The sequence below is a fragment of the Neopsephotus bourkii genome, unplaced genomic scaffold (genome assembly GCF_033783945.1).
Source record: "Neopsephotus bourkii isolate Nb327-2 ecotype Australia unplaced genomic scaffold, CSIRO-AGI_Nbou_v1 NB_962, whole genome shotgun sequence".
Taxonomy (NCBI): Eukaryota; Metazoa; Chordata; class Aves; order Psittaciformes; family Psittacidae; genus Neopsephotus; species Neopsephotus bourkii.
In genome coordinates, this window is record NW_026901456.1 from 3,457,812 (window position 1) to 3,560,000 (window position 102,189).

Below are 102,189 nucleotides of genomic sequence, written 5' to 3' on the forward strand. Positions count from 1 at the left end.
ATGACAACATGGATGCTGTGGAAGCAAAGCAAGTGTGTCCTGCTTTTATCGATGCTTAAAGATCACTAGCAGGGACAGCAATTTAAAGGTTGTTTTACAAGACACACCCAAGGCTAAAATTATGATACGTACTTGTAGTGAAAAACAAATGATGAGTAAGTTTGTTCACATTTTTTTTCAGCAGATAAAATACATTAAGGTGACATATGTGACTGTTTTATTATGAAATATATTTTGCCTTCAGGTAATTAATTTTTTTCCTGGTACCTAATCATTGTTATGCAGTTGAAAATGGACTACTCCATTATTTGTTAGTGACTTTCAAAATGTCAGAGAAGTGCATCAATTGAAAATAGTAATGGAATCACAGAATTGTTTGGGTTGGAAGGGACCTGAAAGCCTATCTAGTTCCAATCCCCTGCCATGGGGGTTGGACCAGGTTGCTCAAAGCCACAACCAACCTGACCTTGAACACTGCCAGGGATGGGGCAGCAACAGCTTCTCTGGGCAACCTGTGCCAATGTCTTACCACCACTCACAATAAAGAATTTCTTCCTAATGTCTAGTCTCAATCTACCCTCTTTCAGTTTAAAGCCATTCCCCCTTTCCTGTCCCTACCTGCCCTTGCAAAAAGCTTCCATGTAGGCCCCCTTAAGGTACTGAAAGATTGCTATAAGATCTCCTTAGAGCCTTCTCCAGGCTGAACAAGTCCAACTCTCTCAGCCTTTCTTCACAGGAGAGGTGATCCAGCCTTCCCAAATAAGAGGCCCTCCTCTGGACTGTGCCTTCTCTGTGGGGACCCCAGAGCTGAACACTGTACTCCAGGTGAGGTGTCATGGAGTGAATCAGACAGGGAGAATCACCTCCCTTCACCTGGCCATGGTTCTTGTTACACAGCCCCAGATACAACAGGCTATCTGGGCTGCAAGCACACATTGCAGGCTCATGTCCAAGTCTTCATTCACCAGTATCAGTTTACACCAGCAGAGAATGTAAAAAATGTATTGTTATCAAATAGTGGGAGCTTTGAGAAAGCTATTATTAACTTCAGAAAATGCTGCTGTTTAGAAGGTAATGGAAAATGAGAATATTTGATTCTAATAAATGGCCAGTGTAATACACTGCATAACAGCATATTACAAAAAAGCTTATTTTTTTCTTCAATTTTGTGTACTAAAAATGACTGTCAACTGAATTTCAGAATCTCACCAATCTTAAATATATGGAAATGTTGAGACATACTTCTGTAGCTGGAGCTCAGGGAGCAGGGAAGATGTAGAGAAGTTGGGAATGAAGGAGTGAAGTTTAGCCTGGGATAAAGGGGTGGGAAGGAAAGGTGTGTTAATTTTTTCTCGACACCCAGATCTATTTTTATTTCCAATAAGTTAATTCCCTAAATCAAGTCTGTTTCCCATGATGTTAATTGTTAAGCGATCTCCCCATCTTTATTTTCATCCATGGGCTTTTTCATCCTCTTTTCTCACACTGTGCTGTTGAGGGGGGCAGTGAGAGAGCACCTGGGTGGGCATCTGGCTGCAGCCTACTTCACTGGGCTTCTGAGCAGAGCCTGTTTAAAACATCCTGCTGAATGTTTTCTGTTAGCTAGGTATCACAAAAGTCTTAAGACGGTAAACAGACAGTACTCAGGATCTTCCATGAAATCTAGGGTACAAAATTTGCACTTAAGCATGTAAGAAAAATACTACACCAAATCTTGGAGACTTGTGCTGTGCTCTTGGAGATCTGTGCTTTGCTCCAGGTCTCTGCTCTGTGGAAAGATTTAACTATGCACATAAAGCATGAAAGTAATATAAGTGGAGTCAGTGGGGCAGTTCATGTATTTAAACAAAACCACATACTTAAGTCATCATTTGGAGTAGAGCTTTAAATTGCAGACCCTTATTTATAAGGTTGAACTGCATGCAGTTATTTTATCCCTATTCATTTATTTCTGCATAGTTAGGGCAAGAATTTTACTTATGTACAGAAATCATGTACTCTTGGACAAACTGTCCTAAATTATTTCACAGTGCAGACCTACTAATTCAACTAACAGTTGTAAGGCCACCAACGTTTTATGTTTGGAGTACCACACACAGGACGAAACCACTCAACTCTGACCCATCAGAGCTGGTTGTGTGCAAGCTCCTAAAAAAACCACATCCATGTTCCTTCCTTGCAGCAACCATTTTTGAAGCCTCCTCAGAGTTCTGTTTTCCATACATGCCACTGCTAACTCCTGCAGGAATGCTTTGCTTCTGCCTTCACAACTAAAGCTGACTGGATGGGTCACAGATGGTGGTGTTTCCTTGTGGAGCACTAATCATGGGACATTTAATTTTCACTAGGCAACTAATAAAACTAAGGTGACAGGGGTACTGCTTTGAAGAACCACCATGCTTAAGAGGACAGGTCAGCCTGCTAAAACCTCACCAAGTTAGTACCAATGCTATATACACTACAGCAAAACTGCAGGTGCGTATTTCTTCCCTCAGTGGATATACATTTAGGGTTCTTAAAAAAAAAAAAAAAGCCTTTTTGAAGAGTAAATTGGAGAGAACTGAAAGCAGAACCACTGATTAGCAAACTTGCTGAAAACGAGATGTATGCAAAAGGAGGAGAAAGAGGAATCATGCATCTCCCTGAATCTGCACGATTTTCCCTCCAACTTCTCCATTTCACATTTCAGATTTCGTTTTCCTTTATAGTAAAGGTTTTCCCATTGCTTCTAGCAACCTTTAGGAAAAAGGTAATTCTGTAATAACTGTAGTAACACATAACTCTATAATAAAATAATTGTAATAATTAACTGTAATAATTCTGTAATAATTATCCTATACATAAAAATGTCAATGGCTGGCAGTTTTATATGCAACTCTGTTGTACATCTTCCCTTTTCTGAAGCAATGCTAACTACTAAAGGGGTTGTTAGACTTTCTCAAGAGTCCCTGAAGAGTTCCGAGCAGAAATAAGATTGCCATGTCACCTACTGTGTTAGTACCCTTTCACATGGGGTTTCATCATCATCTAGGGCATTTATCTCTTAACATGTTACAATCATTTGTTAATTTTGATAGTGAACAGTGAGCTACACATAGCAAACTGGGAGAATAATGTTAAAGCAGTTGTCCTCAGATTATGCCTCAATCAAGCAGCTGCCTCACATTGTTTAAAGAACATTACCCAAGTCATGACCGATTTGCTACTAGCATTTAATTTTCATCTATAAGTGAGATACAGGTGAAGTGACAGAAGTGAAAGTGGTTACTTTGTTTATAAATAAAACCGGGTAACATTATTTACATAATGCCTTTATGTGTCTGCACAATTTTAACTCTTTATACGTGGGAAAGGCACTGCATGGCCCAAAATGAGGAGTTAGATTAATTATCACCCACAAGTATACTTTGCTGCAACTTTCTTCATGTTGCTATTCTCCAAATGTGACATTATGTAGGCATAGGAAGGTGCCCATGCCTCAAGCATGAGGAGCTTAGACACCAGAGGCTCAGTGTAATATGAATAACCGGTCTTCTGCAGCAGTTGATGAGGAAAATGACTACACGCTATCTTGAAAAGGTTCTCTGTAGCTATAATTTGTAAGGAGGTTACAAGGAAAATTCAATCTTCATTCCCCCCCTGCAGTCCTAGTCACAATCCAAACTGGAGCAAAATACCTGTATTTTTAATAATAAATACATAGAGCTTTGCCGCTCTGCTAGTCTGGACCCCCATTAGTAGTGTGCACATCCACTGAAATGGCAAATGCAGTTGAAAACCTGCACCTATGTCTTATAGTTATCTGAATCAAAACGAGAGTGACCAGCAGGTTGAGGGAGGTGGATCCTGCCCCTCTGCTCTGCTCTCGTGAGACCTCACCTGGAGTATTGTGTGCAGTTCTGGTGTCCTCAACATAAAAAGGACATGGAACTGCTGGAACAAGTGCAGAGGAGGGCCATGAGGATGATCAGGGGACTGGAGCACCTCCTGTATGAAGATAGGCTGAGAAAGTTGGGGCTGTTCAGCCTGGAGAAGGCTGCGTGGGGACCTCATAGCAGCCTTCCAGTACCTGAAGGGGGCCTATAATCATGCTGGGGAGGGACTCTTCATTAGGGACTGTAGTGATAGGACAAGGGGTAATGGGTTAAAACTTAAACAGGGGAAGTTTAGATTGGATATAAGGAGGAAGTTCTGTACTGTGAGGGGGATGAGGCACTGGAATGGGTTGCCCAGGGAGGTTGTGAATGCTCCACCCCTGCTGGTGTTCAAGGCCAGGTTGGACAGAGCCTTGGGTGACATGGTTTAGTGTGAGGTGTCCCTGCCCATGGTAGGGGGGTTGGAACTAGATGATTGTAAGGTCCTTTCCAACCCTAACTATTCTATGAGTCTACGATTCTACGATTCTATTAGAAGATTCTATTTTCCACTATTAGAAGAAAATCAAAGTTGGAGATGATGGCCGATGGTTCAAACCTGGACAACAGTCAGAGAAAGAGCGCAAGAAATACTCATTACAAGCCTTCTTCCCAGAGAGGCAGTACAGAGTGAAAACATGATTTCCAGTGCAAAGCCAGTTACAGACTGGTTAGGGTTGCTTTTGTTCACTCCAAAACCCCACCAAGAACAATTTTTCTCTCTGATATACTGAAATGGAGTCAGCCAGTGCACATATAATTTCCTTTCTCACCTTCCCAAAGGAATAAAGCGTTCCAAGTTGCACTGCAACAGCCCCTTCACAGATGAGTTTATTGAAACAATTTTTTAAAAGCAGGTTATTTCTGAATGTACTCCATCAGTCCCAACAGTTCAGAAAAACAATTGTTCAGTGTCAAAATGAAGTCTTCATGTTACAGATTGTACATTAATATACTCATTTATACCACATGACATGAGTTTAAAATACGATGATTTCTTATGTTATTCAGTATGCCAATTTATTGCTACAGTTCCCTGAAAGAGTAGGGCACACCTGGAAATAGCTCTTAATCCAAGGCTATTACAGCTATTCCCATGCCTTGGACCCCAACAGTGTTCGATATAAATCACCACATTTTAAAAGTGTTTTCTTTTTAATTTACATTTGAATTAAATGCCCCCTTTTTTTTTTTAAAGACTATTCATAGATGGTATTTGGTGGGAAGTGTACCATTAGATTATTTACTATAAATATTTCAAATCATGGGTTATAAAATTTTCATCACCTTCATTTTGCTTGGTATCTTTAGCCACACTGATCAGAAAAAAAATCAGGTTCCATGTATGAAGTTACAAAAACCAACCAAACCCCCCAAAACAAACACCCTCCATCCCATAAAACCCAACCCCCAAAACCCAAAAGAAAAAAAATGTGAATTTAACCAACTTGCAGAAGAAACAAGTGTCCAGAGTTCATGGGTAAACTATTACTCCTAAAAAATGAAAAACGAGGCTTAGAAAGTGCTGTCATATATACTTGTGCAATAATCACAAGTATAATATAACAATCTCTTTGTATGCCTCTAGTAAAAAATAATTAAGCTATGATTGGGATTTCTTTCCTGTTTTGGTTCCAAGAACACTCTTATGTGTTCCATAGTCTGAATGCGAATGATTTTTCGGCTATTCCAATTTGAGTGCTGCACAGCTGCTTTTTAAAGGTCAGGTTCCATCTGAAAGTGTCTCTACTATTTAGTTCAAATGATTTTCACATATTGGAATGTTTTGCCAGCCCTTTTGACCAATAACATGATCACTTTATTGTCAAAATAAGTAATTTTGAGCAAATGAAAAGCTTATTCCAACAGTACAAGATCTCTATATCCAGTGTGAAAGCAATGTGGTGGTATTAATATATGCATACATTGTATTACACATAATATATTATACACATTCCAGTTAACCATGGAACAATTACCAAGAGCAGATGACTACTAATCATGGGTACAAAGTATTTTTGTAAGCAAGATTTTGAGACACTTTAAGGAAAAATCTGATTTCTGGAAAGATGACAATCTTGGGATTCCATTTTTGTTTTCAAAGAAGTAAATTTTTTTTATTTTTTTTTAAGGATGCCGTATATAAGAATGCACTTTGTATTAAAACAAAGATCAATACTTTACAGTTTAAGAAACTTTACATATGTACATAAATTACACATCAGGAATGGTTTTAAAGCTCAAAATGAGTTGTCAGAAAAGTCTATTTTCCTTCTATTAAAATCTTTAACTCTTTTATGTTGTGATCATTTGCAACTGTCACAGCATGATCCAGTGCTCGGATACTTGCTAGAAGCTTTATGATCTGCTTTATGTGCTCCCTAAAAAAGGGGAAGGAGACATCAATACAGGAATGGAACGATCATGTACAAGTAGTAGTATTTCAGCAGAAGACTACATTATGAATCCATATAGCAAATCAGTTTCAGATAATTTCCCATCATCCTCTGCCCCGCTTGCTTAGTCTGATAAAATCAGTTGGGTATCAGCTTTGTACTGAGATTGGAAAATGTATTTTGGGAGCAGGAATTAATCATACAATATGGTTTGATATGAGGTGCAGTACCATCTCAAGAGAAAGCCTTCGATTACTTGTGGTACTGTGCAGTGAGTCACAGCTCCCTTGATAAATGTTTCAGCCAAAAAAGAAAATAAAATCAAGGCAGCAAGTATGCTTTAATGCATGTCTTAAAAAGGCTGCACTACAATTCAGGTCAATCTAGGAAGCTTAAGAGTGAACTAACTGTCAGGAGGACCGTACTTCTTCAGCTGTCGAGAACAATTTTGGTGCCTTGCTTTGAGGGTGGACATGAAATTTAGACTGGTCTCAGTAAAAACAACAGAAGTAAATTAATCATTAAAATGAACTTAGCTGATCTGTGAGAAAGCATCCATGTTTGGAAAACATAGGTAACGATACATTTCCCTATTGGCAGAAATGAATGCCTTTGTAGTTCAAACAACTGTACTAGGCTTTATAAAAAAAGATAAGGCATTCTTCACTTATAAAAAGTAGTATTTCTGCTGCAGACTTATTTCATCTGCTTAATGGAGCAATGGCAATAGATTTGTTAAATGCCAGGAAAAAAGTAGGAGGACATAAGACAGAAATGATATTAGAATTCACTAGGAAAAAAAATGTTAATTGGATGTTTCTCTTTCAATGCAGAAGTTTTACCAAGTTATCATTCCAGCTGGTAAAGCAAGCTCTTTCAAATTTAGGAACAGTCTAATAAAAAAAGAGGAAGTTTTAATCTCTACCGGATTCTCTCTCAACTCCTTCATTTCAGTTCCAGTATCATACTAGGCAGGGCATTTTGATTTTAGAAATGAAGAAGTATTGAGTCCTTTTGGAATCTGAATAGTGGGGAAAATTAAATTGCTATGTGACACTACTGTAGTACTTTGGACACAAAAGTTCTGAGGCATAACCTGAGAGCAGATAAAAAGCAACTCAGTGTGGCACAAAGCTCAGTGTTCTCTGAAAACGAGATGATTCATATGCCACAGCCAAAAGTGGCTCTGAAAAGTGTCTAATAACCAACATGGCAACTGGAAAAAAACCCTGACACCAGAAAAAAGAACAACCCAACCCTCTTAACCAAGATTTCTCTGCTATGGTTTAAGGGGAATTTCTCTGATTCAGTGCTATGCATAAGATCAAAAAGTGAAAAGGATCTAATCCCCTGGAGAGGCTCAATAATTGAAGAGTAATTCAACAATGGCTCAAGCAAGTTCAACTATCAAGAATGATTAATGCAGGTAGCAAGGGGGTTTGTCTTTCCAAGTTTCAGGTTTGCTGGAACAATAGAACTACTGGCCTTGAAACCTCTGCTTCCCATGCCACAGCACAGGAATAAACAATCTTCCAGTCTTGTCATAGTCCTGCATACCAGTGTAATAACTTGTTTTTTAAGTCTGAGTGTAGAACGCTACACTCATAGCATTTCATGTTACTTGGCCAGCAGGAACATTTATGGATCTAATCTGAACTTTTAATTATACTGGTTTTCAGATGCCAGTAAAACGACCCTTCGATGTAAGGGAAAACAGGTTCATCCAGCTGGTAAATAAAGTCAGGATTTTGTACTGTATACAAAAGCAGAGTTTGTAATTTAGAAGCCGTTATGCAGGAATTGGCAACAGGCTCACAAGGTGGAGCAACCCAAAACCAGTAGCTACAAAATTTGCCAGAATCAGTGACACTAAACAGCAGTGCAAAACATGCTATGGATGTTTCAAGATTCCAGCAGCTGCAGTTTTACACCTTAAAAATCTCCCCATCTACCACACCATAATGTTTCTTAGATTTGAATTCAAAGCAGTTTCAAAAGACATGCAGCACTATCAAGATCTTTACCCAAGTTTGAGTGCATCAGCAAAATAACACAAAGCACAAGAATTTCAACTGCATTAACTCAAAGGAAGTTACCTCGCATTTCTTTTTTCCACATCAGAACAACCAATACTGTTTCTATAAATTGTATCAGCCAGATGAACAAGGTATCTACAGAAGTTTTCTAGCTGAGAAATAGTTTTGTCTCCTTTTAGATTAGTGAACCACTGTTTAGGAAAGCAGGCAATTACCTAGACATAACAGGAAAAAGAACATTAAACACAATATAACAGAACCTTAAAAGCAATCTAACATGATTTCTGAAGCCTGCCAGGTAACACTGCAGTGACAAGGCCCAACTGAGTGAAACACTGAGAAGCCCACCAAAAAGATCCAAAATTCAAGCAATAAACCACTGAAAAGGATGCTATACCTGAACTATCTACAAGTATGAAGCAGAGAAAGTTCCTTCTTTTGTGTATTAAAAAAAGAAAATTAAAAAAAAATTCTATTTTTCACTGACATTTCAACTTTGGAATGTGAAAGCCAAGACTTCATAGGGAACCTAAAGTTTTAACTACATTTTTCCTTCAGTTGAAATGTGAATTACAAGTCATTTTAAACACTGTTTGATTTTACTTACACTTTGAGCTTTCTTAATGCTGTCCTCTCCATACTCAGAGTTTTGAAAAGCCATTAGTATATATCGGTTTAGCAGACCATCTATTGACAGCTCCTGAAGAGTTTTGTTTGAAAGGATTCCATACCACTGGAGAAAGTTTCCTAATAGCTGAAAATACAACACAGGGAAAATAAGTATTTACAAATGTACTGAAACGTTGATCACAACAGTCTAGAGCTTTTTCAAATGCAACAGCATGGCTAAGGTAAGCAGTGGAAATATGCCTTCGCTTAGCTTCAAAACTATTCAGAATCCATAAAGTACCAGCCTAGAGTGTTGTGAATTCTCATACAATCACCACCACAATCTCAACTTTGTTCATGTTTTGCACAATAAATCATAAAATAAAGATTACAGTTTTAAGCCATCTTTTTCTCAAAACCTGGCGTCGATGGCAAGTCAAGTGATGCCAGGAGTATAGAGCTGAGGCACATCATCAGGAAATGGTAAATAAGCGCTTGCTTCCCAGCTTCTATGTCTGCTCATCTTTGATACTGTAACTGATTTGCTAGTGCAAGACAGCTGTATTTTTAATGCTTCCCTAAAGTAGAAGTATCTGTGCTGTTATCACCATTTTAACTTGCCCCGGCTCTAATAGATATTGCCAGAGGCAGACAATTTCATCCTTAAAAGACACACAAGCCCTAAACAAGCAATCTGTTTTAACAACAGCATTTTAATAAATGAACCTTGTATATTTTTTGTTCTAAGCAGCATTTATGAAGTTGACTTATATTTCTAAGTGTAAGAATTCAGTGCCAAATATTTTAAGTAAATGAAGTGACTGGAAGCTTATTAGGAGTACAGTCTCCCTCACTGCTGCAATTTGAATAGAAAATTCCAGATAAGACTTCTGTTTGCATGATCATGGAGATCAGCAGCTCAATCACCATGAGTCTCTGCCCCTGGCATGGGGGTTGGAAATAGACGATCTTTAAGGGTCCCTTCCAACCCAAACTATTCTGTGATTCTATGACTCGTACTTTCCTGTGTAGTTGGGAGTTAATTTTCTTCACAGGCTTTTACTGGAAATAAGCTACAGCAGTCACAGATTCTTACAGACCTTTGCAAACTCTCTATTGCATGTTCCACACACAGAAACTTCTTCTTTCTCACTCTTTATTGTTTCAATTAAACTCAAGATTACAAATGCTCTTAAACTTTACAAATAGCAGTGAGCTTTTGAAAACAAGCCAAGTTATTTTCATGGAGATTCTCAGACTATATGTTAAAAAAACCCAAACCAAACCAAGCTCTCTCGTTCCAACATAAGTGAAACAAAAGCAGCATATTTTATTCTGACACCGACATTAATCCCAATGACATTAAAAAAAATACAGGTTGAGTATGCTAAATAAACCCACAACATACAAGTTAAAATGATGGCACTTTCACTGGCAACCTTCTGAAGAGGGCACAGTGCATTATCAAAGACTAAGAACCCTAATTTAGAGTTCTTTCAAATGTAGTTAAAGCAATTTGCATCTATCATTTTCCACAGATTTGAAGAGGATTTCATTGCTACACTGTCTAGATCAAAGATTTACCAGATGTATTTACTGACTTACCTTAACAGACGACCAAAACTGACGTTGGAAAAACAAATATGGACCAGAGTTCTTGTTTTCTAAGATGCTGGAAAGTAAGAGATTTCTTTAATGAATGACCAAGATCACCTCTGTCTGGAGTTTGCCTGGCTTCCTCCTACCCACACACAGTTCATCTCTGTAAATATTCCCTTCCATCCTGTTTGTCTTTGCTAAATCCTCACGGTATGATAATGAAATATCTCCTGTATCCAGCCAGTGAACCATACTGGGAAAAAAACCCCTGTTAACTATGGACAGAAGACACCAGCTTGCAAATAAAGGTCTAACACCATAGTTGAAAGCAAACTTACTTTTTTGGATATAAAGGCATGAATACATCATCATCTAGTGTTCTCCTCATTCTTAGCAACAATGCCTTTAAAAGCACCTGAAACAGATAATTTCATTTTTTAAAGTGTCCAATGCACTGCTTAGTAGTTAACCACTTAAACTGATTTTCAAAGCAACAAAGAACATTTATGACCCTAACAGTAGAAGGTATTCATACTTAGGCACATTATATATAGGAAATCTTAGAGAAACCTGTAGTAATTAACAGAGGCAATTTGACAGAGGCAATTTTGAAATTTGGTGCTTTCAATAAAAACTGAAGGCAATGGAGCTTCTTTAGAGTTAAGCCTGATCACACAGCTTCTGCAAAGTCAGCAATTCATACACTGCATCAGCTATGGCACCTGAAGTCATGACATCAATTCCTGCATTTACAGAAGGTAGGTAAAGCAATCAAATTTCCAAGCAATACATTTGAAAAGGTTACAAAGATTTAAAAAGAGAGAAAAGCCTGACCATTTGTAGCTGGCCCTAAAACCAAAACTACAGATCAACAACTCTTAGTACATTTGATACCTCTTTATATCTAGCATCTATTTTGGGGAGACTTCACCAAGTTCCTCCTCCTAATTTATCACCACTTGACTCTCCATGACAAGGCTGCAGATCATTAAATAATTACAAAAGTCTTTCTTGCTCCTCACAAAGCATGCTGTGTTCTCCAATATAGTGTAGAAAGAATATATCCAAATTTCTTAACTTATGCAAGATACTTAAATAAAAAACAACTTACTTGTGTATTTTTGTTTTCTGCATTCACCACTGAAGGATATCCATCTACTAGCTTCTGTACAATTGCTACCATTCTGGACGTTTGTGTTGTAGAAAAAGGATCCCATATATTTTCAGAAATCACTGTAAGAGATTAAAGAATTACTCCTCTTTGCAAATGCTCAAATACAACTACTAACAACAGCCAGGCAATCATTTACAGAACAGTAAGACCCAAAAGCACAAACATCAGCTTCCACACACCCCCCATTTCTCCCCCTTTTCTTTCCAAGACTTTACCTGTTAATTTAGGAAGAACAACTCTCTCTACAATGGTAGGCAAGAGTGAAATATCAGCATCATCTTTCACTTGTTCCTGTTCTTCACAGCCATAAAACAGCAATGATTCAAACCACAACATAGTCTCAAAATCTCGACACTTGCCCTAGTGAATAAAGAACTGAGGTTGGATTTCTAAATAGAGATCTGCAGTCAACACATTAAAGAGAATAAAAGTAAAAGTAGTATATCTTCAAGTATGATACACTCACAAAACAGAACAAAGAACACTTCAGGAGGTATGCTAAGCAGGCAGGGCAAGCAGCAAGTGAGCACAACTCAAACCTAGTCCTTTTTGTTTACATGTCAGATACTCATCTGCAGTGGAAATTAAACAAAAATAGTGCTTCAAGTCCAAACAGCCTCTTAACCTGGCTCAAGGGCAGGCAAATTACTTCACATGCTTTGGCTCCTCTACTTCTGAAGCAATGACACTGCTTCCTTAAGAAACACAGGTCAACCTGATTCCTGAGAAGTGAAGAAAATATACTGCCTAGAACACGCATTTAGGAGAAGCACACATCAAAGGTGTGATTTACTTTGCTCTGCAGAAGTGTGAAAGAACCACTGTATAGATAGAAGATGCTTGCAGAGGACCTTACCTCCAAAGGAGTCCAGATAAGCAGCTGAAGTCTGATTAAAGGGTTAAACAGCTTTGGTAAACAGAGGCCAATGTAAGCATCTTTGTAAGAAGCAAAGTACTTTGAGCGCCAAGCTTCAAACTGTGACTTAATGCAATCAATGGAGTAAAAGCTTTCCAAAACATCTTCGAAAACTTTGCTGGATTCTTTCAATATACGATCTGGTGGGGGTGAAACACAGTAAGAAGTTAATCACCTATTCCCTGTATTACCTCTTTCATGAGGGACCTTGATGCTCACTGGCATAAGCAAACTCCTATAAACAAACAAAAACCCCATCATGTTTAAAAGTTCTGTTACTTCTGCCTCAGGTATACAAAGTAACAAAAACATGAGCACATGATTAGTCTCTGATGTACTATTTTATCACAGGTCTTGCTTTTAAGCATTTCATACAATCAGTGTGTACTGGGCTGTATTCAAGTCTTGATCTAACTTCAAAGCTGGTCTTGTTCTGCATGGGAGTTTGGAACAGCTGACTTCCAGGTCCCTTCCAACCCAAATTATGCTATGACTTTGTGCATCTAAGTGCAAGTACAGGAGGGCAACTCAGATAAGCTAACTGAATCAGCACATCAGACTGAGAGGGCACTGGCAGACACCAAACTAAACTGCTGAACATAATATGGCTGTTAGCACTGAGCAACTATAACAATCTCTTAGCATCTTCCTTCTGTTGTTTTGTATTTACAGTACCAGTATTCTATGCAGTCCAAAACATTTTCTCCATATATTACTTTCCCTTCACCTTTTCCACTTCCTAGGGTTAGCTTCATTTTCATCAGTCATTTTTGCTGCAGCCAGTTTTAAATGTTCAGTTATAGTAGTAACGTGTACACGACTAATGTAACTAGTACACTTAGAAAGTAGAGACAGGCCTGAGGGACCCACAAGATTATGTCATATAAACACATTTTTCACACTGGAATCAAGAAGAGATGCTACAAATGAAGTTAGCAGGCACAAAGAGCATCCCTCTGTTCCATATAGTTTACTGCTCATTCTCAACTAACATGAGAACTACAAATGATTAAAAATAAACAATCTTTAGAAATACTATGCTTACTTAGAAACCAATGAAACTCCTACAAAAGGCTTTAGTACACATAAAAGTGCCAAGCTACAAAGAGCAATTCAGCCATGCCGAATTTTTAATCTAGATCATTTAACTTGACAAACTTAATTATAGCACCTAACAACCCTGAACAGTTGCTCAGTTTATCAAAGAGCTCTCCCTGCACCCACAGTTTTGATAACTCAGCCAGGAACTAAAGGTGTGGAAACTGTTTGCGCTTCTGAAGTGCAAAGTTTGCATTTCTGAAGGATCCCACTGTTAGACAGTTCATTTAATTGCTTTTTTAATCTGTTCACACTTCGGATCTCCACAGCCTCCTACAGCAATGACTCTGGCATTTTTATTACACTCTGTGGGAAGTGACTTGTTTACTTTAAACCAATCCTACCAATTCATTTCATGCCCCCTAGCTCTCATACTGTGAAAAGTCAACATTGTTCTCCTAGCTGAAGACTGTAAAACTGTTTAATCCTCCCTCATACACAACATAAGCAATTCTTTATGTGTGATCCTTGCTGTTCCCCTTCTCCACATTTCTTCTAAACTGATTAAATTGTCTTTAATCAGAGAGAATTATAATTGTACTAAGGTTCAAAATAAGAAGAGAATGGGATTACTATAGTGATGCTCCACTTTCTTCACTACTGGTTTCACAGCAGCCACTGGAATAGTATTTTAACTGCTGCTGTAAAAGATAAAAAAAGGTTTCTAAAGGTTTCTAAAGCACTGAGGTTTTCAGAATTTCACATGTGAAACAAGCAGAGGTTTGAAGAATGACAAACCATGTTACAAATTAGAAGTATCCACCTGAAGGTACAAAATCTTACTGCTTGCTAGAAAAAGAACGTTTCAATTAAAGAGAATCTCAGTAAGGATAGGGTACTTTGTTAGCTGCAAGCTGCACAACAGCCTGGTGAAAAAAAGACTGGTTTTGTCACATTGATGATCCAGCAAGGAACAGTTCCTAAAATTTCTCCAAAATATGGTGAAATATATGGGCAGGGATGCATTTGGATCAATTCTTCTTTTTTCTGCCTTTTTTTCTGAATTTTGTTACATAAAGCTTCAGTAGCTTTTCTAACCTCGCTCCATGTTGAAGTTTGTAATATCTGTCGAAGTTTCCTCATCATCACTGGAAAGGCCTTCAAGGTGATCTGCCATCTTCCCAGGTTGCTCTCTTGCTTGTCTACGACGAGCTCTGAAAAAGATCAGCAACATAAACCAGTTATTACTGGCTTTCTTTTTACCCCCATGCAATGTACAGATCCACCTAAGCTTGTCATAGCTTTCAATGCAAGGAAATCCAGGCTAAACCCCCCTCCACTTTCACTACATTACCACATCTATGTTGCTGCCTCAAACAATGGAAGAAAAACAGCAGAGACCAGATAGATACGGAATGGGTCTATTATGTGCTCTTTTAGTGATTTTATATCAGTATCATGTGACAGAGCCTTGTTTTGTATACTTGCATGGTAAGCAGGAATATGTAAGAAAACCCCTGCCCAGCTTAAGTGTTTTTTTCCCTTTGCAGGAAAGGAGCAAACATTGCTGCTTACATTAGTAAGTGACATAGGACAACTGTATTCTGCAAGCAAGCAAAGACTCCTAACGGATAAGAAATCTCAGTACTCTACCTTCTAGCCTCTCTTTCTGCAGTTCGACGCTTTACTTGTTCTTGATAGATCACTCTGTCTCGTCCAAATGATTCAAGATTTGGTGCCATCAGTGCTTTATCTGTAAAATTAGATGGATGAATATTAAAATGCTTATCTAAGATTATATAAATGTGTTGCAGGCAGTTTCATAAGAGCCTTTTACCTACTTTAAACTAAGAGTAATTTGAAGCAGAAAGGTTGAAGTTTAAAAAAAAAAAGATGCACCCAGAAGCCTGAATTCACAAGTATAGAGGTTAAAAGAGGAAGTAGTGGGGTTTGGAAAAATCTCCATTTAAACATCAAATAGTTTTCACCATACCTCATTCTTGTCCCTCTCACAACAGTGCCCAACGATAGAAAAGTCAACATTTAAAAGAAATTGCTTAAATTGAAAGTTCCACAACAAAAGGCGCACAAACATGCTCACCATGTATCTTTTGAAAAGAAAATGAACAAAAACACAGCCAGAAAGGAGTCACCAGAGCAGGAATATATGATATTTGGGAGTTCTATTCATTGTGGTTTTGCTTTAGACTGCCTAAAGCTTTAAACACACCAAAAGCTACACGAAAATAAACAATCTTCCCTCTTCTAAGATGCATTATAGACGTTCCTGATCATAGAAAACACCACCACTAACCAATGAAGCTGATCATCAACCAGCAGCCAGACACAAAAGTATTTCCAGTTCATCCTTTTCAGGTAAATTTTAGAAGTGGGTTGAGTGCTAGCCAGTGCTCAAGCCCACCCCCTACAATATAAACATCAAGATTTAAACAAATGCCTATCCAAACTTCAGAGCAGCAAATTTAATGTTTTAACTAAAACTATTTACAAATCCATCATTAAAAATATTAACAATAATCTAAGTAATTATTCCAAATCCATACTGGAACTACTGAGAGCCTAACATACTGATGAAGCCATCAGTTGTTCAATTCTTAAAATGTTATTCCAAGCTCAGCTGCTTGTCTTTACAGAGAAATAAAGCAAAAGTTGACAGACAAACTTAAATCCACTTCTAGCCCTTTAGTGTTCTGACACTGCATGAAGAAAAGCAGATTGCCTATGTCTGTACATGCACCATATCAATTTCTGGCATCAATTCCTAGTTTCTGTGGTAATTTCAGAGACAGAACTGAACTATTTCTAGACACAGTGAAATTTATTCTCAAGACTCAAAGATAGTAAATGAAATCTCTCTTTAAAACCCAGCCTTGACAATGACAACTATTTCTACCTCATACTTAAATTCCAGTCCAAAATAATCCATTCCAGGCTTCTTTTAGGAAACGTGTTTCTAGTACATTAGGTTTCTAATTTTTAAAACAGCATTTTCATAGTAAAACTGCAAGGCCTACATGTGATGCCTGCGACTGCAAATAAAGTCCTAAAGGGAACATGTATGCTAACCACTCTGTAAAGGGATGAGCAGCGCTGATGCCTTAGAAGTTTATCACCCTTAGTAAGTTCTAGCTAATGGTATTATCAAAATTTCATCTGTGGACACAGTGTGAAAGAATAGAAAGTGGCTTTTATTATAGGATTTTACGTCAGCAATAGGACATACAAGAAAACCATTTTTAAAAACAGAAAGCTCTCCAAAGCAGAAAGATGACTACCATTAATATGATATTTACCCATCATGTAACATGCTGAATAAAACCTCCTCCAAGGAATGTGTATTTCCATCCAAGTTAACATTTATACTTTCGTAGTTTCACATACTGAAGAGCAATCACCATCAGAAAACTCCTCATTGAGTATCCCCCATCCACACAGTCACAGTAAGAAGGTATTTTAACTGACTAATCTTGAATTGTAGGGCCATTTTGTACTAATCTGATTTTTAACAATGGAACCAGTCTCTTCCAGTTCGTTAGTTTTACCAATTAAGTGTCTGAAATGAAATACTTCTGCTGCCTACAAATAGAGCATTAGACAGAAATCAGCTCTAGCCCAGTGCTTCATTTGTACAGAGTTAACTGTAAGTGTTACAGGAAATTTATAGATGAGGTTATGAGAAAAAAGAAGTCCTGACAAAACAGGAAAATCAGGAGTCACATGCTACCACTACTACCACTGCCACCATGCATACATTTACAGTGCTAGGAAAGAGAAAATCCAGTTAGGAGCAAAAGAAAGGAGAGGTGAAGTCAGAGTTACAAGTGGCTTTGAGTTTAAAACAAAACAGATTAGAGAACTTTTATCTAAACTTGCTTCTACCCATGTCAAGAGTAAGGATAAACATTAAGGCAGTCATACTTTAAACATTTACATTTAAATTAAGCCATACTAAGTAAACAAGGTTGTTTAATGAATAATAAAAACCTTCAAGATGGACTGACTTGAATGGCTTGAAAACTCCGAAGATTCATCTTTAATATCATCTTGTCGTCTTTGGACAAGGCGGGAAGCTCGCTGTTTGTACAGCTGGTGCATTGCGGACTCAAGTTCGTTAATCAGAGGCACCTGTAAAAATACAACACACTACGTAATATCAAGTTCTTCAGGTGCTTAATTTCTGGGGTACCATACTATTCCGAAGCATAATGCTGTCCCTGTACTTCTAGCAGCGCAAACTGTTTCCATTTACCCACTGGTATCATTTGGACCAGTAAATATTTCAATGTGACGAAAAAGCATGCATTTAATGTCGACAGCTTTCAACCGTAGAAATAGCATTCTCAAAGGAACTCCTGTTGACTGAGTGAGCCTACACAGCAAGACAACCATTTTAAAGAGTTGAAATGTTACTTGAAGTACCCTAGTCTTCTCTATCAAGCATATTACATACTATGTGATGGTGCTTACAACTCTCAGACCTCTGTTTCTTCTCTACCTTTAAGCAAGAATGTTGCCCAGTATTCTGTGCTTTAATGAGAAAATAACCTGACTGTGTAGAGTAAAAAAACCCCACAAACCAACATGAATCTATTCTCCTGAAGCCAGCAGCTTTTGTTTTGCTATAACTCCTATTAGCTTATGCTGAAATACTATCACTGAAATGCAATAAACTGCTGCGTAAGCATGTTATCCCAACAGGTAAATTGAAATCAGTAGAATCATTTAAATCGTACAATTCGTGTGAGTTATGCATTAAGTATAACCTTTGAGTGATACAGACTGAGTCAGACCAGACCTGCTGCTTTGCCTTTGTCCCCCCTGCCAAGTGGACTAAACTTCAGTAGCAACTATAACAAAAATAGATGATGTTGTAACATCTGGAAATCTCCCGACATTAAATATGTCAGATTCACTGCATACTTTTGCAAAAATTAATTTCCTGGGCCAAGGGAAAATTAGATTATTATAAATATTCAGATGCAAAAGAGAACTTTTCACAATCTCTTTATTTGGAGAGGCTTCTCCTTTCGGTATGAACACTGAAGTCCTTACCTCCGAGACATATGCTTTAGTCCACAGTCTTAGAGCCTTTTAGCTCAAATATTTCATTGCTGCCTACCAGCCAGAATTAAGGTGGGTTTTTTTTCAAAACAAAAGATAAAAATCAGAAATTGTTTTCTGATGTAATTTAGAATGTGACTCAGCAGCTACTGAAGAAACTCCTCCAGTAAAATGTAAGATTGTGAGATCAGAGCTACAGGGCCAGTTCAGCCATCTGCGAATGACACACGCATCAGAAGAGATATCAAAAGGATGAAGTATTAGTGCTCTGTGGTAAAAACTGGCTTACGGGGATTAAAATAAAAGCAACTGCTCACCAACCCAAACTACACACATCTTTTGGAGAAAATAGAGAGAAATTGGAAGTCACAATATCCCAGCATAGGAATTTGGCATTTGGTATTTAAGACAATTTTGAAAACAGAAATATTAAAAACCCCAAAACAACTAGTTTCACTGCAGTTTACCACAAAACCTACAGATTCTTCTCTTACAAGTGTACAAGGAATTTTAACATTGACAAATTCAGTGAAATTTTCAAAGCATCCCTAGAAGTTTTTCTATAATTGCCTCAGGATTAAAAAAAAAAGCTATGTATTCAGATATATAAATCAACTCGAAACACTTCCTATTTAAAACACAAGACACTTAGAAGCTGTTACTCTCTATAATCAATACTGTGGTTGATGAATAACTGATAATTTTACTGACTCCTATAAAGCTACAGCTGTCATTTATTGTTTTATTTAGTCAATACCTTAAATTCAGGGGTTTGGGTTCTTTTTTCTTTACTTTCACTGTAAACAGTGTTAAGAGGAAAAGTTGAAACCTCTCTGAATGTTTAGACATCAAGCATAATTTCAACCTACAGTCCCCCCTCTCTTGACACACAGTGTGTTTTGTTAATCTGCTTCTGCAGGTAAAATAACTGTTCATCTAACTGTGCTGTCAAAGACATGCTCAGAACAATCTATCTTTCTGTATCCCTTGCATATTCCTACATTCAAAAGGTAGAGACACTGTTTTACCACTTTCTAGCCTTCTCAGAAAGTGTAATTTTGACAGTAATTACTTCTGAAGGAACTCGTGCAAGCAGCTCCCACTCCACTGGCCTTTATCATTTATTAGAGAGGAAAAAATCATAGAGGATTTGACATTTCTATTGCTAGTTTCTAAAATCTGCATAATAGATGCCTCATTATACTCTCTGCTGCACCTTACCAGTGAACAAAGTGTTTCTAGCATTCAGATTCTCTTCAAAACAGAAAACATGGGTTTGCTTGGCTGGGGGTCATGAAGGGTTGAGAATGCTGAACAGGTGCAGAAATAAGATGGGTAGGGGGAACAAAGTCTGATTTATAATGATGGTTTTGGTTCTCCAGAACAAAGCCATTAGACATACAAGAAAACTCTAGGGGAACAGACTCTTTTGGAGTGGACAAATATATTGTGAACCCATTAGTACTTCTTCAGCAAACCACTCTGTCATTCATATCAGCACCAATGTGAATTTCTCTAATAATTTGTCTAAAATTAAGAGAAAGCATCAAAGCATCACATTTGAAAGGATAGGGAAGGACCTAGTTCTATGCATATTTAGGGTATGTGTTCATATATGTGCATATGTACACACACATATACACACAGTGTTATTACACACATGGATAAACATTTTATATACTTATGTATATTACAACTACGTACATTATAAATTATAAACATACATACTTTAAGTATTTAGTCAGGGCCACAGGTTATACAAAAAAGCTGAAGGTAATTTATTTCTACAATGGAAGAATTTACTGTCCTACTGCACTTCATTATTTCATTTAAATAAAACCTGATACTGATTTTACTACTCTACCCCCTCCCTCTGCCTCCTTTTTACAAAACCCTGCCGTATCCTGGGAGCTACTAGTATTGAATTTGATAGTACTTCTGTCCTGCTGAAAGCATCAAATTCTAAAACAGATTATCTGGCCAAAGAACTGAGGGATATATAGGACATCACAATAAATGAAATGCTCCTGTTAAACTAACATCGCCTCCTAATTTTGGGACTCATTGTACATACAGGTAGTGCAGCAGCCTCCAACTGAAGACAGCAAAACACTGTGACTGCCCCTAAGAATCATAGAATAGTTAGGGTTGGAAAGGACCTTAAGATCATCTAGCTCCAACCCCCTCGCCATGGGCAGACACATCCCACACTAAACCATGCCACCCAAGGCATTCACAACCTCCCTGGGCAACCCATTCCAGTGCCTCACCACCCTAACAGTAAAGAATTTCTTCCTTATATCCAATCTAAACTCCTCCTGTTAAATTTGAACCCATTACCCCTTGTCCTGTCACAACAGTCCCTAATGAACAGTCCATCCCCAACACCCCTATAGCCCCCTTCAGATACTGGAAGGCTGCTATGAGCTCTCCATGCAGCCTTCTCTTATCAGATGATAAAAAACACGCCTTAAAAGTTCAATGGACTAGCATGGCAAACGAGGTATGGAAAGGGTCGGAAGGGTGAGGAAGGTGTATGGGTGTAGAATCCTTAAAAGATCAACTACCTGGAAAGGCATATTGCAAGAAAACAACTACAACAAGCCTGTTTATTAAATTATCAGCAGTTAATTTGCTATAAAATGGCAGGAATTTATTTATTTACTATACCTAGTATAGCTAGGTAAGTCAGTAACATTTATACAAACTGAACTGAAATTGTTAACACTATTATTTAACAGTAAGTCATCCCACTTTATACAAAATCTGAGATACTAAAAGGCTTGGTTTATACTCAGAATGGTGTCCTCAGGAAAAGACTTGAGCAAGACTACCAAAGAAAACCTCCAGACGTGGCTTATAGTTACTCCAAAAGAGATTTAACAAGGTCTTCAGAAAGCAAATGCTGAATAGAGATGCAGGTTTTTGTCTTCTGAAATACAAATTTATCTCAGAAGACAACAGAAAAAAGTATCTTTAAGAAGGAATTTAGGCATCTGGGCAACCAACACTGAAAAGGCAAGTACCTTTACTACCCTTCAATAGATAATGCCAACACAGATGCAGGACTACTTCTTCAGTGAACAATTATCTATTTTAACCAATAAAGAAGCTGGCTGAATTAACTGGTCCACACTTACTGACACAGCTATTCTTCAGTTTACAGGACTGAAGATGGGACTCTCCCAGTACCAGTAATGCTGGACAATTCCTCTCTAGCCAATCAGCAATCAGAATGCTTTTATATTCTTCTTCCACACCTAATAAGCTAGAGAAGCAACAGCTTTCACTACTCAAGTAATCATGAGAGCTAATATATTAAGAAGACACAATACTTTTGTATTCAAGTCAGAAGAGAATGAATAGCCTAGGTAGTGCTACCTGAACTTTACAGCTCCTGTGTGGAATATATACGTATACATCTATAAAAAAAGTATATATAAGTATATATATACACATATATATATTTTCAGGAGCTCCTGTTACACTTACAAAAAATAATTAAAACATAATAACATAAGAAAGGAAAACCAACCTTTTTAGTTAGACATACACAAAAGTATCACACTACATGAAAGGAGTGTATTTTTAAGCTTGGGTGTCTTCAGACAGCTATACTAGTTTTAAAACTTCTCTCCTTCAGACACGAGAGCAATACCAAATATGTGAAACTGCCTGGCAGGAGGAAGTTTTATAATAACATACAAAATACAAGTCTTTGCTAGTTTCTGGAATGCTTTTATGAACACAATAACAACGCTGCAGTTCGGCCCTTACTTTTGTTAACCTGATATCCAACACAAGTCAAAAATAGCATCTTGAGTAAAGCTGAAATACTGCAATATCCACCAAAATTCTAATGACATATAATCTAAAGCTTGTTTTAGGCAACCTAAAGTTGGCAACCTCTTACACTGTGGAAGATTGGTTCCTGATAACCAGTTTGGCATGATGAAAACTTATCTTTTCAACCCTCAAAGAACCAAACCTTTAGAAGAACATGTTCTCAGGGAACATTTTTCGCAAACAGAAGGAGATGGTGTTGGGCATGTACTAAGAATCCCCTTTTTTTTTTTTTTTTTTGAAAAAAGATGAATGTTTTTTCATCCTTACCTTTTCACTGAAACACTCAAGCAAGTCTTGGACATACCCTCGCATTTCTTGCAAAAACTTATACTGTTCACCAATACCCCCAGAAGACCCTTCTAATCTTTCAATTGTCTTGGTAGAGTCCTCTCGGCTTTGCTGGTGTTTCTCATATTGCTGTCGATTAGCTTTGTGCAATTCTTTCATAGAGTCCAACCTGAAGGGCAACGGATAAATAGCAAATTTACATCCAAAAGTCTGTATTATTTCAGACCATTGAGATATTAAACAGACAGTGCAAGTGCCAAGCCTATATATGGGAAATACTGCAAAGACATATTCCCTAACTTCCATCTGTTGCTTTCTCCCCTGTCTGAATAAACAGTAAGGCTAATGGTTTAAATTAATTTGCCAGACTATGCTGAGTGCCTTGCACTGCCCACTACCACAGCTTTTTACAGGATGGGTAGAATAGTACAAGGCTGGCCCAAAAGTACAAGTGGGAAAGAAGGTTTGGGGTGGTGGTGGTGGGAGAACTACGGCTTACACAAAACAGATTTATTCCCCTACTAACTTGATGCACTGTCAAAGGCTGTAACACTACAAGAGGCATACAAACCAATTTTGAAGACACGTAAAGTGCAAGTTGTTGATTATAAATGATTTCTCACTGCAACTGGGTTGTTCACTCAGTAGGATCTTTTCCGTACCTGACAAGCAGATTAGAGTGTTTAAACTAAAAAGAAAAACCCTGTATACACTATAACTGTCTCCTGAAGGGGAAAAATCTGATTCACAGTTTAAAGGAATACAACTTGACAAGCTAAACACCTCACTGGCCTTTCCATTCTTGACTATAAGCCTGTCCAGTGTCCAGAAGATGCAACTCAGACCTGTCTTCAACAAGATCAATGGCCTCATATTTAAAGCTTCACTTCCATAGAAGCAATCCAAGGAGATTTTCGAACAAAATATCAATGTCATCTTCACTTTGAGCTTTTTTTGTTTGCCTTTTTTTTTTTTTTAATGGATGTGCCAGTCAGTACTTTTCCAGCGATGAAACTCTGTGTTTGCTCACCGAGACTAAAAGACACCCGAGGAACAGAAAGCTAGGGGACAAGTCTTTTAAGTCTAAAAAGATGGTCTGTCCTACCTGTCTTTAAGCTGTTTCTTTACCAAATCAATAGTAACAGGAGTCATCTCATTACTGGGAGTTTTGAAAGGAACTGTATTATCTGTTTTTTGAGACTTGGTTTCCGATGATCCATATGCAGTGTAAGTGTATGGAACGCCATAGGATGAACCATAAGACAGTGTCTGGTAAGTGTTCTGGTAGTACAGATTATTCACTTCAGCAGGCTGACTTGGTTGAACCTAATGAAAGAGAAAATACAATTGTACTCTATTAGATTTTAAAGAAAAGAGAAACTTCTATCTCATGTAAGTTATAAAGCAAGAAATGCAGACAGGTATATTTACAAAATTTAATTATCAAGTGGATTTAAGTGTAGAACTTCCAAAAGAAACAAATTCACTCAGATGCATTTTCTTAAATGGACACATTTAAGTATCTTAATATCATTATCATATGAAATAACAATTTTAACCAGCCTATAAATCCAAGAATAACCAAGTGTTTGGGACTATACTCAACTTTGCTGTGGCTATTTAACAGAATGACACAAGTTCTTAGAATCAGTGTTTTCATTGTGATTTTGCTGAAATGTGGGGTGGTGGGTTTTGCTGTTGTTTTAAAAGACAACTATCCTCTTAAACTGCGTGGCAACTTCACTATGAGTGTGCAGGCAACATATGGTGCAACCTGCTACTAATTCCAACTCTATGCTGCAATGCAGGATACAGAAACAAAGAAACACACGCTGTTTACACAGACGCTATGAACCCAATGATAAATGAGAAGAGAGGTGTCTTCAAAGTGGCATTATTCTAGCTCTGTCTAGCTGCAAATAAATGCCTGTTAACAGCACCACAAACAATCAGTATCTACCCAGAACAGAGAGACTAATGAAACTGGTACCACTGGATACTTAAATCTGACCTCTTGTTTACCTTTAAAGAATATCAGAAGTTATGTATGAATTTCTCAGATGAAACAGCCTTCTGTAAATTGCTGAAGCTTGTAATGGATTTAGCCAACATATGCAGAAACAAACCAAAGAGTTCACAACTGAATACGTGCCTGAGGTATGTTGATGCCTTTCCGTATCTGTTCTTGCTCCCATCTACTGAGTTCTTCATCTTGCTCCCCTGCCACCAACGCTTCGTCATCACTTCCTTCAATACCTTAATACGAGTAAAACAGACAGGTAACAAAAACCAGAAGATAATAGTAAGGGCCATGAGTTCAAAACCTTGAGAGGCCATGCTTTGGTGGAACATCCCAGAGCATCCTTCTTTCCTCTTCATGAGGAATTAAGGACACTAGCCTGTGAATTATTATCACAGACATTCCACTTAAAAAAATCCACTGGGTAAATTTGCAACTAACTGCTGGTAAAATCCTATGATGTTAAAATCCTATGTATCTTACTAATTCTCCTTTTCCAGAGTTATTTTACTTGCTTGTCAGCAAAAAGAATGCTACACCAAACAACTAATGTTTTTCTTTTTCAACTATAAATTTCCTAAAAAACAAAGTACAGGAACAATACTAACTGATTCTTAGTCTAAGTTTCTACCAGCTTCAGAAGAGTCGTGTGCTTGTAAACACAGGAACTTAAGATTCCATTATGCAGTACTTTTCCTTAGAAACAGAATGCAACTCCAGATACATGCCCATTTGAAAAAAATGCTGTTCAAAAATGCTGAATGGGAGCACTTGCAGTGAAACAATGTGAAAGTTTATCAGCTGTCCTTCTTAAAAGGTTTTACCTATTTCCTCAGCAATCTTTTGCCTTTGGGATTTTTCCTTCACTGTAAAAACTATCCTCCTCTTCTCGTCATCATCTTCATCATCACTGGCATCATTTTCATCTTCTCGAACAAGGCGGCCTTTACCTGGTTCACTGTCAACGGGGGTAAAGTCTCCAAGTTCACGAGCCATTTGACGCTTTTTCCTAGCGGCATGAATAAAAGCAGCATCTGGAATTTCTCCTAGAGATAGATGTTTGCACCATTAAACAACCACTGCAACAAAAACATCTTATTCATCTCTGCCATCCTAACAAATCAACTTTGCAAATGGCAAAAAATGTGACACGAACAAAAATCCAGACTCACAGAAACATTTGCAAGCAACTTATAAGCTGCATATGCAAACTTTCTGAACAGAAACCTTCAAAGCTGCGATATACCCAAGAAGTCCAGCTCTGCTTCCAGCAGCTCACATGCCGTAACAGCACGAGCTTAATGTTCCTACGGGAAATAGTCCCAAAGAAAAGGTTTTCAGCTTTACAGGAGCTGACTATTGCAAAGGGAGGAAGAAAATTATGTTCTTTACTGGGTCACTTCCTGCCCTGATATCGCTCCTGACTGTTTTTATTTTGCATGAACAAAAACTATCAGCCATTTCAGCAGGTGATAACAGCTCAGAGATTAAGAGGACACCAAACTGGACAAAGCTAATATGAGAGATTGTACAGTTGAGGAAAAACAAGAAAAGCAGACATAATAAAAAAATATTTGAAATCTCTAGCACAAAATTAATCCAACTTACATACATCATATAAAGAAGTCCCCCAAAATAAATTTTTTCAAACATTTTTTACCACTACTTTGATTAAGCATGCAAAACCAGTTAAATTTCAGGTTCTCTTTATACTTGCACATGAGATACTCTATCCAAGCAAGCATTATCTTTAGAGATGCAACAACGTACATATGCCACTACTTTGTAATTACCCCAAAAGGAAAAATTATTTGGTAGTCAACTAGAAAATCCTTTTTCTCTTGAAACATGGCCAAGGCTGTGGAGAGCAGGCTACCCCAAGTGAGCTAACAGTTTGTAAACCAGTTTCAAAAATACTTTCTCAGACTGATTTCTTTGGCCTCAATGCCTGACCTAGACCCTCATGAGACACCTTGCAGACCTGTAACCGATACATTTGAATTAAAGACAGAATTTTATTAGACAGCAGTTAAAATTCATGGTAAGTCACCTCTTCCAATCTAGATTTTCTTACAGTTTGTCATCACTGAGACAAATTCCTGCATTTGACATTACAATGAAACATTCTGTAGTAAAACATTTTCTCTTAATAAGGCTTGTAAAGTTGAACAGGTTTGGAAAACAGCAGTTTCCTGAATTCCCAGATGCTTGATATACTGCTGGAAAGTATTTCCTAATCTCACAAATTAGTCTGCTGTAAAAGCTGGCTAAAGATTTTGTTAACATATTAGATATACTACAAAACCAACCTGGGCGGAGAACATTCAGTGATGACAGAGCACTGGAGAAAGCCCCACCAGCTTTGGGTTTTTCTTCTTCCTTCTCACTTTCAACTTCCATTTCTTCTTCACCATGCTCACTGTTTGCAGTCCCATCTTCTTGACCTATATCCTTAATCTGTCCTGTCTTTTCTAGTGGTGGTTCTAGTGGTAAGACAACAAAGCCCATGTTTTACTCTTTTTATAAAGATCACTCAAAAGTTAGTGTTTTGACTTTTTTTTAAGGTATAAAAGCCAAAAGTAAAAAAACCAAACAACAAACAAAAACCAAACAAATTAAAAAAAACCCCACAAACCAACAAATGAAAATGTTAAATGATAATTTCATTGTTCTAGATCTAGTAAAATATGCCTTCTTACCTGTGACTAAGTCACTGACATCCTCTCAAAATAAAACTTGACAAAGCACACGCCTCATCAACCACTAAACATTCTCAATATTGCCAAGTATTGAAAAAAGTGAGAGAACCCAGTAAATAAGATTATATGTGCAACCTTCACACAGTCTCTTACGTATGTAATTAGAAACCATTGACTGTGTTACGCCAAATCTTTCCACAAGAACAGACTCATTCCAAAAGAACCCTTTCATTTTCCTCTTGGGCTGGTGCAACATTACCCAGCATTAGGTGGCTAACATGCAGACACAGGCAGCAGGTATAAATATTAAGTAAAAAAATGCATGAGAAATCCAGGTGCACACAGCTGAGTTTTCAGACATTAGCATCTGCTTAGAGAATTCAGACTACTGACTCAGTAGCAGCCATGAGGTTTTTGCACTATAACCAAACCAACTACTGAGACTGCAAGAGAGACAAACAGAAAACAAGCACGCACTAGCTGCGTGCAAAATGAAGGATCTTTGTGTCAGAAGCCAGAATTAAGATACAAGTTTTCACAGATCACCTGAACACTAGCCACAGAAATCACTTCTGGTTTGGCTCATGCCCCACATAGACAACTTAAAGATCCCAATAAAAAAGAACCAGTGGGTTTCTTAAATGCAAACAAAACCTTTTAAAAATATTTAAGATTTTATTAAAAACTAATTTCATTAACTTAAAAAGGGCAATTTTCTGCATAGGACCATGCCCAAATCTCACATGCTTCAGCTATACGATTGCTATCATTAGACCATATGCCCCTCAGCTTGTTCTCATAGCGTTGTAGGTTATTACTCTACACAAAAAGAACCAACCAAAACTGTGAAAAGTATCACTACACTTTACTAATGAGCTTCCCAAAAAACAGTAACAGAAGTACAATGAAATTTAAATCCCAGGCTCTATTCCAAGCTCTGGAGGACTGTACATTGTCTGTTATTTACTCAATAACAAAGAACACCACCCTTGCTCACCCCAAAATCTTCCTTTTTGAGATGTGTTACAAGGACACATCCCAGCAGATAAGCAACAGACACACTTCTACACTAATTCCTTCCTAATTCCATAGGGAGAAATTTATCTGACATAAACAGAACAGCTATACAGAAAGTAATGCAGTCTACTGGCAACTGTGTAAGTAGCTGACAAGTTTCATCCTTCTACATGCATTTCCATATGAACTCTACCAGCTTCAGAATAGCATTTGTAAGGTTTAAATGAACACGCTTAATGCTTTCCTCTAGAAAACTAACAATTCATCCTGAAAACAAGTAATTTGTGTCTACGGGACTTAATCTTTTCCATTACAAAAGGTTCTGTTAGCTTTGCAGTTACCATCTGTTGGAGAATTGACCTCTGTTCTAACTTTTGATTTTTCAAGATCTTCTTTGTATTCTTTCTTCAACTGTTTCACAATCTTTTTGCTGTAACTTGACTTCTTCACTTTAAAAACTTCTTCAGTTTCTTTAAAAGAAAAGTTGGAAAACATTACATTAGACCTGCCAAGAAGTATACTTACCTATTAAATCTGTTAATTTTGCACCTAGAACTTAGTAAATACCACTAACAACATAATTTAAGGTGACTTTATATTTGTACTGTTGCAACAAAACCAGTCCCATATCCTTTCATGTGGACTCATGTCTACCCCATTTTTTTGTGGTCATTTTCATGTGTGTTCATTCCACTCACAGCACAGACACAGAAAATAAGGCAGAAGTTACACAACAGGGTACATGCATGGCCTGCTTTTATCTAACTGTAGTAGCCTTCTTTATAAAACCAAAACATGGCTGATCCTTCACTGTCACCACGCGTTTGGAAGAAAACAACATGAAGCCACAACATTTTGGGTCTTTTCACAGCCACACATATACACAAATAGTGAGTGAAGGGTTGGCTGGTGTTGGTTGTACTACCAGTTCAAACGTCTGCAGCACTACAACCTACCAAAAGGTATGCAGTAAGTTTAAGTAAATAGCACCGGGGGGGGGAAATAATAATTAAAGAAAAAAAATCAAAGTTTAATGTAGGAAACTCACAAGTGTTTGGGTGTTTTTAAGTCTACAGTGTAATTCCATGTTTCCAGTATTTCTGTCAAGATTTCAAACCACCAGTCTTAAAATCGATGTCCCAATGATTACAGTACTATTCCTTCCAAGAAACTTCAAAATGCATACTAACTCTCCTGCTAACAAAAGGTGTAAGAAAAATATGTTCCTCATTTTACTCACCCCGAACTTCTGGGATGCCACAAACTCTGGAGTTTGAGGACTGTTTTTTGATAATTTTCAATATGTAACAGCTATTATCCATAATCAGACTGAGTGTGATCAGACCAATTCATGAGTATAGTACTTGCTGGAACCCAGTAGAATTTCTAGCTAAAGCACTGTACAAACACAATTATGTTACTTTTACAAAAGCTCTGGTTCAGAAACTGCTCAGCCACTTTTTCCACTATTTGTGAAGGTTAACCTAACAAAACCTCGTTGGCAGCTCCACGAACTAACTGCAACAAACCACCGGTGGCTTCACATGAAGTTTGCTAGGACAACTGGCAGTCCAACCTATGAACACCAGCACATTAGACGAAAACAAACTGGACACGAAGCTGCTAGAAAGACAGCATTGCAGGTTCTGCGGCGGACGAGGAGGGCTGCACAAGCGCTGGGCCTTGTACGGGGTGCTGCACAAACCCAGGTCAAGCCACACGGGGTGCAACAGGCAAGAACCGGCAACACCGAAGCAGAGACAATCTGCCCCACTAAACCGGAATTAAACCCTCGGAACACCACCCCGGTGCTGGGAGCACGATGGCCCCGCAGAAGCAGGGTAGGCTCGGGGCCGAAGACGACTGCCGATGGGGCGCTCCCTGCCCCGCCGCACCGCGTCCTCCAGGGCTCTACCCCTCTCGTGCATCCCCCATCGCCCCCATCCCACACGGGGCAGCCCCACTGCCTTACAAATACATAAACCAAAAGGCCCGATCTCCCGGGGGGGGGGGGGCAGGCACCGAGCGGACGCCTGTGCAGGCTGCCCGGGCCCCTTCCGCCCCCAAAAGGCGGGCAGCCTCACCCTCCTCCTCATCCTGGAAGCTGAGCAGGCTGGCCCGAGGGACCTCTTTGTTCTCCCGCGTCCGCTTCTTCTCCTTGGGACGCCCGGGCCCCGGCAGCCCGTTGCCCTGCTGTTGCTGCGGCGGTGGCGGCGGCGGCGGGGGGGGCAGGAAGGCGGACGCCGGCAGGGCCCCCAGGCTTGTCCTGTCGCCTCCCGCCAGGCTCAGCCCCAAGCCCAGAGCCGCGCCGTAGCTCGCGGCGCAGGCGAAGGCCGCGGGGCTGCCGGGCAAGGCGAGGGGCACGCAGCCGGCGGGTAGCGGCAGGAGCCCGGGGCCCGCCGCCAGCGCCATGGAGGCCTCGCCGGCCCCTTCCTCTACCACCCCGGCCGCCGGCGCCGGCTCCTGAGACGGCTCCTCGTCGCGCTCCTCATCCTCGTCCTCCGACTCGTTCCGTTTCCGCACGTTCACTCTCCGCGCCTTGCGGAACATCCCGCCAGACACCGACCCCCCCTGCACCACACCGCTCTGACACCGCTCGCTCCCGCCAACCCGCGCCGAGGCCCAGGCCCGGCTCTCCGAGCATGATAGCAGCCGCAAGGGCGGCCACAGCGCCCTCTACCGACCACTGCCCGCCGCCGCCAGCCTGCCAACGGCAAGCGGCCTCCCGACCATAGAGAGGCACCGAGGTCGGCGGATAGAATGTGCACGGCTGAGAGCGTAGAGAGTCTGGCTAGAGTAACCCGCCTCGCTGCCCGCCGCTCCTTCCCCTTGCTTTCCTAGCGGCCGCTGCTGCCGCCATCTTGTGGCACCAGCCAGAGGCGTTCCGTAAGGGTTGCGCCATGGCGGAGGTGGGGGGGATCGTGGCTGATGTTTCCTGGTTAAGGCAGAGGGTGTTCCCTGGGCAAGGGGACGCCGAGCTTCGGCCTCCGCGTCCCCGCTTGTGTGGGCACGTTGTCGGCAACCAGCCTGTGGATGGCGGCGGCCATCCAGAGAAGCCGTGCAGCGCCTATTCCTCGCCATATCCTCGGCGGGCGGGGTGCTCGCCTCAGCCGGGTCTCGGCCCTCGGCTCTTGCACGGGTTGTGCGGGACGGCCCCTGCTCTTCCTGAGGAGATCGTGGCTTCTGACCGGGACGGGCGAAACAATGTGGGCTCGTCGCTACTGCTGAATAGTAGCGTCTTTCATGTGTGGGGCTGTTTTGAGTTCGATTCTCCTGTGCTGGGGACAGCATCAGAAGTCGGTCGAACCGGTCTCAGTGGCCACTGTGTTGGCTAGAAGAAAAGATACGAGCTTGGTGGAAGATGCCAGAAAATGGTGGAATTTTAAAGGCAGCCTCCCCACGTACAACTGCTGGGAGCTGGAGGGACTCTTTCTCAGCCTTCCCACCATACCATGAGGCACAGACTATCCTGCAGCGCCCCCCTCCCCCCCAATCCCGGCAGCCGGCTGGAGGTCTGCCTAGGAGAAGATGCCGGGGGTTGGCTGGTGTGCTGCAGCCTCTCACTGTGGCTGCGCAGCGAAATCTCCCATAGGAATGAAATTACAGAACCGTTTGAGTTGGAAGGGACCTTAAAGCTCATCCAGTTCCAACCCCGTGCCACGGGCAGGGACACGTTCCACGATACCAGCTTGCTCCAAGCCCCATCCAACCTGGCCTTGAACACTGCCAGGGATGGGGCAGCCGCAGCTTCTTTGGGCAACCTGTGCCAGTGCCTCACCACCCTCACAGGGGGGAATTTCTTCCTAATATCTAATCACGTTACTTGTGCTGTTCTCAATCTGTTCTGACTCCCCAAAGTCACACCAGAATTACTGGTAAGAAGGAAAACTGTAAATTTACAACTGCTATCTCAATTTTTATTTTTTTCTGATACAACCCCCCTCCCCCTCAGTTTCCATTGACTTCCATATCCAGTAATTGTTAATGGCTGGGAAATACATACAGGTTGAACTTCCATACATGGAGAATGAAACCTTTGTGTATATAAATATTAACTGCTATAAATACATAATCAAATGCTGTACAGTGTTAAGTGTTAGTATCTTACCCTGGGATTTAAAACATCCACGAAATCACATAATTGTTTCTGCAGAGTGATGCTTAATGTACTGCTGTACGTAGTTCACAGGCAGGTAAAAGAAACCTGTGCCAACAGAGCTAGTAACATTCACAACAATTGTGGAACAGGTAGCCCAGAGAAGATGTGGCTGCCTGGCCGTGTTCAAGGCCAGGTTAGACGGGGCTTGAGGCAACCTGGTCTAGTGGAAGGTGTCCCTGACCATGGCAGGGGAGTTGGAACTGGGTGAGTTTTAAGGGTCCTTCCACCCCAAGCCATTCTACAATTCTGTGAGTCTAAGATACGTTTTATATGCATCACTTGAAGAAATTCATCAAGCTTCCAATGCAGCATTGTTATATGGCAAAGCCATATAAAATTCGAATTGGGAGGATCAGGTTCTTGGTATCTGCTGGAGAAGAACAGGGGAGTTGAAAAGATCACTGCAGCATTGGTGCTGTGGTTTTTTGCTGCACATGTAATTGAGAGGAGGATTTTTTCCTGATTCCAGCAAAATCTCTGCAGTGCGTAATTGGACACAGGAGTAAAAGGTCTTCTGCGTCAGTTTTACTCACAACACTACAATGGCAAAACTAACTGTAACTGTAGTTTGAAGTGTTTAAAAGCCTATGGAATTATTAACCATAAGGTTTCTTCCCAACAAGGTTTCTTCCCAACATTCTCAGTTACTAGTGCGGGTGTGAATTTTGAACAGTATCAGCAGCCAGACTCTGCTGTCAGGGCAATGTGGAAGTACTGTGCTATTCAGCACATTGTTTACTAGAGGGCAGCAGAGCCTCAGTGAATTCGCTGAAGATCATTTAGGTTTGATGAGAGCATTGACAATATTCAGAAATCAATAAACGTGTGTACCAGCTCTGTATTTAAAACGGCATTCTGTGCATGATTAGTGACTAGCCAGTTTGTGAAGGCAAGGTTAGTGTTCTTGGAGGCACTTGGATCATGGGATGCCTGGGGAGACAATATGAATGATTTGCGTGTGTCTGTATTACATTCCAGGCATGTAACGTGCCCAGAACACCACCACCCCACTGTCACCAACCTCTGTCAGCCCAGCTCCTGCTCATGTCTGTTCTGTGACCCATGACACAGTTGTGAGAGGTATCACCAGAAATATTTATGATGTGGGAAGAAGGCTTGTGTTTGTTGCTCAGGTGCTGACAAAGGAAACAAGGCCTTTACAACAGCTGATTTAATAGTTGTCTGGTTGAGTTAAACTGAGTTCAGTCCCCAGCCTTCAAACACTCATGTGCTTAAATCTGTTAACTTGCAGTTGCAAATAAACTCCATTAATTCAGTAGTTACCACATGGTTGAGTTGAGTGAGAGAACTCACAGTAATGGAAGGTGTGCATGTATTTAAGTATTCTGGAAGATTAAGTTTTGCTTCCTGGCAAAACTGCTGTGACATTGATTGCAGTTAGAAAAGAAGTCCCTCTTTAAAGGTGTTGAAGGAACTTCATTGGTTCCTCGAAATCTTGATAGCCATTCCCCTCAGTACATATTTTATCCCAATTTCATGTAATTCTTTGCTGGCAATGGCAGACTGTTAGGACTTGGTATTCCAAGGCCTGTATTATACTATACGGATGGTTCCTGTATTTGTACCTCATGGAATGCAAATGCTGCAGAAATGGGCAAGGAGCAGACTGTGTGGTACATCAATAGTCCCAGCATATGTTTCCTGCAATGCATCTAAAAATTGTTTGCTACATGTCTGCCAGAAGCCTCGCCTCCCTTATCAGACAAGTCATTGGATGGGATCTTTCTGCTTTCTTGTAGAGGAGAACATTGGCAGAGCTTGCCATTATCACAGAAGATGAAGTCAAGCTCCTGGCATTTGGGGAAATTGCAGGTGTCAGCACACCCCATTTCCCTGGGAAAAACACCTTTGTGAGCATGGCGTCTCACCTGTCGGGTGGCCTCCTGCCCAGTGCTTTCCCATGCTTTCTTTGCCATGGCTTGGCAAAGAACACAGCTTCCTGGTCATCCTCTAAACATGCCTTTACTGGGTGCTGAGGTTGGAGGGTGTCTGCATAGCCCGTCCCTGCTTTCACAAGAGGCTGTGTCATGCAGCCCCAGTAGAGGCTTCCCAGCTCTGACCAAGTACCAGAGGGCAAGGACACCTCTGCACTCCTAGTTTGAGTAACCTGTAGCCACCTCACACACATTGAACCTGCCAGCAGTGGGCTGTATCAACAGGGGCATGGCCAGTAGGCAGAAGGAAGGGATTATTTCCCTTGTCCCAGCACTCATTAGAGTGTACACCATACAGAGTACTGCAGGCAGTTCTGCCCCTCCCAGTGCAAGAACGATATGGATCAGCAGAAGCAGTCCAATGGAGAGGCATCAAGATGGTCAGTCTGGGACTGGTGCATATGACAGTGAGAACAGTCTGGGCTTGATCAGCCTGAAGAAGAGGAAGCTGGGGTCCATCCATGGAAAAAGGTTTCCCCAAGAGGATGGGCAGGCAGTGGAGCAGGTTGCCTAATGAGATTGTGCAGGCTCCATCCTTGGGTTTTGGGACTTGACTGCAGAACCCCCTGAGAAGCCTGATCCCAGAGGTGACCCTCCTTGGGGCAGGGGGTTGTACTAGAGACCTCCTGAGCTGCCATCTAACCCCAGTGACTCTCTGGGAGGCTCAGATTCCTTTACAACTGGAGATACATGGTTATGTCTTTTTCTTTCTGAGGCGCAACCTTAAAACAAAACTTGTCTGTAGATACCAATTCTTAGCTTACAATATATAGAAAGAATTTGTACCAATGCTTCCTAAAACAGTCATTTCACATTTTCTTTGTTCTTTAAGAAGGCTTTTACTGAATCAGTCTGAGTCTGTCTGTCTTAAAACACCTCCTTGTAGAGTGCTGTCACATTCAGAACTGTTCATCGCCTAACAGCTCCTCCTGGCCAAACCAGACAGAAGTCTTGTCAGTCTCTTAGCAGTCTAACATGCCTCTGACTACTGAATATGTCAAATAACTCAGTAAATGAATGTTACAACATAGCTCTTGTTATCTGAGGTTGAGGAAACATCAGAGTACAGCAGGCTGGGAAAGTGCTCCATGATACTAGAGACGTTTTCCACACTGTACGACTTTAGCAAAGAATAGCCATTGAAAAGAGAGGTATCCAGAAAAGAAATATGTGCAAGCATTTGCCTGTCTTTGTTGTGCATTGCGAGTGAGTTTTCTTTTTCATTGTTGCTGCTGCTGTAGATGGTTACACTCTGCTCTGGAAACAGCCCCTTGACCTTTTTTACCCGCAGCTTTTGAAGTCCCCAAATGGCCAAGTATTCTGTTGGGAGAGGAGTGGTGCCACAGAAGGACAGCTTCAAATCCCACACCCTTGTGAAGTTGAGGAGCATCTCCAGCACAGAGGTGTCTGTGAACCAAATGGTGAGGTGGCTCTTGTAGGTAGTTTTTTCCATGGTAGAAGGCAGCACTGTTTTGCAATTGCACATCAAGTTTGCCAGGCAGTAGTCGCAGTCACGGATATCCACTGAGCAGCTGCAGTTGCGAATTGTGTTTTCCTTGGTGAAAATTAGCGTATGGTTCTTCTGACTTCTCACAAAACTGCCAGTGATGTGCATGCCAAGGAAGCCAGCCAAAAGGAGAGCCAGCCAAAGGGAGAGAGCAGAGAAGGCTATTGGCTTCATTAGTACTGGTGCCAAGTTGCCAAGTGTCTCCTTTTACTCAGTGATTTATACCACTTGGCTTTACCTACTGAAGAAAAACAATTTCTTTATTACACTGAAGATCACTCAACGGTTAATATTACTTTGCTTTTCGCACCCACTCACTGTATGGTCTGTTCAGAACCATATTGCAGTTTTGCAGGTTGCCCTGCATTAGAGGGGAAACATAGCTACACTGGTTCAGAAAAAATAATTGTGTCTTATGTTTGGGATTCTTCACTCTTCTTTTGCTCTAAATAGTTTCATCTGCATATAGGGCAGCTTGGACACCCTCTTCTCTATCCAGGCACCTCCTAAGCCTGCTCAGTGTGAATGTAAGAGCAGGACTCCTCTTCCTCATTTCTCCTTTCTGCTTTCCCTTTGTCTGCTTCCCAACAGCAGATAGAGGTGGCAAATGATCCTGTTCTCCACTTCACCAAATGAGGCAGTCTGAGGGAGACTAAAGAGAAGTGTTTTGTTTTACACCTGAATTGCTAAGTAAGGGCTGTGCTAACCTTCCCTTTAAACTGAGTGTGGGATATGATGGGCAAAGGGAAAGAAAGAAAGGGTGGTTAAATTATATAAATTGTAACATGTTGGAAAGTTTGTCTGATTTAACTGTAACTGTTTTGAAACACCAAGAGACATTTAGCATCAAATTTCTACCAAAGTTGGCAAGTACTAGTGAAGGCAGCAGTAAGGGCATGCAGTAGGCAGAATTTGGTCCTTAGCATGCGAAAAAATTGGTCTGTGTCCGGAATGCATATCTCCTCACCTCAGAAAACGTGGCAATACACCTGCAGTTTTGGAGAAACATACCAGCTAAACAGGACAATAATAGTATTTAGAATAAAAACAGAAATCGGTTTTGTCTGTTATTCAATCTCCTATCATTACACAATGGAATCTTCTGCTATAAACTTCATGGTCATTTAAGAGACAATTAAAGGAGAGTCTCTTTAGGAGCACACTAAAGTTCTCTTAGTCATTAGCACTCTTGTATGCATGGTAGTTTACCAGGTATGTGATTTAGATCTTAATGTGTTAAGCTCAGTTCCTGATGAAAATTCAAGTGAGAGTGTCCTTTGACTAATACTAATTTAAAAAAAAACCCACAAAACTGCATCATGATGGAATAGTTTGTGTCCTGCTTTCCACATTTCTTATTTAGAGAGGGTATAGTCCTCTACCCTGTTTTTTTTCTTTGAAGTTCCCTGTGAGTGTATCTGTATAAACTGTGATGGTTTGTAAATGTTCAGAGCCTTGCCATCCTTGGAATAAGGAAGAAAAGGGAAAGGTACATGCACATGCGAGAAAAATCTGCACATAAGCAATGGTAGACTCTGGGCCAGACATTGCCACCGGATCCTTTCCATGAATGAGATCTTTAGCTTGTGATAGGCAGTTACAGCAAAACATCATCTCATTGCTTAACAGCTTCAAAAAGTAATCAAGTTGTCAAGAGGTAATAGGAAAATGATGGGAGAAAAAAAAGATGGTGCTGTTGAACTACTGCATAAATCGCTTGTTCGCTGACACTTGCCTGTTGTTTGCAGTTCAGATCCCACCATTTCAGGAAAGATACCACAGGACTGGAGTTCAGAGAAGAGCAACAAGAGTGATGAGACATTGAAGAGCATGCCTGTAAGTAAGGTGGGACTACATAAGTTAGAGTTTTAAGTGGGACAAGAGGTGGTTGAGGCAGGATGTAGTGGTGATCTACTAAAGCACAAATAACGTGGAGATTATGGGGAAAGATCAGTTTTTCACTGCTTGTCCCAAGAACAAGAGCAAGACATCTCAGATAAAACCACTAGGGTCACACCTGACTTGCAGATCCTTAGCAAAAGATGTTGGGGGTGCAGAAAGTTTTCACCAGCTCGAGGCAGGACTGGTTAAGCTCAGTGAGACGTCCACTGCGATTATCATGTACACAGGCACCACACCTACATACAGAAGACCATGTGCTCAAAATAGTTGGAGGGAAAGAAAGCTAGAGCAGTACGTATCACTTGTTCTTGTCCTATTGAAAATCTCTCCTACATGCTTGCAGCTGCACATGGAGGTGGCTGCTCAACAGATGGATATTTGGTCTGGCAGATTATGATTGTTCTTGTGCAAGACCCATGTAATGTAAATGTAAACAAACTGACTCAAACATGATTTAATTCTGTATGTACTCCCTGAATTTGGTATGTTGTTTTCTTAAGTGAAGGATACAGACATTTTAATGCTTAAATATTTAATCCATGTTGTGGAACATACCAGAAATGCCAGTCCAGCTCTTAGCTAATGTTTAACTTCAAAGATCAGACAAATCCAAGCTGTAGCTGTTCTCGTATCATTAATTCTAGATTAATTTGGCTTCCAGTATCTAAGCATCTAATCATGCATCACCATGAAAATCCTACTACTAAACCTCCACACTGTGCTTATTTTCTCAGCCCTTAACTGTGGCTAACAGTTTTGATAAATCAGAAATCTGTAATATAACCACTCTTACACAACTCAGTGATATTATTTGGGTTTATCTGGTGTGGAGGTAATATTTGCAAGAAGAATTCCTAGATAATGCTAACAATATGAGTCTGAACTAAAGGAAAGAAATTTTCATTGAAGACCCAACACTTCCGCATTTCAAACTCGCACCTGCATCAAAAGGGGTGATACTGCTTTTTCCACATAGCATGTGAAGAATAGTCATAAAAACATTAGAATACAATACTTTGATGCTTCCTCATTAGTTTTAACTCCTGATTCCTTTTCTTTCTTTCAGTGCTGAAGAGTAGAGAACCTTTAGTTCTCCATTATCTTGCAGCCAGCCAAGGAAAATTCCTTAGCTGATAGCATTAGGGTTCCATCTGTAAAATCCAAACAAAATTCTGAATACTGGCATTCCAGGAAATGTTATCTCCAGAAATACTTGCTATCCTCTTCTGCTCCCTGCAATGCAGAAACATTCCTATAAACTCAGGTTTTAGTATTTAGTTTATGGGTGGCTTCGGTGAGTGATATGCAAGCAATGAAATATATGTTGCAGGTTGTTTCTCTGTGAAGTGTCAAAGTCACCTGCAATGCACCTTTACTTAAGTTGTTAATTATCTACAGAAAAATGTGCATTATGTGTCTCTTAAACAAATTACTTTGCTGTCTGCACTGGTTAAGTCTTGGAAAAAGGTTGGCTTTAATTTTGGAGGTGGAAGGAGCTGCCTGCAAGGAAGAAATGAGTTAAAGCATAGATAAAACTTAACTGCACTAGCTTGATGGTACCAAGTTGTATCTTTTTGAATGATACCAGAAATTGTTGAGCTTGTTCATTAACCAGTTGCAGTGAACTGACTTGTAAGTACATTTTGATTAAAACCAGAATGTCTCTGTAGCCTAAATTTGGTATGAACTATAGGAGTCTTGTGCTATTGCTGAAAGTTTGGTTTAAATTTTCGAGTAAAAGAATCTGCCAGGCTGCAAGATGACTGCCAGCAGAAGTAATACCAGCTTGGGTTAATTAAAATTAGAAGTGGGAAAAAAACAAGAGGCAAGTAAAACTAGTATTGCCCCAGAGGTCTTTTCTTATGCCTGCTTTTCCTTATGCCTGGGTAAACAGTCACTCAGCTTCACTGAGCAGTGGTAAAGTACCACCACTACATGGGAAGTACTGATAGTTGATGCACTTTTCCTCCAAACAACTGACACTGTTTCCTCAGTGACTAGATGCCAGTTAGAGCATTAAAACACCTCAGAACAGTTTTCCTTGTATATTCCTTTAGAAAAGTCTTTGTTGACATTGAGGGGAAGCTCTTGCGTCACCCCAAATTGGAGGACTTTTTGTTATAACCATCTCTGTTTAGCTGAATACTTGGAGAACAGGGAATAAAGGTCAGCTCTAAGCACGAAAGCTTACCAGCTCTCTAACACCTAAATAAGTCTGTAGTAAAGCATTTCTAGGAGTACCTGGACCTAAACCCCAGAGCACAGACTCAGTGGATGCAGGTGGGTGAGAAAGAAACAGCAGCAGCAGCCTTGATGGGGGAATAGGGAGGTAGCTGTGGGCAAAGGAGGCAGCTATAGAGATGAGGGGGAAAGATGGTGATAAGGGGCTGGGTAGAGGAGAGACAAGTGCAGGCCAGAGATGGGAGGGAGGAATGGAGAAGGAGGAAGGAGTAGGAAGCCTTTCTTAACAAGTCAGGAAGCTCTTTAATAGGGCAGAACATACAGAAAAAGTGAACTGAGGCTCTGTGGCAGTTTTTTTGATGACTTTACAAGCATGACAAAGTAAAAGAGAGGAACAGCGTTTCTCTAGGAGAGCCACCCACTCTGCTCCTGCTTTGGCTTCTGATTTGTGTGTTTTATATCCAGTTCAGTATTTGTTGTTCAGTAATGAGTTGTTCCTTCCCTGCAAAAACTGGAGAGAAGCTGGATCGCAGCAGCTGCCTTGGGAGTCCTTCCAGCCTGCAATGTTGGCCTGGGGAGGGGTAAGGCAGCCACTGCTTTGCAGCTGAGATCTCTGTGATAGGGAGGGGAGAAGAGAAGCTGCATTCCCTGCCTAGCAGCAAACAGAAATCCCAATGATTTTGTGTAAATTTTGCTTGCTTCCAGTAGGAATAGCCTGCTTCTGAAAGAACAGTTTTGAGTGATCTAAATCTGGCAAACCATTTGTTCATTTCTTTCCTGAGTGGGGGACTTTTCATGTGGAAATCACACTAGACATAGGAACCAGCAGAAAATAGTTCCAGTTTGATTGCTTCAGCCATGCATGTTTTTAGATGTGTATCCTCTTTCCAACACTGAAACCCCTGTTTTATTATATTTTATCCCCAGAGTTTTCTAGCACATGATTCCAGCCATGCTCCTTTTTTCTTCACAGGTTTCAATAGCTAAAGGAGATTTTCAAAGCTTATTCAGTAATAGTGCCATTTCAGGTTTCTGAAGTTGCTTTGATCATTCCACTAATTTTTATTTTTTTTCCTAATTACAGATCTGTGTATTAAGAAAATTGCAAAAAAGCAATAAAAAGCCTTCGGCTGTTGTGTGAGAATGCTACTGTCTCAAGGAAAGTTAATCCTATTCAATGGAAGTCCAAAGCCTATATAATTAATTTCTTCACAGGGTGCTTTCTTCCATTCTTTATTCAGAAAAAAAACCTAATTAAAACCCGTCATTGATCACTTGTGTTAACATGTGCCTATGTGAAAGTGCTGTATTAAGCAAAGAGGAGCTTAAATCCATATAATCTTGTGCAGCTTGAGTAATGTACACAGAATGAATACCAGAACCACCCAGTTCAGATCAAAATAGCATGAAAGGCTGGACAACTCCAAAAGCATTTAGAACTATGAAGACTGCCTCTTTCTTTTCCTTTCTATGCAGGTATGGGAGGGATGTGTAAAAAAAGTAGGTTGCATTTCAGAGTGAAGGTGTCAGCAAGGACATAGGTACAGTTACTCGCCTGCCACTCTGGAACCTCAAAAAGAAGGCAGGGGGAGGAGTGCAGACAAGCTCCTGTTACTCTAAGGAGCAAAGCATGCACCAGGCTTACCTTCATCTGCGTACTCTTTCAGTGATGTTTAATGTTGGTCTAACCTGTGAAATGTCTGTTGAAGAAGGGGCTTTTGAAGACTGCACAGGGCTACCAGTGAGTATCTGTGCTGTGTTGTAATTGTAACTAACTGGAGGTTTTAAAGGGTACTTTCTTCAGCATTTGAAAGAGTAAACTGAAATAGCGTCTCTGGTATGCAAACAGGTATGCACATGAGAAAGTGTGAGGATAGCTTTTAACATCTACTGAACTAAACAGGTATTAAAATACAAGATTACAGGAAAATGTAAAGAGTTATGTAAAATGCAGTCAGTTCCTTCACAGCCTGAGTCTTACCTGCAGAAGTCCTGACCAGAAAGCCCCGGGGAGGCTCAGGCCTTGAGGGAAACAAAATGCTGGATTTGACCTTTTTCCTCTGTGGGAGTTTTAGGAGTTTCTTAAGTGTGCTGATGGCAGAGAGAGAAGTATTTTGTTTTCAATCTCTGTTTAAACAATTACCATATTTATTTAGTTACTCCACAGATAAATACAGGAAAATAACTTGGTGATAAAAACTGATGTTCTACAGACTTCCAGACTGCAGCGTGATGATCCCTTCTTGTTGTCAATAACTTGAAAATTGTATTTGCATTTTCTTGTGCAGCAAAAACCTGGGCTGCTGTCATTAGGCTGAGCAGCCAGTGCTGTAGTCATGATGCTGTCAAGAGCAGCAGAACAAATTCCTTCCCAGAAGTGATAAAAATGCAAGACAAAATAGGCAGTTCTGTTGTGTTGAGCTTTAACAACACGCAGAACCTCGAAAATGTTCCTGTGTGGATATTTTGGTATTTGAGGTAAGCACAGCCTCAGGGACAGAGTTCATCTAAAAACATCTCTGCAGAATGGTCAAGCCTGTCTATCCCATGCAAAGCTTCTGTCCATACCAGAGGCAAATGTTATAGTGGGGAAGGTTGTGACATGCAGCTGCAGGAAGGCAGATTAATAGGAGAAAATGCAAGGAAAAGGGCAAAGTCCTTTTCTCCCAAAGAACTGGGAGTGGTTATACCTCCCCTCTAATGCTGGATGAAGCACAGCCTTGGCAGGTCACAGCCTGATTATTCCAAATCTAGAGAGAAGAAAGGATGCATGTGTAAGGCTTTCATTTTTATGCCCTGCTTCACGTGTGCAATCTGCACTTTTCCTAATAAAGAGCAGGAGACCAAGATGAGTGTCAGGATTTGCTTTGCTGGAACAGGCCTGGAGCTATTCCAGCATGGAGGTGTGCACAGTACATGCTGTCCGGGAAGGCTGACCCCCACTGCTCTGGGTATTCACCTTCGAATTGCATCAGGACGAGCATTTACGTAAGTGACAAGTGAAAAGAAAGTAGTATAAAGCTTTACCAATTTGAGAGGAGAGCACTCTTCTGCTCAGCTTTACAAAGCAGCAGCAGATCAAACATGCCTTATCCACTCAAGCACATGGACAGCATTTGTCATTACATCTGCGTACCTGGGTTGAAACCAGTGGTATAAATCTGATCTAATGAAATGAAATATCAGAATTTTATTTGTAGCAGTGCCTCCATCCTGCCTGCTAGCACAATCTATGACTACAAGACCCAGTTTTCTATTCAGTGGTTATGAAGTGCTTTAAGAGTCTCAGAGGGAAGGCACTATAGAAAAAACAGTTTCTTCCTGCTGCTGTTTAACCAGGCAGCTATTCCAGTCTGTTGACTGATATTTCTCTGCGGTGCCTTCTGCAGCTTTCAAGTAATGGGGCCACTGGTGGCTTGAACTCTTGTCCTGATGCTTTATGAGACAGTCCTATATCAAAAGGTGTCAGGAATACAAAATCATGCCCTGGCTTTGTGTTAAAGAGAAACCCCAGGATACACAGTTACATGTACATAGTAAAAAGATTTTAATTCTACTCTATATAATAGATTAGTACTTTTCAACAAATTCCATGTTTGCTTATTGAATGATCTAGCCTTTTGCCTTCCATTAGGCTCATTTTATTTATTTTTGTAAAACAGAAGCCTTAGCAAATACAATTTACTTCAGTACCAATGCTGACTGAATGCACTGAATGTATGTAAGCTACAGTTTCATGGGGATTGTGCTTCCTGTGATTTAGAGTCTGAGTACTAAAGAAAGAAAAAGTGCATACACATGTATAAAGTGCGAATCTGTATGCTCATGAATGCACTAGCACATCACATTATAAGTAAGGCTTGCAATTTTAGGGTATGCACAATCAAATCCGTCTTTGTTCATCTGTCCTTAGAAAGGGACACCTTCTGGGAAATCAGGTGTCCCAAGGATGGGTGGTCAGCACTGCCTGAAAACTGGAGTTACCCTTGGCGGCACAAACTGAGCACTTGAACACACCAGGAACTAAGATTAATTTTAAATCCACTTTTTAAAATTCTGATATTTTCATGTCAAACCTGCTACTCCCTGGAGCAAGGGTATTGACACTGAGTGAACTTTAGGAAAGAAAGCTGGACTGCAACTTTTTGTTACTGTTTCTCTTTCTAACCTGACCTGGACAAAAGTTCAAGTTAAGCATTAGACTAAATTAAAGATTTGCAAGCCCAAACCGTAATGCTTATTTCATGAATGAGTATGGTATAAAATGCATATTTTAACACTTTATTTTCTATTGTTCAAATCCTAAATTAAGAAAAAAATGTGTGGGGGTTAAGCTACATGATAGAAAGCTGTCATGAAATGTTAATGGTGACTAAGCAGCTGGAGACTGAGACGCTGGAGTAGGACTTCGTGGTACTGGGTATCTCAGCTCATGTTCACTCACTCGCGTAGTGGATGTTGTCATTGCCATTGCAACTCCAGAGCTATATAAAGATGGTATATTTCCTTTGTTTTGTCCTGACTGTATCACTGGCTTTCTTTATAAACTAAATAATACAGAATAAAACACAAGTCTAAACAACAGGTAAATTAAATGCCATAATTAAGCACAGGTCCTAGCTTCTCTTTCCCCAGTCCTCCTGTTCCAGTGCTCTTCTGCAGTTTTAACTGAATAAAATGACTCAAATCCTGTCAGCTGGAATAATTCCCACCAACACTCCTGTCACCTTTAAAGATGTGCCTGAAGAAGTACTAGCAAAATTGAACAAAACAATTCCCCTGTTCTTCATGGTTATTATTCATAGAGCTATTAATTATTACCTAAGGCACACAGATACAGCGCATAAACAGTTGCAACATATGAAAGACAAACTTTGCAGGATCTGTTATTTCACCGTGATTACAAAACAACAAATCTGAAAAAAACCCACAAAACCTGCTGGGACAGAATTACTGGCAAGAAAATGATTGTGCTAGAAGAGAAATGGCCTTATTCCTAATAATACAAGTTATTAAACGTTCCTCTGTCATTTACCCCCTCTTTTTAGAGCTGAAACAAAGACAGTGACTTACTCTTTCTCCAGATGCCAGTGGATGGGTTTGTCACCACCCGGCTTCCCGCTTGGCCGCGCTTGCTGAGACAAGGATGCTCGGCTGTGGCTGGGAGCAGGGTCAGCCTGCGGGGCAGGCGGCAGTGCCGGCTCTCCCACTCGCTGCTGCCCTTTTATATTTTCGTTGGCTGGCAAACCATGCCGTTCCCCTGACTACCGGCAGAGCAGTCCAAGGTCTACCCCTATCGTTAATGCCATCGCAGCAGGATCCCTACCTGTCTATAACCTCTGCTCCCTTGCCGTCGGGTGTGCTGTCCTACACAAAAGGCTCGCCTGGGAATGTTTAGAGGTGACTGACAGCCTCCCTGCTTGCTCTAGAAGGGGAGCGGGGATGTACCCAGGCAGAGGGAGCTGGTGCTCACGGGGAGGTGGCCAGCCTCGGCACAGGGTGGGAGTTGGGGCCTCAAGCGTGCTGTGCTCTCCTCCTAGCACCGCGCTGGCCCTCCCCTTGGGGCGCCCCGTGACCGTCCCCTTGGGACATATTCTGCCCTGCCCGCTTTCCAGGGACTTTGTGTGTAGGCTTAGAACAGCAAAACCCCAGGTCCAGTTGGAGAGCCTGCTCGCCCAGCTGGGAGAGTAACTTGAAATTTTCAGTCACAACTTAGCAGAGGCACAGTGTGGCTCTCAACCACAACTTATGCTTCTCTATGACCCAGTGTGGGAAACAACATCTTTGTAACATGTTTTACAATGCTGTTACCATAGGAGAGTACCTACTGAAAGCTCTGATATCTATGGCTAACCTGGTACCAAGAAGCCTGAGTAACCAGGGGGATTGTTTGTAAGGACGGGCCAGTCATAAGCAGCTTCACAAGGAAATGCAGTAGGAGCATCTTAAAAAGTAAGAATTGCTGCAATTCAAATGAAAAGATATTTGCTGCTTTATCAAAAACAGTGCCTGGACTTTACATGCCCAAGATCTCTTTGGGAACTAATGATGCTGTTACCTCAGAAAGGGCATTTGGCCAAATCCAGGGGTTAGTGTCATTTAGGTTCAGTTCAGATTTGGGTATTTTATCATCACTGAAACCAATGGAAGTTAGACACTAAAATGTTGCTGTGATTGAAGCCCTGCCTACTCATTTATGAGACTTACTGCTTATGCAAATATAAAGGAAAACATCCAACTGATTGTACTACCAGTATTTCAGGCAAGATGTCTGGGTTATGAACTTGGGATATCTGACTGCACTTTTTCCTTTAAGAGCTCTGTGTGAGAGAATTCAGCCCACTCTTGCCCCTGTTCAGAACTGAAGGAGTAGTATTTCTCTCTCTGCCCACCAGAAGTTCATTCAGAAGCCTGAATTCCCAAGATGCCCATTCAGCTCCTGAAAGAGAGGTGCTCTGTGGAACTCTGTGCATCAGGCAAACATGAAAAGCACACAGGATCTGTTTGCTAGAGTACTTCTCTGTTGTTAATGTTACACAATAAGAGATACTTTGCCTTACTTGTATCATGCATAAGTTAGTGATGAATTTATCTCTATATACACTAAGCAGAAAGTCTGTTTATTTCAGGATAAACTGTAAGCCTTCTTGGATGCATCTATTAGGGGAACAGCATCATCCCCTCTTTGCTCCAAACCATCCTTAGCTTTGTTTTCCTAACATGTCTTTATTTCTGGTAATTTCAGTTTTTCTTTTTGTCTGTTGGGTGTTGTCAAGTAATTTAAGAGAGGGTCTGCCTGGCAGCCAGCTCAGTAGCCCAGCTGTGGAAACTGAGTGAACCTGGGTTTGACACCTGTATGCAGCTCCACTCCAAGGAGCTGTTCCCACCAGGTTCGGAGCAACTCTGACTGAACATCCTCAAAAACAAGTATTGTCATTCAACAGTCCAAAACATAAGAAAAGGGTAAACCAATAGTACATCTTCCTTAAACAGACTGTAATCTTTTCTTGCAAAATATTATCAGATACAAGCAATACAGAAGAAAATGTTAGGTTTTAAGGCTGGCTCATCTTTCCTTTGTGCAAGGCTGAGGTCCCTCTGAGTGGCAGCCCTGCCCTTGAGCATACCAACTCATCCCCCCAGTTTGGTTTGTTTTATATTGAAGTATTCAGCCCAGTCTTTGAGTTCAGCACAGTGTTTGCCTCAGGTTGCTGTATAGCTTCAGCTCTAGAGATGTTAATTGTCAAACTCAAGCATTTGAACAACACTGATAGCTTCAGCTCTATGCTAAACACGCTGACAGTTCCTATGAAGTGAGATTTCAGTACCTGGCTGTAGCTACACAGGGGATGCAGCTTTCAAAGTCTGTGGTTTTCCTCAAAAGACTCTTCCCAGCTGCTTACCTAGCAGGGGGAGAGGGAGGTGGAGAGATGGGGTCTGCAGTTCTGCTTGGTGCAAGGCTGCCATCCTGTGGCACTCAGCCTGCCTGTGGGCACAAGCCAGGTCTCCAACATCTACTAGTACTAGTTCTTAATATATGAACTGGAGTAATACCTGGGCGCAGCTAACATCATACTGCTATATATACAAGCTGCAGCACAAGCCGAGAGGAGCCCCTGACTTGAAGGGTCCAGAAAGAAACAGGAAGCCAGAAACCAGAGCTTCTGAAGTCACACATAGGGTGGGGAGGGAACCAGTGGGCTCTGTCATTTGAGTGACAGCACCTTTTCCTTCCTGTCTGCCTGGAGTATAAGCCGTGCTGACAACCCTTTCCTGGCCGCACGAGAGAAAAGTCTCACTATTCCAACCGAGTCTCTGAACTGTGTGAAAACTACAGAACCCCAACTGGTGGAGTTCACTGTTTCAGTTGTAGCTTCCAGCTCACAGAGGCTGCTCACGGTGCTGTGCTCCAGCTGTGGGTGAGTTAGCTAGCTCTCCTGGACACATTAATCACTGAAACCCAGGAAGGCAGAGCTTGAAGAGGTCTGAAACCTTGTACAGTCCATTCCCTAAGCTGGAAGATGCTCCCTAAGCAACTTCAGACTATCTTTTAAAATCTTCACTGAAAAAAGATCCCAATGCCTTCCTGTTTAACTCATTTCAGTAGTTATTAAAACTTAGCATTAGGAAACATTCCTGAGGATATAACCTGCAAATAAAATAAATTGGTTTTCCTCTCACTCTTAGTAGACCACATATTTTAAAAATATATTTTTAAATGGTCAAGTCTTCTTTTTTCTAGAACAAACAGCTCTGTCACCTGTGCTCCTAAGCCAAGTTTCTGGTTTGACTTTGCCAAGATGATAGCTGAAATCCAGCCCACTCTTTAAGCCTTCCTTAAGCCTTTTCCTTCTGACTCACTGCATCTAGTGGGGTCACAGCAGCAGGAGTGTGCCCTCTTTTCTACCTGTGGTAGCTGTTTGCTCAGCCGAATTGCTACCACAAGCAACCAGCAATCCCCGCAGTACCATAGTCCATTAGCTGGAAATTTCTTTTTCTCTTAATTGGTAAATTACTTCCCTGAAGACCAGGCTCTGCAATATGCTAGGCAGCCCCATCGCTGTCATTTCAGCTCTCACAGCACTGCAGGATCTCTGACAGGTTCAGAGCCAGGCTGAGGGATGGATATGAGCCTTGCCTGGGTTCAGCTCTGTTTCATGGACTCATAAGTGAGCCAAGTGGCTTTTGTCCAGCACTGCTCCTGCTTATGTCCACATGTTTCAGTATGTCATCGTGGGGAATGGTAACATGTTCCCATCTGTGTGTAAAGTGGACAGCCACAAAAGCAGTTGCATAAGACGATTGATGCCTTTTGACATTTGTCTTTAAAGGAAAATAAATACACCTGCTAGATCTTCTGTGTATGTGCATATGCACACATATATATATAGCTTCTTGAATCGTGAAATTATTCTGAGTTTCAGTACTCCTTCAGGAAGAATGTGAAGGTTAGAGATTGGGATGTTTTTTTCCCTTGTTCTGGGCATTGTTTTCCTGTAAATGTGAAGAGAAACCCTATAATGCATCAGAAATTCTACAGCCTCAGGTGAATAAAAATAAGCTAAGGAGTGGAGAGGTTTTATGGAACAGAGTATACATGCCACAGTGTGGCATAATATAACACCCCATATGATGACATGAAGTAAGAATAAGCATGTTACATACACACATGTTACAGAAGTATTAAAATCATGTGAATTGATTGATGATTGAATGTGATAAATTGATGCTTACTTCTGAGTTGCTATGGGTTAACTGTTAGGGTTGGTAGTCACCGTTCACAATCATCCATAAAGTGAACTGGATGTTTTGTCTTGCTGCCAAGGGATAGCATTTCTAAGCAAACACCAAAGAACCTCGCTTCCACGCTTGGCAGCAACCAGTGCTCATCTGAACCTACAGGCCAGGAACTGTGTACACATAAGTAAGATTATCTCTCCATCTAAAGCTTGAGAAACCTGATGGAAAACAAGGAAAGAAGCTAGCTGTACTGATAGCCAGATTATTTCAGAGGATGTAACTTTGCTTACGTTCCTTCTCAGAAGGAAGCCAAATTAATGTGCCTAGCCCAAAATGTGGAGCCTACCTGACACAGTATTTTTTCTCGAGCATAGCCATGTCTGCTCCTACTGCTCTATGTACAGTACAAGCAATTTTATGGCACAATAAGATCTCAACAAAAATAAATCTACTCCTGTTAAAAGCACTTGCTTTGAAGACCTTATACTGACTTCATCCAGTCCAACGGGTGATTTTGAGGAGTATCATCCTGTACTTAATTGTATTTTCTCATTGCATGCCATAGAAAAAAATACATTATTTTAATGTTGTTTGAAAAAGCTGAGCAGCATGGGCCTCACCCATAATGAGCAGGCATTATTCTGCCGCACTAATATGGGGCATATGCTGCACTAATATAGCACTGATATGTAGGCCTGGGCTTACATTACTTAGAGTGACTGCAGTATCATTTGGTTTAAGAGCTATACATCATGACTTTCTTGTTGTCCTGGAGTTAGTCATGTCCAACAATATCTAGAGGAACTGTGCTGTCAGTTATGGATGTAAATTTTGCTGTGGAGACAGTCATCTGCTAACAGCTAAAACATCCATTTGATTTCATGTGTGGCACCATTCGGGTGCTTGGTTGTTATGCCTAGATTTCAGCTGGCATGTGGCTCTACTGACCATGGCTTTGTGTCTGGGTGGAGATTCTCAGTAAAGCTCAGCTCTCCCGTCTCCCTCTGAATGCAGCATGGATGCATTTCCCCTTGAATGCATCTTAGAGATCATTAAGATAAGGTTGGTGGTGTTCAGTGATGTGCCAGGCCAACTGTGCCATTTCTCCACGTCCTTTGACCACAAGAATCTGTCACTGGAGCCACTGATTTCTGATAGGAAAAGAGGGACTGGACCCTGCTGTTCCTCAGAGAGATGCAACCTATGGCAGGTCCATGAAACCACCAGTGTATGCTTGAGTTACAGGCTGAATTTCCCATCCCACCGACTTCTCCCTTTCATTCCTCTTCCTCTGGTGCACCAGCTACACCCTCAGGCAGCCTCTGAGTCAATTTTACAGCAATAAAAATAGCAAGTAACAAACCACATCTTGTAATCCACAGCCTGTTTGTTCTCTAGGAAGCACACTGCCAGCTTACCTTCACTGTCTAAAAGCACCGACAGGGCAGGAGAAGCTCCCATGGTGAAGGCCCATCTCTGCCACCCTCCTCAGGCTGCAGAGAGGTTGCACAGGCTCTGTTGGGGGACATGAGGTGGGAGGAGGGCGGCATAGGGCAGAAAGCGTGCTGCCAAATTCCAGCTTGGGGCTGGCTTTTGTTTCACTGTCTCAAAATGAGGGCAGTGGGAGCTCATGCCTCTCTGTAAAATACTGCCTAGTCATAGAATCTCATCATCACAGAATGGTTTGGGCTGGCTGTAAGGGATCGTGAAGCTCATCCATTTCCAACCCCCTGCCATGGGCAGGGACACCTTCCACTAGCCCAGGTTGCTCAAAGCCTCATCCAACCTGGCTGTGAACACTGCAGGGATGGGGCAGGCACAGCTTCTCGGGCAACCTATGCCAGGGTCTCACCACCCACAGTAAAGAATTTCTTTCTTATATTTAATCTAAAATCACACGTGGGGTTTGAAAAACCTGCCAGTGGCAGACATTGTGAAGATTTGAGCAGCAAATGAAGGCATTAATGTCAGCAGAGGGATTTCCAGTGCTGCAGGAGGGATTTATGTTTTATGTAAACAAAACACAGATGTGAGAGCAAAGCTGAGCGGGTGGGGGGGAGCAATCAGAAAATTCGGTTTGCCAAAAGCAGCCAGGCTGCTGTTTCCAGAGGGACAGACTGCGTGTCTGTCTGCCTGTCTGTCTGTGCCTGTGTGTGCCCGTGTCTGTGTGTGCCCGTGTCTGTGTCTATATGCTGACTGCGCCGTAAGGTAGCGGCCGGCAGCCACCTGGGGGCGCTGTTGCCCTTCCAGCCGTCAGTAGCTTCCGGACGCGGTGGGCCCTCAGCCCTCTCCTGCCCGTGCCGATAGGGGGCGCCGGAAGCCCCGTTCCCGCCCGCTCGCTGCCCGCCCCTCGGAGAGCTAACGCCGCCTGGCGGCTTGGAGGGCCTGGGGCACAGCGGGAGCGGGGTCCTTCGTGCCCCTGCCCGGGAGCTGCGGCCGGAGTGCGACCAAGCTGTCGTGATAAGGAGCTGTCCCCCACCTCTAACCTCCTCCAGGGAGAGGAGCTCTCCCTTCCCAGTATTGATCTGGCTGTGTTACAGCTTTCATCTCTCCAGTTTAATGAGCCATTTGAGGCAGCGAACCTTGGGCAGCAGCGCTGCTGGATCATTCACAGTGCAGAAACCCCGCAGGCTGTGGAGAATGTGAATTCATGGCATGCCTGCCCCAAGCCATGCGTCACAGCAGCTCCCACGCTGGAGGGAGGGAGACCCTCAGCAGCAGCAGCAGTCTCCTCCAGCTCAGCCCCTGGACCAGGGGCACACATAGATGGCTGGTAGAAGCCAGAGACAACTGGAGTCTTCTTCCGTCTGGTTGTGCCTGTGTCGTGGTTTAACCCCAGCCAGACAGCTTGTTCACTCCCCCCCCCTTCTTGCCCTCCCCCTATTCTTGGAGGAACGGAGAGGAGAATCAAAAAGAATGCAACTCCCACGGGTTGAGATAAGAACAGTTTAGTAACTAAGGTATAACACAAATCACTACTGCTACCACCAATAATAGTAATGATAAAGGAAATAACAAGGGAAGAGAATACAACACCCCATCACCAGCCGACTGATAACTCACCCCCCCAGCGCGACCAAGCACCAACTGATACCTCCTCCAACCCTGCAGTCCACCTAGCCCTTCCGGGTAACTCCCAGTTACCTCCTGGGCATGACGTGCTGTGGTATGGAATACCTCTTTGGTCAGTTTGGGTCAGGTGTTCTGTCTCTGCTTCCTCCCAGCTTCCCCTCCTCCCTGGCAGAGCATGAGGCTCACAAAGTCCTTGGCCAAACCAAAACATCATTGTTACCAACTCTATTTCCAGCTGAAAGTCAAAACACAGCACTGCACCAGCTACCAAGAAAGAGAAAAATGACTGCTACTGCTGAACCCAGGACAGCCTGGAGTTTCCCTTCAGCCCCTGCTGCTGTCCCCAGGCAGCTCCAGTTCCTGCTGCAGGCAGCTGTGGGACCCAGCTCTCTGTCATCACAAACTGGGAGGCACTGGAGACACCTGCGTCGATGAGAACGGCAGCTCGAGGAGCCCAGGGCGACTGCTGGCCTCCCGCGGGTCTGATCCCTGCCAGAGCCTCTCTGGGAAGGGAAGGAAGAGTGATGGGCACAGAAGTAACCACTGTTGATGCACTCCGGGGATTTTTGGGCACAGGCTACTGAGCTGCTGGTGTCTCTATCTGTCCCAGCTCTGGCAGGGGTGCCTTGCCTGCGATTGGATGTGCCTATTTTGAGCTAAATGCCGCCAGGGGCTCCTGAACAACACCTGTCTCCATGTGCCCAGCTGCCATTCCCACAGCTGAGGGCAGAGTGGCTGGTGGAACCTTGGTACCCTGTTTCAAACCACTCAGGCATGCATCATGTTGACCACTGGGGTTCACTGCTGATCATGTATCTTTTCCTTCCTTGTTTTTCCCAAGGAACAGGGAGCAGCTTACATATTAGGTCTGGGGAAAGGTGTTTGTTATGGGAGGGTAGGAAGGAGGGAATCCTGTTACCTGTCTCTTTGCTGGAGCCTTTGGAATTGCTCTCCTAAGACTCTGGTTCAGGGAAGATGCTTGCTTGGTTTGTATGCTTGAAAGTAACATGAAATGTAAATAAAAGCTGGATTTATATTGAAGATGCGATGGAAGGGTGTTATGTCTTGGTGAGGAAAACAAAGAAGAAAGTGCTTAAGACTCAGTGGTTTCAGTGGGAGTTAGTTACGAAGTTGGCTTAAGCAAAAGCAAGATATTCTTAACTGCATTTTGACCGTACGTTCGTGGGAAAATTCATGGCCCCTCAGAGACAGGGATGGTAGGAGAAAGCAAATAGTTTTCCTTCCCATTAAAATCCCTTACAAAAAAGTCTGATCAAAACCAGGCTTAAAGACTAAAACTGTGTCACTCGTACATACATTTGCCTGACATTTTTTTGAGACCATCTCTGCTCATCCTTTCTCAATTTTCCTAAAGTGCCCTGAATTCACCTCTAGAGTAATAAATCTCATTACTGCTGATCTGAGTTTCCTTTTAGGACATTTCTGTGTTTGAAGTGGAACACTGGAAACAATTGTATCTTTACTGCTGATCAGTGTCTAATCATTTTTAAATGTTGATGAAGTACACTTGCTCTGAGTATCATGCAGGATTTCTGCAATGTGTTCTTCCCGTTGTGTCACATCTTTATCTCATTACCCAAGGTAGGAATGGCACTTTTATTTCTTGCTAGAAGTTCCTCTTGTTTCCTATGTAAAATGTCCCTATTTAGGATCCTCCATATTAATTGCTTTTCCCCTTTTCCCATACTCACCATCACAAAACAAGGCACCATTCTGTGAGAAGGATAGCTCCTTACACAAAATAAAGGAAAGAAGCCTTACAGTAGAGCCTGTAATACCCCAGCCCTAGAGAAAAATTTGTTCAGACCTCATTCAGGGCTGTGTATCAGATGAGGTGAGTGAGGATGAATGAACTCAGTACCAGCAATCTTCCACTTAATCCTTATCCTTTTACAGAAGGCAAAAGGGCTTTAGTTAACTTTGTGTAATCAGGCTTTGAAGGAGCAAACACGGGAAAGAGGTGCGAAGCATTCAGTGAAGCAGAGCCTCTGGCAATCTTCGTCTCTTCTGATCTCTGTCTGCTCCTACAACATATCCATACCTATGTCCATTCTGCTCCACATCCAGCAGCGAACACTGGATGCAAAGGCTTGAAGCTTTCTTAGTTTAAGTGTCATTTTTACTGGATGTGCCCATTTTTATACAGTTAAGAGTAACAGAGTCGGGTCTATTACTGTTTATTGGATCCCAGTTGTGCTTCCAGCATTAATACCCAGCTAAATAACAATTCTGATCAGCAGGCTAGTTTTCCCCTCAGCACTCCTAATAACCCTCCTGCCTACGAGGCTTCTGGTATAAATCCACCCAGGACAAAAAATAAGGTGCTCAGATACAGACTGAGGATGTGAAAACTAATGTGTTCCATAGAGCAGGTGAATCTTCACAGAGCAGGAAGCTCTCTATCTAAAGAGACATCACCTCTGTGCTTTACTCAGGGAAGTCAGAGGGCAACAGCTGATCAGTTCTGGAGAACCATTCATTTTACAGAATTAAGAAACCACAGTAAAAGAATACAAACATTAAAACAAATGGGATTTTATTCATGTAGTCTGTTGAGAGCAAAATCACTAAAAAGTCCTGAAAAACATCTCAAGACTAAGCATGACATTTTATTACAATTACAGTTATCAAGTGTGGAGACTCCTAATGCTGTTGCTACTCTAATGTCATATCAATACTTTGAACTTCATATAGCCTTCATCAGATCAGTTATTAATATGAAAATGACTTTTCCATTTCATTCCTTCATATAAATTTAATGTTTTATTGAAGGTTTTTTTCTTTCTAGGATGAAATCTCTTCTTTTCCCTATTTACTTGGCATGGATGGATCCAAATGCAGTAGTAAGAATTGTCTCAAAACCAGTAAATTCTGGGGTTTGGGGAAGAAGTGTAGGATGGTGTTCACATTTGGTATTTCTTTCTAATTATTTCCTAGGAAGTATATACATAGCTATATTCATATTAATCTCTTTAAGTTGGTTTATATTGTCTTAGATTATCATCTTTTGAGAGTCAACAGCCCTTCACATTTTTATTTGGCAAGCTCTGTTTAAAGATGATTCCTTTAGCTAAAGTTTACTGTCCTGATAGTTATTTTGCTATGAGATGGTATACTGCCCCTAAGCATGTCTGAAGTTATTTCTCTGAAATCATGGAAATCTGTTTAACTTCATACTGTGAAGTCTGCAGAGTTTTGGGATTCTTATGGTTTGAGAACATCATGGACCACATATTTCATTGTCTTACCCTTTTCTGGTTGAATCTTCCTGAGTGTCTGCCATGGCTAAAATCCCCTGGGGGGTCTGCACTTTGATTTCTCCTCACCAGCGCTTCTGGTGTCTCCAGCAAAATGATGCCTGGACAATGGGGCACCAAAGGGGAGATTTCACAGGGATGTCTGGGGCGTTACAGAGCGTGAGAGAAGAGCCTAGGGAATGGGGTCCATCATCACAAGGAAAACAACTACGTTTCTCTCAGGGTGAAGTATATCTTATGGTCTAAAGGCCAGTGAGCCATCCTGGGCATTGCAGGAGCTCAGGGACAGCAAAGAGAAAAAGAGAAAGGGGAGACAAATAAGTATCTGAGAGACCTGCAGGCCTCTGCAGACAGCAGGTACAAATGACCATCAAGTGAGCCCTTTCTTTTGAGAGAAAGGTGCTGTCTGCCTGACAGCAGCTGTGTCCTTCGTGAGGTAGGTCAGGATGGAGTTGAAGGAGTCAGTGTGGTTGAGTTGCCTTATGTTGACAACACAGGAGGAAGGAGAACAGCAATACTGTGGTCCAGGGTTTATCAGATACAATTAAATTGGCCAACATGCAAGTGTCAGGACAGCCTGTTTTGGCATGGTGCAAATGCAAATAGGATTGCTCAAGTCAAGTGCGTAAAGCTTGTCTTTCAGACATACCTTATCAGCACATGTTACTGGCAGACTTGGGCAGGCTGGCTGTGGTGAATCGCATCCCATCCCCAAACCCAAAACTCCTTCAGCATGTAGGAATCTTGGGTGCCTAGCTGAGCAATGTGAATTTTATGTCAGGACCCAGGCATCTAAGAGTTTGGTGTTGAGTTGATGGATGTCATAGCCCTGAAGGATTTGGCCTCTAGCATCTAGATGGGTAACGTTTCTTCATTCCATGTGCTGGAAATAGTTACTGCTTAGCTTGAGAGCTGAGATCACAAGCCATACTTGTGGCTGGAAGCTGAACCGTACAATATTTTTATATGGCTTTGGAATAAAACTTAATAACTCTTCAAGATGTATATCAGTAGATGCAGCTTCTAATAATACCACTTTCAAGAGAACTTGTTTTACCAGTTGATATTCTTACAAGTGTTAAAGTCACAGGTTTAAATCCTGCTTTGCTTGAGTTGGTGAGGACTTAACCCACAAAGAGATTTAAAGCCAGTTCAATAATAGACCATAAGGTGTATCAGGACACAGAAAAGTGTGCTAGTGCTTCCAGTGAGTCATATAATTGATAGTTACCATGAAGCTCAACAATTATCTAAAATGCTACCCTGAAAAATGAACATTTGGAAAGGTGCCAGATTGCCAACTCTAATGTTTATGATGAGACAACGCAGGCGATGCTTTCTTTTAGAAAGTGGGTACAATGAGAAACAAATGACAAAAGCATTTGATTTTATGTGTGTGGTCTTCATCAAATTAGCAAAAAGTCCTCGGAGGGCAGGATGAGAGTTTGCAGGCATCATTAAAGAAATTTACTTTTAAAGGGACCTTGAAAGAAGGCAGGATGAATAGCTGGGAGAAAAAGCCTGATGGGGTGGTACACCGGCAAATTAGAGGAGTTATTACTAATTTTTGTTTCATCTTTGGTAACCAGTCCTAAGACATTGTGATTTCCTGGAAAGACTTGCTACTGCAAAAACAAGATCTGTTTAAGAGCGTCCTAAGTGCACCATCCAAAAGTGGAGTCCCCACACATCTCTGTTTATATGTGGAAATCCGGGCCAGCGCTAAGACATTGCTTCTGTGGTTGTTTTGGTTTTGCTTTTAATCTTTTTTATCTTATTAGGATTAGTATATGCTATTATCTAAACTTTTCTTCTTTTCCTGAGGTAGGAGTAACCTGACATTGAGGCTGGGTAAAGTTTTTTGCATAAATGAAGAAGATAAATACAGACGGACAAGTAAAAAATATATGCTAACAGGTGTTCTCTGTACAATGTGCTGCTCAGTGTTTTACGCCTAGCCAGCTATACACATGCTAGGACTTTTCTTTTCCAAAACTAAACCTAATTAGTCCACTTATTCTCCATGCAGCAGGCATTTGAAGAAATATCTAATGAACATGTCATCAGCTCTGGTGCTGTAAATACAAATGAAAGGTCACAGGCAGAACAGCTTCTGCTTGTGAAGTCTCCTGATTTAAAATGTGGCTCCCAGGCCGATGATCACACTGGTCTTTTACTTGTTCTTTTGGATAGTAGATGCCTGCCCAAAACAGCAGCAGCCAGTCAGATCTAGCCACTCTTCAGGTGAAGTGTCAACCTCACCACTCAAATGAAATAAAAATGAAATTAAGAATTATTTCTTCCATAGTCTCCAATCAAAAGCTCTTTTTGAAGAAACATAGCTTTCCAGAAAAAAAGATGATAGAGGAGAGGATAATTTTTCCAGTTTCAAAGTATATGGAAAATTGCAGTGTTATACCCTTTTGTCATCTAATTATGAGAAATAAAAGCTTCCCCTTTTCCAGTTTTACATTTGCATTTGTAATAGCATGTTGCCATGGCGAAATCTTATAATCCTTGAGTTCTTCAATGGAAAAGCATTCTTATAGAATATCAGGAAAAAGAAGACCAACCCAAACTGGCGGCATCCAGGTTTCTGTGCTCTGCTGGCTGGAGCCCTCCCCGCGGGTAAGCAGCTTTGCAGGCAGTGATGGAGCCGGCAGCGCGGGTCCAGAGGCAGAGACTGCCCAGGGCTGTTTCATCTCGGTGACACTCAGGGAGGGTGTCCCGTGCGGAGCACGCGGAGGTGGCGTGTCCTCACCAGGGGGACAAAAGAGGGCTGGATATGTCAAACGGAATCAAGCCGCAAAAAGCTGGAGAAGCTGCCTATTGTCCCCAGCTCGTGCTATTAAATGTGGGATTAAAGAGGAAACATCCCCCCGCCTCATTGGGCCCATTCAAGAGGAGCTTGTTCCAAAATTTTTGACAAGGGTGGCTTCTATTCAGGGCCCCAGCTGATATCACCAGCTGCACAAAGGGGCTTTAGGGGGTTAATTAAAACCAGGTAATGGAAAGAATTGAGTACTGACACTTCACAAATGACACCGTGGATCCAAAGCAAGAGAAAAGACATATGGTAGGAAGAGCAACCTCCCTGCTGCCGCCAGCTCTCCTATATTCAGACGGTGATTGACACCTGATTATTTTTTGGGCTAAAATGAACATTAGCAGTTAGTTCCCATTCTTCTGCTGTGAAACATGAGCAGGATTGGTTCACAGCCAGCGTCACAGGCATCAGCAGCCCATACCAGCCTCAGAGCATCCCAGATGGTTCCCTCAAATACTCCTGCATGAATCATGCTGCACTTCCCTCACACTCATCTTCAGGTTATGAAATGCGTGCCATTGTTTCTTCCCTTGTCACTCTGGTGTGAAAGTATGCGAGATGCCATGAAAGTAATGATGTGCTGGTTTCTGAAGGCTGTGCTTGGAGCATACCCAGGGCCCCGAGGTGTTTGCCACAGACCTGTGTGACAGCCAGGGTGCTGGAGCAGAGCAGCAATTCTGCACGATGCTTGCAGTAACTCCTGTTGGAGTACATAAATGTGACAAAAAAAATATCTAGCTCTAGAACTGCCCGAAACAGAGTGGATGAAAAGAAAAAAATTGCACAATTTGGACGTCCACTAAATGTCATAAGCTTATGCCAGGCTTACCCAGTTGTGAACTTTGTGGTAAAAACAGTCAGAAGTGTATATATATGTGTGTGTGTGTATGTGTATGTGTGTATATATATATACCTAATAGGAGATTGTGGATGTGCATTACTTAGGCATTTCTTGTATGAAATGTACTTCTGTTTTATTTTCTAAAACCAAAGTACCTAAAACCAGGACAAAAACTTCTATCCAGACCAAAGCAAAAGGTTTAGCTTTGAGGTTGTTTCTTTTTTTTTTACCATTTTTTTTTAATACCTATTTTTGTGGAAATCTCTTTTTTTTTGGTCCTGTATGAGGAACGGAGCTGTAGCTAGCACTGAATCAGCAGCCCCAACCTTTTCTGATAATGCCACTATTTACAGAGCAAGTGCTTTTTGTGATTTAACTGCTGAAGGACATTGTATTTCAAGTGTGGTCTCAGCTCCTAAATTCAGAAGTGCTGCGCTAACTAGACATGAATATTACAGCCTGGAGAGAGAGGTCTATTCTAGAGATATTGGCAGATGGACAATTTGCTGTAAATCAACCTGGGCCGCTAACGTGCAGTACAACAGCTACTTCATGGCAATTTGTTTGCAAGTGGGCTATTACTCAGCAGTAAATGCGAAACAAATGTCTCTTCTCTGAGGGAGCAGAAAGCTTCCCTCTTTCTCCCATGGGTTACCAGGGTAAGAGTGTGGCTACAAGCAGTTAATGCAAACAGGTGGAGATAGAAATGGTCGTAACTCCATGGACCCCAGTCCGCAGTGGTACCACAGGTGGGATGAAGTTGACTTTGGTCGATTGGGGTGCACAAAGTGTACCTCACACATTCAAGGATGCTGTGTGGTAAATCTAACCCTTGCACATCTCTGCATCTTCCCTGCCCTTCAGAATGAGTTTGCTAGCATTTCCCTGTTTCACAGGTGCATTGTAAGGATAAATCAATTCATGCCTGGAGACCATTCCAATATTACAGCTGTGGGGGATGTTGGAGGAAAGAGATGGGCACATTATTGCCAGACAACCTTCTTTCCACAAAAAAACCCCAAACATTTCATGTGCTTTATTTCTTAAGTTTTGGAAAATTTTAATTGACTCTTAAATGTAAATTCTAACAAATACTGATCTGCCCTTTGTGAAATGGTAGGGAGCAAATGTTTCACAGTCCTGAAGGCAGAAAACTGTCATGGAAGTCTGCCTGCTATTGACCACACACACCAAACAGAAACTGAAGTACCTTGGAGGTCTGGGCAGCAAACTGCTCTTAGCCTGATGTGAAGGCTTCCTTTTTTCCCTGGAGGAAACACCCTAGTCCATCCCTGGGTCTTTTTCCTACCTTAGATCCCTCTTTTGGTCTCTCCCATTCCTCTTTTAGAACAGGCTGTACTGCAGAGACCCAAACATTAAAAGTGTCCTGTTTGCCTCCTCTCCCACCCTTGCCTTCTCCATCCTTTTAGAACAGCAGAAGGAAAAGAAATAACTTCAAACCCAAGCAAGGGTGAAGATGAGTCAAGTGGAGATCTCAGTCAGGCCTCATGTCTCCAGAATGTTTCACCCCTAGGGGCAAGTCAAGTTTTAATGAGTCTTTGCATGAAAAGACAAAACGTTCTGATTATTATGATCTCTTCTTGCTTAGTGCATGCCTTCACAGCACCGGGTGTTTAAAGTAGAAGGCTGGTTTTTGCTGTGTGTCAGACTGCCAGGAAACAGCTGATGGGGGATTACTTACCTCGCACTGGGACTTTTATTCCCGCGTGTGTAAATAGGGCACATCCAGCAAGGCATGTTTGTCAGAGGTGCTGCAAAACAAGGCACATGCTGCGGGTATACTGGCTTTGGAGCAATCACCTTGGGATTTCTATGGTTAAGCAGTGATCAGTTCCTGACCTCTTAACACTCTGTCCTCCACATAATATTAGTAATAATAAGGTGACAGCTAACTTGGGAACTCAAAATATAGTTAAATACACAGAGCTTTTATGTGGTTTAGAACTACTGTCAGATCCTGCTTGATATGCACTGCTGTTGTTTACTTGTACAGACTGGATAAGGGAGAACTGAAAGGACAGCTGAGATACATCAATCCGCATATATCCAGCTGTGTAGTAGTAGCAACAGTATCAAAATCTTAAATAAAGATTTTTCCTCTGTTCTCTGAAAGCCTCTGAAATAAAGCTTTCTGATTTCTCTTACAGCTGAACAAGCAGGTACCAAGGTGTTGCAGGCCCTATTGGGGGCTGGAGTTCCACTGATGGAAAAACATTTTCCTGGGGATCACCGTGCTGCTCTAGTTTGATGTATTTGTCTGGTGCAAGGAGAAGCTGTGCTGCAGTGAGGTTTGTTGTGAACACTACTGCCAGGCTGAAAGAACAGGAGGTTGAACATCATACTGAAAAGCAGAGATCTAAAACTAACATTGCTTTGGCCTAGCACATATAACTGCAGTGGGGTCCTACGAGAGCTGAGTGTGATTGCTTGTGAGGAGCTCTAATTCTTGACTTTTGTAAAATTAAGCAGTAAACTGATGCCTCTGTTTGCAGAATTCAGTCCCAACACAGTGACAATTTTGAATACATGAATACACATAAACTGGCATGCACCACTACCGTGGGATGCACACATTGCTCTACATCCTCTCCTGGAATCGGTGCTGCGGGGACTGTTAATGCAAGAGAGAAGAGTTTGCAGGATTTGACCTGCTCTTTCTGCCCTCCCACCTCAGTGTCTCCCTCCCCCTGCTCCCCACAGATGAGGCAGGAAGAGGCCAGCTTCAGTAACTTGGACCTGCTCAGCCTGGGAATTTGCTTGCTGGGGAGCAGCATCCTGTGATGGGGAGGGGAAAACCTGAGGGCTGACCCAAAGCACTGGATCAGATGCTTGCTGGTAACACCTTTTCTTGCAGCTTTTGCCAGTAGGTAACCAGAGGCAAAGAGGCAGCTGCTCTGTGCTTGTGAGGGGTATCTAATCAGACTTTGAAGTTGTTTGACTAAAGAGGATTAGTCATGGTCCAGCAGAGACAGGGTAAAGACTAACTAAATGAAACACAGTTCATATGGTTTCATGGGTCTGTTAACAGAAACACTGCCTTCTGGTAAAATGGGCATTCCATGAATTGTTGCTCTCTGCATCAGTCCTTTCCAGCCCTTATACTTTTGTATGTAAGAAAGATGTTTCCTTATTACCCTGGTAGCACATTCAAGGTAGGGAGACGTGCTACCCCAATGGGCAAATGGACACGGCACTTCCAAAAAGCCTCTGTTACAGATGGGGCTTGGCTGGATGGGTGGGGACTTAGGGGCAGTGGATGGTGTGCTTCCTAATGCCCTTGCTTACCCACGTGGAGGTCTCACAGTGCCTCAGCAGCTGCTTCAGCTACAGACATTTCATAAAAGTAAACTACATTTCCACCCTTAGTTTAAAGCAGATCCTGCAAAAAATTCTACTCTCAGCAATTTTCATACAAAGTGTGAGTTAAAACTACAGCAAAACACATTAGAACATTAGCGTTTAAATAACAAACTTCTTTTAGTTCATTACAGATGCTGGAGAATGACCATCTCTTTCAGATGCCATCAGACCTTCTATTCCCCCCATCCCAAATGAATAAACAAAAAAAGGGAGATAATGAATAAACAAAGGGAGCCAGATTGCTCTCTTTGGAAGAGAAAAAGAGAAGGGAGCAGATAAATTTACTCCTTTTTTAAGTTTTTTTTTCTGCATCTTTGTCTTGACTTCTTTAAGGCACCCTCTATCCTAACATTACCCTCCAGACAAGCTCAGTGTGCTGCTCCTCCTCCTCCAGTGGACAGACTGAAGACTGAAGCTTCTGCCCTATCTTGCCAGCGTTACTGAAGGAGCTTTGGAGTGTTTAAATACTTGCAAAAAGAACGGAAAGCTAAAAGCCAAATTCTTTCCAATAATGTCTTTTAAAAGAAGGAAAATACAGAAGACTTTTTCTTTCTGTTTGTTACAGGCATCAGCACGGACTGGAGATCATGGAGTAATGCCTGCAAGAAATGTCAATCTTGTCTTTTTATTATGCAGTTGCTGGTAGGAAGCACAGTAATAACTTATGACGTAGTTTCCACTCTGATCCCCCTTTCCTGTTGAGTACCTTTTCAGGGAAATTCCTTTGTTCTAAAGCTTCCTATTTGATCTCAGCTGGAAGAGGCCATTTTGGGAAACCTTGAAGAAAGCCTCCTCAAGACTTCTTTGAGGGACACAAATGAGGGGAGAGTTTTCCTTTACACTGGGATGGCAATGCTACATGAGAATTGTGGTTGTGATTAGCCTTGCTTATTTGTATTTCCCTTACTTGTGAAGCAATACAAGATCAAGGAAAAAATGTTTCATACTTACAAACCTCCAGATTGTTTAAACCAGAATGGAGAGAGATTCAGAGGTCACAGTGGTGTGTATGTGTTGACAGTTGGCTTAAAAATTCCTGTAACAGTTTAATAATGTAAAGGCTGAAAGATATACCAAAGAAAGACATGCTATAAAAATAGCTTAATGTCTTTTCCTCCCCACCTTTTCTCCTATTTCTATTTTTCCTAGAAAACAAGGGAGAGAGATACTATCACCATATTACTGACAAGGTTGCAAAAGCAAGCTGGGAAAGTGAGCAAATTCAGATTGATTGGGTATTCTCATATCAGAGCAAATTGGCCATGTTACATTTAAAACTCACTGTGTTGTTGCTGTCCTAAACATGTACATATTTTGACGGTGTCCTAAACTTAGCATTTTCTTTCTTCATTTAATATCTTTGTCTTCACAACAGGAGCACTGAATGAAAAAGCAGCCCCTGATACTGGGAGTTCAATGTATTACCCTCCCTACAGCTACCATGAACAATACAAAGCCACAGAGGGCCCCAGCTGATTTTGGAATAACTTGAAGCACCAAAGACACCAAGGTCCACAGCAATCATCTGGTGGGATCAGCCAAGCAAAATCCTTCTTCACCAAGCCAGTTCCCAGATGGAGCTTACCAAGGCAAGGAGGAGATCCAACCACCTGTAACAGGGGAGTATGGAGCGACAGAGAAAGCTATGCTCCTTTTTCACATTGTTTTGTTGGTAGGGACAATAAGCAGGGTCTGAAATTGGTAGTTTGGTGAAAATGAGGTTGGTGGCTGGACATTTACTTCCAGAGGTCAAGAAGCCATATTACAAAAGCAGTCCCTACCATGACCGAGTATCATTGTCTATCCCACAGTTTGGACAGAGATGGCAAAAGAGTCAGAGGCACCGGGCTGAGGAGCTGTCAGCAAGATCCTCTCCTCAAACTCCGCTTTCATGTAAAACGACTTAAATCAGTTTTACGCGTGGTAATTTCCACAGTGCTCGTGTACAAGGAAAAGCTGTTAATGCTTTTCCCTATACCAACCAAAGCAGTCTCACCGATGTACAGTTTTGAAACTGCTCTCAATTAGCAGGTGTCCCTTTGCCAGGCCAGCTGCACGAGAAATTAATTAAATTTAATGGATGGCATTTTTTATTTGAAACCAACTTTTCTTTAAAGCTTCAGAAGGAAGCAATTAATTGCACTGTATACCATGGATTCAAAAAGAAATGAAAATCACATAGGAAAACAGGATCTACTCTGACTTGCAAAACCAACCTAAAGTTGTGTCACATAGATAGGAGGAAAATATTTGCCTGCTGCTGAAGGACTCTGATTCCTATTCTGCTCATGAGGATCCCATAAAGAAATATTTCTAGCACAGATAAGTTCCTGGAGGCCGCACATGCCTTGATTTCAAAAGAAAAAAGAGAAAACACTTAGCTTCTGTTTTGTAATTAACCAACCAGGGCACAAAGCCACTTAACTGAGGTAGACCTGGCTGTATTGCAGTTCATCCAAACCTCAAGAATTGCCACCAGTTTAAATCATTTTCCAGCTCTAAACAAGAATAAAAAGTTGGAATGTTGACGACTTCCATAAAGCAAAATCCAAACAAGCATCACCTCAAATATCAGATGTCACATCACTATAGTTCGTTCCAAAAATTTCAAAGACTTTATTTTAATGGTGAGGGCTTTTACCTTTTTAATGTATGTCTGACTGTACATTAACTTTACATCAGTGCCATTTTCTGTCCACACTGTGTTTAAATGGTCCTGGGTTTCAAGTGGGTTTCACCCCTGAACAGCCTGGCAATGCACATTTAATCACCAAAATAAGAGGGGGAAATTACTTCAAACAAACTGAGTTCCTGCTGTTTTCCTTAGCTGGGTACAAGCCAATGATAAATTAAGTCTCTGTCCTAAAACTGGACAGAATGGCTCTTCTCCTTTATTTATATTGTTCCTTAGGAAGAATAACCGATTATCGTTTTACTGAAGATAGCAAACTATAGCAAAAGAAGGAAAGTGTTAGTATTTATAGTTTGAAAATCACCTCTGACCCTAATAGTCTGAGAATATAAAGCATCTCATATATTTTGGCACTCTACCTTTGGCTATACTGGTGCTTAAGGGACTGATAGAGCACATGGTGAAGCCAGGAGAAATCTCCCATTTGACTTGAGCTGGCTGAGAGTGGTGTCCCCCAGATTACAAGCGTATTTATGTGGACCTGCAAGAGGGAAGCTCTGGGCTCTCCTAAGCCTGTGCAATTATCTTTCTTGACATGTGCCGCAGAAAATATATGGACCCAGTCAGAGATCAGTATGATCAGACAAAAGCCATTTATTACAAAGGCCTAACTCCTTATACACCACTTCTTACATGCACTTACAGTGATTTGGCATATTATGATTGTATACATGTCCTGAAGACCCTTAGTGACTAACATATAATTGGTTAAGCACAGGTGTGAGAACTTGACCTCGAAAGCTTGCCAACAGTCAACAGTTCTCATAACTCGGTGAATTCCAGCTTCTTCTTATCTTGCTTGCTTAAGCTTCCTCGGGCCTCTCATAGCCTTGCTCTATCTTTCAGGATTATTCAGAGTTTATGTACCAGTTATCCATTCTCCTGTGAGAGCACTGTCTCCACAGACATGACTGTGGGACACACCATCTCTCCTACCACAACAGTTACACCAGCCACCCTCTCCAGCAAGAAGCTATTTGTGTGCTGCCATTTCCATCCTGACTCCTCTTTTAGCTGTGAGGCCATTGCAGGTGGCACCTCCACACAATGCCTCTTTTCACCCAGAAGAGCACCTCCCTGCATCCTTCCACACCCCTCCAGCTCCCTATAAACCCCCAAGACTCCCATCTCTATACTTGGTAAGTGTGTAAAGCCTCACTCCTGCTTGGTCACATTGTGATGGTTAAATTCAGTCTTTCCACCACAGAGTGAAGAAAAATGAAAGCTGAGGTTTTGCCTTCAGTCCAGGGAAAAAATTATCTGCCCTGGCCTTTTTTTCCCAGTGAGTGACACTGGGAAGGAGGAGGAAAAGGGTGTTTTGGAGTCTCTCTTTTTCATCTGAGAGCGAGTCGGCAATTAAAGCTGACTCTGCTTATTCATTAGATCACATTAAAGAAAAAAACAGCAGAAGTGGAGGGGGAACTCTCTAAATAAATTTGGTGCACTCTTCCCTCATTCATCAATAGTTATGACTAGTCAATGTGCTCAATTTGTAAGCTAACTGCTTCTGAAGTAGAACCATATGGTTGCTTTAAAACATCTTTTTCGTGCTTAATTTGAGGCAATGATGCACCCTAATCAGCCGTGTGCGGATGAGACCCCTAATTGATGAATAATGAATCACATGCTCTCGCTCTGATTGCAGCATCACCAAATTAATCCTGTTAATCACTTGAAGTTGAATTGTTTTGCAGGCTGAGGTTTGTTTTAATGGCCAAATAGCGGCGCTGCAGGTGGAGGGGATGCCTTGTGAGATGCCGTCCCTCCACTTGCTCTGGCAGTAATGCTGCTCCTCTCCCACTTCTCCAGGGCATGGAAGACACTTGGGGGAGGAGGTCACAGTAAGACCTACAGCATCAGAGCTTTAACCATGAGGATAGAAAGGGCTGTGTTTTCTCCTGCTGTCATCATGTCGCTGTGGTCACTGTCCCTGCTTGTCCCGTGGTGGTGCACACCTACTTGGCTCTGGTGCTGTCAAGTGCCAGGGCAGCCACAAGGAGACTGAGCCTATACAACTTCGAAGACATGGGCAACACAACACAGCACAAACAGCAGGCACGGACAGCAGTGTTGCTTCACATCATTCATTAGCATCCTCCTGGGAGGCTTTTAGGACACAGTTTAGGCTGTGAAAGGATCTCTCAGCTGCAACAATAGCTTAATGGTGTGAGTACAAGCAAGTGACAACATTGAATGGTAAATACCAAGCCCAGGCAAAAGGTGACGGTGCTTCCAGTCCACATTTCTGCCTATACATAAGAGGCTGTAAGGTCCTCTTCATGGAATGCAGGCATGGAGCTTGGCCTGATTACACAGGAAAAAATAAGCAGGAAAGAAAAGTCACTGTCCATAGCCATAACCCCAGAGCTACACGTTTCTTTCCCCCTGAACGTGTGATCTCTGATCCCTGCCCAGGGCCACTCTGGAGCTTATTCTGACTCTGGTGCCACAAATGCACACACACACAGGGACAGAGTTTTAAATGAATTTAGATGTACCCAGGTCTGGATGCTGACCAACTTGAGGAGAGCTCAGATGCTCACTCTCCTGTCGACAACAAAGCAGGACAGGACATTGTTGCTGACAATTTTCATGGCAGATACCTGTGCAGACACTGAGACTGCAATGAGAAGCCTTCATTACAATTCCAAATTAATGTCCTTGCTTAGATCAGGACAGACACTGAACTTAAAGCAAAATTCTAAAGTTACATTTAATCAAAGAAGATGCTTGTGTGCTAGTACTTTAAATAAGTAAAAAAAAAAGTCAATAATGATTTGTCTGGTGTTCATTATAACACTGAAACATTTGTGCTGTGTTATTTTCATATTGCTACCTCTAAGCCTTTCATACAGAGGCTGAATTGATTATCCAATCTGTCAGAAGCATCCAGCTCTGGCATTATTGACCTCATACAGTTAATTGCACAATTATCTTTCAACTCTGCGATGAAGTGCCGCTTATTCTTATGGTTTGAATTTTTAAAGTCTTACTGTTGAACTCCTGTGCATGGACCTTTAGCTGCAGCTGGATAAAAATTCCTATTTCACCTTCTTCCTCACACTAATAAACATAACACAGACACACTGGGCTGTATTGACTTTCCATTGTTAATGAAAACACAGTGCACAACCGAGTTAGTGGTACAGTGCATAAACAGTACATATGGTGGTAGTGATGCCCAGTGATCTCAGGAAGCCTACAAATAAGAAAGCAATTTACATCAAAAGGTTGTGAATGCTTTAAATTAAAAGATGAAAGGCTCAACAACACCAGCTTGGAAAATTGTTCCAAAACACTGTGGTGACTCTGTGTTACCAGGTTGCTTTGGTGCCCCATTCCTTCTTATGCACAAAATGAACTTGGCTTTTTCTCATTGATGTGATACTAGGCCAAAAAAACCCCACCAACAACCCCACAATGCTATTTACCCCCTCAGTGTCTCTCCAAATGCTGGGCACACATAACTTCTACCCTCCACAGTATGTTAAAGGATGACCAGGTGTCTGAAGGCTGAGCTGTGCTCTTTCAGCTGGCAAGCCTCTCAGTCCTGTGTTTCTGAAGGGCCCGCAAGCAGGGGGAGGGAGGGCTTATTGTCAGGGTGGACAATTTTAAATGCTGTGCACTGATTCTCAGAAATTCTGCATAATTGCAGCTGCCCCTGGAGATGTAAAAGAGTGGGGAGGCAGAACTTGTTTGCAATACTTTAACTAAGTGCATTCCTCTTCCTTTTTCAATAGATAGTTGTCAGTAACACTATAATTTTGTTAAAATACTTTCATCCAAAACAGTACTCCAACTCCATTAAACCTGTATTTCCCCATGCAGTCACTGCCTTTTGTCCTTTCTAATATGCAGAAGTTCATTTCCTACCCCACTGCAAACTCCCACACACCTCCAATTCTTCATCAAAGGGCATCAGTAAACTTTTTTTCTAGTTTTTCTCTTTTTGCTGTACTCATTTCGGGCACTCCCATCTCCACCTCCTCTGTCCTTCTGTCTCGGTCCCTGTGTCTCACCATCTGACTGGTCCACCTTGGGATGCCTGTACCCTGCAATCACAGTTGTGCAGTCTGGATACACCCAGGTCAATTTTCTAATAAGTGATGTCTGGTGGTCGGCTCGTTCCAGGCTCAGGATGTGGCCAGGTGGGCAAGTGCCAGGGAAGCAGGGCTGTAAATGCCACCACAGGACCAGCTCTGTGTCCTTCTTCCTCCTGGTGTGGTGCTGGCTGAAAGACAGGGAGCTACCAGCTGCTTTCTCCATTTCAGGGGATTCAGGCACAGACCTCCTTGTCTCTGTCCTCTGCTGCAGTTGCAGCAGTGGCAGCTGTAACCCAGATCTCTGCAGTCACCTCAGGATACGTCAGGGCATGACATTTATCTCACCTCCCTTCACCCATCTGCGCTAGGTGCCCTGCTTGAAGGTGTTCTCCAGGTTCCCTCTGTAGTCAAGGGAGACCCATTTCTCCAGGGGGGGGGTTGACCTGTAACAGACTCCAGGATGCTCAGCGAGATGCTCAGTTAGGAGCACAGCTTGAAAACTCGGGCTTCAGCTGCAAAACTGTGGCAGTCCCATGGTTTCAGGTTGGCCGGGAGCCTCAGCAGAGCAGGTTGGCAACTCCCCAGCAGATGCAGTGGAGATACGCCATGTGCCTCCAGACCCAGGCTGAAGGATGCCTGCTGTTATCTGCACCACTTGCGGAGCATCCTCAAGCTGACTTGAAAAAGCAAGCCAAAAATTCCTTGTTACCTGAAAAAAGGTTCTTGGCTGACCCAGAGGCACACGGTCTTGCAGCATACAGCAAGCATCCCCCTGCCTTATCACTGTCCTGTAAAAGCAGAGGCAATTGTCTCAGCTGAAGAGACCCTTTTGCCATTTTCAGTCCCCTGCAGAGTGGGGCAGTGGCTGCCTGGCAGGATGAACAGCCCCACAAGCACAGGAGGGGAGGACTGTGTCCCTCCTGCCCTTGTTTCTAATGAGGAAATTACACCGACTGCAAATAAAACCCTTGTTAAAGGGGAAACCCTCGCCAATAGCCCTGAAATGCCACATCAGGTCTTGTGAGAATGGGGCTGAGAACCACAGCCTCCAGCCTCAGCTATCAGAGTAAGGGATGTGGCAGAGGTTTTCTATTGACTCCTGTATGGCTTTCAGCATAGAACAGCAATTTCCCACGGCTGTTGAAAGAAAGCTGTCCCTGTTGTGCCATGTAGTCACAGTAACACCCCAAAAAGTGATGTGAGAGGACCGCACTACATCTGCAGGGGCATCCCTAGCAGACATCTGATGTGGGGCAGCTGAGGCACCTGCTCACCCCCGTGCATCACTGGGGATGCAGCTTTCAACTCCTCCAGATTTTGAGGGAGTGAGGACCCGGGGTGGGGAATCCAAGTGCAACCCACAGCCCTCCCGCTGCGCTTCCATGGGAAAGGGAGTTTTTCGACCCATGTCCTTGTGAGCAAAACCTGTGTTGGATGAGGCCGGCGCTCACAAGTTATTTCAAACACGTCCTGAGATTATCCTTGTTTGTTACTCAAAAACCATATTTGGTGGCTATTTTGGGGCTTTGCAGAATGATGGTCATTATGTGATATTGCAGACAGCTATTATTCCTGCTCCAGCTTTAATAAACACTTGGCAGACTTAATAAAACTGATCCAGATTTAAAGTGTCCCTCTGGTGATAAATCACCTGGTAAAAATGTTCCAGTCTACTCTTGCTCTGGGATTTCTGCTTAGCTCCATTTCTTAGGCAAAATAAGTCAAGCTGTTTTCATCCAGTTCCTGCATAGCTGCCTAACAAAAGAGCTCATAAATCGAAGTAATTATAGCTAATGATTAATGCAATTAAAAACGTAAAAATTATTGCAAACAGTTTTAATCTGCGGGTATTAAAACCATTGAAATGAATGCTGGAAAGCTTCAAGACTTCTAAATGATCTCAATAAGGCTTTCTAATCGCTCTGTAAAGAAAAGGGGAGAAGCAGCTCAGGGGCTTCTGGCAAAACCAGGTTGCCCAAGTATGTTGCCCTTCGCCAGATATAGGAGTAGGTGCTTCCCTGATCCACCTTTTTTTTTTCTTACTCTTTTTTAAATGCTAGAGATGGGAGGAAACAACTCCTAAAACAAACTAATTTTTGGTCATTTTCTTCCCTTTGCAAACAGTTTGAAGACTGAGCGATTTGTACTTACAAATCTGTGCCATTAAGAGAGACCTTAAATCCACATGCACACAAGCAGTAACTGTTTGTATGCCAAGCTGTTTGTAAGCCTGATTTGACAGCGTTAGTCCATTCATTCCTTTGTCAACCGTCCGTCGCAAAACGTTAACCTGCATGGGTCTTGGGGTATGGGAGAGCTAAATCTTCCTTCGACAACTGTATAATGACCAGACTGTTTCATTAGGAGGACAATTCACTCGACAAATCCAGCCCAAACAACTTATTTCACAATTTGTGAGTAGAATTAAATTTGGGGGGAGCGGCGTGGGGGGAGGCGGGAGGCGGGAGAAGGTGAGTGGCACACAATGTGCCGCGGGATCAGCGCATTAGGACAAGTGCTCCAACCCATTGCAGCAGCGGCCGTGGGCCTGAATCCTGCAAGGCTCGCCGCATGCAGATCAGCGGATTAGGGGGTCCCCGGCACCAGGTCAAGTGTCTAGAGGGTAGCTGATAAACACCCCAAACCTGACAACAGATTTTTCTTTCTTCCTGCTCCACTTGTTAAGTGCCGGAGCAAATCTTCTGAATGGCAGTGGAGTTTACTTAGGAGCCTTTTCTTCCAGAAGACACTCTATCCATTTTCTGAAGCCTATTTCAGGCGCTGTCTAGAATAAATTTGCTACGCATCCCGCACAAAAAACCCACCCTCTTCCCTCCCCCTTCGCCGTCTTAACTATAGCCTTTGTCTCAAGGTGTGTGAACAAGGGGGGGAAGAAATCTGCACTGAGAAAAGCAAAATCGAGTCCCCCCGCGGATTAAGTCGAGCACTTTGAAGATTGTCTGAACAACTGACTTTTCATCTTTAAAAACAGTTATTTTTTTCCCTTGGAGACGGTGCGGCTTTTGAGGAAACGTAGCAAATATCCTTTTCCCAGTGCTTTGACAAAACGGGCCAGTTGTTGGGCTGAGAATCTGGTGGAGGGATTCTCTGAAGAAGGGATTCTCTGACCGAGAGTAACTGTTTGTCACGGTCACCTGCCGATCACAGCTCTCGCTAAGGAGAAATGAAAGGGGGCTCTGCCAAGAGAACATGAAGTATTTATTAAATATGAAAAATCAAAGCCATCTCATACTAGAGAAGCGGAATGCCTCTTCAGCCTGACCCGTGGGATCAGAGGCAGTGACACAGGCAGTGGGCAATCTGCATGTTTCATGGTCTGTTAGACCCCGCAGGGTCGTAGCATTGCACACACACCTCCAGAGCCAGGACTGACATGCAGCCTGCTAATGAGGTGAATAATTGTAAAGAGAGTACTGCTGGGTTTGGCCACCTTGAAGCTGGGGCCAAGAGGGATGAAGACAGCAGGTGATAACAACCTTTATCCTGTGTCTCTGCTCCCAACAGTGCTGTCACTTGTTCTCCAGTCTCTCTGCTACTGCCTTTGCCCTCCTGATGGTTTTGGTGCAGGAAGATCCCAGCTTCTGGGATAAAGCAACAGACTGCTCTCAATTTAAGATGGCAGTTACACTGCAGACTAGCTTGCAAAAGCAAAAAGAGGTTGGATGGGATGAAAACTCCTGACCCAAGAGCGTGGGTCCCAGACCATGTACATGGCTTCCACCATCCCCTGCTCTGTGTAAGAGGGCTCTGGCTGAAGATCTGAGAGCTTTCTTATCTTCATCCTCCTTATTCTTATGTATGGCAAATCTCTGCTTTGTTGTGCCTCTCCTTTCCTGGGGCTGGGCCTTGGCCCTTCCTATAGGTGCTCGTGTCTGCAAAGAAACCCTGGAGGTGTGGATGGAGACCTGAGCCTGCAGAAAGCTTCCACCCTTCAGAGGTGCCTGCAGCTGCAGGGAAGCCTAAACTTCCCTACACCACCTAGTTGGGAGGTACCACAAGAATGACCTGACTTATTTTTCTGTTTTTTAGGTGAAAAAAGAAACACACACCCCTCAAACGGGGGCAGAGACCAACAGAGCAAACTACCCCGCTATGAACACACCCTAATGTTGCCCCACATCCACTGGGGTAAAATTTGCCACAGCAGCTGTGGGGCTTCCTCAGCACCAGGGGACTGGTGGAGTGGACGTTGCGTTGCTGTAGCTGTGGATGCTGTGGACATGTGGATTTTGTGGACACCATCCATAACTCCAGCAAGGCAGCATCCTCTCCACTGGTACTGTCATAGTGCTTCCCACTGTACTCTCCTGCAGCTTCTGTGAAGCTGCTATGCCTCAGGACCACATGCTTGGTCTGTTGACCAAGTGGCCTGATCCAACCCCATATATGCTGTTCTCATGCTCAACATCTTCCTTTCAAGATACTTCCTTTTCTTCTAGATGAGATGTGCTTTAGGAGAGGTAGGATACGGACTATGTGATTGGCAATAAACTTCCTGTGCTGTCTGCAGTGGCATCATAGAATCACAGAATGGTTTGAGTTGGAAGGGACCTTAAAGGTCATCTCCTACCAACTCCCCTGCCATGGGTAAGGACAATTCCACTACACCAGGTTACTCAGAGCTTCATCCTGCCATCCTTACACGTGTATTGCTACAAATAGTGCCAACCATCCCCAAAACTGCAAGCATGCAGATTCCCTTGACTTTAAAGCACTTCTGTTTCAGGCAGTGCTCTATGGGAATTTCACCTATTGTTGCCTTGACAGGGGTAGAGGCTTCAGGATGGCTTTGGGGCTGGAGCATCAGTAGTGACAGCACCAGGGTAGCAGGGTAAGACTAACGCTGCTGTGATGATTCATTTGGTGATCAAAATTAATGGCAAAGCTGGGACTTGCTATTCTCTGTTTATCCAGAGGCAAAGGGAAGAAGAAACAGCCAGTATGCAATTGCTTTGTAGGATCTAGTAAGTAACCTATAGCTTTGTTGAAAGTTAACAGTGTTCTAGAGTGAAATGCAATTCCTCCTCCTCATTAATTCAATACAACCTGTTTTCCCAAAGAGAGGATTATGAGCAGATTGGTCTCATCTCACTTCCTGGTTTGGTGTGATGGGAGCATGGGTGTGCTTGGACAGGTGGCCCTGCCAAAATCCCTTGGCCAGGAAATCAGGGTGGCCTTGACCTCCGTGCTCCTGATGAAAAGGCAGTGGTTTACCCAGAGGAGAGCTTTCCTGATTTCCATGTGGTGGAATGTGGGACCTCCTCTGAACTCACTTCCAGTAAGGACCAGGAAAGGAGTTTCTGCATCAGAGGCAGGTTTCATACAGCTAAGTGGCCTAACCCTGCTGACTGCATTGAAAAAAAACCATTAGAAGAAATCAGCTTTTGGTGGGAAGTGTGAGATGCATACAGGTCAGAGCACATAATGAGATAAACTTTAACTCGAAACTGATTCTTGAGCTTATTATACTGTAATAGCTTGGGAAAATCACTTTGTGTGGACATACTACATTCTCTAAGATAGAGCTTCTGCTAGCACTAAGCCAACGAGGTTATTTTCGTCTTTATTCTTAAATGCAAGGATGCTTTCACGGATTAGGAAAATGTGTTTCGGTTAAATTGTGCTACCCATGTAGAGGCTATGTGTAATTAAATTCTATCATTGAGATTACCAGTTATTAGATTATATATGTATTTTTTTAAGAAGCAAGCATGTTTTTGCTTGTGTGACAAGGGGTGGCACGAAGAAAACCAGTAGTATGTGCAAAGAATTGCTAAATAACTGATAAATAGGCTTAAGTTATTTAAACTGGCATCACGAGTAGCTTAAGCAGTATGTTTTGTATCATCTAAATTTCTAAATACCTGTAGTATATTTGTAAACATGGCAATCTAACATTTTGCTGAGCAGCACATTCACATTCAAATTAACATAAATGAGGATTTAACAGCTGATTGCACAGTGTGAATGATAGTAACTAATTGTCAGAGAGGGAGAGTTGCAAGATGATGGTCCTAATGCGATCAGCGAGGAATACGATGCCTTGCAGGATGAATGTGAGAGGTTTTTAGGACTGCTGCCTTCCTCTGGGGAGGTGAATGTGACCAAGGAACGATGTGGGCAAAGCGGGCAGTCAGAGGAGGGAGGCTCGGAGAGCTGGTGCGAGGGGCGGTGTTAAACCTTGTTCCTGTGGGCCCCCACCTCCTTTATAGCGGGGATCAATGGGCTCCCTGGCTATTGAATGCTGGTCCTCCTGGAGGAAGCAATTGTTCAGAGGTGTGGCTCATTTCAGGCATTTAATCTCCGCTGAATGGGGGCTGTGTTACCCGTTTTGCTTTCGGTCGGGGGATTGCAGGCAGCTGGTCAGTGGGAAGCAACAATGACCGCCGGCGCTGAATGGGGGCAAATGGCGGGCTGCGGGTGCCTGCGTCCCCACCGCTGACCCTGGTCATCCCCCTCCCCTGGGGGGCCATGTCGCACGCAGCAGGAGCTGAGCTTTTCTCCACGCTGCTATTGTAGCCCGGGGAGAGGCCTACCTGCAGGTTTTGTCCTCACCTAATAACATTTAGACCTGATAGACACATGCAACAGGGCCTGGAGATAGGGGGCAATATGGATGGGGCTGTTGGAAGCAAAACAGGAAAACACGCCCTATCTTTGCAATGGGGACTGGGGCAGCTTCAACATGCACGGGGCAGGGCTTTTGCTGTTGCTCAAGTCTGGGGGTTTCAGCATGGATCTGCCTAATCCCACCCTCCTAGCTGCCCTTCAGCAGCCGGGTGAGAACAGTTACAAATGGATGTTTTTTGGGTCAGCAGCCATGTAGTGGGATGGCTGGCTGGCTGGCAGGGTCTCGTTTTGGGGCTGGTGGAGAGGGTGATCCTGCTGGGAAAGCATCACTAGGATCTTGCAGTCACTGTGCCAGTGTGGTGGCTGGGCACCTGCAGCCACACTGCCCATGTAGCATGAGCTGCTGCTTCCTTCTCCTTGGCTAGTGTCTGCCATGACCTGGTTTTCCGTCCTCAGGGGTTGAGCTCTTGTCTCCTTGGGGCATCCAGGCACTAGTGTAAGTGGAAAGAAGCAAGGCATTCAAGGTGATGGCTGTGGAGCAGTATCCATCCCCTCTGTCTCCAGCAGAGACACCTGGGAGGAAGTCTGGCTGAAAGTACCTGGGTTCCCTGTAACATGTGCCCCTTAGTGGGAGGGATTGTTTTCACCCCAGGAGCTCTGAGTAACTCCCAGAAGGATCACAGAATCACAGATTCCCAAGGGTTGGAAGGGACCTCAGGAGATCATCTGGTCCAACCCGCCTGCAAGAGCAGGGTAACCTAGAGTACATCACACAGGAACTTGTCCAGGCAGGCCTTGAATATCTCCAATGTGGGAGACTCCACAACCCCCCTGGGCAACCTGTTCCAGTGCTCTGTCACTCTCACAGTAAAGAAGTTCTTCCTGATGTTAACGTGGAACCTTCTATGCTCCAGTTTACACCCATTGCCCCTTGTCCTATCACTGGATATCACTGAAAAAAGCCTAGCTCCATCATCCTGACTCCCACCCATTACATATTTGTAAACACTGATGAGGTCACCCCTCAGTCTCCTCTTCTCCAAGCTGAAGAGACCCAGCTCTCCTCAGGATCACCCCTTTCTCCATGATCTTTTCAGGGGACTGAGGTTAGATGAAAGCCTCACATCCCATTGCATTTTAATGTCACCTTTCAGTTTGAAGCATCTGGGAAGCTATCACTAAAGTCAGCAATAGTCTCCCACCCCCATCTCCTTCTTACCCTCCAACCAGTGGCAAGGGGAGCCCTGAGGAAAACCCCTCTCCCAGTCAGATTTGGTCCAAGTCACTGTCTCTGCCGCTCTCACCCCAAGGGAAAGAGAGGAGAAACAACATTTCTTGTTGTGACGTTGACCATGCTTAGACCACCTGCTCTGCAGGATAGGCACTCTGTCTTCCTTGGAACCTGCCATGCCCACGCACCATCCTTGGGGCTGAATGAATAGCAGTGAGGTAACACACATGTTCCTGTTTGGGAGAAACTTCCACAGTTAGACCTGGGTTACATTTTGCCAAATAGCAGTGACACCAGAAAATGCAAGTGTTTGGGGTAACCTGAGGTTCTTATCTGGCCTGGGCTCACCTGTTTTGCCTGAGTTTGAAAACAAGTACAAAACTGGAAAGACCAGATTCCCTGCAGGAGGGAGAGCTGCTTCCAGGTATACCCAGGAGCCTCAGCAGTTGCATCTCACCCAAGTGAGACTCCCATACACACACACCAAGGAGCTTTGAGATCATATTTTCCAGCCTGAGGACAGGTTTCCCACATTTAGCTTGCTGGGTGCTCTTTTTTTGTTGCTGTTTTGATTGAACAAGAAAAAAGTTACTTACCAACAATGTTAAACTGAGGTTATTTTTCCATTCAGAAGCTGAAGGGAAGTTTCATTTACTAGCAGAGCCTTGCATGGTTCTGCTTCACTTCCACCCATCAAGTGGTCAAGGCCAAGTTTCTCATTCCATCTCCATGGATGCTCTGGCAAAGACTGCATCCTCCGACCTCCTGCCGTCCCACACATGCCAGGTTTATCCTACATGGGGACTTTGCTGCTCACTTATGGAGCCCCTCTCCTTTTCATGGTGAGTTGCCCAACTTATTGACCTGGCTTAAGCTCTTTGAAATAGGGACACTGCAGCTTGTGTGTCTGTACATGGCCTGGTAAAACCATGTCCTGACTTGGTGCTACCATGTTCTACGAATTATAACCAGGAAGGGAAAGCTTGACAACTATCACATCTCTGTTACTGGACTTACTATCTCAAATACCCATGCTGGACTCCAGCATTTCCCCACTCCTCCTGCATTTGTCTTCCAATGGGCTTTATTGCTACTGAAACTAATATTAAAAGCCCTTTAATTTTACAGGTTGTCTACCCAGTGATGTATCTAGACAGTGCCATGGAAAGGCCAGACAGCATCCATAAACATTTCCTATCTCTAAGCACTTCCTGTCTCTCACTTCCTATTTGAGGGAGGGTAGAGGAAAGGGAAGGAAGAAGTTGGCCTGGGATAAATCCTTGCACAAATGTCTTAACCAAAGGCTGGCTGTAAGGAGGGAAGAACAAGGCTGCAGACCCAACCTGTGGGGGTGATATCTCACTCAGTTGTGGTCAATGAATGTCAGCCACAAAGAAACTCAGATTCATTTTCTCTCCCACCAGCCTGAAGGAAAGAGGCTAACAATGCTCCCGAGCTGAGCTGGGCTGTGGCTGCAGGGCAGCGGGTGAGGTTTCAGTCACTGGGAACACCTTCTGCGCTCCCTCTCTCTTGAGCAGCTCCTAATAACTTGGCAGCTCTGCAAAGGATCTGTTGGAGGCAATCACTTACCTTAACTGAGAAGCCTGGATGGCTGGAAATTGGAGAGTTGATTGTGTCTGTGCTCCCCTTGGCGTCTCTGCCTTTGATGGTTTTATCCTCCGTTATAGCTCAGCATCCCAGCATAAGAGCCACTTGCCAGGCTGTCTCAGCAAGGGATGGAATTGCTGAACATATTGGAGGTTTCTTTTCTTTTCCCTATCAAGAAGTCTTTATAGCATACCCCTGTGATTAGCAGTATTAACAAGCCTGGCCACTGCTGGAGTGACTTGTTATTGGAAACAATGACTTTGGGAGATCTACTGGACAAACATAAAATAATTACCAGGGCCAAAAGCCTTCAGGAGATCTCCAGTTTCTAATAAAGACATTTTAATACACCAAGGATTTGAGCAAATGGGCAAAATAATTTCACAAAATCAAATACTTAATGCACATCAGAGTTAGTGAAAAAAAAAATTACAAGAAAAAAGAACTTTAAAGCAGGTCTAGCTTCCAGTGTAGCCAACACTGGTAATGCCAACCTAGACATCTGAAAACAAAGCACCTGGGAACTGGACTTCCTTTGGTCCTGAATCATCAAATTCAATATATGTACTCAGAGTCTGACCACAGGCATACTCAAGGGCTAGTTGCAGCAGCAAAGTACCAATCTGGTACACAGAGACTGTAAAACCCAGAACTCAGCTCTGCAATCAGATCTAGGTTTTTCTTGGCAATGCCCCAACACAGCAGGACAGAAATTAATTGTTCTTGAAAATAGCAGGGACTGGAGCAGTGGTATTAAAACAAAATTCTCTTCCAAATTGCAGAGCTTCGAGAGTAAGTAGTGTGCACCACATGTGAGCAGCTATGGACAAATAATTCTGATATGAAAACAATAGTACTCTATTATTGAATTGCATGATTTTCCTTGGTGTTTTATTATCTGTGAAAGGACCTGGAAAACAATTCACAGATCATATCTATCAGATCCAGCTGAGATCTGGGAGAAGAAGCAGCCAGCCAGGACCCAGGGGCATCATTAGCTGGAGCTGCACCAGAACTTAGCCTTGAGTCAGGAGCCACCTCACCTTCCACACCAGTGCAGAGTAGATCAGGTTTACCTTTTAAGACCTCAGTATAGACACAAACAAGCATCCTGATCTCTGGTCAAGCTCCATAGCACAGCTTTGGTTTTTGGTTTTCAGCCTGTCTTGCTTGTAGTCCTTGATGCTCCCTCACCAAACACCGTTGTAGCCACCTGGGACTCTCCACTGACTCTCTCCCATCCTTACCTTGCCAGCCCCCTGCAGAGGTCAGGAGGAGGAGGCAGCACTGCCCAGTGAGCACACCTGGGTGTCAGGACAGCATTTCTGCAGCTGCTTCATAGCATCACGCACACCAGCCAGCCAGTGCTCCTGTGAGTGAGCAGCTCTGGGGGGCTTAGCTGCCAGCTGGGGTTAAACCACACCAGCTGAAAAACTCGATTTCCTACCGACCCAGACATCAGTGAGGCACCAATTGCATCAGTCCTGGGAGATGGTGCTGTGGGCATCTGCTGCAAGGCTTGTAAGGACACATTAAGGCATCTCCATGAGGGCAGTAAGAGCAGACATGGAATCACAGGCAAGGTGTGGTCTGGACAGGCCAACTTACTCCCCCCAATGTTTCTCTCTCCAACTGTTAGTCTCCAAAATCAAGGATTTGTGTAACCTGTCCTTGAAGCCTCCCAGAGGAGAAGGCTCCACTGTTTCTCAGGGGATCTTGCTCTAGTACCTCACTGTAGGAAATAGGAGGCAGGATCTAACCCCAAAGTAGGGGCAGGCAAGACCAAGGAGCAATGATGGAAGAGCACAGCTTCTGCAGGCAGCACGGTGAGCAGCCATAAACAGGCAGTAAGATTGTGTTGTCTACCTATGAGTGGAGGGAGAGCATTAATCGGGTTAAGTGGTCACCCCATAACTCTCCCAGCCTTTTGTTGCTCACGGGACAGGGCACTGCTGGTTGCCATCTGCAGCCAGCACAGGCTTCACGTGGAGGGCCAGAGCCACAGGGGTGAGGCTGACACTGTTCGGGTGGCTTTCAATAGCAACAATGGCAGGCACTCAAATGTGAGGAAGAAGGCCTTGACGTATTTAGCACCATAACCCCCCTTGAAAATAATGAGAGCTGGCTCCTTTGTGGGTCTGGGGCTGAATGGGTGTAGTAAATCTTGTAGCCTTTAACTTCTGTGTCCGGGTAGCTTGGTGCTCCTCACTCATTTGTTAGACTCTAAGCCATCATGTAGAGGGAAGGGCATGATAGTACCTTATGACATGCCCATGGTAAATCACTTTATACAGACTGGTTTTTGGTATGCTTATAATCTCCTCCCTGTATGTTTATAATGTCTAGACTTATTAAGGGCTTATGGCCTTATCTTAATTTTCCTGAAAACCAGATGCATGTAATGTTATTCATTTCTATTATTTTCACAGCTGTACATTCTTTTGCTGGTTAATCTTCATGTCCGTTAGCAAGGGCTATATGGGTGTGCATAGACTTCCCACTAACTCTTGAGAAAGAAAAAAAGTAATGTTTTATATTTCCAGACTTTTGTAAAATTACTATAACTAGCTCGCATCTGTTCTAGCCAGATGCTACCACTGCAAGAGACCTGGATCACCCATCAGGACAACTCCACCCCCAGCCAGGACAGGCTGCAGGAGCACACTGGTGGGGAGGAGCAGGCTCCAGTTTACACAACTCTTGTTATCTGGACAACAAAAGTGTTTAGATAAGCAAAGCTTAACTCAGCTTCAGTGATAATGTAGTAAATAGCTGCAGGTGAAATGGCCTCCTGGCATATAAGAAGCTGAATCCTCTGATCTTTGAGTTTTCCATCCCGAGCTCTCAGTGGGGAGGTCATCAGGAGGCAATCTTATCCTCTGCTGACCTGGTGCTGCCCAGAGTTAGCATCAGAAGGACTCGGGCTCAGTTTGGTGTTGAAGTGTGCCCTCATCTTCCTTAGGGATGTCACTGGCTGAAGCCTAGCAAGTCTGGTTAAGCATATGCAAGCTATTCTTGTCTGAAAGGCTGTGATTTGACCGATGGGATGTATTTCCACATTAATGAAAAGGCTAACCAGCTGCTAGGTTTAAGATACACTGCCTCCAAAAAAGGGAATCTGACAGCTCTTTAGAAAAAAGGCTCACAGATTTTGTCTTTAAATAGGAGCAAAACATCATGCTTTTTTCTGCCCTCATTTTCAAGAACTGTTCTGATGAAAAAGAAACTGTGAAGGAAAAATGACCCCCAAGGTTTTAATGATCTTTTAAATTTACCACTAAAAATGAGACTGAAGAAGGAAATACCTTGGGGAGCATTACTAATTGGAGGTGCTTCCTTTCTCTTCACTTTCAAAGTAGAATGAAGCAAGAATGCCGGTTTACTTCTCTATCCCAATGGATTCCATGTGTTTGGGAAAATTCTTTGTCTTCTCTATGTTATGGTGCTATCATGACCCATATTTTAGTTCCTAGGCTTCACAGAGTGCTGCCTCAGCACCCCTTCTTCCAAATCAGATCCAAATATAGTGGGGTTTGTCTATTCCTTCTCCCTAGGTACAGGACCTGGAAGAATAATTACCAACTCAATAATTTTATTTTGTGTAAAGGAGAGAAACTGAAAGCACATTTGATCAGGGGTCCTTATACTCCGTGACATCCAACTGGTGAGAAAAGCAAGGCTCAAGGCCATCTGCCCTAGCTGCTCCTGACATCTGCTATTTAACTGGCCAGGCTGAGGATCAGAACGAGTTACTATTAATTATTGAAGGCAGCATTTTCAGTACTGGCTTCTTTAGCAGGGGTCAGTGTAGTGTCCATTCAGTTGCAGACACACTGAAAACTAAATGCATGACCCCAGTCAAAGTTCATTGTAGAGACACAGATCTGGGCCATGACCTTAGAAATAGCTCAGCCTGTTCTGCAGGATCAAGAAGGCATAGAATTACCTATTAGAATAAAGTTATCATTTTCAAAATGGGTGTCCATATAGATCAGCAACTGCTGCCATAAATAAGTGCAAAGATTTCTGAGGATGAGCGACAGGAGCACCTAATCATATAGATTTTTTTTAATGATCTTTTCACCTGCAGTAAGCATCAGGTCAAAGGCTGGAGGCAGTGTCATCTCATCTGGCATGCCAACTGCGAGACTGCGACATACAGTGTCCCCAGGAAGGCAGGAAGGAGGGAGGGACTGGGGAGAGCAGCGCTGCCTCTGAGATGGGACAAAGACTTTTTACAGTTTTAATTAAAACGTTTTTATTTACATTTTTATTAGAACATTTCTCAGTTCAGGTCTACAGAGATGAGGGGAGTGATGCAGCCCATACCTGGACACAGAGGTGTCCGAAAGGCACACAGGAGGAAACAGGGATCTGCACATGCTCTCTGCCTGTCAGCCGCAATACACTGCTGCAAACAGAATGAGTCACTGAAGCAAAGGTAGAAGCTGGCTGATTTAAGCTGACGTTTCCAGATGCTCAGTGTGGCGTTGTTGTGAAGAAAACCCTTGGGAGCAGGAAACCTGGAAATGTCCGTTTGCAACTGCAGCACTTCTGGGCAGATTTTGCCATCCTGTCTAGAGCTGTAGGAGAGGATGGTGCCCTAAAAGCTTCCCCTTGCCTTGGCTGTTGTCTTGACAATGCAGAAGAGTCCCCAGGTCACAAAGCTGTTGCCCCCCAGCATTGTATGTCTTAACTTTGCTCAAAATGTGTGGTGCAACATAACAGAGCTAATTATGCCACTGGCTGAATTCATGGAGCTGCTGGTAAGCAGTGATTGCTCTGGTGTCACAGCGAGGTCCTCAGTGCCAATTCTCCTCTGGTTTTCCTTCACTTGGAGGTGAGAAAAGGCTCAGGAAGAATTGCTTCAGTATTGGAGGTGCTCTCAGCTGTTTTGCACAGGCCACTGTTAGTAACCAAGCTTGTCATGGAAACTAGTATCCAGCCACATGTGCCCGCATCCAAGAAGCCCACATCTCCCCTTCAGTGGCAACATCTGGATGTCCAGGTCATGTCTCCAGTCTCAAGCCAGCACTGAACTGCGCAACATGGATTATCTGTGCATGGTTCCTACTCAAAACCACCTCTGAATCACAGAATCATAGAATAGTTAGGGTTGGAAAGGACCTTACAATCATCTAGTTCCAACCCTCCTGCCATGGGCAGGGACACCTCCCACTGAACCATGCCGCCCAAGGCTTTGTCCAACCTGGTCTTGAACACCACTAGGGATGGAGCATTCACAACCTCCCTGGGCAACCCATTCCAGTGCCTCACCACCCTCACAGTACAGAACTTCCTCCTTATATCCAATCTAAACTTCCCCTGTTTAAGTTTTAACCCGTTACCCCTTGTCCTGTCACTACAGTCCCTAATGAAAAGTACCTCCCCAGCATCACTATATGCTCCCTTCAGATACTGGAAGGCTGCTATGAGGTCTCCACGCAGCCCTCTCTTCTCCAGGATGACCAGCCCCAACTTTCTCAGCCTGAATAAAATAAAACTGGTTTGCCAGAGCTGAGCAGGAAAGAGGCATGGTATTTCAGAGGACTTGGGTGCGAGCCGGCAAATCTACATACACTATTATCTGGTTGTTGTGACATGCAATTAGTGGGGTAATCCTCCTCTTCTGGAAATCAGAAATACAGCAGCAAAACTGGGGGTGAACAGTTTAGATGAACTGCCTTAACCTGGAGAAAAGGACAGTGATCCTTTAGAACACTGCAGGATTGACTGAAACAGCTGATAAACATGTTGAGCCTTAGGGATAAACATAAAGGATAAATCAGAGAACATGTGCTCCATTTGCAAACCTTTGGTCATTCTTCCTGTTTCTGTAGGAGGATGGATGTGGACGTTCAAAACCAAACCTGCCATTTAAACGAGGGATGTTGCTAAAGCAACAGGGGAATTTTCAGACATTCTGGTCTAGGAGATTGCTGCCTAGCATACTGCTTCAACAAGCAGGTGAAATCCGCAAGGTATTTCCCAATATAAGGAAGAGGTGAAAAATTACCCAGGACCTATGGTAGACTCTCACAGAAGGACACAGTGAAGTGCCTCATGGAAATGATCTTGGTGAGCATTAGATCAATGGCAAAAGAAATGGCTAATGAAAAGACAAGAGACTTGCTGTGTGTCAAACCCTTGAGGTAACAAGGGACAACAGCTCAGCTAGGAAAGTCCTGAACATGTTGTCCTGCACACAGAAGGCAAAAGGGGCTCTGTAGGAGAGGGAGGAGGCAGAGATGGTCCCAACCACAAGCTCACATCTGAGCTCCATGCAGGCTTGAGGAGACATTAAGACTGATCCAGTGCTGTCAACAGAAAGTGAAACAAAATAAAAAGACATTCTACTAAAATTATACAGAGGAAAATCCTGCCTTCGGTGAAAACTTCTGCTGTCTTTTCTGAGAGGAGGATTTTCTCTTCAGCTCTGGATCATGCAAATAATCAGACACTGAAAAACACCACTTCCCAGCTGCCCATAAACGCATGCCTCTGAAGAACATGCTGCTCCCTGTGGGGGAATCTGTGGACTAACTTTCAGTCAACAGTTCTCAGGGATTTTCTTGCTCTTGTTGCTTCTTAGCCTGTGAATATAACCCATTAACTAATGGCTGGGGATTTTTAAAGGTATTATTATTTTGGAAATAACGAGCAAGTTTCTGGTTTAACATACTCATCACTTTGTAACTTCTGATTTTTGTCCCTAAAGAAACCACACAGACACTTCATTCATTGCTGTTAGTTTTACCAGCTGTGCTCCAGACTGACAGGGTAACATGTCTGGTTTTCATAGTCTCCTGCTTGGTAAACTTGAAGGATAAAAATCACTGAAGAAAGAGACAGAAGCTAGCATTTACACTGCCAAGATGCCCCTAGCAGAAATACATCCTGCTGCAAAACACAGAAACGCATCTGTCCTGTAGACTCCAAGATCACACATCGGGTGACCATGCAGCCTTTGCTACAAGCTTGGCTGAGGAGCCTGTATGAGGATGAGCCTGTCAATATCTCTCAAATGTGAATCTGTTTCAGACCAATATAACAAGTGTTTGCTACTGCACAATATGTATATACCCGTAAGTTACAGACGCTAATAAAACACATGTCGTTTGGTCTCACAGGAGATTGTGAATTTGTACTTTGCATCCTGAAGCTCTCATTAACTGAATAAAGCATCTGATATGATAAAATGGCTGAACTGACAAATATCACCCTAGTAATAAAAATCAATCAAGATGATTTTGCCACAGCTTTGCAAGAAAATTTCAGTAGTGTTGGATGGACATTTTGGTATTTTTGAAACTAAAGATGCTCACTTCTTGTTGGGTTCTCAACTAGTCAGCATGGCTCTGTCTGTCGAATTGCCTTGGGTTTGTGCTATAGTAAAAATGACAGTGCAAATGCAGGTAAATAAAGATAAACCAGTACGGAACAGCTTGATTAACCCAATTATCTTATTTGTTTGTTTGTTTGTAAGTAGCCCCAAAATCAAGGCTTTTTTTTGATCCTTCCTTTTCAGAGAATTGTGGTTGTCTTGCACAGTAGAACCTTCCAATGGCCCATGAAGCTCCTCTGAAATATCCTTGGTGCACGAAGTATAGTACCACGCAGAAGCATATCCAAAGCAAAGGCTGGGATGTAAACCCTTCACCCCAGGTCTGTACGTTGTATGGTTTGTAGCAGTGTATGACAGCCTAGGGGAATTCCCCAGAGCCTTCATCCCTGAACAGTTGGTTGGACAGCCCATGTCATCATACTTCGAGGAAATACAGGCTGTCCATAAAAGCTGCACAGGAAGGTGAGGATCCAAAACCAGAATTGAGCATAGTATACATTAACTCTGCATTCACACACTGTCATACAATGATTTTGTTGATGGTGTTTGGTTTGGTTTGGGAATTTTTCTCAAATATGGCATGAACTTTAGTGGTTCTCAGATATCAGTGACTTTAAGTTTCTTTCCTATTTAAACATTTTCAAATAGTTTCACTCAAAACAACTCTACTTCTCCGAGTTAAAAGTACTTGCTGATAACTCATCACCCACCTTTAATGATGATGAACTCCTGCCACTAGCAATATGATCTCTCTTTTTTATTACATTTACCATCTGCTGTACCTGCAACAGACCTGTGATCCTGTCTCCTCCTTTCCTTGTCCATAGGTGAGCTGCTACATCACTTTTTCCTGTAAGTCCAACAGGATTTGATCTTTAAAAGCAAGAAAAATATTTATTTTGCAAGCTGCTAAAGCAGCTCTCCCCTAGCTCCCATGCCTGCTTCTAGCCAGGAATAGTTTGGTTTTATTACAAGGGAGGTTGTGCAGAAGTCCTCATCCCTCTGCCATTTGTCACTCTCAACTCCCATCTTATGCCAAGCTGCATGTGTCTGGCAGTTTGTAAGTATAGCAGCCTTTTTTCTGATAAGCTTGGCCTGGAACTGTTTTCTTCCCTAAGGCAAAGGTTCATTTATTCCCCTCATTCCTCTTACATTCTGTCTTATCACCTTTTCGTTTGTGCTCCTCTTGGGAGAGCAGGTCTGTGTTTTCATGCACTAGCACATCCTGCTGAGGTGTTGCCTTCGCGCTGTGCTCGGGCGTTCAAATTAGTCTTGCAGGAAGTGGCCATGCATTTTGGGGGCAAAGGCTTTGGGGTCCTTCTAATTCCAGTGAAAAATCAAGAGGGTGGTAGTGAATTTATAAATGCCCTTTTTCTCTTTTCATAAAAATACTCTTCTATGTATTTTTTCCAATAGCTGCAGAGCTGAACAGCGTTTTGTCCAATTAAGCTGAAACAAGGACACTGAACAAGTACGAATCTTCAATATTCTGTTCTTTTCCCCTTGCTTTAGCTCTTTGCTTGTTATTTTCAAGAGCAAAAAGACACATCTCTGCAGCCTTGCCCTATGCTTACCTGAGCCAATTTGCCACCATAAGCTGCACTGCCACAGAGTTTGGGCTGCTTGCTTTCTCTATTTCCTTTAATGAGGAATATATGCTTTGTCAAACAAGTGACTGAAATGTTGGCTGTTTTAAAATAAGACGTTTAATTTTCTCATCAGCTGTGGGGTTGAGGAATGTATCTCTTATGTTTTCAAATATGAAAGTTTAGGGGAAAAAAATTCAAATCCATTAGTGATGTTTGGAAGGGAGAGGAAGAGACCAGTCACAGAAAAGCTCATCGGTTTATACAGCTAAACTTGCAACTGTAAGAGATAGATACAGAAGTGGTGCAAAGACCTCCAACTCAACCACTTTGGCTTCCTCCCTCAGCTGGGGTTCTGCTGGCATCCTGATTACAAAAGTGTCCTCTTGCTTTCCAAAGACGGGCATGAGCTTCGCCCTTAATTCCCTTAAAGAGGCTGAACAAGCCTTAACAGAATTGATGAAACACATGCTGAAAGAGGGAGCACTGACATAACCCAGCCCTGCATTTGCAGAGGGAAGTTTTTCCACAGTCAGGGAAATTACTCTTCCTCACACATGCAAGAAGTTTAAAGGCAAATTTGTACCCTAATAGTATTCATCAAAAAGAGAAGCATGTTTATTAATAACAGCCTTCATGCAAGGCCCAGTCAGGGCATCACATTTGCCTTTGAAGCCCAGTGCTTTGGGTCTATGGCAGATCCTCTGCCAAGCAATGCAGAAAACCCAACGGTACTGATAAAGCAGGAAGAGGACTTCCTTTTTCTGTGTACATTTGAAGAACCTGAATGTACATGTCACTTTGGAGAGGGATGGGAAGCCCTTCAGAGGAAGAAAGGATCTTTTTTGGAGTGAGAAAGTATCATTTTATGAAAGAATTTAGGTATCTATGTCCATCTTTTACCCCTTGGTGACTTTCTGCAGTGCAGCTGTGACTTCCAACCGTCATTAAGCTCTCACAGCAGTTCTCATGAAGCAGAAAGAAAAGGCATCTGATAAGGCTACTCACCTGAGTGGTGTTATGCACTATTTTCTGCAGCTCTATATCCTTTAGCCTTAATCTTCTGACAGTGCAGAATAGTTTTTGTTGTTCATACAACCCTAATGTAACAACCAGAACCATCCTGGCAGTGTCCGCTGAGTACTGAGAGGGTACCTAAAGCAGCAAACTTCTGTTGTCATTGATGCTATAAATGTAGTCCTCAGTGCAGTATTAAAAGTGTTATTTTTAACACCATCCTAAATATTCAATCTGTAATTCTTCCTGAGGTTTTCCGTGGACATTGCTACATTCCCCCATGCCTATCAGCACATAGGGGATCCTGGAAAAGAGGGAAAGACAGAAGGAACTTGCACCCTGATGGAAACTAAAGGCAGGCACTGTGTGCAAAAGACCCTTTTTCAGGCAACAAGCAGCTTTACTGAAAACCAAAAGTGAAGCATTTGGAGCTTCAGAGTTGAGGTCTGAAGTCCTTTTCTAACTAATTGGAAACTAATAATGTAATGAATTTGCCTTCCTCTCAAAGCTCATGCATTGCTGACACATGTTGGCTTTTGCTGCTTCTTCAGCAGCCACGGAAGTAATTAATGATGTGATATTTTTCACTATCCATCATGTCAACCTGAGCGGAGTCACATCCAGCAGAATTTTGCTCTTTATTGGTGAAAAGCAAAGGCACTGGGACTTAGTCCAGCATGAGACCTCCTGTCCTATGGCATCTCTGATGAGCTCACCTGATCTACATTAATTTCAGAAGTTGGGATTTAGGTCTATGAAAGAAAGGATACATAAATGAGGGCACATGTAGAGCTGGTCATGAAGGGTTAAATTGCAGGTAGATCTACCAGAGCAGAATGCAGATACACACCAGGCACTGCCTGTGCGTTGAGGCTGCTGGGAGCATTGCACCAGAATTGTGCAGAACTTATACCTTCAGAAGACGCTGAATAAGGTTGCAGGTAGCCATGTCCATGGCCATAGATGGGACTCCTGCCCAAATATGAAACAAGATAGCCAGGCTGCATGTGCTTAATTAGATTGAACTGATGCAATAAAAAAGTGTCACTCCTCTGTTCACATAGGGGCATACTCCCCTTCTTAAGAAATGACTGTGTTTTTTTCAGCCCGCATAACACACACCAATCCTAAGTGCTCATAAATCCCATCTAAATGAAGAGAGCAGAGATATTTCAGATATTAGTGTTCCTTCTTGCTTACACATACAACAGACATAAATGATCCAAAACAAGCCTTTCCCTTCAGTCATTTTTCAAAGAAGCTAAGCTGCAACCTCCTGTGCCGTGAAGACACTCACCTGAGATGATGAATGAGGTAGAAGCTTTTTAAGTTCAATGTCTTCTTCACACAAAGCAATGGAATATGAACTCCAGGGAAATCCCCAGGGGTCAGCCCCACACCAGCAGCCCCCCCACCTCTGCTATGGCACTAGCAGGTGATTTCCCAGGAGGAAGACAGCAGGGTGTTTCTAGCTCTGAGAATTAAAACTTACACCCTGTGTTGTAAGTGAAGGCTCCAAAGCTCATCTGGACATGCCTGGCAGGTAAGCGAGCCTCTGTCCTTTATTCTAGATTAGTTTTCTGCATTGATTTTGCAGGGAGCCCAAAGCAGAATCTGATCTAGACAAGGCAAAAACTGCAGACCACAACAGCAACATCCACATTCAAGAGGAAGGTGAGCAGCCTTCTTTGCCAAAGACAGATGGAAAATCGCTGCTCTGGTCACTGCTGTTGTTTGAAGTGAGCTGGGACTCTGACCAAACTCCAGAAAGCAAACTTTGGCAGAAGTAACCAAAATCACCTCCTCCCCACAAGTCAATAAATATAATTACTGTTAGCTGCCCTCCTAGACCACTTTAGGGCAATTCCATTGAAGCTGACTGCTAGCCAGATCTCTCTCGTGCATGCTCCCAGTGTCCCACTGATGATGACAAATTCTTAGAGAGACATGCCTTGGGCTCAGCCAGAAGTTACCGTCTCACAGCAGAGATCAGTCAATGGATGCAGTTCTACAAACAGTGCTTTATGGGAGACTGCTATATAATCACAAGAATGTCTTGATTTTAAAATCTGTCACCCTCCGTAGTTTGAGAAATTGGAAAACTAGCCACATGCTGGCCCATTAAGGCTGGAGATGTCTATGTGGTTGTTATTCAGTCAGAGACACCAAAATAAGCCCATCACCCCTGGGTGATATTCTGTAAGATTCCTCCTGCCTAGCTCTACTGTATCGCTGGAAGTGTTGCTGTTTTGTCCTCTTATGCTTAAACACAGCTAGCTGCTAGTCATCAAACTGTTTTGTGGGGGTTGAGGTGGTTCACAGTGAAAGGGCAAGCCTTTCTGTGTTGTCAGCAGGGACCCCTCTTGCCCCATGTCATCTGTTTGTCCCTGCACCACAACCTGACTCATTTGCAAGCACCCACAAGGATGGTGCTGGTAAGCTCTGGGACCAAAACTCTGTATGTGTCTCTGTGCTGGGTCCTGATGGCTGCACAGGCTCTTGGCTGAGTCCTGTGCGAGGTCATATCTCCCACCAGCAAACAGCTGGCAGTAAAGCCATGCTCCTCAGGGTTCACCTGCACACTGCATTTACTTGTAGTAGGATTTCTTTTTCTTCTCATTGCTGGCAAATGCAAGCTGGACCCGTGCAAAGATCTGGTGAGCTCCACTGAGCCCAAGTCTTTCCTACACAGAGGAACAAAACTCCCCACACAGAAGTAGAGCGCCATGCCTGGGTGTGCAGTATGCATATGAGGTGGATTTACTGCAGTGCTGGACTTAAAGCCACCCCATCTGGATCTGTTATCTGCTTGGTAACCCGAGTTTTCTCGCGACAGAAGGTCTGCTTCTCCTCTGCGGGAGAAAAACACAACCAACAACAACAACAAAAAACAACCAAATCAAAACAAGTGTTTTTATTAAACTTGCATGCACTTAAGCCATTTCTTTGAACCTTTACAATTCAGCACAGTGTTCGCTGGCGATGAATGTCTTCATCTGGCTTTAAAAGGTGGGAACAATGTTGTGCACTTAAATCCCTTAACTGGAAATTTCTTGCCTTTCATTTGTTTAGCCACAGTAGAGAAAAGACTAGTCACAAAACTTTCCTCTGTGCTTAAGAAGATTTCTCCTTTGAAGCAGCAACAACAATAATACTGTAATAGAAGTAAAGCCTGCTCTTCTTACACCAAGCATATTTTCTTCTGAAGAAACGTGCTGCAATTGCAATGACAAAGTCGGGCTTGCTAAGCAGGGCCGTTTCCCCCTGCTACTTTGTGTTGAACTTTTACAAGCAAGCCGTAAATACATAGATACCAAAGAGTTAATTTGCGTTTTTAAACCTCCTTCCCAATATTCTCTCTCATTCCTGCATAAAATCCCCATGTCCAGACATCAAATCAGTAAACCCTGTTGCCTGTCAGAGAATACAATGTCAGGCCATTAGTATGTTAATAAGTCCGGAGGGTGACAGGTGGCCTAGTAGACAGCTCAATTAAGCTGCTCATTAAACACACGCTAACGAACAGCCAAGGCAGGGCCTGAACAGCACCATTCTGTAATGACATGATGTCAGAGCGAACAAATGAGGAAAAATAACAAAAACATTACAGCAGTGACAGACGCCACTAATAGGGACCCCTTGCACTACATCAGCCCTCAAATCAATGAGCAACAGGGATCAAAAAACTCGACCCAACATTCTCAGGGGACTGAATACAGCAAGATTTTTTTGGTCAGGTTTTTTCCTCTCTTCCCCCCCTCCTTTAACTAAAATCATCATCGAATATCACAAATTAATAACGGGGGGGGGGGATGGACGGGTGGAGGGAGGAAGGAAATAAAGGGGCAGAATTTGTTTCCTGTAAGACATAACCGTAAAATGTGAAAACTGTGAAAGGTGAGGTCTGAATGAAAATCATTATTTAATGGGATCATCATTTAAATTTGATTGGCATTTTTTCCTTCATCTTGCCTTTTCCCCTCTTTTTCTGAAACCCGCAGGTTCGAATGATTTGCTGTACCTGCTCTGCCTACTCGCTCGCCATAGGTCACCTTACCATTTAAGAAGCGCAGAGAGAACTTTTAAAGTGCAGATTTGTAGCTATTATTTTTTAAAAGGGGACTTCCAGCAGCTGGTGGAAAAAAAATAAATTCCTGTCATTTTCAAGTAAGGAGCTTTCTGGGTAATAAATTCAAGCATCCGACTGGTGCTGAAACGACATTTGAGTTCCGCATTGCTAAACTAATAGGCCGGTTGACCATTATAAGGTCACGACCTTAGCTCTCATCCGAGCTGCAGAGCTGTGTTAAGTTAACAACTGATACCTCGCTGTGCTTCCTTAAAGGTCTAACTCAAGATTCCCGCTAATAACTGGGATAATCAAGTCGCACTGCGAAGTGAATTTGCAGCAGCAACTTTCAGGGGAGAAAACGATCATTTGGAATCTAATAGACAGGTGTGGAAGCAGCTGCAGCAGCGAACAGGCTTGCAGATGCAAGGCTGCCATAATATTTAGGAAGCCAGCTAGCTGACACCCACAGTTTAACCGCAGGAACAGGACAATTCAGCTACAGGCAAGCTGATGGGCAGCAGTGTGATTTGCAGCCTCTCACATCTTGTATGGCATCTTGTACCTGCCCGTGCAAAGTGGGTGCAAAGAGCTGTCACATCAAATGATTGATTTTTTGCAGCCCTTTTGGCCTCCTGCAAATAAGGTACCGAGGGCTGGAAAACGAGTATTAAAGGGTGCAAGTCCGGCGGGTGTTTCTGGGCTGAATCCAGCTGTACCAGAGACAAAGATGTGAGGCAGACATCAGATGTCAGATTAGTGTTGAGTAACAAAACAGCGCGGCTTGCCCCAATATGGTTGCAAAAAATGAGCACAGCTGAGGGCTAGCTCAAATGTGGCTTGGCACTGCTTGCACAAGATTGAACACCTCTTCCTATCAGTCTGGATTCTCAGGATGGATCATTTTAACTACTCTAATTCTAACCTGACAGTGTTAAATTAATATGAAGACTTGAGTACAGGTCAGTTCTCACAGGCCAGCAGCTGGATTAAGCACACACAGCTCCAGCTTCACAGCAGAGTGGTGTCAGAGGAGATAATGGGAAATGCAAGTTGAACAGCCATCCTCTTCTATGCTTAACAAAACACAAAGCTACAATTAAGTCAAGGGAGCTGCATCAGTGAAGAACATAGCACTTCAGCACTTGCTACCTTCTTCCAGGAAAAAATCATCCATCTCCCACTGTCTTTCAAGCTTATTTTGCATACATTTGCACCAATTTAGCCAAATTGGTGCAAGTTATCTTACTTCACCACTGAAGTGCAGAGGTACTGCTGGTTTGCCACCCACTCCTGTTACTGACTTTTTGGGCTGGCTTGGGTTTCCTGACTCTTTTCTGCAGCTATGCCTAGATTTACAACTGGACAAAAAGCAGTTTTGCCCTGGAAAAGGCAACTGAAGTTTCTGTGGCTGCTTCAGCCTCAAATGTCTTTCTGTTATAACGCCGCAAGGAGCAACACTTAGTACTGGGAGTACAAAAGAAACACTGCAAAAAAAAAGTGTATTGAGTGCCAGTTTAAGCATGAGCATTCCTTGTGTCTCTAAGGCTATGAAAAGTTACAAGTGAGATATATGAAGCCACATGAACTTGATCAAAAGTGATGGAGTGTCATATCTACAGATTGTGAGACACGATGGAATAGAAACCTATTTGTACTTGCAGCAGCAATGTTCAACACCAGCAGCTGAATTACATCTGGTTTAGAAGCAAACATAACCCTGAACAAGAAACCACTTTAAAATGCTGAGGAACAGCACTGAGCTGAATGTGCCACCAAAGTCCCCAGTGTCAGCCCTGTTCTTCCTCCCAGGGGACGGGGGGTTTCCTGGACAAGGGGCAAACACCACCAAGTTTCACCACATCTAATGAGATTCAATATGTTTGCCTTGCAGAAAACAGCAGAAACTTCAGGATGCATCCTCTTTAGTGAGGATATACTTATGTATTTTTCAAGATCTCATTCTATGCCATATGTACGTTGCTCCTGGCTTTCTCTGGGCTCCATCATTCTGGATATTGCCCTGTACTGGTCCTACACTTAAGATGGAAAACAACTGGATGGCAACTGAAAGAAGGAATTACCTCTGCATTTGCACCATGCACCTTACCATATGCTGTGGGATAGACAATGTGCTAAATGATTACTTTTAGAGACATTTGTAGCAGGGCTTGTAGCAGCTAAGGGCAGAACAGGGCCTGAATTGTGCTTTCAGAGCCAGCCATGCACCACAGGAGGGATGGGCAGTGATAAGCCCCCCACAGCAGTAGAGCAAAGGACCAAGAAGTGTAAAAGAGCAGAGAGGTATCTGGGGATGTGCTTACACTGTTCCTTGGCAGGCTCACCTCATCAAATGGCTCTGTAGCCCCATTCCACACAAAAATGAAAAGATGCCATGGTTCACGCAAGGCAGGGTAGTGCCAACGTGACCTGGAAATAAAGCTGAAGCTGAGAAATCAATGCTCACAGCGAAGAGCTAAAAGATAATGTGAGGAAGGGCACTATCGGAGAGAAAAATATACGAACTACTCATGGAAGATCATGTGTCAGCAGTCCTGACTAACTGGGGCGGGGGGGGGGGTCCCAATTGACTGGACATTGGCAAATGTGACACCCGTCTACAAGGAGGGCCAGAAACAGGATATGGGGAACTACAGACCTGTCAGTCTGACCTCAGCCGGGAAAGGTTATGGAGCAGATCATCCTGAGTGCCACCACACATCATGTATAGGAAAATGAGGGGATCAGGCCCTGTCAGTATGGGTTAAGGAAACGCAGGTCCTGCTCAACTAACCTGATGTCCTTCTATGTCAAGGTGACCTGCTTAGTGAATGAGTGAAATGTTTTCTATGAGTCAATGTTTTCTACCTAGATTTTAACAAAGCCTTTGACACCATTTCCCACAGCATTCTCCCTTAGCGAGCCACTTCATCTGGCACACATGGCATGACACAAAGGAAGGTGCTCAGACAACCCCACTTCCTTTGGGGTGTATGATTTTCACACATTCTTAGGGACCTTCTCCTTACTCGACATCCATTACACTGATTTAAAGAGCAGCTTTCAGTATGCAGCTTCTCATCACTGTTTGGTGTGTAACCATACATCTTATTTACTAGACACTATTTCAGCTCTGCTCTGTGGAGAATTATCTGTGTCCTCCAAGCTTTTCTGTGGACACAACAGTGTCGGGGTGCCCTACAAGTATTTATCCCCACCAGTCCTGTGTAAAGTGCAGCAGATGAAAGGAAAGAGAAGACATTGCTGGAGTGAGCTGAGGCAAAGGGTCATAGTCAAAAGTAGTAACTAAAAGGGGGCTTTGTTGTTTTACGGTATTCTGACATTACCTGCATTCCATTAGCCCAAAGCATCCCTCTTACTGATGCCAACTGCAGCTCAGATGTTCTGTATCTCTGAGCATCACCACATTTCTTGATGAGGCACTCTCCACCCAGTCCACCTCAGGCAGGACTTCTCCTGGCCTGACCCTTCCCCCTACCCTTTCCCCAAGCCCAGCTTCTTATAAACCTCTGTCTTCATGCCCCTGTTTTGGCTCCACTGTTGTCTCTTACCCTTATCTATGTTCTGCATCCCAGCCCTAATCATTTCTGGTTTTACCATGCAGAGCTCCCTGGCACAGACCTCAAGGTCTCTCAGCTTTGATTCCCAAACCCAGTTTCTCTCTCCTCTTGGCCTGTTTCCAAGTCTTTTTCCCAGTTTCCCGGTATGGTTACACTCCTTCCTCACCTCCAAGTGGGCAATTTTCATCCTCCTGACCTTAAGCCAGGCAGGGTCCCTCCCATGGGCCACTGGAAGAGGCGATGTCCTCCTGCAGGTTGTATCCAAGTTGAAGACTCCCCCATCAGCCAGAAGAAAATTGTTAACTCCAGGGATTTTTCTCTGCAGATATAACAAAGTCATTGCTGGCTCTGGAGCACACCCAAAACCAACAGAGTTTTCAGGGAACAAAACTGCTAAAATTGACAAAGGCTTAGGCTTTATTGAGCATGCTCAAAACTCTCATTATTATAATTTTGTCATAATTTCTCCCAGATTTGGCTGCATTTTTGAAAAGGCAGTGAAACACCAATCCCCAATAAGCAACCGTTTTGCAAGATTCTCATAATTCAGATTGTTCTGTGAAAAGCCCTAGGCCTCTGTTTTGGGGAAATGTCAAAAAATAATATTTGCACAGCAAAAGATCTGTTTTGTTGTGCTTCTCCGTGAATTATATTTCTGTGAATGTCCTAACCACTTGGTTCAGTGTTTTCCAAGCACCCAGGTTGAGCAAACGTCTATGCAAAGAGTACTTATTCAAAGAGTGACATTTGTCAGAAATAGCAACAAAAATAAATAGGGTCTTACAATGTCAGAAAACAAAATCAGCTGGTGGGGGGGGGGGAGGGGCTGAAAAGAGAACATAGGTAAAAGATGGAGTAAATCTCTAGAGGTCAAAGTGATACTTCAGAAGATTTGGGTTGTGTTAGGCTCCAAAGGCTCAAATACACTATTTCAGTTGGAAGGACAATTCTTACATCTATGTGTGTGTATCTGTGCAGGGGCAGAAATCAAAACAATTATATCTTTTCACAAGTCTTGGTTTTGGGATGAGGGTGTATTTGTCTTTTCAATGTAAGAGTCCAGTTTTGTTAGCCCAAATCTACTGGAACTGAAGTCTTCCTGAAGGAAACAGGGGGCGCATGGGAGCACCTAGCCACAGCCCTACTGCTTCATCCCATTTAATGGCACTTCGCTGACACCTCCCAAAGCAAATTCATTTACCTGGTATCCAAAGCCAGTCTGCACAGATCATGCTCAATCTCTTTCTGAGATTTAATACTACAAAACACACCAGGGGTAAGAGTATACCAATTCTGCTGAAACCTTTCCTTTCAGATGTGCAGATGCTTGGCCTACATGTATCAAGGGCTCAGCCCATGCCTTCAGGCTCAGAGCATTCTGACACCAGACCTGTGCTCATCCTCTCCTGACTAGCAGTAAACAGAGACATTGCAGGCTCCCTCATGCTCTCCCCAGTGCTCTGCCCATCTTCTCCTGGGCAGAAAATAAACAGTTTCCTTCTCACCCTCCCCTATGCTCTGCAACTACGTAGGGAGGATGAGGGCATCAGGCTTTCCCGAATGTCCCTGCTTTCAGCTACCTAGAAGCATTATTCTCAACATATCTGATTTCCTGTTTTTGTTTTGTGTTTTAGGTAAATCCTACTGGGTCACATATACAAACAAAAAAGGTTTTAAGTATAGCACTGGGACTTTTGGTTGCCTAGACTGGTTCTGTGAGCTGATCTTGGCTTATCCCCTTGAGTGTTAGTCTGTGAGATGGAAGCATTAATGCAGAGGTGAAATAACCATATTTTGGTGTATTGTGTGTCAGCTCAATAGATGACACATATCAAGTTTTCTAGATCTGTTGGGAATTGTCTGCCTGCTTAAATTAAACAAGCAGACCAGGGCTTTAAATCTTTCTGCTACATAATGACTAATATATTCCTACTGATTAAAGCCTGGAAAGTCAATATAATCTTTGCAGCATTACTAAAAGATGATCTAGTCAGTGCTGTGTGAGGGTCCTCAACACTAAGGACATAGGGTCGTTTCTCTTATCTGGAATGGTCCCTAGAAGAGCAGCCATCATGGCCCTGGGACATGCCTGCTGTCCCCAGAGGGGTGCCCTGCCAGGAGCCCACAAACTCACTGCTCCCAATGGGCTCTCCATCTGCACCATGGGTGTCCCCAAGGTGGCCTGCAAGCTTGTGGGGAGACTTCCCCCTTCTTTCTGCCCAGTGATGACCTTACCTCCTCTCACCCCCACCTCTGTCCTCCTAGTGCTGCCCATGCCCTGAAGCCAGGGCAATTGCTGGTACCCAGCCCATCCCAACCCAAGCCAACCACCCTTTTGGTTCACATGGTGCCTGGTTTCCCAGATACAACACTCCAGATACTCCCCTCCATTAAGAGAAGCCAGCAGCCGTCACAAAAACTGAGAGCTGGGACATGCAGACATGAGAGCGGTAGTGCCCAGCCTCCATTTCTTATGCCTTCAAGACACTAGCTGATGCAGGACACAGCCCACACACTTGTACGCACCAGACTGGTGAACCTACTAATGTGCAGTTTATAGGCAGGGGGAACAAAACCTTCTGCAATGTGTTTGCAGTTCCCAGGCAAAACCAAGCTGCCAAAAACACCTCTGAAATGTTTCACTTTAACCTGCAACCAGGTTTTCCTCTCGCTGCCTGTGGGTTTGTCCTTCACTAGCCACATCTTTGAAACCAGGCTGTGTACTGAGCACCTCTCTTTAGGATAGCCAAGCCCTGAGCTTTTGGGACAGGCTTTATACTTTTGGCAGGGAATGCTCTGAAAACCCTTCATAACCTTAATGAGATCTCCTTACTTGACAACTTGGTCTCTACAAACAAAGGAGAACAAGAAATTCATAACTTGAAGAACAATCTTCTTTACAGGAAAAAGCATATTAGATTTTTGCCAGGTTTTCCTTCTACATGGGAAGCCCCTCGGCTGTCCCAACCAGATGCTGAATTCAGGAATTGCTCCTCAAGGTTCAGGAATTGAGGTTTTGGGCTTCTTAAACCAATTCAGCTTTTACAGTATGACTCTCAATACAGGCTGGTTCAGCCTTAAGGACCCAGCAGTTCAGCAGGATTTCATGCTAACGGTTGTGGAGAGAGAGAGAGGAGAGCGGCTGAGACTCCTCAAATTCTTCTGCGTAGGGCTTGGGGTAGTTAGCAGCAGGTGCCAAAATTGCATCTTTCTTTCATCATCTTCTTAGAGAATCCACGTTGTCCATGTCAAGTAACGTAGAGACCAGGCCTGTCTTTTAGGATCGAGAGGTAAGGCAGTCCCCTTGGTGTCCATCACATTCATATAGGGGAGAACACACCTTCTGGAACGTAAGAGCAGGCTTCCAAAACCTTAATGTCAGGGACGTGTTTTCTGGAGGAAGAAAGGCACCTCCCATTAAAGCTTTGTGACCATAATATTTCACTGGCACACATTACATTCCTGGGGCAGGGCTTCCTTGCTTTCTACCAGGCAGACACGAGGAAATGGTGCAGAGGCCATGGCAATGGCTGATGAAGATCTGGAGTTGTTGAAAGGGTATTTGTTGATTCTAGGGCAAAGAACAGCTTTTTGTCTAAAGATAACAGTTGAACCACGTCCCCAGCTCTCCCTCTAGGAAATCTCTGTTTTACTTGCAGTGATAGTTTTCCTCTGCTTTAAAGACACCTCCACAACTATGGTCTGGTCAGATACGACTTAAAGGTCTCCACCTCCCCAGGAATAACAGTAAGTTTTAGGCCTTAGGAGGGTTGAAAGTGCTCTGATAGAAGGGAAATGCACATTTTGCACTTGAATCTGGTCTTTGATAATGATGTCACTGCTCTAAATAAAACAGATAGGTCTTTGGAAGAACTACAAACTTGCAGAATCCCTGGACTTCATAGGTATTTCTGTATGGGGCCCATTTCTGAAAAGGTCACTTGCTGCCCTGGGAATGCCTGTATGCAGCATTTCAGAGACCATGTTGGGCTTTCTTTTTTCTCATGGACAGCATCTTAGCCTTAGATTGATCTCCAGAATCTTCCCAGTAGGTGGGAGGTATCTGTATCAACAGGAGCACAGAACACATCGCATTGTGTTGAAAGCATATGGTAATATTATCAGGAAAATTGCATGGTTCAGTAGACTGGGTGTCAGACCAGGTTTTGCTCATTATTTTCTGTGCCTGCTACACCGGGGCCAGCCGTGGGGGGACCACTGTCTGCTGCAGGGATAATCCCACCCTGCTTGCCCCCTGCTCAAACTGACGAAGCCCTGAGTAAAAGAAGACTGAAAGCCAGTGACTGGGAAGATGGTCAGGCAACTCCAGACTCTTCTGCTCGTCTCCAGGGCTTCCTGGACTGAAGCCAATAAACATTTTGTGATACCGAGACCCATCATGTGTGTGGCAGATTGGTATGACTGGTTCATTCCTGCCACTGCTGCTGTCCTCACAGCCCTCCTCATTTATGTGCCCTCCTCATTTTTGTTCACACATTTGCAGTTTTCACTCAGGACCTGGTTCAAATCAGCCTGTAGAGTCTTCTCAATAGCTTCAGTGAACTCAGGGTAAAGCCCAGGAGGAGCAAGCCGAGGGCAAGCCCATGGCTTTGTGGGTGGTATATGCAGTGTGTGAGTTGTATCATGGCTTTAATGCAGAATCATGTAATGTATACTCACTCAAACCATCGTAACAGTGACAAAATCCCCTAAAAAATTCAAGATGCAGAAGTAGAAGAAACATAAATAAAGCTGTGAAACTTTGAAAATTAATTCCACGATCAAAATTAACATTAATTAAATATTAGAAGCAGCCTAGACTGGCTAGCCTGGAAATCAGCTGGAAGAACGGGGAGCTGCAGAAGAAACCTGGATGCCCTTTTTACCCCTTGGGGCATCCCCTTAGGGCTACTGGGTGCTGCCGGCCGGAAGGCGCCTGTCCCGCGGGCACTGCTGCTTCCCCTGTTCCCTTGGAAGAGGAAGAGGAGCAGAAGTAAGTGTGGGATAATAGGCCACAGGCGCGCAGCCCTCCCCTCTTAGGAAGAAGTTATTGCGCCTCCTCATGTGAGTTTGTTTTTTGATTTTCCACGGTCCAGCCCTGTATTTAGCACAGAAAGACACTGCAGAAGCTCTGACACCGATAATAACCCTCAATGCCCACGTGCACAAAGCCCAGGGCACGGCTGGTTTGTCCCTGCAGACAAATCATCATCGACGCATTGTGCGCGCACCAGCATTTTGCTTGCTTTGCGGCAAAGCTGTAATTTCTTCTGAGGCTCTAAACATGCCATTGAAACCAATCCCCCCGCACGCACACACACAAAAAGTGAGCCTGATTTAAATGAGGTTTAAAACAGTTGCAAAATGCAATGTGGCTCTTCACGCGAGGGCGAGCAAAGGGCTGTGAAATTACCTGATTAGCCTGATCGAAGCCATGCCATGAAATTTG

General features: G+C 43.0%; 2 protein-coding genes across 5 annotated transcripts; both read right to left on the reverse strand.

The window, feature by feature from the left end:
• Window positions 1-4,730: 4,730 nt before the first annotated feature.
• Window positions 4,731-35,128, reverse strand: PAXBP1 (PAX3 and PAX7 binding protein 1). Of its 4 annotated transcripts, none has more exons than XM_061359025.1 (18): window positions 34,683-35,128; window positions 28,976-29,104; window positions 27,228-27,404; window positions 25,743-25,964; window positions 25,051-25,154; window positions 24,004-24,224; window positions 22,878-23,067; window positions 17,705-17,828; window positions 15,336-15,435; window positions 14,781-14,896; window positions 12,585-12,784; window positions 11,944-12,088; window positions 11,666-11,787; window positions 10,893-10,969; window positions 10,561-10,627; window positions 8,954-9,100; window positions 8,407-8,561; window positions 4,731-6,295 (listed from the first exon to the last, which is right to left on the reverse strand). In XM_061359025.1, exons 1-18 carry the CDS (start codon window positions 34,759-34,761, stop codon window positions 6,178-6,180), a joined length of 2,493 nt encoding a protein of 830 aa, XP_061215009.1. In that variant the 5' UTR covers window positions 34,762-35,128; the 3' UTR covers window positions 4,731-6,177. The 4 variants fall into 4 exon arrangements, with proteins under 4 accessions (XP_061215009.1, XP_061215007.1, XP_061215008.1 ...); XM_061359023.1 differs by lacking the exon at window positions 34,683-35,128 and adding an exon at window positions 30,719-31,220 and having other exon boundaries at window positions 27,228-27,401; XM_061359024.1 differs by lacking the exon at window positions 34,683-35,128 and adding an exon at window positions 30,719-31,220 and having other exon boundaries at window positions 25,869-25,964.
• On the reverse strand, window positions 33,949-76,206 carry EPCIP (exosomal polycystin 1 interacting protein). Its single transcript, XM_061359352.1, has 3 exons — window positions 76,060-76,206; window positions 45,412-45,602; window positions 33,949-36,346 (listed from the first exon to the last, which is right to left on the reverse strand). The coding sequence occupies exons 1-3, from the start codon at window positions 76,204-76,206 to the stop codon at window positions 35,755-35,757; spliced, it is 930 nt and encodes a 309-aa protein (XP_061215336.1). The 3' UTR covers window positions 33,949-35,754.
• Between the last annotated feature and the right edge of the window lie 25,983 nt (window positions 76,207-102,189).

Bases quoted from the DNA above. Each gene is read 5' to 3' on its own strand.
- EPCIP (XM_061359352.1), bottom strand. From the start codon at position 76,206: ATGGCCCCCCAGGGGAGGGGGATGACCAGGGTCAGCGGTGGGGACGCA. The intron at 45,603-76,059 runs GTAACACAGCCC...CTCTGCCGGTAG, and splicing joins CCCGACCGAAAGCAAAACGG to TCAGGGGAACGGCATGGTTT. The intron at 36,347-45,411 runs GTAAGTCACTGT...CATCACTGGCAG, and splicing joins CACTGGCATCTGGAGAAAGA to TTTTGTGAGAAGTCAGAAGA.
- PAXBP1 (XM_061359022.1), bottom strand. From the start codon at position 31,184: ATGTTCCGCAAGGCGCGGAGAGTGAACGTGCGGAAACGGAACGAGTCG. The intron at 8,562-8,953 runs GTAAGTAAAATC...TGTTATGTCTAG, and splicing joins GCATTAAGAAAGCTCAAAGT to GTAATTGCCTGCTTTCCTAA. The intron at 6,296-8,406 runs GTAACTTCCTTT...CCCCTTTTTTAG, and splicing joins GTGGAAAAAAGAAATGCGAG to GGAGCACATAAAGCAGATCA.